This window comes from Carassius auratus, chromosome 34 (assembly GCF_003368295.1).
Source record: "Carassius auratus strain Wakin chromosome 34, ASM336829v1, whole genome shotgun sequence".
Taxonomy (NCBI): Eukaryota; Metazoa; Chordata; class Actinopteri; order Cypriniformes; family Cyprinidae; genus Carassius; species Carassius auratus.
In genome coordinates, this window is record NC_039276.1 from 19,698,982 (window position 1) to 19,843,160 (window position 144,179).

The following is a 144,179-nucleotide window of genomic DNA, read 5'->3' on the forward strand; positions in this document are numbered from 1 at the left end:
TGCTGTCAATCAAATCGTTCATTAATTATTCACAAATATGTTAAAAACCTACTTTTGCGAACTAGTCCTAGGTTTTTTGTCCGATCGGAACCAAACCACTGCAGTAATATTCTGTGGACTCTCTAGATCAATAATTATCAAAAAAATGTTGAATTTTGCACTTTGGTTAGCGTTAAAGGGGTAATTAAGAAAAGGGGTGTGGCCAAACATACCCCAAAGCTTATAAAACCTAAACGAAAACTCAAAACTTTATGAAACTTGGTGAAAACATGTACCAGGTGACTCTTAACAAGCATGCAATGTTTCATGGAGATCGGACCATAGGTGGCGCTATAACAGTAGAAAAAGCCTCAAAAATACACATTTTCAATAGAAAATGATCACAATTTGTAGGACATGTTCATACATTCAAACAAACAATAGATCTTAATATCATATGATAGATCTCCTCATAATGCACAACTTCGCCTCAAGAACCATTGCTGTCAATCAAATCATTCAATTGTTATTCACAAATATGTTAAAAACCTACTTTTGCGAACTAGTCCTAGGTTTTTTGTCCGATCAGAACCAAACCACTGCAGTAATAATCTGTGGACTCTCTAGATCAATAATTATCAAAAAAATGTTGAATTTTGTACTTTGGTTAGCGTTAAAGGGGTAATTAAGAAAAGGGGTGTGGCCAAACATACCCCAAAGCCTATAAAACCTAAACGAAAAGTCAAAACTTTATGAAAATTGGTGAAATCATGTACCAGGTGACTCTCAACAAGCATGCAATGTTTCATGGAGATCGGACCATAGGTGGCGCTATAACAGTTGAAAAAGCCTCAAAAAAACACATTTTCAATAGAAAATGATCACAATTTGTAGGACATGTTCATACATTCAAACAAACACTAGATCTTAACATCATATGATAGATCTCCTCATAATGCACAACTTCGCCTCAAGAGCCATTGCTGTCAATCAAATCGTTCAATTGTTATTCACAAATATGTTAAAAACCTACTTTTGCGAACTAGTTCTAGGTTTTTTGTTCGATCGGAACCAAACCACTGCAGTAATATTCTGTGGACACTCTAGATCAATAATTATCAAAAAAATGTTGAATTTTGTACTTTGGTTACCGTTAAAGGGGTAATTAAGAAAAGGGGTGTGGCCAAACATACCCCAAAGCCTATAAAACCTAAACGAAAACTCAAAACTTTATGAAAATTGGTGAAATCATGTAACAGGTGACTCTTAACAAGCATGCAAAGCTTCATGGAGATCGGACCATAGGTGGCGCTATAACAGTAGAAAAGGTCTCAAAACACAAGATTTATATGGTGAATGGCCTCAAATTGTTTGAAAATGCTCATATATTCACTCAAAAACACTAGATCTTCATATCATATGATAGATCTCCTCATTCTGAACAACTTTGCCTTTGGGACCAATGTTGTCAATAAAGCTGTTAATTAAATATTCAAGATTATTTTAAAAAGTTACTTTGGCAAACTATTGATAGGGTTTAAGCTAAAAATCAATAAAACCACTGAAGTACAAGTCTCTAGACTCTGAAGGTCAATAATTATCAAAATCATGTTGAAAAATTGCATTTGGACAACTATAAACCAGTAATTTTGTGATATGTTATTTGCATAGTGTACACAAAGGCCTATTAATACAAACAGAAAGCCCACAAATTATCAAAACTGTGTAAAATAATGCCTAATTTCATTCTAAAAAAGCATGCAAAATTTAAGAGAGATTGGGCAAAAAAAAAAAAAAAAAAAAAACCACAATAACAGTTATATTTAAAAACACAGTGTTGCTTGAGTAAATGCAATTTATAACCACTAGATGGCAGTGGAAGACCACTAATGGGCTCATTCAGCTAGTTAAACAGTACTGTTTTCATGAATTCATGCCAAAACATTAATAAATTAACTGTTATAACATTTTAAATCTCATTGAATTGATGTTTTCCATTTTGTTCATAGAGATGTATCAGTTTTTACAATTTTGCCACATTATGATTACAGTTTAACCTGAAAATGACATCTAAACTCTAAAAAAGAGAAGACTTGCAATAAGTTTATTGTGACCTATCACTTATTTCAAATACCTATATCTGCAACAAAATGTTTGTGCATGTATATGTGTGTCTTTGGGTGTGTGTGTGTGTGTGTGTGTGTGTGTGCATACGCTTATAGAGTATACATATATTAGTCTAATCATTTACTTTCAGTGTGTGTGTCTGTCTGTTAGCCTGTTCTCCATTTTGGATGTGTTTAACGGTCTTCCAAACATCCAGGATGGCTCTGACCACCTCAGATGCCTTAAATGCTTGAACCCCGGTAAAATGCTGCTTGCAGCTTTAATTATAATTATAATTGTTTATAAAATAATCTTTTTAATTGCGAGTGTAGTTGCATCTGATCAAAGGTGCATTTTTATTCATTATCTTGGGTTAAACTAATTTTACTTTGTTGGATCAGCAGCTATGCTAATGATGTCTGTATTTTGTTTCTATGTTTCCCGTGGTAACTAGGATTTACACAAGCTCCAGTCTGGATCCAGAACACCTGAGAAGAGATGATGCTGACCCTCAGAGGACCTCAGATGATGCTAACCCTGAATCAACAAACAGAACTAACAATTATTGCTAAATGTGTGACTGAATCATATAATAACTTAATCAATAATATTGTTAGTTCATCGTCTAGCTGACTATGTCTTGTATTATTATTATTATTTTTATTTTTTCTAAAATCCTGTCAAATGTGCACAAACTACTAGCTACTACTGAATATTGTAGAAACATAATTTTCTGTAAAGTTGCTTTGTAACGATTTGTTTTGTAAAAAGCGCTATATAAATAAACTTGAACTGAAAAATTGAATTGAAAAAAGCACCGGGCCCAGATTGTGTTACACCAGCCTGTCTGAAATCCTGTGCTGACCAGCGGGCCCACATCTTGACAGATCTTCTACAGATTACTGGATGAAGTTCCTTCATGCTTCAAACGGTCCACCATAATCCCCATCCCAAAGAAATCCAAAATGACAGGACTAAATGACTGTAGCTCTAACGTCTGTGGTCATGAAGTCATTTTGTAAAACTGGTGCTGGCCCACCTAAAGGACATCACCGGACCCTTACTGGATCTTCTTCAGTTTGCCTACAGAGCAAACAGGTCTGTGGACGATGCAGTAAACATTGGACTGCATTATGTTCTGCAACACCTAGACAGACCGGGGACTTATGTGAGGATCCTGTTTGTGGACTTGTGAAGCTCCTGAAGTTTGCAGATGACACCACACTCATCGGCCTCATTCGGGACGATGACCAGTCAGCTTATAGACAGGAGGTTAAAGAGCTGGCTGTCTGGTGCAGTCTTAACAACCTAGAGCTGGACACGCTCAAAACAGTGGAGATGATCGTGGACTTCAGGAGAAACCCCCCTGCTCTCCTCCCACTCACCATCATGAAAAATCATTCAGGTTCCTGGGCACCACTATCTCTCAGGACCTGAAGTGGGACATTCACATAGACTTCACTGTGAAAAAAGGCCCAGCAAAGGTTGTACTTTCTTCGCCAGCTGAGGAAGTTTAACCTGCCACAGGAGATGCTTCAACAGTTCTACACCACCATCATTGATGTTTAGATTCAGAGGAACACACTTTGAAAACCACTCGAGAGCTCAACAGCGCATAATTCAATTTCCAAGGATATGTCAGTTTGATCTGATACTGGAAGTCTAAATATACTCCAGGAGGTATTACTGTCTCTTCTTGTTTATTTGTTGTCTGTGTGCTTCTGTGTGTGGGGTATCGAGCCGTCATCACTGAGAGTGGGATTAAGAAACGCCTCAGCTCAGAAATTGAAAATTGACCTCTGCTTCTTTACCTGAGCTTATTAATATTTCATTACAGTTAGTCTGTTTCATTCCCTATACTGACAAAGGTTCAGGAAATGCCAACGCTATCTCACGACCAATTCGTACGTATTTTACAAGGTGGCTTATTCGTACGAATTTGTATGACCTCACTTGTACGATTTTATACGATTTGTCTAAACCCCAGTGACGGTTAGGTTTAGGGGCGGGGTTAGGTGTAGGTCATTCGCAAAAATTGATACGAATTGTGCAACTCGTAAAATACGTACGATTTGGCAAAAATCGTGTGAATTTTAATGAGTGTGGTCATACGAATTTGTACGAATAAGCCACCTCGTGAAAAATTTACAAATTTCCATGAGATCGGGTTGGAAATGCAGACGTTCTCCTCACTGAGTTTTCATCATTACGTTCAGAATAGTAATAGAAGGTCCTTACTGGCTTTTTATTATTTACATTGCTACTTTGACATTGTACATTTGTAATTGCATTTTAAAAAACAAGCATTTGCCAATTGTTTTTAAAAATTATATGACAACTGCTTTGTTTTTGCCAAAGCTTTTCTTTAACAGTTAGTCAATCATGCAAAAAATGCTATTGGAAAGTTTAAATATGAGTGTAGCCCAGAATTTGACACATGATGGCTGCCAGCAAAGGCACATATTGGAGATTTTAGCTTTGGTAGAGGGGTGCCAATTGATTTTTTATTTAAGAAATATAATTGTTTTCTTCATTCCTTTAACATTGGATTTTACATTGCTTTAAAAGTGCAGTGTCCTGAGTCTTACAGCACCATAATCTTTAATCCTTACTTCAACAGCCTCAAATAATGCCAGTGCTGCTACAAGCAACTATGAAAATGGCTTAGATGGTCTCAAATGCACTACTATGTTGCTAACAGCATCTCAGAGGCTGATGTAAATAGCAAATAGATCACATTATACACGCACAGAGCAGCATTCTCCTCCCCTCTCATTCATTATTCACAGCTTGTTATATTCTGGGTGATTAAGGAGGTTCAGCTCCACATTCATGACAGATGAGTTCAGTTGTTTATCCCAGACATAAATCAAAAACATGTCAGACACAACACTTTGAGGCAGCTTTGACACATTCAGAGATGCAACTAGGAACAGGGTTGGGCAAAAAATGGCTGCCTTTCAATTCACAAGGCTGAATTTGAATCAAATTGGCCACTGGAATGACATTTAGGGATTTTCAGTAGTCCAAAACAACAACAAAGTTCTGGAATGTTCTGTTTTCAATTCTGCATTCAATGCTAAATTACGCCCAAAGCTGTTTGCACTCTTAAAAATATTGGCATCTTTGTTTTAATGAAGAAGCTTTAACATTCCATTTCACAAAAGGTTCTTTATAATGAAATAAGTTTCTTCATACCAAGAATAAAACGGGTATTTTAAGAATTGTTTACTGAAAGGTTAATGAATCCAAAACATTTTTCAATGTCATAGCTTAAAAAAAAAAGAAAAAAAAATATTGGAGTACTTTTTTTAAGATTGTAGTAAATGCATTGATTTCCTCAATTAAATGGTTTGGATTTTAGATAAAAAGTGTTTAATTGATTTTTAAAAAGTCGTAATTTCCATAAGCAGACCATTAACAACAGTGCATCAAGACACAAAGAACATGTTACATAGTTACATGATCTACACAACATGGAAGGCCTGAAACAGCAAACTGTCCAAAGAGCTTCAGCTGTGCAACCGTTGTCTATCAGCTCCAACACTCTGACCATGAATTAAATAATTTTTCAGTGCAGAAATCATCTTCACACACACTCTTGCTATGATGGGCGCAGAGGGCTGCGATCAAACATCTCTGTCCCATTTTCTGTATTTTTAACCGAGAGGCTCGATATTCCTGGATATCTCCCTGTCTTCAGGGAGGATACCACTGACAGATACCTTACGCAATTGGCACAGTCTGAAAAGAGCTTTTTCAAGTAAATACATCTGATGCGGGGCCGCATGTGGAGTCTCACTTCCTCTGGAGAGCGGCAGCCATCGGATCTGAGGCAGTACGGGGTGTAGAGCCTGTTGTTTTTGTCTTTGAGGCTTTGGCTCTTCTCACTGACTCTAGATCAGCTCTCCAGAGGTCACGAAGCCTCAGTGTCAGTACATGTGGTTCTGCAAGTCACACCGACTTAAGAGTCTTAAATCCACAGAACTTCCAGCGTTTTTCCAATGTCGCTCCAACGCCGCTGAACTCCTGCTGGAACATGTTGGGCAGCCGGACCATTAGTCTTTCAAGTTCACCGGCCGAGATCTGAAGAATGAAACATGAGTGAAGCAGTGTGACACTTAGATTGTTATTGCTGCTCTATGTTGAGCATTTTGTGCATAAACTGACACAAAATTGCCCACTGCATCCTTGCCTCTGTTTGCTTAGAAATCAGTCAAAGGCACTAATGTGTTTGTCAGTATGTTTGTCATTTGCTTCCTGCAAACAGTTACTGTGTAGTGCTATTGTTCTGTTTATTTTATTTTATTTTATTTACACAGGAAGTATATCAACTTTTATTCAGTTTATAATACTGCTTGTTTTCTCTACTCTCAGTTTAAGAAAATTACAATTTAGGGTAGAATAAGATAAACTTCTTGCATTTCTTGAGACAAGTTAGAACTATTTATTTAATAGACAATAACATTTACTTCACAGACTGGTAAAATGACTACGAAAGCAATAAAGAGATTAAAAAAATGCATCCGTTTCCTTTGTGCCCAGTTTATGGCTAGAAAAGGACATAAAGAGACTTTGTGCAATTGAAGATGATGAATCAATGATTTTCTACTTGAGATTGGTAATCAGTTGCAGCTGGTATTTATAATTTAGAAAGATGGACATTATTATTAAAGTGGAACACAAGTTATCAGCATTTTTGGTTGATGCTGATTGAACCATAATATTAAAATAAATGCATGAATAAATAAAATACTACTTTGTCTAGTTGCATATATTATTAAATTTAAGACAGATATTGTAGACAGGAAACAATGGGAAGGGTAGTTGGATTAAATAATGTTCGCCTGCACACAAGCGGCACCGTGCAAAATGTCAAAGCACGTTCGGTGCCCTCCAGGCCACATCTGACACATGAAATTAGCATTTTGTTGTAGACTGGACAAGCTCCACCAGGCTACTGGGACACAAATAGTTGTGCTGTGCCAGTGCGGATCACACCAGCATGCAAACAGTCCCTCTGATATTTCATGCAGTATTTAGGGGTCAAAGTGATAACAAACATAAGGCCCATATAACATATTGACTGAAATGAGATTATTTCTAATCTTTTATTAATCCTGCATGCACTCAATGCCATTAAAGAGACAGTTCACCCAAAAATGAAAATGATGCCATTTACTCACCCTTCATTTCCTCTAATGAGGTTTGTTCTAGCGTGCTTCTGTTTACCATATATGAAGCACTCTTTGTATGTGTTTTTATATTAAAGCATAAATCATTTTTAAATATTTTCTTCACATGAAGTCTCTTTACGAGTCTGAATCTGCCCATTCATAAGGATTAGTTTTATAATGACTTCATGATCTTTTTGGATCTTCAAAGGCTTAGTTAGATGGACTTTAAATGGAGAGACACAGGTTTAATTACACATCTTAATTTGTGTCTGAAGTTTAATAACCAAAGTATTATAGGTTTGGACTTGAAGGTAAGTAAATGATGACAGAATTAAAATTTTTGGGTGAACTAACCTTTTAATTACAACAAATAATCACCTTTGTATCAAGTCTCTGGATGTAAGACCACAGATATTCAATGTTGGCTCCAAATGGGTGGACGTGGAGGAAGGTTGATATGATTCCTGATTGGAGAGACAGACAACAGAGCAGGCTTGTAAATGAACGTATGTTGCCTCTGACTAGTAGAGATACAGTGGCACAATCATAAATATTCTGCCTGGAGCAGAAGCACCATCCTTCCCTACTCAAGCTGATTACTTTGGAGAGGTCCTGTAAAGGTAAAGCACTGATGCAGAGACACAGGATATAGTGCCTTGCCTGGAGGGCCCGAGCCAATATTTATTTCCTTGATTTATATGCCGTAACGTCGCCAATTACCAAGGAACCTCATTCAATTCCCTCCGCAAGACCTACTTTCACAGAGCCGCACTTGGGGAGGGAAGGGGAGTCTCAAGATGTCTGTTCTGATCTTAAAATTCAATGCAGAATAGCTGAGCCAACACCATACGTCTCTGTTCTGCTACAGCGCATCGTGCTTACTGAGATAAACATCTGTTTTTGCATACTCGCACGAGAAATCTAACCAAACAAACTCATTTAAAAGCCCTAACGGAGGAAGCTTATACAAAATGATGTTTTCACAGCAAGCTAATCCAATAACTGCATTAGACGTCCTCTTCAGAGCTAAGAGTCTAGTACGGGAGCGCCTGGAGACTTAAACGATTTGTGTTCTTCAGTGCGTCCCTTCACTTTGTTCTGCTCAAATGAGTTTGGCTTTTCTGGCTGAGGGCCTCCGAGCCTGGCTGACGCTCCCTACTCCATCAATGCAGTATATGTGTCCTCTTTGCAGCCATAAGATAGAGCAACGGTTGTGTGGTATTTTCTGGGCAAGAGCCAATGAAGTGCCGAGGAAAAAGAAGAACAGCTCCCCTGAGCTCCTCCTAAGGATCATCATTCAAAAACGTGACAGAAAGGCCGAGGTGTTGCAGCCTGGCTTTCCTCGCCTTTCCAAGTCATTGTTATCACAGTGGTTCAAACACCTGCGTGCCCTTCTGTGCTTTTAAGCTAGGACTCAATCCTCCAAGCCCATTTGGTATTCAAGCCCCTCAGCACACGACTCAAGATGTTTTATAGATCAAACGGCATGAAGTGGAGTTGGAATAATTACCGAGCAAGAGAGCCTCTTTCTCTGATCTCAAAGGACCCCAGATGACCATATCGTTATTCTTCTCTCGATGATGGTAGAATGCTGCGGTGCCATTGACTCCCTGTACACAAGCATACAAAGGAAAAACACATATCAGGATGCAGGGTAACCTTCGCAAAGCAGATAATAGATAGATGGATCATGCAAACTGTTGAGTTAGTAGAGTATGCATGCTAATCTTCACAGAAAATGCACCGCATTCTGCTGTGTTCAGAGAAATCAATGCCTGTTGACATTTAAGAGGCCCTTCTTCCAAGATGCAGTCCGTAAGTCACATAGGGGTTAAATCAGAATCCTAGAAAAATCCTTGCACAGTGCATTTACAGAAACCCTCAGTGAAAAAATATCTAAATGGAGCAACGCTATCTCACGACCAATTCGTACGTATTTTACAAGGTGGCTTATTCGTACGAATTTGTACAACCTCACTCGTACGATTTTATACGATTTGTCTAAACCCCAGTAACGGTTAGGTTTAGGGGCGGGGTTAGGTGTAGGTCATTCGTACAAATTCATACGAATTGTGCAACTCGTAAAATACGTACGATTTGGCAACAATCATATGAAATTGTACGAGTGTGGTCATGCGAATTCGTACGAATAAGCCACCTTGTGAAAAATGTACGAATTGCCGTGAGATCGGGTTGAATGGAGGCAACAGTGCATACAGTATGTGTCTTTAACCAAACATTGAAAATTCCTGTTCAGTAACTCTTGAAGGAAAAGTTTCACATTATGTATATACTGTATGTCATACCCATTCAAACCAAGGGGAAATACGCTTACTTAGATTGTGCCAGATTTTGAATGCAGCTTCCCAAAAAAATTAATATATAAATCATAATTAAGTTCCAAGATTACTGAATGTTGGTGACAAATGTTTAGTGCACCAAATTTGGCATCTTTTAAGCTAAAATATATCCTTTAGCCTAGTTGGAATTTTTTCATATGGGTGGAATCAGTCCAAAATTTTCACTTTGTGAAAATTACTTTTGCCAGTCGATAAAAGAACGGCCCCTGATTCACTGATGTTTTTTAGCTTTATGGTGTCAAGTGCTAATGTTTTGAAGTCATTTGTTTCCATATGCTACATAATATGTGGACGACCGAATTGATGCAGGATTTATAGTCCTAATTTTTGTAATATTCTGGAGTAGTGACAGTAAATGTGTTAACAATGTATATTTTCGCTTCAAATTCGAATTCATAAGGATATAATTGAAGCTGAAGACATTATATTGCAATTTAAATATTACAGTGAAAGCTTAAGTAAAGTTTTATTAAATATTAAATATAGATTTTAAAGGAAACAAAATTAAAATGTAAAACTGCCAAGACAACAGTTCTCATGTTCATTTAGTTTAACTTGATGTAGTGAAATAACTAAAACTGAAATAAATTAATAAAAATACATATTTAAAAAATACAATGAAAACAGTTAATATAAAACTAAAGACTGATTCAAAATATTAATAAAAACTATTTATCAGTGATAACATTACAATCTGAGGCAGACAGTAAAGCGCTTTGGGGTCAAGCCAGTTATATAAAAATGTTTCTTATCCGTGGGTTTATTATGTCATATGTTGCAGCGTTATATAGGTATAACAGCCATCATTGTAAATTTCTTTAACTGAGAATTTATTTCAATTTATTGATTCAAAAAAAAAAAAAAAAAGATGCAATTCTGTGAAATTCAATTCCTGCAAATATTGCACCTTAATAAAATGCTTTCTGACATTCAATAAAGCACTTTTCAATTAGGGAAAAACAGGGAGACCATATTCTTACAGAGCATACAGAACAGTAGTCTAAAATTAACTTCTGCCAGAGAGCTCATGGTGTGAAGAGAAATGAAGGTATGATGATATGTTAGCGGTTCACACTTCTCTTTTGATATGTGCTGGTACTGCAGACTAATCTCACTGGTGAATGTCAGTGACATGATGGATGCTGGGCGTAACAAACAATCAGTCTAACTTACCTTTTCATGGCCTTCAGACTTGTGGTTTGTCAAATCTACTGATTCCATGGCGTTCAACAGCTGTCAAAAAAACCCAAAACAAAGCATAAATACTCACTTATTCAAGACCTATTTTGCAGTGCAGCTGTGTAGGAGCTTTGTAGACAGTCTAGGGAAAAATCAGTCTAGCCCTGAGTTTGCTAAGTTGATACTACATTTTTTAATGGATACTTGTTAGAAATGGGGTAATGAAACACATTAGTGATTTCATAGATTATGCCCAGGGTGTCTGTAGAAGATCACAGCAGTTTCACACTTCTGAAATGTGGAAGCAGACCACATCTGGTTCTAAAAATACTATACACATGTCTTCAATCTGCTAGTGGGTACGTTTACCAGCACAATAACTGTATGCGCTCCACAGGACCTCCACGACTATTGATGTTCCTGTTATCTCAGTCAAAAAACATTCATGCAAATCAATGTCTGCTGTTAGGAAAATGGGGTAAACAAGACTGGTCATTATTCCCTGCATCTGGGCAAACCACTGTACTGGCACAAATGATAAGGTATCATGTTGTGCTGTTCAGCAAAAGTGAGAAAATATCATCTGTCCTCAATGACAACAGCTCTATAGACATTAAAGGGTTAGTTCACCCAGTTTTGGGGGTGAGTAAAACACAGCCTAATTTTCATTTTTTGGGTGAACTAACCCTTTAATCAAGGCAGAGACCACGTTTAAAATGGACATGGATTAAAAAGCTGTAAGTGAGAGACGTTGACAACTCCTGTGTCTCTAATTCATGTAGAAATCTATTTTCAGTTGCTATCATTTAAAACCTAGTGAAGCGCCCACAGAGACAGAATGTTAAGACATCCCTTGTGAGAAATTTAGCATTTAGCATAACTTTTTAGCATACTTCTAAAAATAAGAAAAAGGAGTGTTTTTGCAAATGTATCGTAGTTTAACTGTATATTAAATGCTATTTGTTTCCTTTTAGAATTAAAAGTGTGCTTAAATGTTTAAAATGTTTGTCAATGTGTTAAATGTGCATTTGTAGCGTACTTCAAATCTTAGAAGTATATTTAAAAAAATATATATGTTAATGAAACAAAAATGTCACATTTCATGACTTTTTATTAACACACTTAAGTACACTTTTAAAGGTGCATATAATAAAGGTGCATGCAATAATATTGAATTTAAAGCTGTTTTCTTTGTTTTACTTTAAAGTACATTTTAGAATGTTCATTTAAAGCACATTATTTAAATAATAGTACGTACACTAATGTGTACTTCTTTTCACAAGGAAACCTTCTCTACGGCTGAATTTTGTGTGTGGCTAAATCTTATTTGAGGCCACTGTACATCTAGATGTTGTGTTGCATCTATATCTTTTTCATAGACTGGGCACGTATGACTGTGTGTTGTCTAGTGTATAAATTAAGACCACCCGGCTCTCCAGCGTAGCCTTGTTCCCCTCCTGCAGCCACGGCAAAGTATCTTGTGACAAAAAAACCCTGTCCTGATCTTTTTCATTGCATTTTTGAGTTACTGTGGCTGCTTTCAGGTGTGTGTGTGTGCACCCTCTGCTCCTGCTGCCATGTTGAGTTGTGTTTCTCGCTGCATGCACAGGGGGAGTGAGGACACTCAGTGACCCGGGGCTGCAGAGCTTCCCGCTGTCACACATGAGGAGGCAGACACTGCCAAAATGCAGTATATCTGAAGTGAACAGCGCTCTTAATGGCTTACATAAGGCTTTGTGTCCCTCTACAAAGTAACTCCCCACCAGTGCTGTGAAGATACTAAAGGCTACTTTTTCCAACGAGTAGAGACACAATAATGAACTGCATGTGAAGCTTTAGAGCCAAGGGAACTGAGCATACAAACATGCCAAAAAAGTTTACTATTGCTCTAATAAGTCCAAGTAAGGTGAACTGGTTCATGCAAATGTATCGTAAAACAGTGGTGCTCAAACTTTTTACTACAAAGGACCAAAATTCAAATGGAATTAAGAGCTGTAGGCCTCAAAGTAAATTTTGCACTATATCCAATTACATATATAAATTTCAATGGTAAATGCTAAATAAATAAATTAGTTTAAACAAAAAGATACATTGAAATGAAGACATCCCTCAATGTCAAATGATTTCGGGGCCACCACTCAATTGCTGTATATTAAAATCAGTTCGAAGACCTTAATTTATAGCATTTAAAAAAATATCTAAGGAAATGTTTGTTGGTTAACCCTAATTTAATTAGTTTAAATTGTAACTCAAAATGATTGATGCCATACTGTTGCATTAATGTTTTATTTTTATTTTTTGCTAAAACATTTGTCTTTAGAGTCTATTTGTACCATTATAAAACACACACACACACACACACACACACACAAAAACAAAGTTTTAGTTAAATGCTGTTGTTTATCAATACACTTTCTGCTTAGTTACATAAATTATAGTCACCCCCGTCCCCCTCCAATTTTATAGGAAAAAATGCGGGTTAATATTGTCACCCTAATTGCCAATGCCATCCTCATTGCTTTTTACCATAAAAATGCTCTGACTGCAAAATATTAAGCTTGTAGTAACTTTAAATTGAGTAATGGCAGTAGCTCTCCCAACACTGCTCCTCATAATTATTGTCTGTGCCCTCAAATAACACTATTATTCAGATAGAAATTCAGATTATTCAGAAATATGGCCATGGAATCTGTCCGACCTTTTCCCTGAGGCTGAGGACCTCTGTCTCTAGGTAGCACTGCTCATCTTTGGCCTGCTCCAGCTCCAGCTCCTTGCCCTTCAGCTCTTCCTGGAGCCGAAGCAGTTGCTGTGGAGACAAACAGCATCGTGAGCAACAGAGAGCAATGAGCAGCGTGTGTGTGGGGCTGTGTGGTGCCCTCATAAACAAACATCACTGCACAGAAAGATAATATGTGACCCTGGACCACAAAACCAGTCTTAAGTGTTTTTCAAAATAGAGATTTATTCATCATCTGAATAAGTAAGCTTTCCAGTGATGAATGGTTTATTCACAACTATTTAAAAATCTGCAATCTGAGCGTGCAAAAAAAATGAAATACTGAGAAAATCGCCTTTAAATTTGTCCAAATGAATTCTTAGCAATGCACATTACTAATCAAAAATTACGTTTTGATATATTTACGCTAGGAATCTTCACTTAATGTCAGAGTGATTTAAAATAATAAATAAATAAACTTTATATATACAATAAAATTAAAACCAAAACTTAAAAGTTAGTGTAATGAAAAAGTTCTCCATCCATTAAATTAAATAGAGACGGGCCACTGCACTCTAAATAATTCTAGACCTCATCTTTCTCTTTCCACAAAAAAAAAAAATACTAATTTCTTACATTAGTATTGATCTTGCACATAAAAGCCTTTAAAGCAACTGTACAGTGTAAAATGATGGAGACAGAGAGAGAGCTCACCGGAGCCTGTGCTAATGGCGCACTATGACAGTCTGCATCATCAAGAACACTGTGTCCAATCAGTGCTTAAGCTGAACTGACAGCTACAGTAATTAATGGAGGTGTGAGTGTTTGTGCTCCAGATGGAGAGCTGACGTGAGAGCATACTGCACACTTACACACTGATCTGGTGCGTATGTTTGAATGTGTCAAATGTGTTTCAAGACACTATTTGGGTTGTTCTTTAATCTCAGTCCTCCCTTAAGTATCAAAAACGTGATGATGTGATCTTGAGACTGAGTGGACCGAGTATGAAGTTACTTTGATGATTCTTTAGACATGGGACAAACTTTTAGCAAAAGGTTTTGATTTAATTGGTCACTTGATGAGTCACGAGTCCGCATTAATAACTGGAGAATAATATCAAACAAGCTGCATGTAGTTTGAAAGTCTGCAGTGTCAGCAGGAATTTGATTTATTGAGTATTGAGGTTGTTAACATCCTCCCACTGAGAGACTCTCTCTCTCTCTCTTTTCTCTCTCTCTCTCTCTCTCTCTCTCTCTCTCTCTCTCTATATATATATATATTTACATACATTACCATTCTGTTCAGTAAGAAGCCATTACATTGATCAAAAGTGACAGGAAAGACATTAATAATGTAACAAAATATGGTGTTTTCAGGATTGCTAATAAGAAATGTTTCTTGAGCAGTAATGCAGCGTATCAGAATGATTCCTGAAAGATCATGTGACTCTGAAGACTGGAGTAATGATGCTGAAAATTCAGTTTGCATCATAGGAATAAATGACAATTAAAAATATATTCAAATAGAAAAATGTTTATTTTTTTTTAACAATATTACACAATTATATTAGCGAACACATTTTCTAGTGACTAAGAGCCTTCCCACAATAAACTCAAGATTTGCTGCTTATTGCTAGCGTGCAAGTCAGTTATTGTAGTAGTTAGTGTATGTTTAGGCATTGGGTATGGTTAAGGGATCTAGAATATAGCCATGCTTTAATATGTGCTTTATAAGTATTAATACACAGCCAATAAGCCAGTAATATGCATGCTAATAAGCAACTAGTTAATGGTGAATAGTGTTCCCTAATCTGAAGTGTAGCTTATGACCAAAAACCATCTGAAGAGTCCTCTGACGTCTGCATTACCTGCTGCATGTTCTGCATGGTCTGCTGCAGGAAGTGCAGCTGTTGTTCCTGCGTGTGATCCTCCTCGGTGCGGTACGTCTTTCCCTGCTCCTTCTTCAGCAGCTCCACCTCGTTCCTGTAAGCGTCCAGCTGCCAGCGCAGACTGTCGTTTTCCTCCCGCAGAGCACACGTCTGCGCAGACAGCTCTGCTCTCACACAGGAAGGAAGAGAGAAGGACAAGACGTGAACGTGGATAAAGGTCTTTATCCCTAGCCTTCCCATAATCTGTTGCATAGATGTGATGATGCAACATACAATCTAACATGCATCATATAGGACAAGTACTAACATCAGTCCGTCTGGTTGAATCAGCAAATACGTGGCAGGCTTTATCGTGAAGTTTGCATAACAACTCGGTCACGGTGCTGAGTCTCTGCTGTGTCAACAGAGAATCTCAACTATTAGATGTTCTTTCCTGCCACTGACAATACTTCTTTTATTGAGCCAGAGCTTGTGTGCTCTGACAGGTCGTGAAATATCGCTGAGCTCAGAATCCCCTGACACTTTCTGCCACCGTTCTGTGTCGAGGCAACATCATTCATAATCATATTTGCTGTGGGATACATGCAGGAAGGAGAGTGTAATCACTCATGTTGATATCTCAGCACAAATGCTGTTGTACTCAAGGTTATCTGAAGGATGTGATCGCTCTGCTCAAATAAAGCTAATAAAATACAAGTGGTCACGGAGGAGCTGATTTGATTAGAGACTAACAGGACTTTTTTTTCTTCATTAAGTCAAGGAATGATTGGGAATTACTATTAACCTGATACTTTATACTCACTGTCTGGAGATGCACTTTTCCTGATGGACCAGTCGACTTGATACTTTACAGAAGGTCTATGCATTAGTAAATCTATTAGGTATTATGAACTAGTGATGAATAATTATTTACAGTGTTGTATCTTAATTTATCAATATTGCATGAAACATGTTCCTACAGGACCAGGGATACACTCACTTCACATATCTACTTTACAGACACTGATCATGAACGTGTTTCAATGCTTCGCAAATGAAAACTGCATTGGTTTGTGATGTTTATCTGGCATAAATTATGTATTATTAGAATTATGTGAAACTGTGATAGCCTTGAAAGCATCAGTTAGAATAATTAGAAAATGATAAACATTTCAGTTTTGCATCATATGCAGTCTCTTTCCAGCATTGTGTTACATTATAACTTTCGCACTATAGTTGTAAATTAAATAAATAATGTGATTGAGGGCTGGTGGGAAAATACTGATTTGTCTTTTTCACTAATTTTTATTTTTTTAATTTGCTGTTTTAAATTGCAATAGTATTTCACAGTGTTAATGTATTTTACTTTACTGTTTTGATCAAATAAATGCAGCCTTTATGAGCACAGAAGTTTCCTTTCAAAAACATAAAAAAAGAAAATATTCCTATGTTTATTTTTTGTTAAATCTTAAATCTTAAACTTTTGTCCTAGCAGGGAAAAAAATGAATATTGTTAATGAAATGTAATTATATGGGCATTGAACAAAGGTCTCTGTGGCACTGCATCACACATTCCTCTTATCCTCCAATTAACACTGACCTTTTTTGAAGGTTTATTGTTCATTTTAATTGCGCTGTACAGTCACAAACAGTGAATATAAACTAGATGTTAGGCGATCAAATCTAGGGTTGTTTTTAGGCAGTCAGTCGCTGCCTCCAGTATCCTAATAAAACATGATTATAAAAATCAGCAGCGGATCACAGGCCTACCTGTGTCCTCCATTCTCATATTTTTGCAGGGGTTTTCCTCCGAGTCTTCATCTGACATCTCCATTTCCTCTTCTCTTCGAATTCCCATGATCTCTTCGCTTTGAGCATTTCTGAGCTCCTAATGGAGCACAATACAGAAATCAAACGGACACACACACACACACACACACACACCCCATTACTGGCTTCTGTCCAAGACCTTGAATGATTAAAGATTACATTTTGCACACATTAACATTTCCTCTGCTCTGAGTAATTTTACAAGGACACACTTTTATACTCCCACTTGTTGTGTAAATGTGGCAGTAACATCACACACACCAATTAAATGTTTTTCTGCAATTCTACTCTAATAATACTCTAATTTCACCTGGAAACTTTTGACAGGGTGATAAAACAGGCAATGATTTGGAAAATCCCAGAGGGAAACCAAGGCTCTGCCGTCTCTGTGCCGTGCAATAGTGAAAGTTCATTTGTCTAGGTCTGAAAATGGAGCATAACAATCACATTATACAAACTTCCAAGCCCACTGATCCTCTGATAGCCATTATAGGGATCAGGACAAAGGACGTTTAATGCCACCACTGTGAAATCTTGCAGATCTGACTCTATAAAGGGAGCGCATTTGAGCTTTACTTGATCTGTGATTGAATACATTTTACTCTAGCACTTTCTGGCCTGATCTTTTTGATTTGTTTCTTGAAAGCTGTAGTATCAGAAGAAGTCGAGTTCTCGCTGGGTTCTGATATCACATTTCTCTCCAATTCTCATAACTTCAGTTTTACAGGGTTCACACACCTTTGACCAAAGAACATCCATTACTGGCGTTTCCAGTCATTCTGGAAAAATCAATAAAGTTTATATAATATATTTTATAAAGACTGCATTCACAAAGAGGCATTTCTGGCCAACAAAATAAGGGAGGTATCATACTTTTGGTTAAAAAAAAAAAACCTGTTGAGTAAACGTGTACATAAAACTAGATTTATTTATTATTTTAAAATTACAAATAAAATAAAATAAAAAATACCTAAAATTAATTAATTACATAAAATAACAGTTTCTGTTAGTCAAAGCAATAGTTTATGCTTGTATGTGTGTGTTTGTCTGTATACATATATATATATATATATATATATATATATATATATATATATATATATATATATATATATATGTATGAATATTTTTATATATTTAACAAATCCACAACAGTGCTAGAAAACAACTACGGCAATGAAAATAACCTTTCACAGGGGTGGCATTTCGACTGGCTTTCACTTCTCACAGCACCAGAGACTCTGCCACAACGCTAACGTCTTACCTCTTGACGACTGTGAACTGAAAAGGAATCCTTTCATAGACTTGACTTAAAGCTATTAATCAATACAGTCAGTGTATTCATAAGATTTGATTTCGGGCCTCACATCACTGCTCATGATATACAGTCATGGAAAAAGTCCGATGGCTGGAGGAAAGACTGCAGCTGGAGTCTGTCACCACTGAGGAGTTTCAGGGTTCATTGAGTATTCTGTTCGCACTAACATCAATTTTGCAGACTGGTGACATTCCATATTATGAATATGGAAATTCCATATTGTGCATTCCAGGGAACTCAGGGCTTTCTATGCAAAGAAGCATACAGGGTCAAGTATGTCTTGTGTTAACACACACCTCACTTTTCCTTCCTCATAGAGACCTAATTCAAATTGGATGAGTTATTAACAATTAATTCAGGCTAATCACTGATGAGCATCATTATAATCCTGCCAGTATATGTTGCCATGGCAGCAATGGAGGATCTTTCTAGGTGGCAGTTTCAAAGCCAGCTCTGCTGCACGAAAGAGCAGAGGCAAGAAAACTGTGATGTTTTTTTGCTGTGTGAGGGCCCACAAGTCTGTACAATGAAAAGCACAACATACACTGCCATATAAACAGCTGCCGTGTCAGTGTACCATCTAGAGAAGGGGTCTCAAACTATTTTACCTGGGGGCCACCAGCCAGGTGGTGTTCTCCTTCAGTGAACAAGCGTTTTTAGAACCACAAATTTGAAATATGTATAGTGTATATCAGTGCAATACTTTGGCTTTTAAGTATATTAAGGCCAGAGTGAAAATTGATTTGTAATGACAAATCTTGGCCCATAGTTTGAGACCCCTGATGTAGAGTCAGCATGACAAAAGGGGAGAAGGAATACCAACCTCGCACTGCTTTCGCCAAATGTCTATGTTCTTGCGCTGCGCTTTTGAGAAATGGTCCCATGCCTTTTGCCTGGTGGCAGCGGTGAACACAGCCGTAATCTGCTCAACTTTGGTGGATAGGGAAGTCAGACAAGACAAGCCATTTATGTAGAGCTCAGCATCTGTGCCAGCAGTCAGACACATCAGGACCCTCGCGTCACTTCTCTGAGAGGCCCCTGATTGTGTCTGTTGTACTTACATCTCATTAGCTGCTGTTTCAGTTCCTTAGGACTGAGGAAGGCAACAGTCTACAATGATGGATTTGCTGGAGAAATGGGGATTTAGCTCAAAATGGGTACCTGTGCAGTGTCTATTTTTGCATTAGATGTTGGATTTGCATTAGGATCAATTGTAAACTGTTGCCTGCTATTTTTTTTAATTTGACCAAGTAAAAAAAAAAAAAATCAATCATCATCTTCACTACAACTGGTGTAATTTTAAAATACACGTTCTCTTAGTACTTCATCATGCACATATGGTGTCAACGTGTCTTTGTCCTGTCCGGGCTGCAAAACAAGATGAGTGAATCTGATGTTGGCCTACCTTTAAGTTAAGTTGAACATCTCCACATCTGCTATATGGTCTGAGTGCCTCCACTGAGACTGTACTTACCCAGGGCTCTTCTATGGGCTATGGCTACAGTCACACTGACATAGTGTACATGTGTATATTGTATATCTGCAGTGGAGTCTTGTGGACTGTGTAAAGGAAACGCTGTGCCTCTGTTCCACGACTAGTGAGCTGCCTTGCTTTCTAACAGCATCCGAACTGACTACTAGGGACTATTAGTGCGATACATGGAGCTCATGGGAGATTCAACATAGGTACAGTTGAGCCTTTTGCTAAGCCAACAGCAACGTTAACATAAAAAAAAAATAGTTGCTACACTGTTTTCTAGAATAAATGGTCACTTGCAGCATTCAGTGGTTGAATATTTCCCAACATTTGTCTATGGAAATGCTACATATCAGACAGAAATCACCGCTACATGTGTCATGTGTCTCATATAATTCGGCTAATAGCAAATGTTCTCACAACTTGAACTAACATTTTTTCATTTATTTAAGTTATATAAATGTTAGGACAAAACATTCCTAAAATAACATTTATAGAAAGTTATTAATGTTTTATATACTTCTTAACCTGTAATAATGTTATAATCACAACTAGAAAACGTAAAAAAAAATGAATATTAAAAACAAACATTAAAATTATGTTATTTATAACTAAACTATACAAACTATAGTTTTTCTTAGTTTTTAAATTTTTTTTATTATTAGTTTATTTTAATTTTTTTATAACCACTAATCTTACTGTATTGTGCATAATAAAGGTGCAGGTCTGAATTATACGGAGAATGAATGTTTTTCAGATCCGGGCTTAAAAGTTAATGGTTTTTAAACGCACGGTTCTGTTTCAACCTTGCTAGGCCCGTACAGACCTCTAAAAAGGACACAGAATTAAAATGATTACATAGCTCTAGTCTCTGTGAATACAATCAGAGACAATAAATAAATAACATTAGCCATGCAATTTCTGTTTCTATTGAAATGACTGGATTTAGAACATGAAATGTCACCGAGCAAAGGTAAATGTGATGCAGCTTGAGATGGATTTTATCACAATGTGTCGGCTTTTATAATCCCTAGCTTTTATAAACTCTTCAAAGAAAGCTCACTTACGATGCGACCTATGTAGGCAGCTCAACTAGATTTTGGAACAGATTTTGGCAGTGTAACGTATATGGTGGTTCTGGACACACAAATACACTCCTACTGGCAATGCAGTCATATCAAGATGGGTGAGAATAGTCCAACAATCAGATCAGAGACTAAGCCCACTTAAGTACGGCTATATCATTTTGGTCGGTACAAATGATGAGCGGTTGTCATGGCAACACTAGATGAAAATCTCATAATAACTAGTTGAGGTACAAACAGTGAAGGCAGGAGGTATCTTACATTGTGTGAGAATGGCAAGCAGGGAATTCTTGAAGTGCTCTTTGGCGAGCTCCATCTCCTCCTCGTGCTGAGCTTTCTCGTTCATTAGGCGCCGCACGTGGCTGTTTGCCGACTGGATCATGGAGTAGAAATGATTCGCCGTGCGCCGGTTCACCTCGCCTCTGTCGATCCACGTGAACAGCACTGCCGATGCCTCGCTGAACTTGTTGTCATCTGGAGAAATTAATGAAGAAACCTGTCATTTTCACTTCATCTAATCACGACAGAGACTGCTGTGACACTTACTTTGTGGGCTTAACAAAGACAGCATAGCTCAAACTCCCTTAATTGAGAGCTCTTTTTATTTAACTGTAAAGCTGTCAAGGTACAGTTCATTTAAACTCTTACAAATAAATGGCCTCGATTGGTTCATCTGGTTACATTAAGAATCTTTAACATCTGTGGTGCTCTTCCATTAGACAAAAGTTCTTTACAGTAGAAATATGTTATTTAGATTATTAAAATGATCTTCACACTGGGAGGATAGTAAAATAGATAATAGTAATTTTTTTATATTTTTTTTACAGAACTGTTTACAGAGAGGTTGGTTGGGGACCTGAAATAGTTCTTCTGTTGCATCGCTAGGATGTGTCTGTCAAACTTGTTACAGACATAGAGTCTCATATCAAATATGTATCTCATATCAATATATAAAATCTGGAAGCATGGTGCATGTTGGCTGACAATAAATCGGCATGAAATGGAATTCACCCTATCTATTTTCTATTACTGTATGTCTTAAATGATCTTATTATGAACAATTGATCCATATGCTTCATTTTGACAGTCTCATCTCTAATGACTTAGCTGGGTTGTTCCAATAATTTAGGCCTTTCTTACAATCAAGCAAGTTCACATTCAGATCCCCGTCCAATCAACAACCGATGCATTGAACTATGTTTCTGATAATCTGCTTCACTGTGTCACAACACTGTATGTGCAACTTTAAATTCCACTGATTTTATATGCACATTTTCCTCAGTTTTTCATTAAAAGAATGTCTTAAGAAGACTGAAATATAGCGTGCAAGTTATATGCACTACATTTACAGTGCTTTTATGAGTTTAAAACAACATAAGGCTGCTTCAACATACCTTTCAGGCTGTTCTTTCTTAGTCTTACAGTTTTCCTCTGAACGGTTAAAAAGTAATGCATTGTTGGAATGTTCAAAGAATGTTCCAAATCCATCCATATACATAGTCACCACACCAGCAGGTTCCTATAGCAACCACTTGAACACCCTAGCAACATCGTTTTGAAATTCTAATCTCTCCTCAAACTACATAAGGCCTAGCTCCCCTTCACACTTCAAAATCTCTCTTCCCCAGATTCCACATACAGTATACAAACCTCATAACCTTCAAACTCTGAATCTCTTTCCAAACTGCTCAAGCAATCACTACGCAAGACTTGTAACCTTCACAAAACACGTTACTACAGTTTCAGACAAGAGTTGTCTGGACAAACGTTCTTTTTAAAGATATGAAATGTAATTTTAAGAGATTTCATTTTGCCACCTCTAATGACGGGTGCAGTATTGAGAGGGAAAAAATGATAGGGAGATCGGGATTGGACCCTATATGGCTCTAACTTTAGGGCCTAGTTTAAAGACACTTTCCCTGCGTTGTCTTTTTCTATTGGACAAGAACATCATCTTATCAGTGTGTTGAGTCACGGCTCAGGAATCAGTAACTAACCCTGCGTTTTTCCTGTCTAAACATGACGTGTAATTTCAGCCTGAGTAGCTGAGACAGGAGGCATTGAGTGTGGCCTCTCCCAGGCTTCAGTAATCTAATCCCTGTGGACCTGTGTGAAATACATTACTGAAATTGGAAGAATAATTGAATTTTGCCACAAAGTCAGTGCAGTAGGGCTGGCAGTAAATTTGATCCCTCCCTTAATGAGATCGTGTTCGCAGACACAGCATCATTCCCTGCGTCTGTGCACTTTTCACCAGACTGCTATTGCTTCATCTCACCACAGTGTAACCGATTTCAAGCCAACCTGGAGAATGACATCACGAGAGATGTATCAATTATACTGAACCTCCATATTCCAGGTCCTTAAAAAGATATGCTCGACTCATTTAATCAGATTTTTATATTTAACTTTTTCCAATTAAATAAATGTTAGGGACTCTGATCGTTTGAGATCATGAGCAGGTATGTTATTAATATTGAGGTGGCTCTCAGACTTCCCAGCTAATTAAAGGAAACTGAATTCTCACCACCCTCAGGCAAAAATGCAGTCTGGCGAGAACAAAAATCATTTCCACGGTCAAATGAGCTTGCTCTGCCAATCTCACGTCTAATGAGAGCCTCCACAAGCAATGCAAATGTGAAATCTCCACACACTCCCTCGAGATCACCAGCATTCAGTCATCTCACCTCTCCATAACTCAGACGTTATGTAAGCCACCACGCTACTGCCAATTCGGTTGGGAAATTAGCTTTGTTTTAAACATTGTTCATGTTCATTTTCCATGAAAGCGTAATGTGGCAATAAGCATTTACTTGCCAGAAAGCATTAACCAGGGGCTCTTTGAAAAAATAGCATTAAAGTGTTTCAAAATGCAGCAATGGACAGAATTAAGAGTCAATATGTTAAAAAAGAGATGGCCAGATTTGAGGACGAAGTTAACAATGCATTAATATTAAAAAGGGCTTTTTAATGTACATCTACACTCTTACACTATAGTATTTTTTAACTGTTGAAATTATTTTGGTCTTCTGGCAAATAAAATAAAAATACACTTTATATCACTTATGTCCACCATAGATGTCTAATATGGTGTATACTGTGCATGGATCACAAGTTAACTCTTCCATTTTTGTTCTTTATTTTCCATAATGTCATTTTCTGTTACATTTATGAACATTATATAGGTATTCTTTGCCAGAAATTGTAAAGGTTTGTGAAATAAACCACTAAATACCCAAAATTATTTCATATTTCCAAACTTTTTACATAATTTGATTGGAAAATTAAAAAAAAAAAAAAATATATATATATATATATATATATATATATATATATATATATATATATATATATACACATTTTCTGTTCAGAGTTGATATTTACCTTTCATTTTTCTTTGTATGTTTCAAATTTCACTAACTGAATTTCCTTTTTTATTTATTTATAGTGTTTATTAATGAAATGTAGAATTGTGGTTTGTCGTTGAATGGTACAATTCAGGGACATTCGTCAATTGTGCAAAACAGCTCTGAAAAGAATTAGACCAATTGTTGTGATTGAAAATCAGTGTTATTCCTCCAAATATTGATTTCTTAAATCCTCTGAAGTTAAAACCTTGGTATTGTGTTGTCTAGAATATATATCTATTAATATTGACATATTCTATAAATCTGAAAAAAGCATCTTTTTTTGTCATTTTGTCCAATTGTCAAACAATTCTCTAAAGGACAACATTTTTATTTAAAATGTGGAACTAATCTCATAAGTAGTTTATAGAATAAAATAAAAATTATGTTTTACTCAAACACATCACTATAAATAATAAAGTGAAACTGAAAAGTTCCAGAGCTGTGTATAGTTTTATAGATTTTTACTAGATACAGTTTTTTGTCAAATGTAATAACATCTATTTTTTATCATGGATTTTCATATTTTAAGTTTGAAAATACAGGTCTGAGGAAAAATCATAAAACCAGGTAATAGGGTAACATGGTAAAGCAATAAAAAACTATACAGAAAAATTTGAATAATAATAATAATAATTAGTTGCACAGATGCGCCTAAAAACATCTTGAACACAAATTCCAATGTTCATTTGCATTCTGCTGATGCTTAAACAGGTACCGCTTGTTGTGATCAATAAATATTTGGAGCATAATTGCTTGAGTTTAAACAGGTTTTGCTGATGAGGCAACTGGATGTCAGTCATGAGCAGAACTGTGCCAGACACCAGAATACTGAGGCACATCTGAGATGTTTTGTCTGTTGCCTCCTGGGCTCAATAAACATGAGAGCATACAGACAGAGCTTGGGATGCGACACGCAGGGAGAACGGGAAGTGCTTGACATGGGAAGTGCTGTGATTGCTGATGAGGTGGAGGCTGCAGTCAAGTCCCCATCATCAAAATGAAAGCAGTCTCTCCAGAGAGACAAGAGCTCAGAGAGGCATGGGAGCCACTGCAGCCAGCACAACTCAACCATCACTACCTTCCTGGAGCCGCTGGCTGTAATCAAATCACATCATGGGAAAACAGCTGTCAGCCAGGGACCGGCTCCGAAATTAAAACATGAAAGGTGACGTTACAAATATGTGTGAATGTCAAAGGGGTGTGATGGATTGGCGTAACTCTGAGGTGGAAACAAAGCCTTGAAAATGATCCCGCATATTGAAATTTTGACATATTGCATGAGCATTCAAAATTTCTAGATTCAGAAATAAACAGAGTTAAACATTTTAAACTTCACAGTAACTATTCTTGTCTGTGAAAACAGTCGGAGATCTGCAGAATAATTACAGCAAATACCGGAGCAATGTTGATGATGCAAGACTTACAAACACCAAAAAATAATAATAATAATAAATCCCCTACTATAACAAAACAAAAAAACTAAGCAAAAAAATTGTCCCTCAACCAGACCCGGAGCTTGAGTTTAGCGTGTATTATAGTCTTACTCTGTATAGTATAGTCATAGTCTTACTCTTATAGTCTTAAGCTTCTGCTTGCTTTACATGGAAAAGCTGCCCATAACCTATATTTTATTAATTAACCTATATAACTTAGCATAATGAAATAGATTTGGCAAACAATCCAGTGTATCTTCTTTTTTGGAAAGCGTCAAATGATTTTACAATGCATTTTCGCAGAGGTGAGCAATGTAGCCAATCACAGACAAGTTTGTTGATTTCTAAAACGCAATGTGTTTAGGCTGGAATCCACGCAATCACCCTTCAGTCACTGTTTTTTGTCCACTCCTACATATATATTTGTTGGTGCATCCCAACACATAACACTTTTTTAATGGTTCTTTGGCGCTGACATTGTACCTCCAACAGCTACAGCAAGAGAACAGTAATGGTGGACCGCTGCTTCTTACTCAGGGCTGTGTATATGCAGATGTGAGAGCATCACAAATGGGCGTGGTCATCATAGTCTGGAACTGCTTGTGTAGAGAGACCGTTTATGATTTTTTTGAATTATAAAACAGACAGGCTGGTCAATCTCTTACAAAAAAACATAAAGTAAAACAAACAAAAAAATCTGTCTCCTAACAAAATAAAATAAAAAAATCTGCCCCCAAGCAAGTAAAATAAATAAATACATGAATTATATTAAATATGAGAAAATGGGATATTTACTGTACTGTAAGTCTCACACATGTCTTCAATACAGAAAAAAATATGAAACGATCTCAGCTGTTATACACAGCTTTATACTATTATATCATGTCAACAATTTTTGGACAAACATTTGATACCAAGTTGAACCTCAGATGTAACCACGATGGAAGTGCAGGACGTCTCCACAGCTATGACAAAGCAATTTATGAACACACTTTTGCACACTATCTGATTTCTAGACTAAAATCAAATCAAAACCCATTTTAAGCAAATTTCAGCAGCCTTAAAGCTAATGAAAACTACCGTATTTAGCCAATCTTGGAAACCCTTTGGCTTAGCAGAAGCCTGGTAGTGAGTATTCACTTGATTGGCAATCATTGGTCTCACTGAAGCTGATGAATGGAACTAGCTGATCATATAAACACACCAGTCTCACAGAATAAACAACAGCTGGGGCCGTTCGCCTGGCAGCTGCAGACGGGAAAGACGACTGAAGCATAAAAAAGCCTCAAAACTATGTAGCCACTCATTAATGTCTATCACATCATCAGAGATCGGTTGAGGACAGCTGCAAAATGTCTGAAGGAAGGCAGACCTGGCGGAGTAGGGTTTACACATTCTGCATTTATTAGAAGCCTTGAAGCTTTTTCTAAGAACCCTAATTTGTCCGGGCATTACATTAATGATGACAAATCCGTGCTTTAAAGGCTAGATGAGATCATGGCATCACAGTCTGTGGCAAAGCTTACCTTTCAGTTTCTCAGCCAAAAGAGCTGCTTCATGCTCAGAGAAGTGCATTATGGGAGGAGGTGATGGAGGTCTCAGCCAGTCCTCCTGGATTTTCCGTCGGTGCCGCTCCTCTCGTGCCAGCAATCTTTGTTTGCACTCCCACTCATACAAGTCATCTCTCGCCTGAGCAAAATCTACATGTATGCGGCCCGAATCCTTTTTATCAGTGCTGGAGCCAATGCGCATCCGATAGCCTAGGACAACACACATTATTCAGCAAACAGAGCTCTCAAACAGGCTGCTTGCATTTATCAAATATCAGTGCACTACAATCAACATATTGAATATGAAAAAGGATTTGCTTCCTGCAACATAAAGCAACTGCTGAACAAAACAGTAAAGCCATGCACATCAGCTTATGCACTTCTGTATGTTGCAGCAAATGCATCAGTTGTTGCATGTGCGCTGGTACCTAGCTGATTGGAAGATGATTTAAGCTGGTCTTTTCAGCGAAGAAAAATGCAAAATGCTTGTATGTTCCTACTATGGTAACATTGATTATTATAAAACAAGAGAAACACACAAAAATTATGTGTATAAAATTAAAAATAAAAACATCAGAGAGGTTACAAAACAATGAGTTCCAATAAAAAATAATAATAATAAAAAAAAACATCTAAATAAAAAACAAAGACACACCAGAGAGGTAGAAAAAGTAATCAGTCTCCTAACAAATCAAACATTTACTTGTATAAATAAAAACACATCAGAAAGATAAACAAATCAAACATTTACTTGTATAAATAAAAACACATCAGTAAGATAAAGAAACAAAACAAACATTTACTTGTATAAATAAAAACACATCAGAAAGATAGAGAAACAAACAATAAGTTCCCTAACAAAATGGAATAAAAACAACCAAAAAAAAAAAAAAGGCAAACCAATAACAACGAAAACAAAGACACACCAGAGAGGTAAAGGGCCTTGTCCACCATGAACTCCTCACTAAAACGAATGTGGCAGAAGTTTTTCTTGCTCTTGCGGATTGCGACAATCTCGCCACACTGGTCAAACACTTCTTTAATGATCTCCTCTGTTGCATTCTCTGGAAGGCCACCAACGAAAACTGTCTTGCACCCTGGAGGTCTCTCTCTGGTGGATGGAGGAGGAAGGTCTGCACAGTAAGAATAAATAGAAAGAAAAAACACTTACAAACAATATTGCCTATTATATACAGCTTATTTTAGTACACTTCACTACACAACTTTAAAACAGGTATGAATTATACATGTCTTACACAATCATAAATTATAGTGACATTCACTCTGAACAACATAAAAAAAAAAAAAAAATGTTTACTTAAATCAAAATGAAATTACCGGTATGTGGGAAATGCAATATACACAGAAACTTGGACTCGGGTACCTCTGTAACTCAGTGCATATATAAATGTGTGTGCTTTTCGTGGATCTTTTGTTGGCTTGGTGCTAATTGCATTATATAAGTCGCTTAGGAATACAAATCGCATCAGGTTTCAGATGACTAAAAAAACAAGAATTAATATTTTCTGGAATCTTTAGTAAAATACAGTACATATAAAACAGTTTGAGGCCACACTGAAAATCTGGGACTTAAAATATTGAAACATATGAAATATTATTATTTCAAATTATTACACGTTACCTTATATTGTCATTGCATTGTTGAATAAACATTAATTTACTTCCATTAACAAGAATATGCATTTGATTTAATTAGATTAATATGCAGTATATGCAGACCATGTGGTAAAGTTGACTATGTTGTATAAGGGTTCATTTAGATTTATAGTATTTAGAACAAAAGCTCTTCAGATTCAATAATTCATCTTTTTCTGATTTTCCACATTGGAGGATTTAATAAAAACTGTCCTGTGGTTGTTGCGATTTCAGCAATCATAAAACATTTGGCATAAAGTTACAGGTTATTCAGTGGAACATTTTACCACACAATTACAGGACATTAAAAGCGGCACAGACTGTACTTCATATATTTTCCTGAACTCAGGGCAAATTAATAAGTGCAGGCTACATTCATTTGTGCGCCTGCTTTTATGGCGTAACCTCTAATGATTTGCTGCAGTAAAATGCTTACTGGGATTCTGCGGGAACAGTGTGCAGCTCTTGCAGTGGATGATTTCCTTTATAACAGGAAGTTCTGCTGCCACAGGATGGGGCTGAACCAGACTGATGCCAGCCATCATGGGATTGATTGGGGTGATGATGCCAAGGTTGGGGTCAAAACCCTGTATACAGATGGAGTCTGGTGAGAGAAACAGAAAAAGTCCTAAATGCAGTCATTGATTTGGACCTCAGCACTGGAACCATCCGAGCAAAACCACAAAGGAGCTGGTGAAAGACCAGCGGAGATGAGAAGAGACCAGGTCACTGCTCTCACCACAGACGACAAAACCCAGAAAATCTACTAAAGATTAGTTTTGTCTTCAATGAGCCTTTATCACACTAAACTGCACAGGATCTGAGACTGGAACGCATTGAATTTGTGCAGTAAACCATGTGCACTGTAAACCATGACAGAAGTCATAAACCTCCATGCACACTTTTTACTGTATATACATGTTTGATGACAGCGCTATTTGATAGAGAAAACAACTACATCTGTTCAGTGTCAAAATTTTAATTTGTTGACACGCAGTGCCTTAATTTAATGTTCATTTTAAAAAGAAGAAGAAATGTTGACACATCTATAAAAATGAGAAATGTATGTTTTGTCTTACTAATAAGGCCTCTTAATTAATAAGGCCATGTTCAGTTCATTATAATTACTGTGCTGAGTCAACCACGTATAAGCACTCAGTAATTTGTTCTCATTAAAACAGCTTGACACACAGAGAGATTAATAATACTGAGTTTTATGTAAAATGTATAAAAATGTCCTCTCACATCAACATCCACCAGCATATTTGTTTTGGACTGTTTTCCCTTGTAAACAGTGCTTGATCTGTGTAAATGTAACCACCTACGCGTAGATTTTCAGCAAGTGATAATTTTTGGGTGATTTATTCCTTTGATGATGGTTGACTTTGAAGAGAGCACTTTAAAATGGTATCGATAAGACTGATAAAACTAAAGTTTGGCAGTCTAGGTCAACAGCTTTTTCTCTCTTAGGCAGATTTAATATAGTTTGATGTAGAAACAATAACCTACTTTGTGTTAGTAGCTTATAGTGTAACTTGAGCTTCTTTAAATAAACATTTAAACTAGCTTGTAGCTTGTCAAAATACAATTTAAACATATTTTCACCAACACTTAAACATTATTCAGTTACTGAGAGTTCAGTATTTTCACAATGTTTTCACACATATTTAACCTTTATCTGGACAATTCCCACTTACTTTGTCTTGTAGTGACATAATACAACGGAGAACACTAAATCTAACATGAGATGCTTGAACTGGAAGAAAATCTTGAATCCCTTGCTGGGAAAAGAGCTGATGAAAATTATGATCCATAAATCTCCCAGCGGCTGCAATCGTGAAAAACGCATTGGCAGATCCATGCAAAAACCCACATCAAAATGTAAACAGGTAAATTACACACACACACCTTCACATTTATCGTTTCTTAATGTTGTTTTTCTTCAGTCGGAGTGATTCAAGGACTACTCAAGGCTTTGCCTCACAGCTCCTGTTTTTTTTCCCAAAAACCTGCTTCAGGTTTTATTTGTTGTTATATCTGCTTTCCATTAAAACTGGATTCACTACGAAGTCAGCAGCTTGCAAAAGATTTAGTTCAGAGCTGCTCGTCGTTTCAGAGGTGAGACTGCATTAATCAGAGCCCATCACAAACACCATTACTAAATGCAAAGTGCCAGCCCTTGCAGTCCAAATATATTATCTGCAAGGAAATTTGCCTCAGCTGTTTTTTACAGTCTCACTTTTTTGGGGGGCTTGAAAGATTTCCAGCCATTGCTCACCATATGCATAATTCTCCACAGCACCTGAAATGACAGTGAATAACTCGAGCAGCACTAATTCACACAACAAACCTACCTGCTAATATGTAAGTGTGCTTTTTCTATTAAATACTGTGATTACATTTAAAGAAGAAAAGAAAAACGTCAAATTTGCTGTGCCTTTTTGTAGGGCTGCACAATTTTGCTAGTTATAATCACATAACAACAACAACAAAAAAAAGAATGATCATAAAGATACTGTAAAATAACTAGTATATAAATAGTTTAACACAAACATGCAGTGCATGTGTACTTCTCTAAAATAACAGCATGCAACTGTTTCTGGTGGAGCTCCCTTTCTTTCTTTTCTCTTCTCTTCTTCTTCTAAGCCTCTTAAAGCTGCCTTGGTTGAATCTTGTGTAAATCTGTGCATTCATACATTCAGGGCTTACACCATTTCTGAACCCAAATCTCCCAGCATGCTCGGTGTAAAACTCTCACAATGGAGCCGCAACAAAACCAACTCCTATTTACTAGAAAAAAAAAAATCATTTATATTTAGAGTACTGTTCATTGGTGTGCTTCATCACTCCAGCGGGATAAAGCCATCTGAAAAAAATAAATAAATAAAAGTTCTCACAAAGCATGTCTTCTTATGAGCTGGTGCAAATAAACATTTATAATCAATAGAAAATGTGCTGAAATACTGAGAATGAAACTGCCTGCGAGGACAAATTGTGTGAGTGGGCATCTGCTCTGCGAGCAGCAAATTTATGAGCAGATATGGGACAAAACAGAAGCTGTGTGTTTGTGTCATAAGCAATATGTGTGATGTTGAAGTGTGCCTGGAAACATGCTGAGGGAAATTAAAACAAAGCTCAGAAGTTATTTCAGCATAATCTGTTATATTCGACAGAAACCAGGCAAATCTTTTACAATCATCCTTTGAAGCTGGAATTTCTGACAGCGTCACTATAGTCTTTGCGGAGCCAGAGACGAACTAGCTTGTTTTTTCTCAAAGGGCCAGCATTTGTGCTAGTGTGACGAAATCCTCTTTCAGGTATCTAGAGGCATATCGCTGCATGTACTACACGTGTGAAAGAAACACAGAAAGGATGAAAGAGGATACAGTATATAAAGTCCTTGCTGGAAGTGTTTCTTTCAGCTTTGGCGTATTACCAGAGGCTTTAGCTCAGAAGCTGAGGATAATAGTTTTAATATTCATTCTTAGATGATTTCTGAAATCAACCAAGAACAAAAAAAGAAAACCGTTATTCAAGTCAAATGACTTGTGCCTTCCCAAATTCTCATAAATAATCATGATCTGAAATATCAGCTCATGCATTTTAATCTGAGCCTAATTTGCCTCAGTCCATAGCTTCCCTAGTGTGATAGTAATTAGGATCCAAACCAAGGAGAGTGCTGGGAAATAGTTCACAAAAAACTTTCACTTTTTTAACTTTTTAGTTTTATATGATTCAAAATGTAGTTTTTCAAGCTACTTGTATATATGCTACTCATCATATGTTTGAAAGAAATTGATATTATGAAATTATTAAATTGATTTTATTTATTATAGATTCATTGATGCAGAGAGACGCATACAATATATGCATAGCATGCATATTTCTTGAACAGCAAATCCACATATTAGAAAGATCACGTGACACTGAAAACTGGAGTGCAGTTATAGGAATACATTACATTTTTAAATACTTTAAAATCAGTTATTTTTACTTGTAATAATATTTGCACAATATTACAATTTTACAGTTTTTTTAGATCAAGTAAAATAGCCTTGAAGAGCATAAGAGACCACTTTCAAAGACATCGAATAATCTTACTGAACCCTTTTGAATGGTAGTGCACATGTATTAATTTTGCAGACTGAATTACTTTTTTTGACTCTTTCCAGTGCAATTAAGGTGAGAAATAATCTTGAAATAATCAATAATATTGAGCAAAATATTTCCTGCTGTTTATTACTTTTAGTATATGTAGCATTGTGTATTAGTACTGTAGTTTTAATGTAATTATACGCTGTGAAGTATACACTGACTGCTCACCCTTGCTTAAATTAGAAGTCATATCATTGGATATGAAGACATTGCTCACTTCAAAAGAGTAGCTTGACTATAATCTAACTACTTCCACTCCCATTCATGAGTCCTAGAGAGGTGAATTGTCAGTGTATGGAGAAAACAAACTGCCAAGCACTCCAGTAGTTCACTTGATGCATCCACAGCTTATTTGAGATAAAATCATATATGTCAGAGATTATTTCCGTGCAACTAGCATTTACAAAACAGCAGAGCAGTTATGATTGCAGATGGCCGCTGATGATCACTGGCCAATCAGAGACAGCATTGAGGAAAACCGTCCATCTCTACAAAGCTTCAGTCAGCTGGGAGGATTGAGACCAGTGCCCAGAGTTTAAGACAAGAAAGCGCTGGGTGCCACCATCACACCAGGACGTGAGCTTTTCAGAGCTGCCAGTATCTCAGCTGAAGAATAAAGCTTAACAAACTGTAACATGCGTCAACGTAATATCCAATGTGTAGTGTTGCTTCTAAAGGTCACATATTTGGCTGGAGAGGCTGGTGCCTGTGCTGCTTACCAAAGGGAATATGGGAACCCCGGTTTAATATCTGCTTTTTATTCCCCATGCCGTGAAAGGGAAGAGCAGCAGGATTAGCACACTGGAGGAGGGTGCAGGGCTTTACCTGAGACCAGCTGCTGCCCGGCTAAGCCCATCGGCACAATGCCCAGGTTATTCATGGCAGTGGCCCAGGCGCCAGGATCAGCCACGGGAACAGTGATGTGGCTGTGCTCGCTTCCCAAACTGCCGATGCCGTCTGCTGCAAAAAAACAAAACATAAAAACAACACAGTCCATTAGGCCCTTATGCACAATGACAAGTACCTTTAAAACACACACTGGCTGAACAGCTGCACTGTCACTCAGCATTACATGGCTGCTATGCTTTACATCAGAGGCTGGTTGCATCAGTTGTGTACAGACTATATGCTTCTCTAGTTCAAGAGTGTTCAGTTAAAGCTTCAAGAGGTCTAAATAGAGGTCTAAGGTACAGACAATTATACTGTTTCAGGAACCAATATGGCATGTGTGGTTATGAAATGAAACCAGCGATGTGTGTTTCAGAAACACTCACTATAAATGTGCAAGTTGGCAGAATAGTAAGAAATGATAAATCCTCTGTCTCTGCAAAACTGCTGCTTTGTCAAGTATTGTTTTTTTTAAATTGCATTAGTTACTGTAAGAGCTTGTATCTGATTAGCATTTCACATAGTAATTCTAAAAAATGCTATTAAAATTTCCTCTGCTTGGACTAATTTAAAATAAAAAACAACATCATATAACACAGAATGTTAGCATTGACACAGTTGTATATAAGCATATAGACAGAGAAACAAACAATCATATACAGTCATTTATTAGGCCACAATCCAGAATGTACACGCTGGTTTTACAACTGTAAGTCATTTAATTGTGTAACAAATACAAATACAGTATTCATAAATAACTGTTTGTCATAACTTAACATTTAACAGAGAAAATGGACATTGCCCACCTCAGCCGACATGAGCACATGAGAGATTTCAGTTGAGACTGGTCTTAGCGTGTTGCTAAGCTCTAATGATATGAAGGATGTTAGCATGTTGCCTTTTTTCCCACAAAGGACACTTGCGAAGCTGCCCTAGAGTCTCAGAAGACAGCATAACCATCCAGCCTACGTTTGGAATGGTTTTCACATCTTTAGCGTGCCCATCATGCCTTAAAATGCTGCCCATATAGGCAGCTCACTAGATTTTGGAAGCATGTTCAGAGGAGGTACTGGACATAATTAGAGAAGGTTAGTTACCGCTAGCCATGGCCCGTTGTCAGTGTTTGTTTCTGTGGGTGCCACTGCTGTCACAGAGCCCTTGCTCTTCCAAGACAGCCGGCCGGGGAGAACGAAGCTCTCAGGAACTCATCACAGCATTCAGAGAAACCTGCAGCACACACAAAAGAGAGCCGAGATGGCATTCAGAGCACAGCCACACTTTTATTAGGACTATTTAATTTGGCTAAGGATGGCCGCTCTGTTCCCAGCGCTCCAGCCAAATGCACAGCTACAAATGCCTCCTCAGATAGAACGAGGCTATAAATAGTAATGAAAATATCACAGTAACTCTCATTATCGGTTCCTAATGTGTGAACTCTTACCATCACACCGGGTCCAATAGTTTCTACAGCTGTGGTAACAAGACTGCAGGAAATGCCTTAAAGGACGTGTAGCTCCTTAAAGCCACTTTGAGACATTCTGTCAGTGCATCCGCTCTAAATGACTTACAGCTGACCCATCAGTCTTCCATCAAAATGACACATGTCATCCGCTGATGGGTCACAGTGTGTGCGAGTGAGATCTGACCCCCTCCCGTCTGTGTTTCCCCCTGACAGATCACATCCCCTCCTCCTGCACTCTCTAGCCTCGTCAATTATATCATCCTGGAAATCAAAGTCTGGGAGATGGGGCCATTAAGCTGTTTAATACGGGTTGGAATAATGGATCCCACACACGGAAAAAAAAGCGAAAGCGCAGTGCTCTGTCCCCAGTGGGGTGGTGAGATTGAAGTATCATCAGTATGCCAAACTCTTAACCACAGCACATTATTTCAATCTGTCACGCGGATATCAACTTAGGAGCAATGCAATTCCCTTTAATTGAGAAACAATCATATCACAACTTTGATTAGGCATGGCGGTAATGTATTTGCATTTTATTTTCAGGAAATGGATATCTGGTGAAAAAGCGTGTGGATTTTAACTCCTTCGGAATAATGGCTGGCATCTCCGGTGGAAAAATAAAGAGAATGAAAAACGTGCCAGGAGCTTGATGACGTGCAGTAGCGCTCAAAACATTTAACCCTATAAAGCCTACTGTAGAATTTCTAAGGCCACTAAATTATCAAAATGATCCAAACTTTGCTAAAAAGCATGATGCACATAATCTAGCTTCTGTCACCTGATTGATAGTTTAACATTTTCAGCAATCAACCATCAATCAACCATTTTGATGTAAAGAGTTAAAGCCCGCATGACATGGAAATTTACCTTATTTAGTTTCTTGATGCATGCTCCTGTTCTGTTAAAAATTGTTCTGTCTGTGAAATGACTTTCCTATTCTTGTAACGCCAATTTACATGATCCAATCATAAGAAAATGGGGATTCAATCAACTCCTGATGCAAAATATCAAGTCCTGTCCTACATTTTGTCTTGTTGAATATCTTGTTTCACTTATAAATGTGCCACATTAGAATAACATTTTTACCTTAATGCATACATAAATACATAAGTTGGGACAAATATTGCTTGATGCACTCAGACGTGTGTATTGCTAAGAAGTCAATTTTTCTAAGCTCATAAGGGAAACAGAATGCAATTTTGTGTTGTTTTTCACTGGTTTTATATCTTGTGTCTTTTGAAGCATGACACTGCTTTTTAAAAATGGGGCACTGAACATTTAAAAACGTCAACTTTTTCTTAGATGTTTGTGCTAAATTTCTTCAGGAAGAATAGAGACAAAACTGAGCCATTTGTTGAGATACAATACGAGTATGGAAAGCTATCTGAAAGGTATGGTTGGTACATCTCCTTCATCTCGATCTCACTGTGGGTAATGTGCCCTAAATGTGAAGGCAATGTAGCATCACAAACACAGCTCAATATAGCATCATCTCATCCCTCATAAGGTCCAGAAGACAGCGTGGAGTAAAGCATGGCCAGCAGAACTGCCTAATCATCTCTCCTCCTGTCGGTCTGTGCTTCTCTCCCACTGGTCATTACCAACAAACCTCATGGACTCACTTCCCAAACTCATCCGACTCACTTACACATACAATGAAATATTTACACCACAACCCATGTTTCTTTAATAATTCATGGACTCACTTGACATTTCTGAATCATTTAGGTGGCATCCACTTCCAAACAAGTGGGCCTTTTCAAATTTGTTGACTATTATGATCAGAATGTGAAAAAAACAGAAAGGAACGGGCTCTTATGTGTTATGCATTTGCAAGAGGCTTGATATTATAGTTTACAAATGCTTCTCGGGAAGTAAAATTGATGTATCAATTTGATGTGAATTGATTTTTATTACCTTTAACTTTCAGTTCCATAAGATTCCACTTCAAGATCCAAATAGTTGTTGTGTTTCTCTCAGCAGTATGTCAAGACTGATACGGTTAGCTGGATTTGGTTTTGTGATGTGTTCTTTGGTAAATGAAAAGGTCAGTTTTCGATGTCAGGGTCGTATTATGGATGGAGCCCGTGTTTCCAGGGCCTCTGACAGCCAGGGCCCTCAAACTGAGAAGCCTTCTGAAACTCAGTGTGTGTGTTAGCTCAACACAAGGTGCGTTTATTTTCATAACTGCAACTTTATGTATCTTTTCCTATAATTTAGACATTATACACACAGCTGTGTGAAAATGCTAACTTAAAGAAAAAAAGTCTGCACATTATGACTGCAAACAATATTCCCCTGTAAGACATTCTCACAATGGTAATGTTTCAAGCCTGTCAGCTCTTCATTAGACAAATTATAAATGGATATAGAGCAGGCTGGTTAAAAACATTACAATTGTGAAAATGTCTTAATAAATCCAGGGCAATATTGTTTGCAGTCATAGGGGGTGTCTACACACACAATTTTCAACTAAAAAGGAAACCATTTTATGCATTTTGGCCATTAATTTACACAACAGCGTTGTGGGGACCAGAAAATGTAAACTTTTGAAAACAGTTCTCAAGGTGCACGTTTTTGAAAACGATACACTTATTGTCTCCAGGTAAACTATGAAAATGGCAATTTGTGAAAACAGTGATGTCATGGACGTGTTTTATGTGTTCAGTCTACATGGGTGTGCAGAGATTAAATATGAATTATAACATATCAAATTAATTATCGGGGGGAGGGTGTAAGTTGCGTGTGAGAATTACCTGTGTCTGTGCATCTTTCAATCAATGAAGCTGTAAGTTTAGTTACTTCAAAAACAGTGATTTTACCCAATCGTTGCTGAGGAATATTATTGAGCGGTCCATCGTCTTAGTTATTTTATGAATCTACAAAGCAGCATTGACAAGTTTATGTGCTCCTGAATGTTTCTGTTTGTGCATACTTTGATTTCCAGTCTCTCTAATATATATATATATGTAATATTATTATTATCATCTAAAATTAAGGTTTTTATGGTTACGTGCATGGGTTTTTGTACTTTCATATTTATAATCAACAGTTTTATATTTTCCATTGTTTTAAATTTAATTACTCTATTTATGGCTTAAAAGTGAGCTGCCTCTTGTTGCACTCTACAAAAGCATTTTTATCAGTCTAGTTCCATTGTTCTTCTGTCTACATCCGTCTGACAGATCCAAAATGCCAAACATTCCACTTCTGAGAACATCATGAGTATGTGCTTTCAGATATCCAGCATAAGGGTGATCTATTTATTCGCTTGAGGCCATGGAACAGATGATACACGTCCCACATGCTTCTCGTCGTAAGACCAAATGCATTCTATGCACATACCAGTTTAAAAAGCTCAGCACAGCATGCTGTACATCAGCAAACAGTCTCACCTACGCAGAACTTGCAAAAGATTGTGTTTTTATCAATGCTCCATAATAACCCACCCATGGTGTAGCTAATGTTTTGGTACAAACACATCATATGCTCAAGCTGCAGCCTGCACACAACATCAGATTTATGGCAGAATCTAATGTGCATGCTAAATGACACTTGCACACTTTCCAGGCATAAATCCCAATGAAGGAGTTCACTACTAAGCAACATTATATCGACCACAGACATTTGTAACTTTTATCTCATAATTCTCACTTCCATAGTAATGTGCCTTATACATATTCAAAATTAATGTCAGTTTATACGTGGAGGTGCAAATGTTTATTTTACATTAATTTAATCTACAATAATTCTCTTTCAAAATAAGGTATGATTAGATCAGAGCTTAAAAATAATGACTGTTTCAAACAGGTTTCTCAAACTGTTTGCTATTGGTCAGTCAGAGCTAATAGTCCCGCCCCTACACTCACACCATTGGTTAAGCCAGTGCTGTGATGTGTTAGACCAGTGGTTCCCATTCCCAACCTTTTTCTACTCTCGGCCCACACAACCAAACACATATGTTTGCGCGGCCTACCGCAAAAAAATTAAAACAAAATAAAAAAATTTGACCCCGCTATTGTTGGGTTAATAACTTATCACTCAGAAGCTAGACTGTATTTATTGAATGAACTAGGGCTGTGCGATATGAAGAAAAAAAAAATCTATCGCGATTTCTTTGATCAAATTTGCGATTTTGATTTAAGTCAAAATAATCACTATAGTAAAGGTATAACAAAATTTCTAGACTCATGGCAAAAAATATAAATAAATAAATCCAGTTTTCTTTTTGCCATTTTTCTTTTTTGCCATGCATTGTTCCTCGGTGTTGAAATAGATTTGTTATACATTACACAGGTTCACATGTACTCCTAGTGGTGCAGAAGCAGCAGCGAGAGCGCATTATTGTAACGCGAAAGCAGATTAAAATAATTCATTCTGATTGGATCAGATAGCATACTGTGCTATAAATTTAGAAATCGCACAGCCCTAGAATGAACTGGCAAATAACTGAACAAACTCGGGCTGGCACTGCTCAGCAAAACGGGAAAACCAGATCCAGGCAGAGCTCGGCAGCGGGTAGACAGTCAGCGGAGCAAGCGTCAGGAGGGAACATGTTGACAGCCATTTATGCATGTTTGAATTTGTTGTTCTGTAGCATATGCAGCAAAAAATATTAATTGGTGGTTTATTCGTAAACCAATCAAAGAGCTCGAATTGTGGAAGCATAGTTAAAGTTTAATATAACATTTTTTGTTATTTAATTATATATATGAAATTATTTATGTTATGACTTATTATATGACTTATAACAATTTACTACCAGGAATTAACATCCATAATGCAACAGAGTTTGGCCTTAAACTGAAGCAGATTCAGAGCTCGTATCTGCAGCTCGGCGTGAATACAGCTACTTCGTTTGAATGAAATGGCTAACGCAACACTGCATCCGAACAAAAGAAGGCAATTCTCCATCTGCTCATCCTGAACAGAGTCAGAGGAGCGTAAATGGGTCTACAGTAGAGGAGCTCTAAAGATCACTCACTGTAGGACTAGACCTCCGCCAACTGACTGAGGAGAACGCAAAGAGCTCGCACCTTTAAACACATGTAAGCAAAGACACTGACACCACATCCAAGATGAAGCATGTGCAATAAAACTAAGCAATGACAGTAGCTTGTGACTAAAGACACAGATGTTTACACTGTGAGTGACAGTGTTTCTTTTGACTGTGGTTTCTAAAGCCTCTCTCTCCCTCCCCCACTGTTCCTTGGAAGCATGCACACCTTTGCATTATCCTAATCCCATTACTGAGATGAAAAAGCTGGAGAATCCCTCGGTATGTATTACAGAAATGTAATTCCGGCTGGAGCATTGGTTAAGATCTGGTGCACAGCTCTGATGGCTGTCCAAAATCTTTTTAGTGCTGTTGGGCATGAGTGGTCATTGAGATGGGACTGAAGGGAGGTGGAAAACCAGTCCATGTTACAGATAGGACATATCTGAGATAATTACATAATTACACATTTCAGGAAGTACCATTAGTGATATCTAATGGTACTTCCTGAAATGTGTAATTATGTCAGAGCCACGTTTTGTTTTCAATAGGTTTTTAATAAATCTTAAAGGGTTAGTTCAGTCAAAATGAAAATTAAGTTATAATTTGCTCTTAAAAGTCATCCTGAAGTCATCCAATGTGTATATGACTTTCTTCTTTCAGATTAATTCAGTTGGCATTATTTAAAAAATTTCCTTTAATCTTTCAAGCTGTTTAATGCAACTCAGTGGGTGATTCTGTCTAACGGTCCATGAGAAGTTTAATAAAAAGCGCATCTATTAATAAAAAGTGTCTCACATGGCCCCGGGGGATGACCATAGGCCTCCGGTAAATATCCATATTTAAAATGTAATAATCACTTAAATCTAGCTTGCGCTAGAATGGCATACGATGTCAGCTTTGTGCATGCGCCGCTCAGAAGTTACGCACACGGCAACGCAGCGGAGAGATCAAAACAAAGTTCTATTCTATTCAAAGTACAACAGTGCCATTTTTGATTATTTCCAAGCCAGCAAGGAAAACAGAAAGCATCAGTTAATCTTTAACCCTTTCATACATGAATTATGATAACCTCAGTCAAGATTTTTTCCTGTGTTTTTATTGCTCTTAGGGCATGAAAAATGAGAATTTATTTTATTTTTTTGTACAAATTTTTCAAAGAGATCTTTAGATGTCCACTTGAGTGGACAGCATGCGGTTATGGTTTAAACTGGAGATATACTTTATTAAATATAAGACAATAATCAAACAGATAAAGTATGTGAATTTAACAAACTAATCAATACAATTGCATCAAATCATGTGAAAACAAATATATACAATCTAATATATATATATGCTAAATATTGCAAAGGCTTCATACAACTTCATACAAGTTGCACTTTGCGTATCTTTGATATTAGAACATGAGGACATGATTCCATCAGAATTTTCTACAGCCTGTCAAGGTACAACTGTGGAAACCACTCAGATGCTCCCTCCAGTGCACCAGAGTATGGATATTTACCCTTATTAGCTGATAATTCTGATTATGTTCAAGATGGACATTCACATTTCTATCATAGCCCTCCTCTGAGAAAACCTAGCGATACGTTTTTTCAATATCATCTGAAATGATCAGTGTTGGGGGTAATGCATAACACATTCAGATTACTTTTTCTGATGTTACAAGTAAAGTAATGTGTTACAAGTAACATGCATTACCTGATCAGATTACTTTTTGATCTAATAAGTAATTAACTACAAGTAACATGCATTACCTGGTCAGATTACTTTTTGATCTAATAAGTAATTAACTACAAGTAACATGCATTACCTGATCAGATTACTTTTTGATCTAATAAGTAATTAACTACAAGTAACATGCATTACCTGATCAGATTACTTTTTGATCTAATAAGTAATTAACTACAAGTAACATGCATTACCAGATCAGATTACCTTTTGATCGAATAAGTAATTAACTAAAAGTAATGCGCATTACCTAATCAGATTACTTTTTGATTTAACGAGTAAAGAAACACATAACAAGTAACATGCATTACCTAATCAGATTACTTTTTGATGTAACGAGTAAAGAAACACATTACAAGTAACATGCATTACGTAATCAGATTACTTTTGATGTTATGAGTAAAAAAACGCATTACAATAACGTGCATTACGAAATCAAATTACTTTTTGATCTAACAAGTAATGCATTACAAGTGTCATACATTATGTAATCACATGATTTTTTTCGATGTAAATGAAAAAATTACATTCTAATAATACAAATACATTTATTTGCACAAAAAAGTCACTGCAGATTAAGTTTTTAAGTTTTAAGTTTCAAAAACAGTATTCACATTATAATTAAGAATTCTAGCTGAAATATAGCAATTGATGCATGACGTCCACTACAGTGGACATGTGATTAATCAGTGTTTTCTCTCAATCTAAATTCAAAACTCATTAGATATTGCTTGATGCTGCAATATTTTTTTTTACCTACAAGAGTCTCCTAGGATAGAAGGAATGCGTGGATATTCCGGAGCAACTTGGCATGTCTGACTGACCCTTGGCCATCTTGGTTTGGAGGGGGAAAAAATCGAAACACAACAGCCTGCCACTCGGTTGCAATTTATAGGATGACGCACCAGGGTCCAATGAAGAGGCAGATGTGCAAATTTGCCATAAAAACCCATGTAGATTCAAGAAAATGCTTTTTTTATAGCTGTCCACTGTAGTGACCACTATGCATGAAAGGGTTCATTTGTTGTGTGTTTTTTGGCTCTTCTTTGTACCAGTGTCACTAGATTGTATACTGACACCTACTGGCCTGGATTAATTGACTCTATATTTGAGCTATTTGCAATCTTGTCATAAACGTAGATTTTCTCTTTTTAAATGTTCCATTAAAAACCTAATAACTGTAAGTTACTTTACCATATATGATGGTTTAACATTGTGCTCTATATAATTTTACTGTAAAATACTGTGAACAGTGGCGGCTCCAGACAATTTTGATTGGGGGGGCAATGGCGGGGTCCTGGTCTTTTCAAGGGGGGTCTCATGAAAACCAACAAAAAATACAGTGGACACGGCTAATAACTGCATATTTCTGCTACTAAACTACAAAAACACCTTTGCAATGTAAACAAATGACAGGCTACATTTGTTATTCATATCCTTCACACTGCACTTTCATGTCAGGTATATTATGCATTTTTATTGACATTGATATTTTTACATTTATTTCCAGATAGATATTATTGAGTTTACAGGCTAAAGTGGTCTTGCTGTTGTAAACACTGTTGCTATTGTAGAAAAAATATTTGCATCACATTTAAAATCTGAATTGTTTTTATTTTTATAATGATAATTCAGAGAATGAGAAAATCTGAATAAGCCTTACCAGTGTTGTGATAATTATTTTTACGAGTTAAAAATAAATAAGTACTGTAATATAATAAAAGTTTATTCAAATAACATAAAAAAGACCAGACCCCTCGATGCCTGTGAAACTTTTCTCCCTCAAACAGCACGCTAGTGTTACTTCTACACTACAGGCTACACACAGCAATATAAACAACGTATCTGCATGTTCTCACATCGTTCTTGTAAAATAATAATAAGTAAATAAACATCAAAATCACTTCGCTGAGAATGAAACACCACTTACCAGCTGCCACGATGTTGAAAATATCCTCTAGCAATTAAAAAATGCGCGTGCAGCGTGAGGAATCTTCCCGGTTGGATGAGGTCGTAGTCAGGTGAACGGTCATCATGTTAGTCATTTTATTTACGGCTAAATTATTATTAATAAATTGTACTAATATTATGATTGGGCGTGGGCAGGCATTCACAAAAGTGTATGTTATTACAAAAAAAATTGAGGAAATTTTGCTTTGACAAAAGGGCACTTAAGGGGCAAAGGAGCAGGTGCTCAAGTGAACCGGTTCTTTCGGACAATTCGATCAAATAAACCAGCTGAAAAAAAAAATGGTTCACCGGTTCTTTTGCGCTCGATGTAATGCCGTCATTGGCGATGATTGCCCTTCATTCAAGCCTTTGGTTTACCCGCACTTATAACATTAGCACAGAATCAGTTCAGAATCAATCACCAAAAGAATCAGTTCGGTTCAGATGCGCTCACGCTCTGTGTCAGTCTGCTTCACGCTGAATCACGCATGCGCAGTTATCATCAGCTCATCTGTTCTCGAATCGGACGCGTCCGACAGAAACGGTTCTCGGTTCAGTGTATGAATAAATGTCGAAATAATTATTATTTATTATTGTTCTGCGTCGTTTGAAGAGAAACATTTTTGGATCTTTATCCCGAATATATATATTTTTTAATCAGGAAGAGGCTGGGGGGTCAAATGGGGGGTCAAGGCATTTTTTGGCAGGGTCTTGAGACCCCCCAAGACCCCCCCTGGCGCCGCCGGTGACTGTGAAATGTATGGTTTTTGCATGAAAATCTTTGAATTACCATATAACTGATTAAGTAAAAGAACATTCCCAGAAGTCTGTGTGTGATGCACATATGATTTTATTTAAATATTATTTCTTCTGTGGTTCTTCAAATTATTATTATTTTTTTATCTTTAATGTACATTAGGGTGTTTTGTGTTACATTATTTTATAATTGATAATTGTATTGTATTCATGTCATGTGTTTCCCTAATAGTGTTTTGCATGTATGAACCTGTGCACCATCTATATACGAGTACTGACAATGTTTTATGTACAGGCCACTTACAATGAACTCTGATTCAGTAGATAGTACATTAACATTATATAATTTAATGAAATATACAGGTGTACGTTGTAAAACATACAGGCACCATTATGCCATCTGTAATATTGTCGCCATATTATGGTTTTATGGTGAATTTTTGACAACCACAACCGTTTTTTACAATGAATAATAAAACAATTTAAACTCAGATCAATATATAAGCAAGTCATTACTGCATAATGGTCTACTTTGTGATAATGACCAACAGAAAGTGTATTATATCTTACATAAATATGGAGGCAAAAAAAAAAAAGTAAATAATAATGAAGCCACCAAACTCAAAATATAAATGAAATCATCGAAACTACACACTAAAACTGAAGCTCAGACGCAAAAGATGAAAACCAATTGTCTTGCTAGATGTTTCTCTCACTTTGTTCAGCACATTTGTAGCTAAGCAGGCAAGAAAAATGAGCAGTTGTCACCAGTGAGGACAAATGGGGTTGTGCTGAATTTCGCTGTAGAGATATCTTCGCTTTTATTTTCCTGTGTGTAAAAATGAAAAAAGCCTACCTGACTGGCAGTTGATACCAGAACAGAAGCCGAGAGCCATGTCTGATCCTCCCTGACTGGCCATTTCATCTCTCTACCCTACAACGTCCACCTAATTGCCATTCACTATGAAGCATATCCATGTCTTTCAGCTGCCCTCTATCCACTCTGTCGCACCAAGGTATGATCTGTAGCTGTGTGTCAAAGCAGAACAGACATTCATCTGTGGATTATTTCTCTTTGTTCTCTTTCTGGAAAGTGCCAGGCACATCACTGACAGCTCTGATCTCAGTATTATGACAAACAGGAAACCAGGCCTGTGCATTTCTGTAATAAGACTCCTATTTGAGGAAAAAGTAATTAGTCGGCCATTACATTGCAAAGCTAATTAGTGTGTCTGTAGTGCCTGCGAAAGTGTCCGGGATGATTCAGAGTGCCTGTGGATAGCCGTCCTGCCACTGTCAGCCCAGCACGCTTCTGAACTCTTAATGAAGACAAATGTGAGCGATTGTGTTTGCAGACACCCAACACAAAGGAGCATGCAACGGAAGTCAACTCCTCACATCTGCTCCCTCCCTTCCTCCAGCCTTTCAGCCATGATCCCTCACTTCCTTCTGCCATTCGGTCTGCCACACACTATTTTTCTTTTTCTGACCACACACTCTTTGTCTTTTTCGACAAGAAAAGTGCACTTTCTTTTCTATGAATATGCAAATTAGCCCCGCCTCCACTCAGTCAGCTCGGACCATGGGCGTGGTAGTGGGGGGAAAAGTGGACCTGACTACCCAGGGCCCCGTCTAGGGAAAGGGCCCTTTGAAATCCCATGGATTTTTTTTTTTTTGCAATTTTTTTTGTAGCCTAATTCGAATTAATTGGGCCCTCCAATTGAGGTCATTATTCATTTCAAAATATATTGATAACACCAACTGAGAGAATGAACTCAGTGCCAGTAACTCTGGATAATATATAATATAATGTGTGATATATTCTCAAACTCCTTAATAAATTATCTGCCTATATTTCTGCACATGTAGATGTGCCTACCAATATCACTGTGTTCTCAAGTGCACACAGGTAATATTGATTTGAGCAATAAAGCGAATGATCATTTTTGTTTGGTGAAAAGCCCTAGCATTGCAGCACAGTGCTGTGCTTAAAAGCTATAGTCAATGCTCAATAAATTCATGATGTTATCAAAGCCAATGAATAGGGTTGCAAAATTCTGGGAATTTTCAAAGTTGGAAAAACTAAAAAGACAAACAAAAAGACACGTCAGTGGGCATTTACTGGGATGTAGATTACATCTCATTTGACTTTTCTTTTTTGTTTTGTTTTTTTTAGTTGAATTTTTTTTTTTTTCATTATGGCAGGCTTAGCTTATTTGATTGGTTTCTGAGGGTACAGTTGTCTCGTGTTCTCCTGTTCAAAAATAAATGTTTTTAATTTAAAACTTGCATCAGTATCATGGATCAAAATTTTAGTACACAAACCCGATAGCCTAAGGTTTAAAGGTATTTGAGCACAAGTAGGCCAAATAGATTTAAACACTGTTTATACTTGTTTATATTCAAATAACTGAAAAAAAAATCATTCAAAATGGAATTTTCATTTTGCTAACCCGCATCGTACAATGGCATGTGTAGGGGGCCCACTGACATTGAGAGTATACAGGGCCCAGAATTTGGTGCTACGCCCCTGCTCGGACTGCTTGCTCCACTTTCACATCGTTAACTGAAGTGGTAAATGCTAGACAATGGCAAGTGGCAATATTGGATTAATTAAGCCATATACATATGCTTTAACCAGAAACTGATTCCAAAGAAGAAGAGGAAGAGCGAATAATACAGGGTTGTCTACAAGACTGTGTATTATAATGGTAATGAATTTTATGTATCACACTCTACAATGCCACATAACTGATATCATTGGCCTTTGTGTTGCTAATAATATATTGCTAGAGTTACACAAATAGCATTCTGGTTCACCATTTCAGAAAAATACCTTCAAAAAATCTTAGGTAGAAACGCTCATCTAATGATATGGAAAACCCAACCCCACAGGTTGATGGGATTGTTTGCATGAGGGGCTTTCGCACCAGAGGATAGTTTTTATAATTCTTATGATTATTGGCAGAAATACCCAATTTTTGGGCATGTTTGTACCGTAGAGACTGGGAACAACTGTTTTTATATCAATGCCAATTGGGGGTACTAAATTAGCTCCTACTTCAGAGTAGGATGTATCCCAACACAATATGAACTACCAGTTATGTCTATAATACATTTTAAACTTTTATAACATCTGACTGGCAAATGAGTCCATGAGCAGTGGCCAATGAAACTGAGAGAAAGTCTGCAAGAGGACAGTGGGAAGTAGGCGTAAATAAAACACATCACTGCCGCCCACATCTCTCCAGCTCTCTCAACCATATTTTCTCTCCTTTTCACATTCTGTTAAAAAACGAGCATAAACCCTGTTGACATTGTGTCAAGAATTAACTTGACACAATGAGTTTGTGAGCGATTTGAGAAGGTTTGAGACCGACGTTGCAATGTGTGATAGGGAGTTGTATAGAAATGTCACAGGTAGTCGACAGGAGCAGGGTCGCCAATCGCTTTCTTAAATTTTGCCCAACCCATGAGGGAAAAGAACAGAGGAAAAATAGATATTGTAGCCATGAATTAAGGATTTATTCCCACAATTTTTTCATTTGTGGACACATTGTACTAATTCCTTCCCTCATTTTAATTGAGTTAAATCACGGCAGTGATTAGTACAATGTGTCCACAAATGAAAACAAATGTGGGAATAAATCCTTAATTCATGGCCATTATAATTATTTTTTATTTATTTTATTTTCTCTCAGCTTGTCATGTGTGTGCCTAAGTAGAAAAGTAGAAATAAGCGTAATTTCAATAAAATGTCAATAGGTTTGAAATCCGCTTTGAAATCTCCAAAATTAAGTTGTTTCATGCCATTACTGCAATGGTTCCTCAGTGTTTCGTCTCTGTGGATTCTAGTGTGACACTAACGTAAAGAGTAAAGTCACACTGCACTGCAGGTCACCAACTCAGCTCCTCAAAATGATAACGTCTTTTTTTTACCCAGCTCTCCTCTCATCTGTCCGTTCGCTCCATCTGTTGCCCCTGTCTGTTGACACCCACTGCTGAGGGTCGGCTCTTGGCTGAAGGTGTAGTAGTATAGTATCACATGTCAGATTTTTGCAGGACCAGCACCTGTGCACTCGCGCACTCGTGAAGAGAGCAAACCTTTGTTATTTGGCGCTGCATAGACAAGCTTTAATACTTGAGTCTGAGAGCATGTTAATCCATGTGCACATAAATGTAATGTGTGATAAATCCATATTTATGGGTCAACAGGTCCAGCGTGGATTAACACACTGAAGATTACATGTTTTCTATTTTAAAAGATATTTTAAAAGATTATCACCACTCATTTCCCCCTTCCCTTTTTATTTTCATTTTCCTTTATGAGATGCCACAATGCAATATGTTGTTTTGAGTGTAGCATCTGCCAAGAGAATAAATATGCATTTTTTATGCATATTGCCAACCTTTTCGCCCTTTTTATTGATGACGGCATGAAAAAAAATAGATTTTTTTGATTTTCTGAGGAATATCTGAGCTGTGATTGCATTACCCACAATGCCAGGGTGCTCTGAGTGTTTTTTAAAGTGTCAATATGTGGATGCTAACTGTCTCAATGGTATTCTGGTCCCTACCCTATATAGTTTTTTTCACCTGATGGGCAATAAAATGGGCATGTTCCATGAGTCATGTTACATTAAAAATTTATTCAAGTTACAATGAAATGAGTGAAAAAATGTAATTCATTCAGATTATCAAATTTTTATGAGCAATGATATTCTGGTCCTTAGACACTCTATATGCTAGATATTTTTAAATGGTGGGTAATAAAGTTAGCAACAAAAAAAAAATCTGATTGAATTAGAAAATCTAATCATTTTGCAAAAGAAAAAAAAAATACATTCAGATTACACTGGAAGTAGGTTAGAAAATCTAATAGTTTCACATCAGCCACATTTCTGCAAAATTTAGTGGCCATAAAAAGTACACTGTCTATTGTAAACGGTATAGCGATGTATGCTGTCAGATTCAAACCAAGAAGCTTTCTGTTCATCAACATGGCAAATCTACATGTCCAACCTGGAGCTGTAGCATGGGAAATCCTTTCTTCCTCACATAAAAAAAAGAAATAAAATTTGCAACTGAATTTCATCTGTAAAAAAACAGCAAACAACAGCAAATGTGAACATACCTTTACACTAAAGGAGGGACTCAAACCCTTTTTCACCCACACAAATGGTCAGGGAGGAATAATACACCAATGGTTAATATTTAGTATTAGTACTAAGTATGAGTAAAAGTGTTAAACAAATCTGACAAACACTCAAATGAGTGGCATAAACATATTAGAGTATGTGTGCTCTAGTACAAGCTATACAAATTTATTCTGTCCCCCTTTCTTTTTCCTCTCTCTCTCTTTATTAATTTGTTAGATTTAGACTCACATCTCAATCTAACTAATCTCCAAACAAACTATCCTCCATCCTCCATCCTCCATCACAGCATTCTGAGCTCCAGTCACCAATTTTATCCACCGCTGGCCACAGAAGCCATTTGTGGTGTTGTAATCACATCTCAGCGTCTAGAAGTGTGACTGAGTGTATTATGTAAAGTCTAAAGAGGAAACTGAAGTTGGTATATGTTTGAAACAGTGTCTGTCTTGGCCTGTAGCTACAGAAGGTCTTATGCACTTTTCCAAAAACTAGCAAGAATCTAAACACTTTCTCTTGGCATCATTGCATGAATCCTTGAAGGAGAAAGCAATCAGAATGCATTGCAACAAGGAGTTCATCCAAGATGGCAGACAAGATACATTTCTGTTACAAAATGTATTACAATATAGATTAATTATCAATAAACATTAAAAAAAATTAAATAGATAAACTGACCCAATATTTTTACCCATTTGTGCATTTTTGTGATTAGAGTACTACATTGTTAGGTTAGCATCATGCTAATGCTAAAGTCTATTGAAATTAACTGTACTGTAAGTTGTGCTATCTCATAAGGAGCACTCTTTCTGTGATGCCTATGAAGAACATTACTTGAGGTGAGAATGCTGCCTATGTAGGCAGAAAATAGCAAGGCTGTAAACATCACATAAACATCATCTGAAAACATCACATTTAAATATATTCCCTTCAAGCATATCATATCTGTAATATGTATGCTGAAGTTTACTTCTTTTTCACAAGGGCATGTGTGTGTGTGCGTGTGCGTGTGATGTGGCAGCTAGCAGCGTGTGTTGGGGTAATGCTTCTAAGTCACAGTGAAAGTGACCAGATGGCGAAAGCGAACTGAAGCATTCCTCTAGCTATGACTGCTCTGCATTTTAAACAGCCTGCCTCATCATGATCTCACATCACACACGCACACACACACACAACGTAGGCAGAGCCAATTAGCATCGTGCTGCATTTCACACATTGCCTGTAAACCTGAGCCAAGAATATTTAGAGACAGTGGTCCACATAGAAAGGGTGAAATAGCACAGGATGTTATTACAGCCTGAAAAGAGCCGCCATGGCCATTGTGCTCATCTAACCACCTGCAAAGCACGAGTGTATGTGCTCAGAAGTAAAGTGTTGCTAAAGGTGAAGTGTGTCCTTTTTTTCCATTGTTTAAACACATTATCCTATCACAGTTTAATGTGCAGAGTCAACTACTGTATAATTAGGTAGACTGATTTCCCTGAAAAGTGTAACACTGTGGTTCTATCATCACATTTCCAACAAGCTAAACACAGTAGCTAATGATGTGAGCTAGTTTCCCTGCTGACCAAAGAGATGAGAAACATACTATATTCTGAAGTACACTTCCAACTGACATTCCACGAGGCCTCGGCAGAGATCAGTGACACGGCTGACATTATAAATAACGTGACAATGCCAATGAGATAGATGCATTGAATTAAGTACATACTCTGACATTTGGCTGCATGATTTGAGTAAAAATTAAAAACAATTCTGATGATTTTCCTGGTCTGTATGGCTTTACAATTTGGCAACCCCCCCAAAAAAGTGTGTTGTAAAAGTGTAATATCATACTACTAGTAAAAAATATACTATTATTTTGAGATAATTCTGTTTAAATGTATCCATTCAAGCTCAGGGGGATGCAAATGAGGAATCAATTCTGTGTTTGTGTGCTGTCTGAAATGTTAAAATAACTTAGAAACTCATGCTAATGATTAACTACGATCCGTTTCGCCCCTACAAGCGAGTGAACAACTCAAATGAATTAATTTATACCACTATTTAAGACAGTGGTGCATTTTGGTAGCCAGACTGGAAGACACAATGTCCCCGGGACGTCTGTCTAGTGATTTCGCGAGACCTGGTATGGAAGCCGACATATTTAAAGGAAAGTCGACTCCTAGACTGTCATGATTTTGGCTAATGCAGGACACTACTGAATGATTTAAGGCACAGTTGTCTTATGATACATCACATAAACTGTTATGGCTTTCTGTACACTGTGTTAATACAGATTAAATGTCATCAGTGGGCCAAACCATGAGAAAAAATCCAGAGATCGCAATCTAATCCCATGAAATACACAAGGGAGGTCAAAGACTCGCAAATGACCACGATATAATCCCCGTGAAGAGGAGCGCTGAAGACTTGAATGCATACCATGTTTAAGTGGAATCTTCCCCAGACCTGCTAATGAACCTCACAGCCGTGCTGATTTAACACTCACACCAGCCAACGTGATGAGAAAGTGTGTCTCTCCTCACCACGCAGAGAGAGAATATAAAGACACATCAGAAACCCTACTGTGACCTACATGCACACTACCCAATCCCCGCCAGAAGCTGTTTGTTAAAAAGAGCTGAACCCAATTCCCGCTGGTATTGGGTACAACTGTGGCCCCACTGTCCCATGCACAGATGCTCCACCGTGGGACGTTCCTAAGAGCCAGGAAAATACTACACAAACACAAATGCTTTGCCAACATGTTGAGTGTGCGGCCCTGTTGTAGTTATATATGATACATTTTACATAAGATACAAATCAACATTCTCAAAAAGTTCATTATTTTATTTCTCAAGTCAAAACCTTCCACATCAACAATAAAAATAAAAAAATTAGACAAGTTTACGTGAACCATATGAAAAACAGACTCTGAAAAAAATATTTTTGTTACTGCATCAGATGTTCCTTTTTAAATTAATTATAATATTATTGACTTATTTTATTTCACATTTTTGCCAATGAGTCATCTTAAATAATAATAATAATAATAAATAAAATAATTTTTAAAAAATCATTAAATAACTAAATATAATAAGTTTTTGAAGTTTTGAATGTCTCTTATTCTCACTGAGACTGCATTTATGAATAAATTTTTAAATATTAGAGTTTAAAATAACTGTGATGATTTTTTCAGGATTCTTTGATGAACAGAAATTTAAAAAGAACAGCGTTTTATTTTATTTATTTATTTTTAATGGAAGGATATGTAACAATGTAAAACTCTTTAATTTCTCTACTGTTCACCAGTTTTAATGCATACTTGCTGAATAATTTCTTTAAAAAAGAAAGAAATCTTACTAACCCCAGTTTTTTGAATGTTACTCTTTGTATTGTGCCAATAATCAACAAAATTTACAATAATTTGTTGAAGAAGTATCCTTATGCTTATATGGAGTTCTTGGACTACACAAAATCTTTCTCATGAATGTAAAGTCAACAAACATGTTTGACAATATTTTGAGAATGATAAGCGAGTTCATGCATTAGTGTGGCAGTAACAAACTTTGGTACTCAAGAGAGCTATAGAGTTCCCTAAAAGCATATGTACCATTAAATTGGATGTGTTAATATTCAGCCAGCTATCTATAAACATTTTCTATGTAACCGGCCTTGTTCAGCTCTGTCAGTTGGCTCACATACTTGCATAGAGTATCCGGTCTAAGATTGTTCTTCGTGTGCCAGGCTTCTCCATCCACACCCATCTCGTGTAAATCCACTCAGCCATCAGGCTTTATTACAGACCATTATGTTAGGATGTGAGGAAGGCCAAGGCTGAATGAAATTGATTCCAGCTCCTGTCAGTCAGTCAGTCGACCCCTAAACATTATAAATGGACGATGAAGGTTCACTTTCACAAGGCAGTGGAACAGAGCGAGAACAAGCTTTTATCTCACTCTGAAGTTCAAGACCTCAAACAGAAACCCCTCTGTATTGGTTGAAAGACTCTGAATCCTTGACCTTGGATCCATACGGCTGTTTACTGTTGATGGAGTGTGAAGCTCTCAGCCCTAAAGGAGCGCTGTTGTTCCTGGAACAGGGCCAATGGCCATACACCCTTCAGAAAGATACGCAGAAACCCAACGAAACACAGGAACGGGTGAGAAACACTGTCCGGTCCAGAAGTAAACATCTCCAAATAAATCAGCTCTGTAATGAACCTTGAATTGCATTGGTACGTGACAAACCTGGCCGGGGACTCCTCTCTGCCAGGCCTTGCCCTTGTTATGGAAAATCTTCATGCCAAGTGTCACCAGGAGCAGTGAAATATTACTGACGCATTTGTTGCTGTATTTCAGGTACTCTGCAAGGACATTATACCCAACACCATGAGAAAGATAAATTAGCTGACAGAAATCATGGCTACCACCACAGAGGACAATACACCGTAGGGCTGCATGTTACTGGAAAAATACTGACATTGCAATATTTTGTTTTCTCTTGATTTATTCTATGATATGAAAGAATGCATATATTTTTACCAGGGGGACTTGCATAGTTATAATCAGAAAGAACTCATTATTCTAGAATGAGAGGGGGGATTATTGCAGGAGTGCAAAAATATATATATATAAAAAAATGTATTATTATTTTTTATTTTTTTTAAAGATGAAAATATTTTTTCTGAGCACAAATAATCTTTTTATTTTTTTTAATGATTTGGGTGAAACTTGGGTTTATTCTTTATGAGAAAACTCAAAACTAACCAAAAAGTGAGTTTAAAAAATATATTTCCAATTTGAGTTTTCATAGATAAGATTTGATCAAAAACACAGTCAAATCAGGAATATTGCTAAATATTATTATGATTTAAAATACAAAACAAAATAAAAATCTGCAAAATTACTCTTTGATCTTTCAGAAATCATTCTGATATGCTGATTTGCTGCTCAAGAAACATTTATTGTAATTATCAATGTTGAAATCAGTTGTGCTGCTTAATATTTCCATATTCTTAAATAATTAGACATTTCAAAAGAACAGCATTTATTTGAAATGCTTTTATTTAATGTAAATTCTGATGATTTATTTTAAATGTATGCGTAGAAAAAAAATTATAATAATAAAAAAAGATGAAAAATTTAACCTTTTTTCAACCTTTTAGGGCTGAATGATTTAAAAGAACAAAACAAAAAAGACAAACTTGGATGTTCACACTTACAGTAGTTCACTCTTGATAAGAGCTAATGAAGTGAGAAAGGCTTTTTTTTTTATCTAGCCTATTTACACTTGGGTTTTCATAGACCATATTCCTACTGTTTTTAACCAATTAAATATGACTATAAAAAGAAAAAGAGACACTTTATCATAAGCTGCACTTGTGTAAATGAACAGTGCTGCGAGCGGTTCACTATGAAACCAGTTGTACATAAATTTATTCAGTTGGATGATTTGTCAATCGCACTAAGCCATATTGTGATATCAATTTCATTTCAATATATCATCATATACACCATAACGAGACCACAGTTGCACTCTTGTAAAAAAAAAAAAAAAAACTAAAGCTTTTTCCAAACAGGAATTCAGCCTGTTCTACACATTCATGTCTGGTTGTCACAGGTATCCGCACTAAACAGCATGATTGACGGAGTCACTGAGCTATAGCAACAACGTATGTTCACTTCCCCTCCAATTAATTTCAGACTTAAGCATTAATTGGTGAGGTGTGCACACTAGAATAAACAACACATGTTTCCCATCAAATCTATGCATAATCTCCTGAGACAGGCCCACACTTGGCTAACGAGTCCAAGGTCAGAAGCAGTCGGGATCCTGTGTGATCCAGGCCTGTCTCTCTGCTGTCTGCAGGGTTTCAGTTTCACTGGGATGATGAGGGACACAGATGTTTTGGCTCTTACTTCAGGGCATCCCGGGCTGAGCTGCCTGCAGGTCTAGTTTCCTCAACAAGTCTGAAGAGTGAAAGCAGCAAATTAAACACATGCTGACCGTAATTTTTTCCCCAGTGAAACTTAAGAGCTCTTAGCATGAGGTGTGAGCAAAGCAGCTAAACATTTTCCAAAGTATGCTTACCGCAAAGCAGCATCGCTATTAGAAATGGATGTGACTGATTCTTTATCTTGCAGTGAAGACACCACTTAACCTCACAATATTTCGGAAAAAATAAAAAACATTAATAAATGTGTTTTTTTTATGTGATATCAGTTCACAAAGTATGGGTCGAGATCTAGTTCAGTTCATCATCAAAGAAAGCTATACTGTCATTCTCGGTTAGATTTGTATTATCATTGATATATTCCTGTGATGCAAAGCTGATTTTCAAGCAGCAATATTCAAGTCTTCAGTATCACGTGATCCTTCAGAAATCATTCTGATATGCGGATTTGCTGCTCTAGAAGCATTTATTATTTTTATCAGTTTTGAAAACAAATGTGCTGCGTAATATTTTTTCGTGAAAACCATGATACATTATTTTTCACAATTCCTTGATTAGAGGATAGATTCACATAGCCTGGTAATACCAGACTCTGCTACTTCACTTTACTTCGTAGACAGAGTCTGGAATGGCATAATAGAGAAGTGTTTTCTCTCTCGCTAGGGGGCGCTTGTCTGAAGTTTAAAATCATTGGTTACCCGTAAGCAAATCAGATACGTTTAGTTATGACGTATGTTATGTGCCTGTACAGCCGCATCGAAGCACAGACATCATGCATCGAACTCAAATCTATGATTGAACTTTCACTGTAAACCTGTTGTAAACACATGATGATGCGAGCGAAATACCGAAGTGAACATGGCTGTAAACGACTATTGCATTTTGAAAAAGAGTTGAATGTTCTCCATAACAGAGCGAATTGCATCCCGTGTCTCGTTTCCAATTTCCGCGGTCGTTTTGGTTTTCGATTTCTCTAACCTACAATGTAAAACTCGGCGTTTAGCATCTACGTCACGGCTCTCAGCCCGCCCTCTGTTCTTTGATTGGCCCGGCTGTTTTCAGACCGGTGGCAAACAGAAAGCTCGGACGCTGTATCAGACTGAGTACAGAACATAGACAGTAAAGGAAATGGACACAGCGACCCCATTGGAACTCAATTGAGACAAGTGAAGCCCATTTTTAGCGTTTTTTAGCACTTCCGTTTCTGACGCGCAGACTCAAACGAAGCTTGACGACGTCAGCAACCTGTCTGACAGATGTAAATCTTCTAGTAGCTGTGCGATGGCAGATTAACTGCCATCGTTAATCTTGCAGAGACGGCGAGCTTGAGCGGGGAGTTCTTTGTCGTGAGTGAGCAGGAGTAAGTATTCTGATTAATTATTTTGTATAGTATTTTAAAATGTAACGCCAGTACGCCATATTAAGTAAATTGCCTGCGAGCTTCTCCTCCTGTCTGTACGGTAATTTCTCTACTGTGCGACAGAGAGTCGTGCGTTATGACGCAGTCGTTAGCCTATTTTTTACAAAAACTGTTTCTACGGGGCCATAATGTAACATAGAAGGTAATGGAGCCCTTTATACATTGTCGTGTATCTTTAGAAATAAATAATGGACAAACGGAGTCTTTAAACGCCTCAGATGTAACGTTATTCGCTGTCAAAGTGACGCCAAAATGAATGGGAGTCAATGGGAATGCTAACGCAAGTGAAGTTCTGCTAAAAGATGGCAGCCCCCACCCGACTTCAACTTCCGGTCGAGTTCCTTGCCGCCTGGTACAGAAGCGAAATGAAATTGAGCGGAAGTAGGAAGTCTGACGTAGTCAGGCTAAGATTCACATAGAAGCAACTCAGCTCTTTTCTCTCTCTCTCTCAGTCTCTCTCAGAAGATTTGAGCTGAAAACCTTCAGTGACTCAGGTTCGTGTATTCTTCTGCATCTAATAAATACTATCAAATAAATCAGCTCACAGTCAGATTGTGTCTCCGTCTCGCTAAAAGGCAGGACTCCTTTTCATAAACACTGAGCACATTCAATAATCTGTGAGGCAATTCAAAAATGCAATAATATTATGAGGCAATTCACGAAGTTTACTCAGTTCCTATGAATAAATGCTTGATAGACCGTCAAGAAAACATACTTCTCCACAGCTGAACTACAGCAGCACTTATCTCCCTTTAGAGAGATTCATTCAGTGCAGACTTTAATAGAACTGCTGTTGCATGGAGATTGTGCATAGAATCAGGAGAAGAAACATCTAATATGAGGCCAATTAAAAATAGAGAAAACCAGCAAGGGCGAGAAAATACTTTTCTTTTTTTTTCAGAGATTCAGACACTGTAGTCGAAGTCGTATTCACTCCACGGTTGAAGAGGCAGATGCATGCTAGATAATAACAGCGCGGATGCTATCCAGCTTTTTTTGTCAAGAATTCACTTGACATTATTCATCAGTAATCCTCCATAAAAACTGGAGCAATATGTTCAGTTATGGATGTGATAAAACTCATGCATTTCCCAACATAATCAGTTACATGCTACAAGGCTAGTCCACTTTTATTTGTTTGCCTTTATTTGACCATGCAATCCCCTCTGACACATGTTGTCAGGGATGAAACATATAAGCACATTATCAACAACAACAAAAAAAGCAAGCAAATTATAGCAGGAGACAATACATTTGCTATTGTGCTCTCTCGCATGGAGTCCACTGGATCCTTCGGGCTGTTAACAAACAGGATCAAAATAGCAACGTAAGCTCTAAGCCATAGATATTTTAGCCCATAATGTGATTTTTGAGCCTTGAGTTATGCTCTGCAGCTGCGACTGTGAAAATAACAACATGCAACTGAAATTCTCAAATGGTGAATTTTGAAATCTTTGACTCTTTTTTTAAGCTTTAAAGATGGCCGATGAGAAAGACAAAGAGAGAAAAATAATAAATGGTACAAACGCGTAGCTGAAGGGTACAGAATAATGTGCTGAATATTAAAAAGCCTGTTTTCAGAGAGGGAAAATATGACTTAAATGTAGGAGGCCCGGCACATTTAGCACAGTGAAAAAAAGAAACGCTTGAATATGACATGCCCTTCTCTTCTTTGCTGCTGTAAGGAGGTATTAGCATAGCCCTGGCCACAAGATCTGACAGTGGTTTAAAATGTACGGTGCAAAAATTGAACATCGAAATGCCTTCTGCTCATCTCGTATGCCACCGGCGGAAGGTCACGGGAAAGCACTGAGGATAATCCACCTGCGCTAAACAACCTGTGATGAACATTGCTCTGTTTCTCTCTGGGTTTGTCTTCTGTTTCTGTCAAACCACCTCTGGTTTACCCATCAAACACTCATGAGCTAATCCTGCCCTGAACTGAATCTCTTTACCGACTGACCTTTCTGACATGCTCTTTTTAATGTGAGGGAGAAGAAAAGTTTAACTCAAGCTATGCACTGCATTACTTTTCCTACCCACATTGTTGTATCTGAACTAACATTATTCTAAATAAAAATGGTGAAGTGGTGGTATTAAGACATAAGGAAGACATTTAACTGAGGATTATAGTGATGTTTTAATCAGCTGTTTGGACTATCATTCTGACGGCACCCATTCACTGCAGAGGTGAGCAAGTGATGTAAAGCTACGTTTCTCCAAAAATCTGTTCAGATGAAGATACAAACTCATCTAACTGTGCATCTTGTATGGTCTGAGATATTTTCAGCAAATTTTCACTTTTAGGTCAACTGTTGCTTTAATAATGATTTATATTTTTAGAGTGGATTTGGCGGAGAACGTTATTTTTACTTGATGGTTACACCACAAATCAAACTTTTCTGGAAGACACTTTTTTATTTTTCAAGCCCATATGAAACCAACATGATTACAAAGGGGTCATATTCCGTATATGTTTTTTTAAACATTGACAGGGATCTCCTTCAGTTCTTCATGTTCTTAGTTTCCCAATAGTTCTTTATCATTTGTCACGTTTCTTCTGTCAAGTAAGAAAAGAAGGAGAGTGAAGGGGATGCTGTTATTTTGTCAATTGAATGGATTTATATGTTTTTTTTCCTCATAAAGAAGGGAGGGAAACTGCAGGCTGCACTCCAGTGGAGTCTGTCATAATCATATACTGTATGTGACAAAGCTGGTGAGATGGATGTTGTGTCATTTGAGCACAGAGAGTTTTAATTAAAAGGGAAAGATGATTCATTGCCACCACAAATCTCAACTCAGGCATGCACTTCGTTTTGAGAGAACAATACATTTAAGGTGAATTATGTATGTTTTGTGCCACTAAACACAAATGCAATCTTTTTTTTTTTTCAATTAGCCTGAACATTGACTTAACCAGCTGCATGAGTTTGGCTGAACTGAACAATGGCAATGAGAAAAGTGAAACTTTGTGATTCAGCAGCTATTGGTGCAGAAATTACTCACTTCGCTATTAAACAGTGACAATACAGATCACGGGATGCCAAGATATATGCAATAGATTTCATGCACAGTCTTCCTTGTCATAGGTAATTAATGGTCAACATCACCGAAAAGGGAGGAAGACTTTGATATTGAACACTCTAAGAGTCTGATGACATCATGCGGGTCTCTAGGGTTCAGATGTACACCATTATTGATGAAGTCAGATGTTTCGTCCATTGAGGGCCCATCTGCAAAACTAATCAGAAAGTGACTTGTAAGCGACCTCTGACTTCAGATATTATTCAGCTCATAGTTCATAGTTATATTTTGACAGGGGGAAATATGGGTCTGTCTGCATTGAGATTGGAATCAGACTGTGGTCAAAAGACTAGAAATTGAGAGGTAAACATGCAACGTTTCAGCATCTCCATCATGTCCTCATCTTAATGAAATTGCTGGCGAATATGACTAGTGACTAAAGCTTTTTTTTTATGATTACAAATAAAAAAAAACATGAAATGAAGAAAGATAAAGATTAAAAAAGGAAAAATATGAAACATTGCACATTCCAAATACTGCAAGATATTAAAAACAAGTTTTAAAAGAAGTTTCAAAGTTATATTTGTTTGATATGTAAAGCCTCTAAAGCATTACGAATTTAACACAATATTTTAATACACGGTTATTTTCACAATTATAACCATTTAATTTCAATGAATATGACCTAATGAAACATGCCTAAATGTAAACACCATTTTTGTAAAAAATAAAAATACCACTGAACATTTGATGGAAACAAGCATGTTACCACTTATTCAGAACCAAAGGTAGATTTTTAATAATGTACTACTGAAAATCCATAGACTAATAATCAACTAATAATATTGGTGTCCCTCAAAGTCTATGGTGATGATGGCCCTGAATGAAAGAAAAATAGCAGTAAATGTCTGGATCCTAGTCCACAAGCATATTCTAAAGACATCAGTTAACATGGCCATCGGGTAAACGGCTTGAAATGAGCAGCACTTAACTGAAGAGAGGAGTGTCATATTTCCCCCTGAATCAAAGTTAAGTTTGAAGCCATTGAAGAGAGTTGAGCTGAGAAAGTATGACAGCTGACAGCTGGACTAGATGTGGGATCCAGCTCAACACAGAAAAACCAAAATGATTCCCTGAAGGCAGAGATTTGACATCCTCCAGGATTTGGAAATTATACCCACTTACTGAAATAAATGATTAGGAAGGGAGTATCCAGACATATGGAACTCAAATAATGATATGCTGGAACCATGGAACAGTGAAAGCTCATTTTTCGATGTTAAAATACGTTCTCCTTTCCTGGCTTAATGCAACAACCATAATTATGAAAGCTTCAAGCTTGTTTCAGCCATGGGATAAAAACAAACAAACAAAAAATACTTTTTTGGCAGTTTATATATTGTAATTCTGACTTTTTCTTTTCTTTTTTTCTCAGAATTGTCAGAATTGCAAAATATAATAAATGTTGGCATTTTTAGATATAAACACAATTGCGAGAAAAAGTCAGAATTGTGAAATAAAAAGTCTCAATTAGTTTTTTATTTTGTGATGGGAAAATGTGAAGAATAGCAAAAAAACTCAAGAATTCTGAGATGTGAATTAATATAAAAAATACAAACTTTTTATCTCACAATTCTGACACACAACTGTGAGAAAAATGTCAGAATTGTGACATATAAAGTCACAATTACCTAAAGTATATCTACTTAGAATTTGGTCTTTTTCTTGCAGTTATGACATTTTTCTTAGTTTACATCTCACAACTGCAAATTTTTTTCCTGCATCTCTGAGAAAAATTGTAAAAATTGTGAGATAAAATGTCACACTTTTTTTATATTGTGGTGAAAACACGCTTCCACACATACTGTAAGTAAGCTATTCGTAGGTAACATTACTCAAACAGTGCAAAGTTGGACAGTACTATCTGTCCACCCAACTAAAGGTAGAAGGGTGAAAATTTCCAGGAAACCAGTTTAAAAACATTATTTTTTTCTTTTGGTGCTCAGAAATTTTACACCGCCTCTTTAAGAAAGTTAAAACATTTCTGGTGACAGTCTTGGAGAGAATGCAACTTCTTGAGTTTGTGTGACAAACTGCAATCCACAACAAAAGCCCTCTCTTTGTGCCACACATTTACACAAACACATCAAGACAGGGAACAGAGCGTGCATCCAAACATCCTATCTCACTTACACAGACACACAGAACAGCCCTGGGCTTTGTCTTGTTACAGTGAAATCCTCTCAAAACATCTCACACTTTTTTCCCTGCTTCAGCCTCTCTCCCGCTTTCTTATCCTGGTTTGGATGTGGTCACTGTTGTGTAAGGTTTTTCAGAGCTTTACAGAGCTCTAAGATCCTGTCGGGACAGTTGAATCATGGAAATTATATTCATGCCCAAGTTTTTATGCCAGCTGAATGAGATGCAGCATCCTGGCAAAGATGCATGAGCCACATCACCCGTCGCTCCAGATTCTCACCTCATCCTGAGAGATTCAATCCAAATGCTGCACACCTCAACAACAGCAGCCCTTCGCTTGGGCACAAAGTATCCTTACCTCTGTGTTTGCAGTCCTTCCTCATTGTCTGCCACCACATGCTTTCACCGGTCTGGGTTTTTCTACTTTTGGTTCCCTATCTCTTGTTCTCCTTCTATATATCAACAAAATGAAGTGGCCTTATAGTGACCATCTCAGCCTTTAATAGCCTCTGTAAATCACCGCAGGTTTAGCGCAGCACAATAGCAGCAGTGACCCATTCATCACCTCCACACTACAAGAGTCCTCTGACATCAAGATGTTAATTACTACACCATTACTACACCATTTTAATTTAAAAAGCTCACTGAAAGGAATTGAAAGGAAAGCTGTTTTAATTTAATTTTGTGTTACATGAGCATAAAATGTTTTCAGTAGTTGTGTTGCTACATTTTCTTAGAGAGTTTAAAACCTAATAGATATGCATAATTTTGATTTAGTTTTTCCTAGCAATACTAGGGTTGCCACCTTCAATACAGAAAAATAACGATGACCACAGGTCCGATGACGTGCCAGTGGTGGTAAATGACAACTTAAAACATGTTTTCATAAAAAATACCACACGGTTAAACACAACCTGAGCTATAACGTATAACCATGTGGTACACCTGCATTAACTCAGCTGCTGTAACCTAGAAAGGAGTAGGATGAGAAATTGCTAATGAACTTTAGTAATTGTATAAGGTGGTGGGAACACAGATTTTGTATAAAATATTTGTCATTGTTGGCAGACAGTAACACCATTCAAACAGTGAAACCACATAATAAATAACCGATCTACAAACATTTCTAAATTCATGTAAAACACACATTTTTTTTAATTATTATTGGTAAGATAATCTATTTTATATAGACTATTGTTAATTCTACAGTAGCCTGTTGAAGAATGCAATAATTTAAATTAGTTAAGGTATTTATTTGCTTCACATAGGCACTATATTTGTATTATTAACTAAAATAATTATTAAAATAATGCTTATGTGTCTGACTGTACACATTAACCGTAATAAACAAATCGGTAATACTTTAAAATAAGGTTCATTAATTAACTACATTAATAAACATTAACTAATAATGATCTGCACTTATACAGCAATTGTTCATGTTTGTTCATGTTAATTTCCACATTTAATAATATTTTTCTTTTTAAATCTTGTTAATATTAGTAAATGAACCGTGAACTAACAGGAACAAACAATGAACAGCTTTATTTCTATAAACTAACATTAACAAACATTAATAAATACTTGAACAAATGTATTACTTGTTGTTAGTTCATGTTAGTTAATACATTAACTAATGTTTAATAAATGAACCTTATTGTAAAGTGTTATCAACAAATCATACCATAACACGATTCATTAACATTTTTAACTTTATTTCTTAACAAATAGGCCACCTATGAAATCGAATGCAATCAATCAGAAAATAATTGAGGTGATAATAAAAAAACTATCTGACACTATCTGCCTCAGAGATGATGATAATGTCGCACATCTGACACGCGCTGACAAATTGACCCGCCCTCCTCTGACTCTGATTGGCCGTGAACCTGAAACAAACCAATCAATCCAATGATGGCAGCAAGTATTACCCAATCAGGGGCAGAATAGGACGAGTCTTCACAGAATGCCGGTGGGATGATTTGTATGGGATGCTGCATTGAAGACAACTCCGAAAATACGGAACAAACCCCAGGACGCGCTATTTTATTCTCAAATACGAGACGATTCCGTATATTAAGGGACGGGTTGCAACCTATAAGCAATACACTTTTACTAAATGTCAAAATAGACTCATTTTTTAATTTGAGAAATAAATAAAAATTAGCACTTACAAATTTTGCAATAGCTAATTAATTTATAGACTGCAGTGCATTAAATTAAATGTTTAAATTAAATTAAACATGTGCATTGTTTAATTTAATTCAATTTAATTTTGTCTTAATTGTCAATAATAAGGTAAAATAAGGTAACACTTTTGTGTAGGGTCCAATTCACCTCAATAAAGTAAGTAAAAAAAATAAAAAATAAGAATTAAAATTACTAAAACTAAACTAAATAGAAAAATAAAGCTAAATAGAAATATTATAAAACAAATAAGAAAGAAATGAAAAAAATCACATAACAAAGTTAGGACTAACTAAAATTAAATTAAGTCTATAATCTAAATAAAACTATAACTAAAAGTATTTTTAAAAAATCACAATAATATAATAATAATACATAAATAAATACTATATTATTATTATTATTATTATTATTATTAATAATAATAATACATATGATAATAATATATAAATAATACTAAATTGTAAAAGAAAGTATATTACAGACAAAATGTGGAACACAACTCAACATTATGTTTTTGGCTGTTAAATTATTTTAATACAATTGTTTTACTACAATTAATTGAACATCAATTCAACAGATTATATCAAAATTGTTAAATAATTTTACATTATTGAATACAGTCAAGAAGGTTTAAACCTCTGAGTTGATATTTGTTTGTTTTTTGTTTTTTGATATGCCAAGCTATTTTTAATCTTAATTCTTTGTTTGATAATAATTTAATGCCATTAAACCGCCAAGTCTACTGTGTTCGCGCAAAACTGCACCCTTGTGTGTTTTCCCTACAGGAATGTATTTAAGTGTGTGGAGAGGGGGTGAAAACGTGGAGTGAAGTGACAATCAGCTAATCCAGCGCTAATCCACTTTTATTGCTTCTCCTCTCCGGTGGCCTTCAGAGGCTGCGGGTGTCACACACCTGATGCTCTCTCTCTCACAGCTGCTTCATCAATATCTCAGTGATCAGCTGCCTCAGCTAGACTTTCATATCAGCTACAGACAGCAGACTGTAGAAGACAGATTGCAAATAAATATCACAAGCACCATTGGAAATATAGCAGCTCTAAATCTTATTGGCTGGATTCTATATGCAATTCCTGCAGTTAGGGTGCACTGCCTATATAGCCTTTTTCTATAAAGTATCAATTGATATAATGACAGCTCTTGAGGAATTCAATCAGAGGTGTATTTCCTAAATGCATTGTCAGCCAAAAGAACAACCAATAAAGATCTGACAAGAACAGACCAAGAACCGAACAAAACACAGGGTTTAAATACAGACCAAACTAATCAAAGAAATCAACATCAGGGGTAAGCTTACTAATCAGAAGAGCAGGAACAGAGAAACAAAAAACAGAGCAAAACCATCTCTTTGTAAAACCAACACAATGAGATAAACAGATCAAATATAACAGACCCCTGACATACAGGAGTAACGTCAACGCCAATTACATTCTGCATAAAGTGATGAACGTCTTTCTTTGGTTTGTGTGACTGCGGTTTTGGGGAACAATCATGACAAGCTAGTTACTTTCTCAGATGATGCACTGTACTATGATGGTTATATTGTTGTGTGGGAAACACATGCCTGAATTTGTCTTTCTAAAGCTGGTTAAACAGAGAAGTCTTGCTGGTCAAGCTACAGTGATGCTAGAGATGCCAGCAAACCGTGCTGAGGATCAGCGTGCAGAAGGAAAATATGAAAATATAAATGACAAAAAAATGATATTCCAGAACAATGATGGACTGTATAAAATACATAAGGGAACATTACATTAACTGAGCATAAGGGAAAAGCTTTCAAATAGAAATGATCAGTATTTCTCCAGCTGCCTTGAGTAACATTGATCTTCATAAAGGAGGAGATCCTGCCACTCAGCAGGCTGTAATGCTGCAGGGACAGGTGGCTGTGGTTTGGTCATGTTTGGCCTGTGTTCTCACAGATGTGGTCTGCTATCTGGGTCAGCTGTAAGCAGTGCACACCCATCCTGACAAACACCAGGCCTGCAAAAGCCACAGAAGGTTTTGGGCGCAGTCAAGTAATCTAGTGTGGCAGGGTGGGATCCAGACCTCAGTGTATGACATCAGAGTCACATCAGCAGAGCGGAGAACCTCTGTGGAAACACAGCGATGTCAGACTTATCATTTGAGACAGACCTGCACAAACTTAAACAATGTGCCAAGCCTTCGGTGATTCAGTGTTGAATTATATTCCAATACAACAATAATTATGATTTAACATGAGTTGCAGAGCATATTATATTTTTTACGGCTAGTAATTATTAATAGACTTAAGTGTTACATTATTTACTTTGATTTGACTTGTATTTTAATTGTTATTTGGCGTTTCTTGGTAAAGACCACATTTTAAGCAGTGCGTGTTTTATTTGAAGTAGTGTTGTGTATTTATATCGATAGTATCATGTATCGACGATAGTCAGAGATGTCGCCTGTTGCAGATGCCTTTGACGATATTAAGATGACTATTATTATTATCAATGTAGGGGAAAGTTACTTTTAAAAGTAATGCATTACAATATTGAATCACTTCCTAAAAAACTAATCATGTTACTTAGTTACTTTTAATGGAAAGTAATGCACTACGTTACTTTTTTTTAAAAAGTAACTCTTGTAAAATAAAAAGTAATGCATTACATTACTAGTTACTTGTAAAAAAGTAATCTGATTTACTCGAGTTACTTGTAATGCTTTACCCCCGACACTGATTGTTATTCTCAGGCTAGTATTATAATCTAATTAAATTAATATTACGGCTTATTTGTTCTATATTTATTTTTATACTTTTTATATATAATTATTCGCATATGAGTTTAGGAATGCAATGGCCAATCAGAGGCATTCAAACTGAGTTTTGTTGTCGAGTGCGCACACTCACTCACTGAATTTTGCTCTTTTCACAAATTCTCTCATCAACAAAGTGCAGATGTACGTACCTGGAAAGTATAAAAGATTTATTGTATTTATTGTATCTGCTGTATTTCTGGCATACCAAATGAGAAATAGTCCTTCAGCTGTCCAAATTAGAGGCTTAGAGTTTATCAACAATATGTATATATATATATATATTAGAAGGTTATTGCAAAAATAAAAGGATTACGACCACTGTCCGAATGTGTTTCCAAAATAAATAGCCTTTTCCTTTTTGCGTGCAGTATTTTAATTTATTTATTTATTTGTGAATGGTTGGTTTTGTCAATTTTTTGTGTGCAATCTAATTTATGCAGCAATCTTTTCTGCCTATTTCTGTTTTCTTTATGTAGATAAATTTTGTTAGTATTTTTGCAATATTTTTTAAGCAGCCCAGCTGCAACTGCTTTGGCAATACAAATGTACCATTTTTCTCATGCCAATAAAGCAATAAAGTGATTCGGAGATCGTCATGTACAAACACGTCATTAAAATGAAGTGTAACTCCGTGAATACTCAACGAAGAGGCATGAGAGAGATATCTATAGAAAGACTTTAAGACTAAACAAGTGCTGCCAAAAACCAATATTCTGTAATAAAGTAATCCATATGAAAACAACACGATGTCTGTTTGTCATGTCTCCCTTCGTGACCACGCCCCCTCGCTGAACGCGCTATTCAGATTCAAACTGAAGCGCGCGGCTTGAATACACACACACAGAAGAAAAAGCAGCGAGACTGTTCAAGTTTTTTATTTTACTGTTTGTTTCGCGGTGAGAGGAATAAGACATAATTCACCCCAAACAGATGCCAACGCATAGTTTACCGTGGAGGTGTGTGCGGAACAACCAATCAAAACTGGTTATGTTAGTTGACCAATCAGAACACAGTATGCTACCGAAAGGTGGGGTTTAAGGAAACTGAATCTTTTGAACAGCTTCGCGTGATCCGTTTGGGGATCTCTGAGAATTGAGGTAATTTTAAAATGATATTTTGAAAAAATGACAATGTTTTTTAACCTTGGATGGATTTAAACCTAATGTACAGGAATTATAAACAGTGATAGGAAGCTTAGAATTTTCATCTTACTGGCTCTTTAATATCAGCAGATTTGTGGATGTGGGCCAAAAGCGCCTCACCTGCTTCCAGCACTACTGCAAAGATGTGGAAAGTAACACGTCTTGGCTGAATTTTGTGCAGTATAGGGAAGATTGAATGTGATGAGTGTCAAAATGCAGGACAGACGACTTCTGCATGTCACAGAAAGAAAATCAGAAAATACTGCTGTTAAAGCAGAAACAAGTGTTGACTGAATACGGGGACATGGTTGCCAAAAGTGCACATATGGTAGAGCAGTCGTGGTCATATAACCCATGGCTAGATGAGCGAAAACTGTGTAGCGTGGCTGTACATATGGTGGAGAGCAGTGGGTGCTCTGTGACTCTTGACGGGAACGGCTCATTAGCTGGAGGACTTTTTGGGTGAGAGGTGCATTCTTCAGTCATGACTGCATGGAAATTCATTAACACAAATGAATGAGACTGAAAGGAATAGAAATAAACAATGCTTAATAGCAAAAATCACTCAATTTATGTTTTATGGATAAATCCAACAACATTCAGTGAGGCTTATGATTAAAATGAGAACGAAAGAAAAAACTGAAACCAGGTCTTATTGTTCTACATAATACTGCCTAAAGCTAAACATATTGGTTCTAAGGATGTTTTTATTTACAAAAATCTAGATTATGAGTCACTAAAACACTTTTTGCAGTGTGATAGTGAATGATCTGGACATTTTCAGTCGAGACGAGATGATTCACCGAGTTCAGTATGAGAAGTGAATAGACATGTGGAATAGCAAGCCTTGTGATGGCAGGCTCAGGGCAGAGGAAGTGTTCACAGATAAACAGCCGTCAGCCTGAGGTGCTGTGTCCTCCATTCATCATGATGTCCATGAACAGAGACGCCTCCTCTAATAAGCACCTCTTGAGGCAGGGCTGACTTCCTCTCGCAGGCTAAAGGATGGAGTGCATCTAAGCTTTTGTCATGATCTATCACCTTCAGCTAACAGGAAGTTATGGCTCACTACCTTTATTCTGGTTAACACCATTTGCCAACAAGGCAATACACTTTTTCACACTCATATTAGCTGTACTGAAAACCTTTGTGTTGCATTACCCACAAAACATGTTTTAAAAACACTGAAAATAGCATTAGCATGATCCAATAAAAAAAAAAGAGAAAATGCCAGATGGGCATGTTTTTGTTCCAAGGCACACAGCAAAATGTTGGCTTGATCTCCTCAGATATCGGCCAAATGGAAGGAGCATCAGTCAATTGCAGATGATATTTAGCATGGATATTGGCTGCTTCCAGTCTACAGCTAATCAATCTGTCTACCCAACCAACCCCCTATCTAGTTAACGAGTGTGTACCTATGCCAAGGTAGACAGCTTATACGTTTTCTGATTATGTTTACAGACATGTCTTCCTATAATAATTTCAGCTCATGCAATCACACTTGGATTCCTTTCAGTTCTTTCAGAGAGATTGAAGTTCAGTCAATTGCAAGCCAGATTCAAACGGCTGTCAGAAGCTTCAGTTTCAGAGTTTGCTGATCAATATAAAGAAGTCACGTGAATTCAGGTAACCTGGTCTGATCACTGGAGGTTTCTTTGTCACAGTATGTTTTGAGTAAATTGCCAACACTTTCACCTGTCCCTACTTGAGACATTTCAGACATCTGGAAGTATAGTATCTAAAGGTAAGGTTTACTGCATTATCCGAGTGCTCCAGCTTTTCAATGTAACATTAACTTCAACACAAAAACAAATGGAGTGGTTTTGCATGCCTGTCAAAGTCAATGCAGCATATCTTGAGAGAATACAAATGATGTATTGTTTACCGTAAACACCAGACTAAAACATTCTATGTATGTCTCCAATCCAGGAAATCTGGCCTAATTACTTTCATAGACTCTGGAGGTACTATTGATTTTTGTATCTCCAGAGTGCTCAACCCAGTATAAGTAGAGCAGAATGCATGCATCAAAGTGCATTTACATCTCACAAAGACAGCTTTGAAGATGCGCTTTGTTGCTTCTTTGTTATCTCCTCATGCTTCAAAGTTCCTTTTTGAAGCACCATTCTTATTCGTGTCTCACAGATGGACCTCATTACAGATTTCCGAAACGTTTCTGACCTGTGTACATTTAAATATCAGGTCACTAATGCATATAAAAAAAATACTACAGGGTCAAGTGGAAATACATCTTTTTGATCTTTAAGACTTTCTGTTTAACCCACATTGCTAATGTGAAATCAAATACATCCATTCACAGTGATTTCATGACTAATTCCCATATCATTCTTCAGAATAACTCTTGAAACTGGTTGCAATAAACCTATAGATGAGATAAAAACAGTATGGATACACCGAACAAAGAAATTCCTGAGACAACCCCAATCACCATCCCGAGCACGCAGCAGCATTTCGGAGGTGGATGTCCCGTGAGAATACAGCTAGACGCCGTCCAATAAAGAGGATTATGGGTTCTAGCCTGTGCACCCAAGTGTTTCCAATGAAATAACCACCTCCAGCAAAAGTCATTAAAATTTAAACCGTCCTTTCTTAGGGATATCACCATACAGCATACATTACCCGCCGAATGAGTGGAAAACAATCTCTACCTTGACGTTGTGCATTCGGCTCACACTGGAGTGAAAAGTGTGGCTAATGCCTAGGATTGTGAGTGAATGTGTGTTTGCAGTGGAGAGAGACAGAGAGAGACAGAGGGATTTCTGGGTACACATTTCAAATGGTGACTTTAAGCTGCCTTGAGAGGGAGTGGGATAATGTTACACATATTTTTGTAGGCTCTATTTTTGGCTGATATTCAATGGTTGATGAAACATTCATGGGGAAACACCATTGGCCAATAAGAGAAAATCTTTATCTGAGTACTTTGGGTCTTCATATCATGTGATATCTCACACCAATAAATGAAGAATTGCTGTTATTTGCATGGAATTTATTTTATTCGCTATTTCCTTGAAAATCACAGTAGTGGTGCTGTAAATCAGGAACTATTTATGATATGTGGTTCTTGATTTTTATTTTTTTATTATTTATTTGCAGATGTGCACTTAATTAGTTAATTTTTTCAGCACAAATACATTAAAATGATCAAAAGTGACAGTTAAGTAATTTGTGATTGAACAATTATAATGTTTGATGTTTCTGTTTTACATAAATTCTGTTCTTTTGAACCTTCTATTCATCAGAAAATCATGAAAAAAAAAAGTATCATGGTTTTCCCAACATTTTAAGCAGTACAACTGTAAGCATTAATAATAATGAAACATATTTCTTGTGCAGCAAACCAGTATATCAGAATGAGTTTTGAAGGATCATGTGACACTGAAGACTGGAGTAATGATGCTGGAAATTCAGCGTTGCATCATAGGAATAAACTACTGTACATTTTTTAATATATTCAAATTGGCAAAAGTTACTTAAAACTGTAATAATATTTTTCAATATTACTACTGTTTTGACTAAATTTTTGATCAAATAAATGCAGCCTTGGAGACCACAAGATACTTTACAAGATACTTTTTTTAAAATCTTCAGACCTCAAACTTTTGAATGGTGAAATGTAACACAGTACAGCAGCAGTTTATACAAAAATACTATACTTAACATATATACTAAACAAAAACAACATTACTGTTTGGTAACATTAAGTCTTTGTGAGTCTGTTAAAAAAATGCCTCATTAGAGCAATATATTAAAAAAAAAGGAGCACTGGTCTCTCTCTGGGTTTGTTGTTGTGTGCAGGCAGCAGGGACAGTGCAATAGAAAGATGGGTTTTCTGTTTATTGTCTTTTATTATTTCAGTGCACTCATTCTTTCTGTCTTATCACATTCAATCCAGGCACAAGCTCACAACTGGGCTGACACAGTTTCCTTTGCTATAGCTTCGGTGAGCACTGTCAGAGAGTTTTATACTTGCAGAGACGAATAAAGATGTTCAAGAACGGTTATTGAAACCCAATGTCATGAAAAACATTTGGTTCCAGCATTTCTTTTATTCCCAATCTGAGTGCGTTTGAATAAATCCTGGATATAGTTCCTATCTGTACGATCATAATGTGGAAAAAGCGAGTGACACTGCAACAACGAGTTTTCATTTAGCACGAGGCTTGACGCTTCAGGAGTGAAATTACAAAGGCAGTGAGGTCTGATCCTCAAGCTTTCACCCCCTGAACACCTGAGATCTTCATCGCATTGGAAAACACACTCTTTAGTCCTCAGCCGCCGCTGCTGCTCTTTCATGCTTGAGAAAAAACTGAGCGAGTGTGTCCACATAAATAGTTTGAGCTAGATTGGACAGCGAGGGAGGTTTGCTCATGTTTCATTTACGAAGCTCCAACATGTTTTTCCTCTGTTGGTGTTCTTACCTGTGACCTTGTCATCACAAATAAGAAATGTAAATAAAATAACTAAATAAATAAGGACTGACCTGTCGGATCATTTATGATTAAAGCCTTCCAAGGAAGCTTGTGCTTGTTGGATAGCAACCTGTTAAATTTAGTGTTGAGAAGGTGTCAGATCCATGGCAGGTACATGCTTACATCAACATCTCTTCCTTTCATTGATGCTTTCCTCACACGGATCTGCCAAAATCAGACGATTTCATTTCCCCAGCATTAAAATGCAACACTTACTACTAAGTAATCCACAGAAGTGCGAGGTGACGGGAAAGTCAATGTGAATTGGTATTCTCAATCCATTTTCCTGCAAAAATGTAAAATATACATCTGAGACTGGATCTTCAAAAAGACTAAATATAGAATGGGAATTAACTGGATGGTGAAAAGTACAAACTAAACAAGACTGTATGTGAGTTTGCTAAAATAATAACCAAATTAGATATTATACACTATGCACCAGTATATGCACTGTGTACTCTAAGTGTATTAATTTTATTAAAAAGAAATGTCATCCAGCACTGGGGTCTGAGGAAAGCTGAAACAGTTGAGTGTGTGAAGTGTCCAACTCACACAAACTGACAGAATGCTGCACAAGTATGTGAAATGGGACAGCCTTAATGACTTCATTCATATATAATAGCTTTTTTTTAGCACAGCTCAAGAGATGCAACAAAAGCTGTTTCAGATAAAAGTTATTACATTTTGATTGAAGATTAAGATGACAAGCATTTTTCTTTTTCCTGTGAAATAATGTGATGAATCATCTACAATATGACCTAGAAAAAGCATTAGGAAAGTAAATAAGGTCCGTTTGAATTCCAGATGACTCGAATGTGTCTTTAATTTGATTATTTTTCATAACAGGCAGAAGTGATTCATAGGGACTTATTTATTTTAAAGAAACTTTAACGTCTCACAGAGCTTGCTTTTACAAATAATTATTTTACATAATTCTATTCGGATTCACGTGACTTAAATGAATTATGAATATTTGCTCTACCTATTATCAGAAAAAGTAAAGTAAAATAATTCCAGATTAAAAGGCTATAGGAATAGGTCATTTTATAAAACCTCATTTGCTGTTAAATATGAATCGTTCTGCCATGAAACTCTGCTTGCATTACGACTGGTTCATTCAATTGAATGTTCTCAGCCAATCGGATTCACATACTCAGAACCGTTCACCTTTATATCAAGAATGCTGTGTCTGTGTGCTATGCCTCTCCAGCACCACCTGTCTAAATCTGCTACGGAGATCTCTATCGCTACAGCAGCTGCAGCATGTTTTCTCTTTCCCAAGAGTTGTCATGACTGAACTATACATTTTATCAAGTTAGTTTTTACTGTTTTAACTCATTAATAATGAGTTAATAATAATATTTGATTGCATCTTTTGAGTTGCATCCATAAAAGAAAAAAAGAAAAAGAATCAGATGAGCTGAAAAACGTTTATTTTAGATTTAAATTAACTTAGATTAGAACTTTCAATAAAAATACCAGTATTTCTTGCCTGCTCACAGCAGCATGTCTATATATATCTTTTTAATTTTTTTTTTATTTACACCAAATATAACTATATTTTTAACCACTATCCTGCTTTAAAATGACATTGCGGTCACCACTTAAAAGTTCACTTGACATGAAGGACTCATTGGTCATCCTTGACTAATGTGCATGTCATCAAGGCTCAGGACAGGGGTTAGCTGAAGTGGTGCAGTGTTACCAATGCCAAATGCAAAGCTTTGTTCCTAATATATAATGCGATGTGTGTGTCAAACCCCTGTGCCTGTCTCCAGCCCCTGAACAATTGTTCCTCTCAGTGATAAAGAGAGAAACTCTGGAGCTTCAATCTACAGATGACTTGCTTTTCGAGTTAGATCTATTTCTGAAGTGATCTAGGTAAGAGAAATGGAACAGAGATGAGATTTTGGGTTGTGAGGTGTACCCTGCTCCAACAATATCTGTGCTGAAGTTGTTTCATTAGAGCGTTCAATGCAAAATGCTGTCTGTGTTTACCCAGGCTGTAGCCAGAGACTCTGCTCTGTTCAGTCAGCAGTTCAGCTGGGAGAGAAAACACACAGACTTTCTGCTTATTGGCCATTTATGTCTAGAGGAATCGCATCATCCAGCATGAAGCTCAGAGCTGTGGAGCTGTGGGCTCTTCATCATCTCCCTTCACCTGCAGCAGGGCGGAGATTGATGCAGGGGTTAAATTGGTTTTGATTTTGGAGGTGGAAGAGCACTAAAATCTAGTTATGTGGCTGAGATATGACATAACCAGTCGCCTCAGTGTCAGAACACTGACTCAAATTAAGCATAATGTTTATGATTTTTTATTATAATATATATTATTTATAATTGTTTGTGTGTTTCAAATAATTATCGTATGCTCACCAAGTCTATTTGATTAAAAATAAAGAACAAACAGTAATATTCTAAAATATTATTAAAATTAATTATAACTAATTTCTATTTGGATATATTGAAAAAATCTATTTATTCCTGTGATTCAAAGCTTAATTTTCAGTATCATTACTGCAGGCTTCAGTGTCACATGATCCTTCAGAAATCACCCTAATATGCTGATTTGCTGCTCATGAAACATTTCTTAATACTATCAATGTAGAAAACAGTGTTGCTTCAGATTTATGTGGAAGCCACAATACTCTTTTCAGGATTCTTTGACAAATAGAAAGAGCATTTGTTTGAAATAAAAATATTTTGTAACATAAATGTATTTTTGATCAATTTAATGCATCCATGCTGAATAAAAGTATTACTGACCCCAAAAGTTTTAACATTGATTTCTACATCTACTACGAGCCAATGGTGCGCTCATGTCAGTGGTCTAGCTCGTCTTATATCTCCATTGTCTCCCCACCCCCACCTCTCCAAGCCTTTGTCCTTGAACAAGACAGAGACAGAAGAGATGAAAGCCATCTTTGAAAGGAGGGTCCGTATCTTAGGATATCAGTGCAATCACACTGTGTCTGTCCATTATCCTAATCTCTCCAAATGGTATTGGTATTTTCAAATAAAAAGCAGATACAAATCATGTTGTGTAATTATGTCATTATTTTCGCCATTATTGCAAATACACCGTGAATACACATCAACCAGCACTATGTCCTGTGCACTTAGCATGACCTTACTTTTTCACTTTGTGTTGTGTCTTCCAGATCAGGTCAAACCAGATTATTTGAATTGTATTGCAAGCTCTAAAACTTGGATTAAAACCAAAACCTAATGTAAAACAAGGCAATGGCACAATCCGATACTCTCCGCCTGGAGAGCTGCTATCTTATTCAATCTCTGCATGTCCAGTGATGCAGTGCAAGGTCAGGACAGTGGCTGCCACAACAGCGAGGAGAACTTCATATTGCATATGAAGCTGGAGAAAAGAAACACATAACAACAAACTAAATATACACATTAAAAACAAACTACCAGTCCATAATCCATAATAACGCTTCCTCCAGTGAAAAAGTTCATTTGGACTGTTTATGCTTGTAAATGAGGCTTGATCTGTGCATATTTCTCTCCTGATTCAGACAAGACAGTACTTTTGTGAAGAATTCAATATTATTAATAGAGGACTCATATTTTTGTTTCATTTTGATGGATTTGTTTCTTACAAAAATGCAGTTTTTCGCTTCATAAGAGATTAATTGATGGGCTGGAGTCTCATTCTGACGGCACCCATTCACTTGCAAAGGATCCATTGGTGAGCAAGTGATGTAATACTAAATTTCTCCAAATCTGTTCTGATGAAGATACAAACCCATCTACATCTTCTATGTCCTTAGCTTAACTTTCTAATCCATAACACATATAGTAACCAACTATGTTTCCAAGAAAATTTAATTCAGTAAAGTCCTTAGTCAAATAGAAACCTAATTTAAAACCGAACACAGTAATATAATGTCAGAGCAGAAAAGGCCTAGCCAGCACTGATTTCACAGAACAATTTGAGCAAAAATACTTTTTACAGTGATAATAACATCTAAAAAGTCTGAAAATCCTTTTCTCAGCTGTGCAGAAGCAGACCCAGACTGAGTGTTTTGTTCCCTCTCACAGCCCTCTTGCAGTAAAGCATGCAGAATGAAAGGATTGAATGACCAAATGAGACAGAAAAGACCATTAACTCCCATTCCTGAAGGCTTCTGCATCACTGCAGAGGCTTGTGTGTGTGGATAGTAATCTGTCTCTGGCCACAGGCTGGTAATGGGGAGACAGACCATCTGTTCCTTTTCCATAGCACCCCTGTCAGTTAGAAGCTAAGCAACTGCACCTCTCAAAGGCAAAGAAACAATGCTGAAGTCATGCAGCACTCTGTCCTGAAAAAAAATTATAAATCCAGTGCGGTCGCCAAAAATCTTCCATTTTTAACTGACATGAAAACCCAAGGGAGATGAGGAAAGAATCATCCCTTTTATAAACCAGACCCTGTTGTTCAGCAATCAGCCAGAATGAAATAACTGTAAAAGACATGGACAATTAACTTTAGCACTTAAAACGTGTAATTACAACAAAAGCTAGTTCAACCTAAGGCAAATATAGTCATTCACAGCTAATTATTGCAAACAGCTCTCTTTAAAAAGAAAAACATTTCCCTATTTCTGCTCATTGGAGTTTCATTAGTATAGCTGTCTATATACCTCGGCTATTTAATAGAATTGTTTCAGAATCCAGATTTTACAATGTGGCAACCCAACATGAAATTGTTTTATTGGTCAGAACTAAATAAAAACGTTTCATGATCTTGGAAATCAGTAATTCACTGCACATCATTGCAATAAGTCTTTCTACTTCAAAATTTCTCGTTTAATTCAATGTGTTACTCTTGTTTCTTTGTAATTAAGAGTAAAATGCACTAGCAAATTCTAAATAAAAAATGTTAAAAATTCTACACCAAATTGCTAAGCAACAGATCTGGGAGCCATTTTTGGGTTGTGACCCACCAGACTGACTCTCACTGAAGGGGCTCCTCGGGTCCTGTACTAACCCAGCAAAGTTTATTCAGAGATCTGAGAGGCAGCAAATTGCATTTCCTGCTCGCTTTATTCCATGGATCTCCATATAAATTAAATTATAACTTGATTTATTGCCAAGCCTTACTTCGGGCTCACAACCCCCTCCAAAGAATAACGCCGCTTATTGTGGCAGAAAAGCCATCCCAGAAAAACATCCTAACATCAAAGGAGGATTTTACAACTGCTGCTCTGAGATGCAGAGAGATACAATGGCTGCAGACGGCAAGTGTGACCAAAGCCATTCGGACACGGCACATTGGGCCAATTACAGTCTCGTCAACAGCGCTCATGATCATATGCTTAAGTACAGGGGGTCTAAATGAGATCGGTTCAATAACAGCTAGTATTGCTAAACTGAGGAGACAGCTGTACAGGGGCCAGCCCAGGAAAAGCATTCCTTGCAGAATAGCATCAACGTCACAGTGTCCTAAATCTATTAGGAAAAGTGTGAATAGAACAGATTTGGAGAAATCTAGCATTGCATCAGTTGCTCACCAATGGATCCCCTGAAGTGAATGGGTGCCGTCAGAATGAGAGTCCAAACAGCTGATAAAAACATCACAATAATCCACACCACTCCAGTGAAAAGCTGTGTGTTTGTAAGAAACAAATCCACCATTAAGACATTTATATTCAATTCATTGCTTCCAGTTAAAATATAAAAACAAAATCCATAATATTGTTTTCTCCAGTAAAAAGTTGTCTTGTCTGAATCAGGGGAGAAATATGCAGATATCAAGCACCGTTTACAAGCATTATTATGGACTATGAATTTTTGCCGGAAAGCGATGATTTAAACTTAAAATGCCTTAATGATTTATTACAAACACAATGCTTTTCTCTTCACAAGACATTAACTAATGGACTGGAGTGATGTGGATTACTTGTGATGTTTTTATCAGCTCTTTGGACTCTCATTCTGACGGCACCCACTCACTTGAGAAGGATCCATTGGTGAGCAAGTGATGTAATGCTACAATTCTCCAAATCTGTTCTGATTAAGAAATAAACTCATCTACACATTGGATGACCTGAGTGAATACATTTTCAGCAAATTAAAAGTTTTGTGTGAACTATTGCTTTAAAGAGATTGCGTGTCTGCATCCAGAGTGTATTTGTATCAACAGCAGACCAATTAAGAATATACATTTAGCATATACAGATGATTCAAAGATTTGAAAAACAGACTATGGAAAGTTTTGGACTAAACTACAATGCCAATCCAGTTACTGAGGATAATTTAATTTGAGAGGGAAGAGATTGTTATGACATTCTTTTGTAGTATGACTGCATTTGTAAACAAGATGAGTGCATGAAGAAATGTTTCCATGACTCTCTAAAGCTTTTACATTTTAATTGTAGTACTGGCATAATGCTATTAAAACATCACAATGTAATGCAATGTTGCATTTCCATGAATCTGCCATGAAGTCAATATAGATGGGAATACTTATTTCTAATTACCATAAATTAAGTGCAGAGAAACATGTGCGACATTTTTCAAATAAGAGACACTACATACAGAGGTGCAATAAATAAATAAATAAATGTAACATATATTTATATTTACCTGATATTTCTATCAGAGTCTAATTCCATAACTAGTGCATTTAAATCAGTGCATCTCTTTTTCTCTAAACAAAACCTTTGAAAGAAAAGCAGCAGCAATAAAAATGCTGCAACTATAATCAGAGGCTTTTATTTAAGAGGTTTACTTAAAACAGCCAGCATCTTGTTTATAGTACACTTGTTACATATCCATCTCCCTCTAGAGATCCATCTGAGACGGTCAGTTTTGGGTTTGTTTTGCATTAATGGTTTGTTTCCATCAATCTGAATGCATGTTTATATAACCTTTCATACATATATACATGATTTTCAGGCTCTGCTAAAAACAACACATTTTTCAAAATGATGCACTTATAAACAAACAAATATTTCAGTCTTCACATTATATTCACTGTAATTCACACAACCAGATGGGACCCAGAGTGAAATCTCTTGTGCCTGTTGCATCCCAAACTAGAAATATATTATTTATGTATCATAATTACTAAAAAAGCCAAGCATTCGAAATTGATTTTGTCATCACAGCTCTTTACTGTAGGTCCTAGTTCGGATTAAAGTGTTGATCTGGTTATTTTGTACTGATTATGTGCTTCAGAAACATTACTTGTTGAGGTACTTCACTGACCCTGAATGGAATATAATGTTGTATCAAAACAATGTACAAAGTTCAGTGCCTCATAACAACAACAGCTTAAGATTTCAAGAGCACTTTCCCATACTGTAACTAAAAGGTCAACAGAAATGTGCAGGTTTTGCAATTGACTTTTGTTTATGCTCTAATCAGAATGAAATCAACCATTTCTAATTCTCCATTTCAACAAAAGACAGGCTTCTTTTTGATCTATTACATTCTGTAGTCCTACAGCTGCATCGCTTGCTCAGAGCAATCAATATCTTTTTAAAGCAGGGTAGTTCTTTAGAATATGTAATGAACAGTTCGTAATGTTCTCGATGGATGGGACGGATTGTTCTAATGATATTCAGACTAACAGCATGTCTGCAAGTAGGCCTATAATATTGCTTTTAAATTATTAGCCACAGATTTAGAATGCCATGTGACTTTAAAAGTTGTATTTGTATTAGATTGGTGTCAAAGCAAACACAGCCTTCTTATAAAAAAGACAGTGTCACAACAAACATAACACAAAAGTTGATCATCAACGAGATGGATCAGATGAGGACTCTCTCCATGGTGCTGAAGCGGGTGCCCAGGTGACACGATATCAAGGGCATCGTGCTTCTACAGAGCGGAAAACCCCGGCGATTAATACAACAAACCACAGAAATGAGCCGACATTCAACTCTTAACTCATCCAAACAGAACTTAACCAACGTATGTTCTCTTCAGCCCCTTTTCAAAGCATCGCAGAACCGAGAAACTTACTGTTTGTGGTCGTCTATCGCTTTTATCGTGTTATATGAACGAAATAATGTCCTTCATGGATTCTGTGCAGCTTTATGTCCAGTGAACTCTGTAACCAAAACAAAACAATCGCGGCTTGAACTTTCGAAACTGATATAATATTCAACAAACAACAGCCTATAATGATCATTCTGTCTTAACAAGTATACTATGAATTCAGTCTCAATTGTAACCACGCAATTTAGAAAATTACGTATATACAGTATGCAAATAAAACGTAACTACACCGCTCGTAGATATTGTTAATGCTTCTATACAAGGAAACATTGTGATGGAGCTCAACTCAGTCTGATGAAATGGGAAGAATGGGAACTAGCAGACGCTCTCAGGACTGGGACGCGCGCAGGGAGTGAACACACACAGCAGCAGAACTGAAGAATGAAGAACGACTCTTACCGGTCTGAATCGAGCCTGCTCCGAGACTCTGTGTGATTAGACGTAATAATCCCGCGAAATAAACGAGAACGAAGCTGGAATGCGAAACGCTGCCCGTCGTCGCTCTTCGGTGCTGCTGCATCTGACGGAACAGCTGCTGTTTCCACGCGCTGAGAGCGAGAGAGAGCGAGGCGCGCGCGACGCGGATCAGCGTGCACGAGTCCACGGCGAACTGCCTCCAATGAGCGAGGACAGTTCATGTGCAGTTTAATAAAAACCCATGCGTGTTATTACGTCTATTAACTGACAAATAATCTTAAATCACGAGTCAGTTGCCTGATGTGAAGTGTGAGTTGGACTAACATGTTAACAACAATATTTACTGCATGACTTATTGAAATTATTTACATAATAGTGAGCGTAGTCACAGCATGTTATGTAGGATTTAGTAGTAATGCAAATCATATTACATTTTACATAAATCAATTTGGATATTTATATATATATATATATATATATATATATATATATATATATATATATATATATATATATATATATATATATGTATTTTTTATTTATTTTTTAAATATATATATTATTATTATTTATTATTATTATTATTATTATTATTATTTATTTATTTTTTTTGATTGATGAAGGAAGTTTAACAACCAACATTTATTATTTTTATTTATTTATGCAGTGTTCTGTGGAAAGATGCATTCTTCTAAAGATTTAGTCTTGTGACCTAAAATGTTTGTGAATCTCAGGCAGAATTGGATGCTGTGGTCTGCTTATTTGTGTGTTAGCGTTAAATGAAATTTACAACGCTCAACATTTTAAATAGATACCATATGCATTGTAAGTGTTTTTTAACAGAGAGGTTATTGCATATATTTCCGATCCGAATCAAAGCACCGTGGCTGATCAGAGTAAAGGCAACATCATCTGGTAATTGTGCTCCCTCTGTTGGCCACTGTACACACTTCAGTGTTTGCCAAGTGTTTTTAGTGTTAGCCTATCAGATGATCAACTCGTCACTATGACACGTCATACCAGGGTCGTGTACAGACATTTTAAGGGGCAGTGGCCAAAACCTAAAAAAGGGGCTCTAGAGGGTGGGTGCTTGTTAATACAAGTGATCCAGTTGTTACAAATATACAATTAAAAGAGAAGACAGCACACTCTGTAATAATTTCAACTTCAATGGAAGAAGGGGAGAGTGGAGTAAGTTGAGCCAGTGGGTAAGTTGACTTGGCAACTGTACACTTTACTGTCAGATGACCATTTATTTTGGAACCACCCATCATTTCTGCCGGACTGTGATAAGGAAAAACACATGGGAGGAGCAGAAGGCACCTATTCACTTTAAAAACTTGTTTAGGCTTGCCAAAGTTATAACAGATGTAGTGGTTGCTTCATCAAACATTTATCCAGGTCTAAAAATATTTATGATACATATAGGTAATTAGCAATACAATCATACCAATCATTTAGCTAAATATTAGCCTGAACTGGGAAGCTACAGTAGCTATTTTTATTTTTTAAATGGCAGCTATGGGGCAAAGTGAGCCAAATGTTGTGGGGTAAATTGAGTCAGCATTTTAACCTACCACAAGGCACTGTAGTTAAAGGGTTAGTTCACACAAAAAAGAAAATAAGGTGGCGTTTTACTCAACCCCCGAGGCATCCTAGGTCTTTGATCTTTCATTATCATTATCATTGCATTCAGCGGGAGTTGCATTCCTTCAGTCCAAAAGAAGTTAAATAAAAAGCACCCTTCCATAAAAAATAGTGTCTCACACGGCTCCGGGGGGTGAACAAAGGCCTCCTTAAGTGACCCGCTGTGTTTTTGTGATCACATCGATAATCACTTGAATCTATCTTGCACTCACAGTTGTAAACGAAGCAGTTGACAACAATGTCATAATAAAAGTCAAAAGACATTTCTTATACTGACCTACTGTAAGGTCAGACATGAGGTTACATATTGGGCTATACTGTATGTAAATCTTAAAAAAAAAATCTAGTTAATTTAGATGTTACCATTTTAAGGTTCCAGTTTTATTGAAAACCTGCAAAATACATTTTTTGGCCATGTGAAATTGCCTTTTATATAGTAATAAAAAGCCTTTTTACACAATACTCTGTACTAAAAAAAGTATTATAGGCTATAATTGATTTTCAGCCAATTTAAAATAGTAAAACAATTATGAACAGTGGAATTCAATTCAGTGTTTTTTTTTTCTTAAATTATAGGCTACCTGAAATTGGCTTTAATGTATTTCAATGTTGTTGTTTTTTTATTATTATTAGTTATTAATTATGTATTTATTTATTTTTATTTTTTTATTTTTTTATTCACTTGAATTCAAAAGCTACAAAAATACAATGATATTGTAATTTTAGTTTGGATGACAGAATTCACAAATATATATATACATTCTATTCAAATGGTGAAATGATGAGAATTTCTAAGAAATACAGCAATAATAAGACAATCATTTCATGTTTTTGGAATCAGTACAGTATAAGAACATAATCATCATGTGATTAAATACTCATGGGACATTCATCTTTCTATCTGAGCTCTGACTAGGGTTTTGCAGATTTGTATTATATTACAGTGATTTCTTTAATATAAGCAAACAATTAAATGCTGACGATAGCACAAAACATCACATAATTTATCTATTGATTCATTTGTGCTGATGTTTTTCCACCAAAAATGTGGTGATGTCACTTCCTGAAAGATGATGTTAGGACCTGCAACCAGTTTAAACAAACCTCTTAAATGTATTTTTTTTTTCAACATGAATCATTTTGAATGAAGAAAGGAACCGGGGAAGAACCACCTGGAATATTTCCCTGTTTTCCATGTCAGAAGTTAGTTCGGCATTCAAGGACATGAACATAAGTCAGTTCAAACCAGTGAAGTGATTTACACATAGTAATATTCTGATTTTAATTCAATTTTATTTAATATGTTATGCAATATTGGATGCATATCGTCACCTTGGAATTATCCGTTTTTGTCAAAATTGAGTTTTACTTATTTACATTATGTGATTTTTTTTTTGTACATTTTGGGGCTGATGTGTGAAAGAAACTTGTTCCCCATTTCCCATATCACTATATGGAATGCAAACCCTTTGAAGCTCAATATCTCGAAACTGCTCAGAATGCAGAACCTTCCTAGATGACCATATGATGAGGACATGAAAATGTAAAAGCATAGCAGGAATGGCCCTCATCATGACCACAACACGCAAGGGTCACAGTCAGTGTCAGTCCAGTCTCAGAACAAGACTCTTTATTGGGGAAGTTCATAAAGAAATCTGACAGTCTGTTACAAGTCTGCAAAACAGCTCAATTCAAGTTTATCTGTAAAGCGCTTTTTACGATACAAATCATTGCAAACAACTTTACAGAAAATTAAGTTTCTACAATGTTTAGTAGTAGCTTAGTGGTCACTGTTTATGCGAATATGACAGGAATTATTATATGCAATCACACTTGTAGCAATATTTGTTAGTTCTGTAGGTTGTTGCAAAGGATAACATGACAAAAAAACATACTGTAGCAACCCACAGGAATTTCCGTGTCTGAGAAATGTCTCGTGCATTTGTGTCGCACAGTTGCACCTGAAGGAAGAGCACGCGAGGCTCGTCCGGTGAGGAGTTTCCACTGAGGGCGGAGCTACGCGCTTTTCAGGAAGTGCCTAGAACAGAGGAAATTCTATTTTCGTGGTAAATAAAAAAAGTTCCTCGTTTGTGACATTCATAATCAGGTGTGGAATTTTTGCAGGTCCACACATAACCTCAATCCCAGAGAGAGAGAGAGAAACGATCGCGTCTGCGTGTGATGACCCGTTAGCCATCCAGCGGAGATGACTGCAGCAACTCTCGTGGATCTCACTCACGTCCGCTCGTCACATTATGACACTTGTGTGAAAGAGCGCATCGGCGAGTTCTGTGCATCCTCCGGGAATGGCTCACGAGAGCCGGTCTTCTTCATCTCGGATCCAGACAGATCTCCTAGCAGCTCACTTCAGGAGATGTTTATCGGGTTCAGAGACTCTCCTCAGATCCTGTGCAAGAGCTCGCTCTCAGCCGCCTTATACTCATTCAAACAGGCTATAGACAAAGAGGACATCAGTAAGGTGAAGATAGTGACTTCGAGCCGCGGGAGAGGGTTGTTTCAGGTCTACCAGGAGCTCCTCTTCACCTCTGCCTATGAGTTCGAGTACAGTGTGATGTTTGACAGTCTGTCCTGTGAGTGTGAGAGTGAGTGCTGTCCCTCGGGTCAGAGGAGCACAGCTGACGCTGCACGAGAGCTCAGCACGTTTCTACAGCAGCTACCAGCGCTCGGAGGAGACGTCACAGTCCTCAGATCTCCGTTCATCTCAGGTTAGTAACACTTGCTGTGGTAGCTATGTACTTGTTTATAATAGTATGTGCATTTGCATATTTGTATTAAATTAGTAATACTGAAACTTTGAATCTGAGGGCTGATATAAATTCACTTGTAGTAATAAACAGACATATATATATATATATATATATATATATATATATATATATATATATATATATATATATATATATATATATATATATATTAAATACATTTAAAGTTTTGATATATTATTATTATTAGCCTATTATTGAGCAGTTTATTAAACACTTAGAAAAATTGAGAGAATGTGGAGCTCACACTCAATAAGGAAAAGCACTATTCAGAGGCCCAAAAACTGAGCGAAAAAAAAAGTGGATTTCGGTGCATGTTTTTTGTTTTTGTTTTTGTTTAGTTTTTTATAAAGGTGCAATTCTAAAAACTTGTAAATAAATTAGATTTTGAGCACATTATAATAGATTGCTTGCATAAAATTAATATAAATATCAGTTCTCACTCTATCTCTTAATAAGGTGATATTTAAATGTATAGTTTTATGATCAAAGCTCTGTAGTTTTAATTTTGGGGCCAAAGCAGATAAGGCAATACAACGGTGATTGACAGATGAACAAATAAACTCTTCTTAAAAGCCTGATGCTCACATTAAAAAAATAAAAATAAAATAATAATAATAATAATTCCCCCTTAAAAATGATGTATGGATAATTAAGTAAACCCAAGTTGCTTCAGTCTGGTATATGTTCATCTCAAAATATTTATAACAATATAAATGGTATTCTTTTGTTTACAAAAATCAGTAAATTTTGACACGTGTACAACAACCTGAAAACTGACATTTTTAGAAATAAACTAAAAGGCCTTTTACTTCCTGCAAAGTCTGAACTATCAGTCAAACAACGGAAGGCATGAAGTAGATTGTGTACAACAGGTTTTTCAGCAAAGTTTTTGATCATTTGAGGAATTAAGATGCCTTAGACATTCAAGTATCAAATGTGATCCAGAAGGCTTATATATTTGGAAAAGATTGTGAATGAAATACAGCCAGTGAGAATTTGGCTTACATGGGAACTCCTTCAATACTGCTTAAAAGCATCTCAGGATGCACCTGATGTGTGCAGTGTGAATGTACAGAGTGAGCAGACTCTCTATTTCGATCTGTGTCTCTATTTCTTTTGGTTCGAAGACTGCTTCGGTCATGGCTTTAGCACTCGTACTGGAGGTATTTCCTACATCAGCACTCTGAGCTCACTGAACCTCTTCTGTAACCCGCGGCGTAAAGACCCCCGAGCCGTGGTGGCTGAGAACATCCGGAGGCTCGGCCTGCAGGCGGGATTTCTCCCCAAACAGTTCAACCTCATAAAGGTACCTCATCACAAAGAAAATATGAGGAAGTCTCTCTATCAGCAAGCAGCATATCATAATTCCAGATACTGCCTCACTGACTAAACTTTCACAATAAACAGTCTCTGTGCATGTTTAGACACTGATTATTATCATGATCGTATGGATTTTTTGTTTTAAATTCTCATGCACGAATTCTTGAAATTAGTTTAGTACAAAAATATAAATAGCATGTACATATATAATGAATAAAAGTTAGATTTTTTTTTTTTTTTTGCAACATTTAAACAAAAAATCTAATGCATGTGCTTAATATTTGTATCATTTTTTGATGCATCATGCATTGATCTGATCAACATATTGACTGCATGTCTTTGTCGCTGACGTCAGTGTAATCATGCCAGTGATGTTTGGGTGATGGGCAAACCCGCCCCCGACAGTTACGACGCAATGGTGACCAATCAGGTGGGTGTTGTCATAGCAGCCCCAGGAGCCGACTGCATGCCGCTGCTCTTCACTGACCCTGTAGCAAAGGTGATCGGAGTGGCACATGCAGGTGAGTCACATCACAATGCCAAAAACCTTAATGCTCCTACAAATAGACTTCTGATTTCTTTAAACAAAACTTGACAGGTTTTCATTCACCCAAATAATAATGTAATTGATAGATTAGGGTTAGATCTGCATTGCTTCATACTGATTCACTTCTAGCTTCGAGTGAGTTCTGTGGGAAGAGTGTATTCATATGAACTGAAGCAGGAAAGGCAATTCAACACATCAATACATCACTAATTTCTGAACATCAGTACATCACTTAATAGGAAGTGGAGAAGGAAATTGACTCGCTAGTCATTGCACATCACTCTCAGGTAGTAAAGGAGTAATATAAACACAGTGATAAGATAAGTTTAGGTGCCAGAGTTTTATTGAGTCTAGTTAGTCCCAGGTGTGTTATGTGTGCAGCTGTTAACGGATAAAAAGTGCAAATATATGATGATCATGGTAAAAAAGAATGAAATGTATTATAAATAAAAGTTAGTATTAATTTAATCACTGCATAATATATAGTGGCAAGTTTTGTCTGTGTGATAATATTACACAGTGTTCTAAATATTAAACAATGCATCAGCCTTTACTACTCTGTTTAGTGCTTTCAAATATGACCATTTAAATTTATTAAATTAATAAAACTTTATATGTATACAGAATATAGATGCATAGAAAATAAATAAATATATTACTATTATATTATGTCTTTATATTTCTACATCATGTCAAGTTTTGCCTGTGTGTGATGACTAGGGTGTTCCAACTGAACGCATTTTGTGAAGTCAGTTTCAACAGATATCCAGTGCTCAGGGGGTAGTGAACACTGCATAGGGTCCCTGTCAGTCCAAGCGCAGCTAAAGAGAAAATACACACTTATGATGCACATGGAAGCAATGTGTTTTATCTCAAAGGCAGCTGGAATTGGAGTATTCCCAGAATGGTTAATGTAATTGAGTTGGTCCCAGTGCTGCTGTCATTGCTTACATAACCCTTATTTATGCTCGTTTCAGAGCTGCAGTATGATCGTTCACTGTGTTTTTATGTAATATCTTACAATAACATTCCAGAAGCTGTAGCATAAATGTAATAGTTGTTTATCTGGTTTCTCTCGTGTGTGTGGGTGTCACAGGCTGGAAGGGGACCCTCATGGGAGTCGCCATTGCAACAGTGAACGCCATGGTGTCAGAGTTTGGCAGCAGGCCTGAAGACATTGTGTGTGTGATCGGTCCTTCTGTTGGGCCGTGCTGCTTTACTCTGGATCAAGATTCGGCCCGAGAGTTTCACGCCATACACCCAGACTGTGTTAGACACATCGACTCGTCAAGACCTTACGTTGACATCAGACTCGCAACCAGGTAAACATCATCAGCTGTTCACCGGAGAGCTGTTTCATTGACCCTCTGCCCTCAGCGCCTCTCACACAGGTCATGTGACTCCCTGAAGTGACCCACAGTAATGAACACCTCTGAAATGAAGGTGATTTATCCAGTTCTGGTTTTGCCCAGGGGAAATGGGTGCACATGTACAGTATGCATTGCAGACTAACTCTAATGGAAGACCTCTGATTGATTTGCTCTTTTAAGTATATATAAGTAGTTATATTACTACTACCAATGGTGCTTTGTCTTTCAGAGTTCTGCTGGAGAGGGGTGGGATTAAAGCCGAACACATGGAGGACATCAGGGTCCCACACGAGGCTGACTCCACTCTCTGCACCTCCTGCCGTCCTGAACTATTCTTCTCCCATGTGAGAGATGGACTCAACTTTGGGACACAAATTGGCTTTGTGTGGATCAAATAATCCTGCATTCACCAAGCTTTGATTGAATGTGAAGAAACATTTAGGAGATGAATCTAAAGGACAGTACATAAATACATTAATATAATAAATTATTTAGTATGGAAATGCACTTCAAATGAAGACAATCATTTGGTTTCTTCACAAACATCACATCACAGGACTGCAGAAGAAGCTTTACATGCATACAAACAAACAGTGCAGTTGTAATCAATAGTAGGAGATATAACTTCTTTAAATTTCCTTGAAAGCTGACTCCTGGTTGATGTCTTGATCAGCATTTCCAAGAATTGATTAGAGTTTGTCACTCTGAATTATGTAATTTAATATCATTTTACATTTAAATAATATTTATATTGTCATTTGTAATTTTGAATGATCGCAGGACTATTTCCACATTTTACTTGGATGTTTAAACTATAAAATATAATAGATAATTTTATGTTTTGGACAAAATCTGTAATGTGTGTGAACCAGCTGATTTATAAAAATGTAAGATTACAAAAAAGTGTAGTTGTTTTTTTTTCTATGAGGGCAATAAAATGACAGGTCATGTCTTCAACATATTATTGGAAGAATGAAGGAAACCTCACTAAAATACATAATTCAGGAACTCTCTTTTAATATCTGTGATATATATATATATATCGTCGCTGCCCGATGAAACTCACGTATGTCCAAAACGGTTACTTTTCAGGAAGTGAAAAAAACACTGTATTTCAAAAGCAGTTGAATGTAGCGTTGTCATACTTGGTACGGCATCTTTACATGTAACCATATTCTTGCCAGTGTAATGATATAATCCACATTTGACCAAAATTGAGTTTAAATGGACATACGTGCATATTTTACAGTAATGGTGGTCGATACGCGTTCTTCCGATCATTAATTAGAATGGCCAAGTCACGTTTCATATTGACAGATGAATACGCTCAGTTTATTAAATAGCCTACGTCTTAGTTTATTAAATACGCTTAGTTTATTTAATATTAATTATAAATTTATTAAATGTCTCTTGCAAACTATGAAGTGACAATGAATCAATACACTGACTAGGGGTGTGCCGGTTTCAGAATTGGTGATGACAGTTATGACGTGAGTCAAATGTGACGGTTCATAACATAACCGTCGGCGGCGGGGGGGGGGGGGGGGGCATAGCGTGTTTCATTTTGTTTCATATTGTCTCGCCACCATGCTAGTGGATCTGCCGTAGAGTCAATTGGTTGATCTTGGAGATAGCGGGTTAACTCCGTTTCAGCGCGCGCTCTGATCGGTAAAGGGGCAGAGATTTCAGACCTCCGTTTATTAAGGAGATCTGTCACAAAACTCATCATCCGAGCCAAAGTTTTTTTTAGCAAATTTCAAAGCCGCACCCGCCCGCCATCCGCTGATTGTTTTGCGGTCTATGCTTTGCTGATGCGAGCCGCAAAAAAAAAAAAAAAGCAATTGTCTGTTCTGGAAAGGATGCAGCAAAAACATTTAATGCTACAGTATGAGGCATAGGCCTACGCTGAATTTCATTTACAATGAGATGCGCTCTAGTTCACAGTGCTTCCATGTCACGGTTATCATTGTCTGCTATATTTGCTTTTTATTTATTAAAATACATGCAATTGGTTGATGAAACATCTATTAAAATTAAGATAAAATTTGTTCAAAACGAAATTCGTTTTTAAGAAAGGTTTTCTACAAAGCAAAATTTAATGAAGTGGTAAATATCATGTCTGACGATTTACAAAACTTCATTAAGTGGTAAAAACCATGTCTCCCGATATATTGCGCATCTGATGATCCTATCTAAAAAATGAAAATAATTTTTGATAAAAAATGTTTGTAAAAAATATTTTAGTGACACGGTTTTGGCGGTTATAAAGTTCTAATGACGGTGTTCAACTCACGGTTATATACTAACCGTCACACCCCTAACACTGACATGGTAATGCTAGACAGATACTTTGTTTGCACAGTCCTACCGTAATTTTGTCACTCCTAGACGTACGTCTGGCGTCAGGGGGGAAACGTTTACCTCGATGAAGGAAAGTCATTGTCTCACCAGGCTATGTTTATTTACTTTACCTCACGGTGTTATTCGGCTATCCAGTGCTGAGCTTCGATGAAACTTTACGAGACCGGCGAGATGCTTCCACAGGGCGGGAGATACGCGGCGTGATTGACAGCTTTGACACCAAATGGATATACGTGAAAATCAGATGACATGATTTCACAACTTTTCATTGGCCATTTAGATATGTGAAGCATACTGTATACGGAAATGAACCTGGACATTCAATCCATCAAAAAATCTCAAAATCGGCAAAATGGACATACGTGGTTTTCATCGGACAGCGACGATATATATATATATATATATATATATATATATATATATATATATATATATATATATATATATTTTTTTTTTTTTTTTTCTATGTTTTTAATTACACAATCTATTTTAATGACATTTTTGAGGGGTTGAAATAGACTGTGAGTGTACACTAGAGGGAGCAAATCTTATAATTTTAGCGTGACCGTTCACATATTATAATCGCTTGTTCTAATTGTTTAGTGCATTTTTGCACTAACCAAATCATATCACAGAGAAAACAGCTATTCTTTTATGTCATGTCAAGCCTAATATGTGACCCTGGACCACAAAACCATAAAGGTCATAAAGGTCCATTTTTTTCTCGAAATGGCCGAGATACAACTATTAGAAAATCTATCATCTGAGGATGAAAAAAACTAAAAATTCTAAAATATTGAGAAAATCACCTTTAACGTTGTCCAAATGAAGTTCTCAGCAATGCATATTACTAATCACAAATTAAGTTTTGATATATTTATGGTCGGGAATTTACAAAATATCTTAATGGAACATGATCCTTACTCAATATCCTAATGATTTTTGGCATATAAGAAAAATCTATAATTTTGACCCATACAATCATGTATTTTTGGCTATTGCTACTAATATTCCCAAGTGACTTCAGACTGGTTTTGTGCTCCAGGGTCACATATGTCAAGTTTAAAACTATCCTAGTGGGACCATATATTGTATTGTAGCCTATAGAAAACTGTTCGTACAATATACATAAGTTTCCTTGTTTAACGTTATATCATATTAGTAAATATGTATTTAATATATCTCTATATTCTTCGTCTGTTTGAAGAGCTCGACACTAGAGGGCGCTCGCGTCGCTGCGGTCACTTGTTTATTTAGTAAAAGACGGATTGTTGGCTGGCGCTCAAGTGCACTTCAGCAGTATCACAGCCAGGCTTTTGTCTTCAACAGCACTTTTGCAATGTCACAAAAACATCTCCGCTATTCCTTATCACATGCTGTTGAAATGACAGCACCATAAAGTCATTAACGGAAGGTAATAAAGATGCCCAAGAGTGACGTGATGTTTTGACCAGCAATGAAGAAAGACACTTATCTGTCAAGCAGCAGCGTGCACATGTGCTTTCATGGCAAGTGAGTGTTTTTCAGTGTTGAGAAAAAATGACTGTTAAACCCTAACACAATCAATACCTCAATAACTCTGCTGACCTACTAAAGCGGGGGTCACCAAACTGGGTCCTGGAGGGCCGTGTCCTGCTGAGTTCATCTCCACCCCTCATCAAACACACCTGAACCAGCTAATCAAGGGCTTACTAGGTATACGTACAGCTTCCAGGCAGGTGTGTTGAGGCAAGTTGGAGCTAAACCCTGCAGGAGCCAGTTTGGTGACCCCTGAACTATAAGGATCTGTCATAGTCGTACCTACTAACATAATAATATCTATTCTATCAGTTTTGTTCCAGTATCCTACTAAAACTGTACCAATAATAATAATAATAAAAACTGCATATTAAATGTATAAATGTATGTATTAATGAAATCTATTCTTCTAGCCCATGACTTTACTTAGCCCAAATACCATTTTAATAAACATATAATATTGATTTATATTTCAGAGCTGTCGGGATGGATTTAGCAGGAAATGAACTAGCATGCACCCGAGCGTTTTGTCTTCTCTCTACAAAGAGAAAGGTAGAGGTAGCATGAAACTGAACTTTGGTTGTCACAACTAACAAGAAAGAAAAATGACCATAGATCTTTCAAAATGGCAAATCTCTGTGAATCACCGGTGTTAAAAACAAAGAAATACTTATTTATCAGCCCATCATTTCTGGTATGATGTGCATGTGTACACCAGAACCACATTCATCCGCACTTAATCATTTTATGATGTTTCAGAGTGCACATTGTCTATGGTGTATTAAAGCCAGAGCCACATTATCAGTACACATGCATTCACAGGAACACTTCTGGCACTAATATTGTGGTTTATTGCACTTTAGACCATGATCGTCTGTGGCACAGCACGATTGGCACAGTCTTCCTGATTTATGACTTCGGATCACATCTCAGTTTCCTTCTAACTTCCTGAAGTCATCGACACACATATCCTTTGTGCTCAAGAAAAAACACTTCCAAAGAAACTGTGTGTGCAGACATTTAAACAAATAAGAGCAAGTTAAATCACATTTAGGGTATACGGGATATAGACAAGGTTAATGGAGTTAAAGAACTAATTTGGGAACCAGGTGCACGAGTCTTGGCCTGGGCTGTGAATGCATTAACTCCTGCGCCACAGTTTGTTTTATTAACCTGCATTCCAGCTTAATCTACATCTCCAATAAGGAAACACATCTTACTGGAAATCACATGATCTGACCATAAAATCCATCAACCTGCATGTCAACTTCATAATATAGTCTGAATACAGAATATAGCCCATATATATGTGTGTGTGTGTGTGTGTGTGTGTTTATCGGTCATTAGTGTTAATGATAATATAGCTAGCATTATAGTTACCCGTTTTGGTGTGAACTGGCCTTTAGTCACTATTTTACATCACCAGTTAAATTAAGCAGAGATATAATGGGTAAGCCATTAATTGCAGTGGAATTATTCAAAACCATTAAATATGATGATTTCTTGGGATTCAGCAGAGGCAGACAGCAGCATCTTGAGCTAATCCAAAGCTTTAAATGCAGAAGGAGGTGAACACAGTGTGTACGTGGCCCGTTTGATTTGCCTCGATGAGGGAACATGGCTTAAAGAGCTTCCAAAATATAGACATCGTAACCTTTTGTTATGGAAAAAATAGCAAGTCCTCACAAACCAGCATCTGTGTCTGCACAGATTTTACAACAGTGATTTACTGGAAACAAGCTTCCTTCTTTCCTAGAAGACATCAGACATTCACTGCTAATATCTATATCATTCATGTATTAAATATATAAAAGACATTATTTGTCTTCTTTAAATTAATAGATATATAAAGTAAACTTAGAAATACAGAGGAGTTCAAAATATCTGAGACCACCAGTGAAAATGCTATTTTGCATTATTTTTCATATCACACAAACTAAAAAAAAAAAAAAAAAATGTATTACGATGACAACATTTAAAAACAAAATAAAATCCAGAAACGTATAAAATAGAAAAAGTAAAATCAGATTTTGATGTGGTTGCACCCCACAGTACTGTATATTGGATCAATGCTGCGATGAAATCTTAGTTTTGGAGACGTGTCTGCTTATGTAACTGTGCCGATGACACTTTCCACCCCCATCATCCACTTCTTTACATCAGTGTTTATATCAGCTCTCCGCTGAAGCAGGAACCACTACATGAGCACATATCCTGTCTGTGTACACAGATGAGAAAAGGAACATGTTTAGCTTTAAAAGCACCATAAACATCACAAGTGCCAACAATGTCCCTGAATCCACAAAGATTCTGAAATATTGTCTTATTAAAGAAGTGCTAATATCTTAATATTATCTGGCGCTTGAGGCCCAAGTTCTTTAATGGTTCATGAGCCATGCGCCCCCACCCTCTCCACCCACCCCCTTCCCATCTTTGATGGTTTGCTTTGTCATGATTACTCTGTGGATATGAAAACAGGGGCCTAGTTGAAATACATGTAGTTTGGGGCGTGGACGGTCTGTGACTCTCCTTTTCTGATTGTTTTACTGAATCATGTCTGCAAACATTACCTTGAGTAATGTCCTAAGGATAACTAGCCAAAAATAAATAAATAAATCAAAATCTGTCAGAGGACAAAATCCGGTTTCATCCAGATTTTTATCCATTTATGTGGTTTGGTGTCTCCCTCCTACATCTTAGGGCATGATAATGCGGTTTACTGGTGCAATACGTTCTGACTCAGACATAAGTCATCTAAAAGGAGAACTGCCTTCATATTGTCACCAAAATCTGAAGAAAACTTGTTTTTTCCCATGCAAAACTTTTCTTTTGAGCGGTTATGTGGGTGTCACTATTCAGTTTTTTATAGCGTTCTGAGTGGTCGTAAGCACATTAATATGCACTTATTCAAGTCTTCTGGGTGCATGTCTTAAAAATGCAGCACGCATGTGGTAGACTCTGCAAAAGACAATGGAAAAGTACCGCACTGGAATGAATGGAAAAATGTGTTTTGCGTGAACGGCCACTTAACAGTTTTACAAGCATACATGATTACCTTTTTAGCACCGTAATGTTGGCTAAATATTATTAGCTAAATATTAGCAAATGCCCCTTAGTGGACACTGTGGCATTATTCCTATTCCTCTTCGTCTGTCTGCCATAGCTGAGTCAGACTAGGATCCGAGCCCACGGGTGATCGTGGAGCAGAGGTTCAGAGCCAGTGCAGGGCTGCAGTGCAGAACAGTGTTGGCTGACGGTGACACCGCTGATGCTGCAGCTTTCTCTCACCTGCAGACGCAGACCTGCTGATGAAGAGTTTACAGAGACACAGACACATTCCTGGAGCATCCCCCCACCGCTGTCAGCACAGAGCATCACAGTCGACTTCAGTGCCACCGCCTCGATCGCCCAGAAATATACTACCAACATACTGTTCAAACGGTTGGGGTCTGAAAGAAAAAAAAAAAAACTTTCAATGATGCATTAAACTGATCAGAAGTGACAGTACAGACATAGATAATGTTACAAAAATATATTTATATGTATCAAATAAATGCTGTTCTTTTGTCTAAGTTAATTCACTTTAAAATATGTTCAAACAGAAAACAGTTAGCCTATTTTAAGTTTTGTAATAATATTTCACCAAATTACAGATTTTTTACTGTATTCAGAATACATAAATTATAATTTAATTTTTCATAAAGAACGTTGTCACATCCTGGTTTTTGTACTTACTGCAAAATAATTTGAATTCACGATTTTTGTATTATTTTCCAGTAATATAAACAAGGTGCATTTACTTTCGAAAAATTGCATGAGATACTGCATGGGCCTTATTTATTTTTCTTACTCCACTGGCAAATATTTACAGAAAAATCTAAAATAATCAAAAATTATTTACTGAGATTTATGTTTAAATCAGAAAAAGAAATCTATTTAGGGGTTAAAATATCAAAATCAGAATCATGGATTTGGCTCACATGTTTTTGGCATTATTGCATGAAGTATGTTTTTGGCCTAAAGCAGCTCACTCTACTGAGAAGCACGATTGCTTTCATCATGTTAAGTGGGATTATAGACCCTGCATTGACCTTCACCCTCTCTCTGTTTTTGAAACATGATCGCCTCTCGTCTCTAATCTCTCCGTTCGGTCGGAGGCTCTGCCCCAAGTACCAAGAGCTCTGGACAGTTTAAAGCATCTCGTCACTTGTTATCATGCTACGATTTACCCTAGCACAACCTTTTGATCTTTTGATTTAAGCAGCCTGTGTATTCTTGTTACAGTTCCCTTCGGTGGCTGCTAAACTTCATCTTGCGGTGAATAAAAGCTTCCTTCAGCTCCTTTCTCCTTCTGGCTGTGATCCCGGAGTAATGCTGAGTGTCCCCTTTGTCTTGGGCGGCAGAGACAGCTCAGCGAGTTTCATCTGGCCACCCTCAAACACATGGGAGCTAGAGACAATTAATAAGAGCTGCACATTTCTGTTTCTCAGCCGCAGTGCCCTGCTGCCAGCCGACCCACTGTCCCACATCCTTCACTTTTTTGAGCGATAAACACATCCTAAAGCCTTAATGTGATTGAGTTCCCTTCCAGAGGGGAAAGAGTCCTTCAATGACTATGAAACACCTTTAATGAGCCCCAATCATTTTAATGGCATTGCTAATAGACTGCAGGCTTCGTTAAATTCAAGCAGTGCCATAATGCGAAATGAAATCCAGTGTAACATGAGTTAATAAGAGCACATTTCTGATGTCTATCCAGATATTAGGTGAAAAGCGTGAGAAACACTGCTGTAAGATTTGTTATATTGAATAGCATTAGCATAAAATAACCCTGTGATTTTTGTGTGTTCAGATGTATCCTGATTGATTCAGTCATACTATACTATTGTGATTGGTTAAAATATGTTAGATGTTCCCACATGAAGTACATTTGAGGTTATTTACAGTATACCACTGATACTCCATGTGTAAAGCAGCTCTATTTAAATCTGTGGTGTAACAAACCTCTTCTGTTCAGTGATTTCAATTCTTCATTCCAAAAATACAACTCTGGGAGATCATTTGTAAATGTATTGTTAGTGTACATTTGAGAAGTGGGTGCACAATTAAGGAAGTATCGGCGCTGATAGTGATGCTGTGTCGGGTTGGGGGCAGCTTGCACAGTGTCCTGAGCTTTTTGGAGATGCTTAAATTGTTGTTTTTGAGCAATATAAGGTGGGAGAGAGAAAAAGTATTTCAACAATTTCAAGAACAACAACAATAAAAAACACTCACAGTGCCTACAGTACAAAAATATATCTACAACAATAACAGTGTACAAATACAAGCGATTCCATACAATCAGTAAATATTAAAGGTTGTTATTTGTAATAAGTATTTTATATAATGTATTATTATTTTTATTATATGTATTTATATATTTATAATAATAATTGCACAATAAAAACAATTATTGCATAATAATATCAATAATAATTATTATTATTAGTAGTAGTAGTATTAGTAGTCTTGCGTGTTTCTGCATCACATGACTTTGTATTTGAATTTCAAATGTTTTAAATATTTTATAAAAATACCTACATTGCTTTTTTTTCTAAAAAACAATCATTTAAAAATGGACAAACACTAAAAGAAGAATATTTTCAAGAATTTAAACCCCTATTAATATATTAAACAATAATTGTTTTTCAAAAAGAGCTGTATTCAAGTATATATATTTTTCTCAATAAATTAACAGGTTAAGAAAAAAAAACATAATATCTAAAAAACTATATACCACCTGAAGTGAAGAGAAAACTCCCATCAAGGTAAATAAATCAGACACTGTTGGTGTGTAGCCTTTATAATCTCTAATGAAAACATCTTTGGAAGACTTCTCTGGAATCTGTCAGAGAAACCGGTCTGATCCAGTTCGCCGCGTCCTGACAGGAAGTGAGCAGGGCCGTGTGTTTTTGTTTTTTTTTCCTGGCGAGGTTGAAGGAAGTGTCAGTTGTACTCAGGTGATCTCAGTAGCTGTGCTGAATAGGCTGTCTGTTATTCATGTGCGCTGGCTCAGTCCTGCCTCTGAATCTATGATGAGTGCAAACAAGCCAGGGGATGTTTTTATTCCCTCGCATTCAGCAGATTTGCTCGCCCTGCTGGGGAAGACTAGGGAGGATCTCTAAACGGGGCACAGCTGACCCATATACCTGCAGCGTCTCCCTCGAGACCGTCTGTGTTCCTCAACACACCCTCCTCACAGACCTCACTTCACAGCTGCCAAACATTCAGACAAATATTCTCCTCACATGTGGAGTGTATGCATGTGTACATGTGGACTGTGGGAAAAAGTGTAGCCCGCAGAGGGACAGAGAGAGGTGTGTTTGAGAGACAGACACGGTGTGTTGTCTGCTGTTTGGTTTGGCTGCGCTGGAATCTGTTTGATTGATTCCCTTCAGATCTGCTGAGGATAAACTGTGCAATGCCTGAGCTTCTTCATTTCAATTCCTATTAGCTTAGACAGCTGATTCTTTTCAAGAAATATTTGTTGCTTAGATCTTTAATAGTCTCTGCACTGGAGGGTCTGAGACAGCAGGCTCAGGTGTTTTACATTTGAAATATGCTTGGTTTTTGAGATCAACAAGGCCCCAAATCATCAGAATCAGAACCAGAAGGAGCTTTATTACCAAGTATGTTTACACACACATCACAGCGAGGGAGTGTATATATGCTCAGTCTGGAGAGCAGCACAGCTTCACAAGTGTGCACCAGTGTCACCTCACAGGGAGTTTTATTTACCCATCAGTCGTTGTGCCACATCTGAAGACATGAAAAGAGAAAAAGAGAAAATTATGCACATCGCAAAATAATAGTAAAAAAATAATAATAATTCAATTTAATTCAATTTGTTTAAATAAAATAAAGTTGAATTCAACTCAGAAATAGATTCTAGACAGTTCAAAGTGCACCAAATGTGTCACTGTTACAACAGGAAGACAAATACATGTTGTAAATTAACCACATCACATTTATTTTCATATTAAACAGTCATTTATCAACATAATTTAGGGCATATGATGCCATTTATATTCATTTTAAATACATAACATGCATGCACACAACCATGAATGACTTGACAAAATTTGATCTAAAGTTTTGTTTAAAAGTTTGAAATAAATTTTTGGGAAATAATAATGTACTTATAAATACATTTCATTACAAACTAAAATACTTTTTATTTTATTAGAATAATAATTATTGTTATTTAAGTATTAACAATGATCCTCAATTTGTTTTACATTTATTTTAGAGAAATAAAAATATACTTATGTATAATATCTTTACAAAAATGAAAGTTTGTTATTGACTTTATGTTATGATTATGATTATTAATAACAATAAATAATAACATTATTATGATTGTTATAAATTATTTTTCAACAATATTTTATTAATAATTATTTACATATTTTATCAACAAATCATTTTACTACATTTATTTATTAGATAGTAAAGTAAAAGGCCATTAAAAGTGTGCAGCATGCTTGCTAACATCTTCATTACTGCTTAACTCACATGATGCCCCTCATGCAACTGGAATCTAGACAAACACGTTCAAATATTAGAGATATTTTGATTTGTTATGATTCTAATACTTGAATCTGTGCAGTTTTACGGCTTGATGACTTTACTGTTCCACTGATGCATTCATTACCCAAAACGTTACTATTCCAAACTGTAAAAAATAGTACTGTTTTTTGTTTTGTTTTGGTATGTCCAAACTTGTTTACACACTAATATATGATGTTGTCATACTGGAAATCCACAATCGGTGACTCAAGTGTTATCTGTGGTGTCCCAAATGAAGAGAAATGCAAACGCAGCTTGTGTCGGTCCAGGCCAGGCTCAGTTAGTCCTGGACTTGTTATGTCTGGAAAGGTCACACAGATCTCAGAGTAATCCCTCCACTATTGTGAGTAATTACCAGGGACACCTTGAAACCTGTTGAGCGTGTAACCCGCAGTACCAGGAAGATTCACTCTATCCTCACTTCTAACCAACCAGCCGGTGATATAACCTTACGCTGACAGTCTCACCCTCTCAGAGTCAGCTCTCCCCGTCTCGTCTCTTGTCTTTACACTCCTGCATGTGGCATGCTTTGAGTCTCCAGTTGTGCTGCTTTTCAAAACAAGCGGATCATTGTCGACAAGAATGTGGCCTGGAAGATGAAATTGTGCGGATTTCGACTTCCCACGCAAGCCTCTCGTTGCTCTCTCAGATCGGTGACAGCATCAGATGACAGATCAGAGGCGGAGGCGCGGGGTTTACTGGAGGCAAAACAAACACAATCCCACGAAGACCTCAGCCTGTGTGTGTTTGCTCTGAGCTGTGGCCGTGTCACCTATACGACTGAATAACTCTGGCCTGACATAACACGGCTTCGTAAGCTCGCGTGACAAGGTGTCTATTGTGTGCAACACTGAAACTCTCAGGTTTAGCAGAGGAACTCGGGATGAGAACGTCTACTGTAAAAGCTTTCTTTTTGTAAACTGCTTTTAAAGAGAGGGACAAATGTTTTTTTTTCATGCACTGAGCCAGAAATCTCCAAATCAGTTGCATTTTACCAAACTTTACAGCTTCACGAGCGCTTCACTAGTCTCAAACATTACATCATTACTGACAGCCAGCGGCCCAGATAGGGATGGAGGAGGTTCGAGAAGCGCTCGGATCTGTGTGTTCGGGATTTGGCACAATGGGACGTAATGTTAAACTCCTCCACAGACACATAAACTAAAATCACTAAAATGCACGCAAACATTCCCAAAAAATTCCTGCTTCTCCACAGAAATAGAGTACACTTTGGTGTCATATTACTTTGCACTTTAAATTTTTTTTGTAGTTATATATTATACATTATCCTAGCATGAAAACTACTTTTGAATATATCAAATATCTGCTATTCAAAAAAGGTGGGACTTGCCCTGGCCCACCTCAGAGAATTAGATCTTAGCAACTCATTTAACAAATAAAATCAGTCAACAATACCACATGTTTGATAATGTATCCAGCCGATATTACAGGAATTATAGCAGAAATATTTGAAGAAGTTAAATTACACTTATTCATGTATTGATGGGCCTGTTATTAGACATAAAAAAAATGTTTGACACAATTCAATTTAATTTGTAACCATTTATAGCATGACATCTTCTATTATGAAACATAATTTGGGCCCTTCCTATGACACCCATAAAAATAAATGGTAGTAACAAATATAAATAATTTCTTACACAATGTTGCTAATCCATCAAGCTCATCCATTAGTAGCATGATCGTAATATTTTGGGGGAAATTAAAATGATCAGAAATATAATATGATCAATAACTATGCGGCAACATCCGGTCCAAACTGTTTACTGAGTAACAGATTAATTAGGATATTTTGCAGGCCTCTTATATGCAAACATTGACCATATATTTAGGTATTTTGTTATGTATTTTGTTCTTTTTTTTTCTTTTTTTTTTTACATTATTAATGTTTTCAGTCATTCATTTCAATCGTTCATCCAAATTTTGACACAAACAAAAACTTGTAAAATCAGGAAAAGAAAACTAAAACAATGGGGTTTATTGTAAAATTCTGAAGGTTAAGCACCATCCTTCCAGTTTGATAAATTGCTGAAAAAGAAAAACAAACTTTACTAGTCGTTTCAAACTCAAGCTGTTCGTATCGTATTGATGTGTATTGAAAGTGAAGGCAGATGGTGTTTTTGTCACTCCTCCTCTCTGTGTTTCAGAAGTGCACAATTATTCTCCAGACTGCAGTTTACTTTAGGTTCACTGTGCGATCAGGGAACTCCAGCACCACACCCACAAATCCCAATAAAGTCTGAGATTCACCTGGCCGTGCTGACACCATCGGTAGATAAGGTCACCATGGCACATGTTTTCAAAACACCACGGCTGGAGTTTCGGCTGAAACTGCGTCGCTGGGAGCAGCCAGGCATGGAAACCTGTAAACCCTGACTGTTTGCTTTCATGGGCATGACTGCAGAGAAGCTCAGAGTCACAGAAAGCATCACCGAGCCTCCTCAGCTCCCTCTCCTTCAGAAAGCTGTTTGGCTGTTCAGGTCACACTTCTGAACTTTAGCGTGGCTCCGTTTGGCTTTTAAAGAGCAGGAAGAGCGAGTGGAAGGAAACCTGACTTGCAGATTGTTGTTGACTTTGGCTAGTCGAGACTAGCTGGGCTACTTTGAAAATAATCTAATGGCTGTTGAGCAGCTGAAAGGCAGCGGTTTCACGTGTTTATCTAAATAAAACGTCCTTTGATTGTGGTAAGGGTGTGAGGGAAACCCAAATGAGTAAATATTGGTATTCACGATCTGGAATATGTCATCTGAGCTAGACAGGCTAAGCTGTGTGTGAGTGTGTGTGTGTGTTGTAGGCATGCGAGGCTCATTGAGCAGGACACACACATGCACACGGCTCTGATGTGAGACAGTGCTGCAGGGACGAGCTGAGAGAGGATGAACATGTGTGCCGTTTGATATCCAGGAGGACTGTAAATCAGCTGCTTTTCACAGGCATTAGACGAGCAGAACAGAGAGAAACAACACACTCATTCACTGCAGAACTGTATGACATCTGTTCAATTTATAACATGGTCTGAGTTGTGCCCTTTCTACAACACGCAGAAACGATAGATAGATAGATAGATAGATAGATAGATAGATAGATAGATAGATAGATAGATAGATAGATAGATAGATAGATAGATAGATAGATAGATAGATAGATAGATAGATAGATAGATAAAAAATTAGCAGCACAAACATTTTCAAAGTTGATCATAAGAATAAATATTGAAAACATTCAAATAGAAAAGTTTATTTATTGTAAAAAAGATTCACAATATTACAGTTTTTACTGTATTTTTTACTGTAGGTTTTTCAGAAACCTTTAAAAATCTTAGAGACCCCACATTTTTTTTACATTTTATAAAATATTGTTCACCCATTCAGAACATGTGGTTATATTTTACAGTGTTTTCAAGATATATGTGGCACTTCTGCTGATGCAAATAATTCTGCAGAAGCTTTGCATGCAAATAAACATAAGTTGTCCAGTTACATGTCATAACTTCCTCTCTCAAGGACTTTTTATTCTGTCTCGCATTAAATATCCTGCATGCAAAAAAATCAGTTTCAATCACTTTTTACAATAATGTGTTGCATTAGTGCAAATTTTCACCATATGTCAAATGTCATTATTAAACCTTGCACACATACACAACATGGGCCACATCCCCCTCGTATGACATGACTTTGTTTTTATTTCCATGTACCAGCAGAATCCATATATCCTCTATCTTTCTGAATTCATATCCCTCACGGACGACCTGTTGCCAGCCGCTGGGCCGCTCTCGGAGGCTTTCAGGGGTCAGGCTTTTGTGGTTGAGAGCTTTGTGTCTCTAAAGGGTTGATGGCTTAAACCGCGCGGGTGTGCTCAAATAGTTTTTGTGTGGGCAGCAGCATAAACAATACGGCCAGTGGCAAGCTTACAGAAGCACTAGAAGTGTTTGACAAAGAAGAAAATGGCAGCGCTAATCACACACAGTGCTGAAACAATACAAGCTGAGTAACACAGCTGAGCCCCCGCCAACATTACCCTGCTTCATATTCTCTCCACTTCATCTACTTCAGTGATGATGAGCCAAATACATCTCTCTCAAACACTGACCCTCCTCCTGCTCATCACACACACACACACACACACACACACACAAACACATACCTCCATCCAAAATAGCTGCACCCATTTGCTCAGCAGGCTTGTGTGTACAATAAAAACTCAGTAATCAGAAGATTTGTTCAATTCTTAAATCTACATGGCACTCCCTCAACTATATCCACTAAGAAACTCCCAAGTATGATGGTTGCTATGCTATAAAGTCCACTGCAAAAATATCTTTAAGTTTATTAAAAACATTTGGCTTGCTGTTAGTGTAAAACAAAATTTTATTTTTAAGAAATATTGACCTATGACATTTTATTGCACGCAATCATTTTTGATTTTTTTTTTAAAGATTATTTGACTTATGATCAACAGGTTTTTACTTTTGAATAAAATGTTATTTTGATATTTTGGGAGGGCATCATTTGGTTTTATCGTTCATTATTGTTTCTTGTTATTTATGATCATGTTATGCTAACAACTAACACACAGCAGGAAAAAAAGATAAAACAACAACAAAAAATGATGAAAGAATAATTATTTAAAATATTTAAATACAACAATAATATCATTATGTATGTATTTATATACAGTATAATACAAAATATGTTTTACCTTGAAACAAATATATAAAACATTATCTAAAAGGTTAATATTAATAATATCAAAATGAAAAAATCTGTTATTTAAATATAATAATACAAATATTTGTATGTAGTATTTATTTTATTAAGATTTATATATGATAGAATATTTATACCTTAAAATATATAACAAAATATTACAATTATAAAATATAATTGATACTATATCATATATTAATCATATATATATATATATATATATATATATATATATATATATATATATATATATATATATATATATATATATATATAAACAATTAAGATTAAGGTAAAAATAAAATCTTGATATCTTGTTACAATTTCCTTTTCATAACTGAAGATAATTTACCTCAAAACAAGATAAAAATACTCTTTAAGTGGTAATGATGTTGGCTCATACCTCACTACACTGTCAAATATAATCTGTTCCACATCTGCTCTGTATTTTCTTTTGTCCCAAAATATGGAAATTTGTATCTGACTGAAACACCTTCTGACTGGATCGGCTTTGTGCTGTCCCTTATATTACAGAACACATCCTTTCAGCAGATGCTATTGTGAAGGGCATTTTTAATGTTTTGGTCTGAGACGGGTCAGATTGTGTTTCAGGTTCCTGAAAGGGTGTGACTGTGAGTGTTAGCGTGAGAACTCAGCCGCATGCGTTTCTACAGATTCAATCAATTATGAATGACCTTTGAGCAGAGCGTGGTCCTGTTTTGCTCGCTCCGAGAACTGCCTGTCTGTGTGTGTGTGTGTGTGTGTGCAGATCAACAGAAATTAACAGAGAGATGTTAATAGTAATCAATCTCAACGAGACCAGAAATGAACTCTATGTGTTCTGCTGTATCTGACGCTGTTGATTCACTATGGCAGACAGTAAACAGTTTGAGTGCATTGCTTTAGCTCAGAAAATGCAGCCTGTTTCTTTCTTCAGATGCAGAGAAAACAAGTATACTAAAACCCTTCTTAATATATAAGTCTGTCATATCTATAGCATTCAGATGGTCACAGTAAAATAGTAGTCTCTTCTCTTTGAAGAGACAATATGCTAGCTGTAAGAATGGAAATTTGATGTTAAAATATACATAGCAAGAGCTGGACCAGCTTAAAAATACAGTTTTTGGCAAATAAGTTTCATTTATGATTGACATTTGTGGCGCATTTTTAAAATAATTTCAGTCTTTCCCCATTCAAGCAGACATGTTGTGCTTAAAAAACACCATGCATGAACTGACCTAGCAACATTGGTCATGTTCATATTAGCGTACTATTATATTTTATTTCTGCAGCATTGTATTGAATGTGCACTTATACTGTGTTTCAAATCTCAAAAGTACTTTTTTATTGTACTTGCAGATAATATAACATTACTCAAATAAAAAGGCCACTTAAGTGTACTAAAAGAAAGGAAACTTTCACGACAATGTTTCTTAAAGGGATAGTACACCCAGAAATTCTAATTCAGCATTTATTCTCCCCCAATTTGTTCAATTTGTTGAGTTTCGTTCTTCTTTCTCGCTCACAACAGAGCAAAAGCTAGAGATTACAGTTTATCATATCATAAATGTGGATATTTTCCTTACACAAATGCATCAATTCACTTCAGAAGGCCTTTATTAATCCCCTGGAGCCACGTGGAGCACTTTCTATGACGGAGGGATGCACTTTATTTTGCTTCAAAACCTCCATTCACTGCCATTGTAAAGTTTGGAAGAGCCAAGAAATATGTCTTTTTTTAATACATATATAACACTGATTGTATTTGTCCAAAAGAAGAAAGGCAAATACACCTTGACTCGAGGGTGAGTAAATCATGGGGAAATGTTCAAGAAATGTTAGAGTCGTAGAATGTAGAGTATTGTATCCTACAGTGATTATCTCTCTGTTTCACCTTCTATTTCCATTGTAATGAACTTTGATTCCATGTCAGTTATTTAATTTATACTTTATCATTTGATCTGACTGCAAAATGATACATCCGTTTTGCTGCTTCAAAAGGTCTGTCTGCTAGTAAACACAAACTCAAACCCAACTCTCATAACTGAAAGCACTTGGGTGAGATGCATGTCAGTCTTAACTAACTTCTCCAGCTTAATATCAGGTCAACGAAGCCTGCTTTATTTCTGAAGTTTGCTCAGTTCATCCCCTTCAGTCGTAGCACCTGAAATACCTGTAGGTTCACCTGGTCTACAAGTGGCCTCTGCTTCCCGTCTGAGTGGATATCAGCTCTCTCTCTCTCTCTGGCTTGTTTGTTTCCTGCAGCGGGACGCCCAGACTAAACATCTGGAGGCACCGAGGCATTTACTTGACAACCACAGATAAATTCCACTAGTTTGTGACAGCTGCAAAACAAATGCTTTAAGGACAAATAAAGGCAGGGCTTGGGGAAACTGGAACAAAGTGTAACACACACACACACACACACACACACATGTGCTTCTGTTTTTCTGGGGAAGATAAAATACAGACACAGAAAAACAACAAGTTTGACTCAAAATACATATAGTGCATTACTGTTCAAAAGTTGTATTTTTATATTTATTTTAAAATAAACTTTTCAAGGACACACTATAATAATGACATGTTAAATTGATCAAGACATTTGTAATTTTACAAAATATTTCTATTTTAAATAAATGCTGTGCATTTGAACTTTTTATTTAGCAAAGAATCCTGAAAAAAAAATATGTCACTGTTTCCGCAAAAAAAAAATAAAACATTAAGCAACACAACGGATTTGAATGTTGATAATAATCAGAAATGTTTCTTGAGCAGCAAATCAGTATATCAGAATGATTTCTGAAGGATCATGTGACACTGAAGACTGGAAGAATGATGCTGAAAATTCAGCTTTGCATCACATTTTTATGTAAGTAGTCTGCTTTACTGTTATAAAGATCTCACTGATTTACATTACAAGCTATCAGAATTTCAACTTATTTTCTGGCCATATAAATATCAGCAACTGCACCAAATTGCATGTTTTAGTTTGAGCTTCATATTCTCACTATATTACATGAGCCATAAATGCCTGATGTATCAAACATGATACTGAAGCTTTTTTTGTCTAAAGGTTCAATAAACCGTTCCATTAAAAAAAAAAAAAAAGAAACAAACAAAATAAATATGTCAGGCTTGGTGTTAAGGGAGCTGAAATGAGGACATTACTCTTGGTTCTTCAACAGGTCACCTGTAATTTGACTGTCCCAGAGAGGCGGTCATGGCTCCAAAAACCAGAGACAGCATAGCTTTCCACAAAAAGCCGTACAAAGTTGTAAAGGGTCTCTGATAGGCCCCTCTTGTTCAGTCTGCTCCTGAGGGACAGATATACAGTGTCACCTCCACAAAACACCGGCACAGAGCTGGCCAGACAAAAACCTGGGATGTGACTTTTGAGGAGGTGTGTCGGGGGTGAACGGAAGTACGTTTCATCATGACCTACATATCTAGGGCAGCCCCATCTGAGACAAGGGCTGCTGGAGGGGGAGGGTGCTTTTCAAATGCTTTTGCTCCGATAGACATGCTTTACAGACACATACTGAACCGAGATACTGACAGTTTTGTTTCTAAATGTCGCACTGATATTAAAACAGACCAGATCATTGCACGCAAACAGACTGCATCAAATATGGCGACCACATATACCTCATATGCCATGAGGTTTGGTGACATTCATGTATCAGTTAGGTTTGGCATTAGTTATTATTGGTATTTTGAGATGCCATGTTTGATGTTGTTTTTTTTCTTTAAGGTAAATAAATGCTACCCACAGTAGATGCCGCCCACATGTGAGCAGTGTTTAGATGAGTATTTCATTGGAAAAATGTGCCTGCAGCGTTGTTTCAGCAAAATTGGGAAATAGCCAATGATTCTGTTTTATCCAGGGGATGTGGCAAAATTTTGTAATGCTGGTTGTTATACATGATGTGGAAGTTAGGAAATGAAATGTCCAATGAGTGGCACTAAAAGGTTAATCATGCTTTAAAAAAAAGAAAGAAAACACCTACACTAAACAAAAGCAAATGTGACAAAAACACATTTGACGAAGCAAGCATGCCATTTTAGCGTCTATGAGTCTCTGAATGCTTTTATTGAGAGTCATGTTTCACAACATTCGTACCTGAGCGCTCCACGTTGCAAGTTTGTTGCTGTACCGGGTGAGCTACTGAGCAAGTTTACTGCTTCAGAAAAGACAAACATACAGAGCTGGTTATGTGACGCAAACTAACCGTTTCAAACCAAATTTAACTCCAAAACACCCTTGTTTCGACTATTTTGTTTGAAATGACCTCTCAGCCATTCATTCTTCAATTATGTGCCGTTAAGTGAAAAGTTTGCACTGTCGAACTGTTTCAAACCACTTAACTGAATTTCAAGCACCTTTGTTTTGGCTGTATTTTGTTACAAATGACATCACACCCAATCATTGTTTGTTTATCAGGGCCTTTCATTTTCATTCTGTTGACAATACAAAGTGATTGTGCATCTTTTGCTCCTCAGAAGTCTTTGAATATAATGGTTGAGTTATATGGATTCATTCCACACTACCTTTATGTCCTTTTTGTAGCTTAAAACTTTCAGACCAAATGACTTTCATAATATGGACCATAACAGGTGAAAACTGCAGAATAACTTATTTTACATTCCAAAGAAGAAAGTGTTGTTTGAATCCACCTGCAATTTTAATACCACATCTGTCTGATTAATATAAATGATGAGACGTATGTATGATTCAAGCAATTCAAGACAATTACACTGTCTCTCCTTCTGTAGTCCACACCTGAATATTATTTGGTGAAGACACTGTCTTTACCATGGAGATTTAGACCATAATTGGACAAGTAATTTAGGGGAAACCAGATCTAAATCTAGGTCAGACATTTCCTCTCGCTCTTCTGGCTCAGGGATTGAAAACATAGCTGCACTGGCACTGCGTCGCAGGACAATGGAGTGTGCTTAAAAATAAATAAATGGGGGCTTTTTGTTTCTCATGATGGTTAATATTTGAAAGCAAAAGCATACCTTTTTTTTCTTGCATGTGATAAAGAGAGACATTGTGCACGAAGAGGAGAAGGGAAAAGAGGGTGCCCAGTTCTGAATTAGGTGAATACACAGAGCGAATACTACAATTTGAATGTGTAAATGTGCGTGAGGGAAAGCTAAAGAGAGGGGGTGGGGAAAAAAACCCTTGTGGTAGACAGAAAGAAATAGGATTTGAAGCTCAAACTGAGGAAGTTAGAGCAGCTGTTGAGTTGAATCCTGGGTGAAGGGTTTTACTTCCTCGATATGCTCACCGCTATACAACCTCTTTGCTTAGCCATCACAAATCAGAATCCACAATGCATTTTCTGTCCTTAAAATGAAATGAAACGACTTCTTATAAATGCTGCCTGCACTCTATGATCAAATGTCTGGTGTTTTGGTGTGCTTTAAAAGCAGGATTTATGTTTTATGGATCAGTTTGGCTATTAGTATGCATCTCAGTTCTCCTGTGTTGTAGTATTTGTTGTGGTCATATTAAAAGGTAAAGCCTGGCTGGAGAGCAATGCAGAGCTGCTGTGAGACATGAAAGTACACATGATCATTTGTGATATTACGAGCTTCATCCTCTAAAAAAAATAATCATCCCGGAGGATGGAAAAATTTACAGATAATGGAGAGGAATATTGCTTGTATTAAAATGATGTTGTGTTGATGCTCGGAGGGTCTTTATTTAGCATATTAACAATAAAACAAATGTATGTCTGTCAGAAGATCTCAAAAGAACGTCAGCCATAATATAGCATAGCTAAACGCACAGTGTGGCATTTTTCATGGCCAGATGAGTCTTGAATACAGCAGAAATGGAAAAGTATGTGTACCGTGGACCTGCATAACAACATGCGTTGTAATGTGAAATGTGATCCAGAGCGCCGGAGCTATCTGCTGAGGCACTGAAGGTGTGCGCTGCTGTGCACAAACCCACTAGATGCAGTTGCTAAGCAACCCCTTTATCGTCTTGTAGGACCTGTGCCGAATGCAGAAACAACCTTGTATCTGATTTACTGGCACCAACACAAAAATACAGCAAAAATAGGGCATTATTTATCTTGACAGTTGGTGGAAACTCAGTGGGAAATTACTGCACTCCATAAAGAATAAAAAATAAATGGGAAGTCCCTTGAAACTTAAAGTTACATGGGAATAATAGATCTAGCTGAAATATATCATGATAGTAGAAAATTGTTAGCCTGAATGCAATGTAAGTCGCTTTGGATAAAAGTGTCTGCTAAATGCATTAATTTAATTTAATTTTTATTTCAATATATAACATTGCATACTAGACAAAGCATCAGACTGGAAGCATTGGAGGAATTCCCTTGGTCAATCTAGTAACTGTTTGGACAAACTTGGTCCAGCTAGTGACCATCTTGCATTACTGCACCAGTTTATGACCATTTTAGACTAGTTAATGACTAGTTAATGGTTTGGATCAGCTAATAAACAGCTAGATGGAACATCCATGCTCCAAAACAATTCCAGATACAGCCGGATTTCCCAACAGGGAATAACATGTTTATTTAGTTTCATATTATGTTTTATATTATACAATTATTATAATTTTTTTTTTATGCCATATTAACCTTGGGCCTGATAATAACCAGTTTGGACCAGCTAATGACCATTCTGGAAAAGTCATGGTAAGCTTGGTCCAGCTAGTGACCATCTAGGGCAAGCTAGTGACCGCCCTGGAACAGCTTGGTCAATCTAATAACTGTTTGGACTAGCTTGGTCCACCTAGTGACCATCTCCAGCCAATTAGTGACCAACTTAGACCAGCTAGTGAAAATCTTGGACCAGCTAACAACCAGTTTAGACTAACTAATAACCATTCTGGAAAAGCCATTGTCAGCTTGGTCTAGCTAGTGACCATTTAGGGCAAGCTAATGACCACCATCGAACAGCTATGACCAGCTTGTTCAATCTAGTAACTGTTTGGACAAACTTGGTCCAGCTAGTGACCATCTTGGACCAGCTAATGACCATCTTGCATTACTGCACCAGTTTATGAGCATTTTAGACTATGACTAGTTAATGGTTTGGATCAGCTTATAAACAGCTAGATGGAACATCCATGCTCCAAAACAATTCCAGATACAGCCGGATTTCCCATAAGTGAATAACATGTTTATGTAGTTTCATATTTTAATTATATTAGATTTTTTTTTCATGTCTTATTAACCTTGGGGTTTAAAAAAAAATCAAGATTTTAATTCATTTGTTAAAACAAAACTATGATCCAAATATAAAATAACAGAAGATGGGTAGTTTAATGGAGCTGGGAGACGGAGCTGAGCTAAATAGGGAGCGCGTCCCACTAGACGTTATCAGGCTGCATGGAGGCGCACTTCCGTCCCGCATAATTCGGTTTAGGGGAGCAGGTGCAGGGAAGGGGACTGAAGCGTCACCTCAGAGAACGCAATATATTTGATTTACCGAGCGTTTAATTGATACCTGGACGCTGGCTCGGAAGATGGTAGCAAAACAGAGAATCCGCATGGCAAACGAGAAGCACAGCAAAAACATCACTCAGAGGGGGAACGTGGCGAAGACCCTGGTAAGACTGGCATGTGTCGTCTCTGTGCGTGGAAATGAACGACGAGCTTGGCTTCTCTGGCAGGATTTCGTGCGTGATTTGGGGTTATCCCGGCTCATTTCGAGGCCATCGTCCGATTTTAGCGATGCTGTTTCATTTAAACCTCAAACGAGGCGATTATACAAGTCTAATTCTTTTCGGCATCGGGGATCGTCTTAAATTAGGCTTAAATGAAGTTAAACGCGCTAGCTATTGTTTTACATAATTACGATCTGCTCAGTAAGCTTTATGAGCATGATGTAAACCAGATTTAGTTAAGGTTGACGCCTATGTTGTTGCCATGGCGACAGTCACGAGCTGATGACAGATGCACTTAACTAATCTGACCATTGCTGACCCTCCTCCATAAAGCTGCAGTGTAACCGGGTCACAACATCTGCCACAGATGTTCAAGCTGCTCAATAATATATATATATATATTTTTTTTGCATCAAGTTATAGCAAATGGCTCCATATATATACATATATATGGAGCCATTTGCTATAACTTGATGCAAAAAAAATTGTGCATAGATAACAGAAAATAGTCTTTTTTTATTAATTATTTTTTTAATACTATTTAGACATTTGTCATGGGTAAATAAATGTATCTGCAGAAATGGTTTATGAAATATATTTTGTTTATGATCCAGCGACCGCAGGAGGAGAAATACCCGGTGGGGCCATGGCTTTTGGCACTCTTTGTATTTGTTGTTTGTGGATCAGGTAAAATTTAATTTTTATATTTTTTGTGCTTATTGCTATTAAAGGGTTACTCCACCCCAAAATGAAAAATTTGTCATTAATCACTTACCCCCATCTCGTTCCAAACCCGTAAAAGCTTTGTTCGTATTCAGAACTGTCCCACAAGTGAATAACAGTGTCAAGGTCCAGAAAAGTAATGAAAAGTCGTTGTCAGAATACTCCATCAGCCATCAGACGTGCAATCTGGGTTATATTGAGCGAAGGGAACACTTTTTGTATGCAAAGAAAAAAAAAGTGTATTTAATAATTCCTTTGTCAACGGTCTCCTCTGTGTCACTCAATATCATCCTTGTGTCAGTGATTAATGACGTTTTCATTTTAGGGTGCTATATCCCTTTAAGCTTCCCATGTGTTTGTAATATTTCTTTTTTTCTTTTCAGCCATCTTTCAGATAATTCAAAGTATCCGAATGGGGATGTGAGTCCCAGCGTTCCTCACATGCTCTGCTCTACACCTGAATGAGATTTTTGTGTGACTGGATACAATCTGAAGGAAGAGTGATCGGTGAAATCCTGATTGTATGCTCAGCTGGATCTAGTGTACAATTCTACATGACATTGTCACATGTTTACAGTGTCCCTGGACGAAGGGAGCACATGCTTTTCTACAAAACCACTGTTGCTGTTGACACACATCTTTTCATTTTTGTCATATTTATTTGTGATTGATGATTGCCATGATCTTTTTCTCCATTTAACCGTTTGCGTGAGCCTTTTTCAAATAAACGTCAAACACGTTTGGATAATGCCTCATGTCAGTTTTGCTCTTTCAAAATCATTATCAGATTTGTGAACCATCATGGATGTTTCAGTAAATTACCAAAAACATCACATTCCTCGTGTAAAATTAACAGACTGTACACTAACTGTACAGACAATCCCACTGGATCAGATAATAATCAGAGATCTTTCTGAAATGTTTGGATGTTAAACTGCAGCCTTTATCCTTGTTCATTGAACAGAAGCGTGTTCTAGCTTTGCAGTCCATTAGAAAACATGGATTGAGTGAAAAAAAAAAAGCAATTCAATCAATGTTTAGATTTTTCAAGAATCATAAAGAGACTGGTTTAGATTACTTTCAACATATAGCCATTATGCATTATAGACTTTGAGATTAAATAATGAATAGTACAATCCTAGAGGGATATTGATGTTGAAAAGACGGGTCGAATATAAAAATCCATCTGACATCAAAAACATGACATGATGTTGATTTGTTGTAAATTGAACGTCAAACATATTGGTCTACATATACATTAAACCAATTTGTGTGGGAATAACTTCTTTCTTTCACCACTGGAAGAAACTGCCATCCAAACTGATCTTAAAATGGGTCGTTCAAGTCTTGACTAATATTTGACATCAAATTGATACCAAGGTGCCAACAAAACAATCCAATTTGATATAATGCCCTGCCAAAACTGGCAATTTATTATCTTATTGTGATCGATTCATATATACAATAGATGCATTTATATATATATATATATATATATATATATATATATATATATATATATAGCCATCCATGCATCGCTTTAATTCATATACAGTATACTTATATTGACCTTTTAATTTTAAATCAGAATATAACTTGATCTTTCAGTGAAAAAAAAAGAAGAGAAATGGCTTTGTGATAATCCTTTAAACTTGGATATATGCCACAATATGAAAGATCTGTCACTCCGTCTGTTTTAATCATGTCTTTAAGTGAAAAGATTTTTCAGGCTGCTACAGAAACATCTCAACTAGAAAAGCACAGCCATCACAGCATGAGAATATGATATAAATACTCACCACCAGTCTGTAGCATCGTACGATGAACCTTACGCAGACTATCATTTCTACAGTTCTTCCATTGAAACACAAGCGAAAGCATCAAGGGTTTTTCCCAACGGTGTTCACAAACATGACTTTATTGAGGGTTGTGAAGTGCAACTGGCAAGTGCAATTACAGCGTTTTTACAACTTATCTCCTGGTTTTGAGAACATGCACAGAACATAAGCAATACAAGTTGTACACAATGCAATGTCAGCTATATGATAGTCGAGAGTAACTTTAAATTCAAAGATTGAGCCAGAATACTTCACTGTCCAAACTGGAAACAGAAATCACATGGGTGTAATACTTCAAAATCATCTCAAGGGAACAAAGTAGTGTACAGTAGGCATTAGATGAGTAGTTTCCATCTGTCAGATAAATATTGAAAGAACAATCCTGCTTAACAGCATTAAAAAAACAACAAAAAGAGGAGGAGGATGTCTCCTGGGTAAGTCAACTATCTTAAATCTGTACAACCTATATAGTGTCTCTTTAACCGCTTCGCATTATATTGCAATTTTACAAAATACTTACACTAATCGTACAATAATATACAGCCGGTCCGCCTCACAATTCAACTCATCCGCCATTCCCACCGCACGGAGAACGAGTGAGGATCTGAAGCATCAACCCTCCTCGTTTACTTGCTTCCAAAAAACTAAAAGTATCATGATTACACCAACGCAGCTGTGGAAGTCAATGCGTCTGCCGTCCCCATGCCAGCTGGGGCACAGATCGGCAGCTCTTCAAAGTCCCATCACATTCGTCACCGTAAAAGTGCTTGCTTTATTAGAAGCTCGCGATCTTAAAAGACCGCCGTCAGCATGTACACTACAAAGGGAAGGGAGACACTAGGCCGAAAACCAGCGGGAGTTTAGACACAGGCACATTGATTCTTTATATGGCGTCCTCCAGGATCGTTTTCCTGACCATCACATTCGGTGGATTTTGGCAACGTCCCGCCTCAGCCAACTGGATTGTCACTGGCGTGTAAAATCACCTCGACATTGTCAAGTTTTGAAAGGTGTGCACATTTCGTCAGTCTAGCATGTGAGGGAGGCATGTTTGTTCAGAAGCTTTCGGCCCGTAGGAGGACCTGTCACCGGGTGCTATGCGGACGGGCCGGAGGTCTGTGCTGTGAGTTGGGCCGGCGGGGCAGGAGTCTGCGTGGAGGACGGCGGCGGAGGAGAGCCGTTCTGGACCTGCGCCTGGAACTGTGCGAGCTGCTCCGGACTGGCCAGGTTCTTCAGCAGGTTGTTCTCCTGCTCCAGCTGAGAGTTCCTCTCAATCAGCTCCTTAATCTGTTCCTTCAACACCTCCACCTCTTCACGGACCGCGTACATCAGGTGACTCTTCACCAGATCCTGAAAGCAGACAACAGAGTGTTATTTTCAAACCTTTCTCCCGCTTATTCAAACCGTTAGATTCATTTTATTACGTGAAAACGCAAATCTACTGCGAGATGCTGCCCAGCGTCACCAAACCAACAAAATGTCGTCCCTCAGCCACTCGGGCCAATCAGAAGCCGAGATTATTTATAACTAGGTGTAAAATCTTTGGGGTTTGCCTAGCAACAGTAACAAGGATCGCGTGAGCACGCAAACAAACACCTCGCTCGGTTTATAATCAGTTTGTTTTATTTTATTTCAATTAAACCGAATGAGCTTGGACGATGAAGCGATTTACAAAGCCGCAAAATATTGACGTTGTGGCTAAAATCATTTGCTAACGATTACATAAGTGCTGACACTGACGCAACTCGACAGTCTGCTTGCGGCATGTAAACAAAACATCTGTTCGGATCTCTCAGGTTTGTGATGAGAAAAGCGGGATGACTTACCATCGCTTGTTCGATTTTGTTGTCTATGGCCACAACACTGGCACCCGACGAGCTGTGGAGGAAAAAAGAGAGAGAGAGAAACGTTAAACGGTACGTTACACCAATGCTTTAACACACCGACAATACACAAGAAACCATGCAGACGCCAAAAAAAATCGTTGTTTTAAGACAAAGTGCATAGTATCATGCTTTCTATGGAAATCTCTAGAAGTCGTCAACCGCTGCTGTATTCTCTCAGAGAGACACATCTGATTTATTCATCTTTCAGAGCCTGTGAGTGAACCGAGAGAGCAGGCGAGCTGCTTACAGTTTAGGGTTATTACCCGACCGACCCAAGCAAAAACCAGCATTAACCGGATCCTCCAACAACAGCACCGCGTCTTATACTTTAATGTGTTACTTGTGTTCAGCACTGAACACTGGCTCGTGCACGAGCTTTATTCCCAACACAACTGTGACACATTAACGTTACCTATTGTCAAGCTTGACAGACGAAGTATCGGTCCCCAACAACGACGAGAGGAAAGATATTGAGAAGTTTCTAAGCTGACAAACACCGAGATCCATCGCCACGGAATAGCATGGAGAATTCATGCTATAGCGTCCATCAGAGATCGCGCAGGGAGCGAACGCGTGTCCTTCCTACAGCCTCTGGAGCATTACATCCTTTGTGTGCGTTTGCGGGAATATTATGCCGTGACTCCCGCAGAAAAGCTCGCTTTATCAGGAGACTGTACATCCAGTGCCGCAGCACAAAGAAACTCCAAGGTCAGCTCATCTCTGCGCTGGGGAATATCTCTGCAGCCCGGGCTATTTGCATAATCTTTCACGCCAGCGCTGTTCGGTGCGCTATTGGCGGAGAGCGAGCGCTATTTGACTAAACTATGCAGCCACGCCCCCATTTGACGCTCTTCTGACTCGCTCTGGATAATTTATTCAAACTCCACTTGCCTTATAAGAGCATCCGGTTGGAGCGAGTCGATGTTGTTTCCATCAAAAGTCTCGAGGCAAAAGCTCTCAACAGCCCATTTCTATTACTCAGCATCTACATTTGACCACAGAATCCAGGCTGAAATAATCACCTACATAATGTTGTTAATGCATCACCTTTTTTTATAGTAATTTCCCCCAAAATGTTTTCCAGTCTGTTTTGTTTTTATTATAAACAGTCAAAACATCATCTTGCGGGGAATGCCTTTGAGCACAGTGTTTATATGTCGCCACTTATCGGTAAACAGCGGAAGTGCAGCGGAGTGAATCCCAAAAAACAGGAGGTTCAACCAAGATGCAAGGAGTCCCAACTGTACCATCAAAATAATTCAGTATAATCCAGATGAAATAATTATCTTTAAATCCTAACTATTTTTAATTACCAATTTAGCAAAATTAATGCACCATATTTATCAATACTATTATAAATATACAAATTATTTGTACACTTGTTTCATGTTTTTTTTTCAGGGTTACGTGGGACCAGTCGCTCAAAGCTCCGATCCTAAAGCAGAAAGCATCTCCAGCATGTTTAGATGACACTCAGTTCCCTATTATTTAGGTACAGCTAACTAATCTCATGTGAGCTTTAATTAACAGGTTTAACTACACATCAGCGTGCTTCTTATTATTTGAGCATGCATGTGCTTGGTTTGCAAGGCACAGAGAAATGATCAAGCTAAACCCAAGCACACTTGTTCAACAGCACAGTTTTATATCTTAATCGATGAAGATGAAACTATAGTATATATCAAAATAACATCTTTATCTTTTTAAATTCGGACATGCAAACTGCTGCATATGCAGCTTTTAAAGCATAAAAAAAAAATCTCCCGATCTTTTTTTCAAAAAGCATGCTGTTTTTGACCTCATAATTCTTCATGAAAATGATCTAGTGAAACATCTGACTTCTCTCTGGTGACTTATGCTGGACAATCATTTTGTTTACATAAACCCACCCCTTTCTTGCAGTCAATCGCAAGCTCGCATTCAGATCTCTGTCAAAAGTTATATTTCTTCCATAATCCATTTCATTTGGGTTTACATCACAATATGGAAGATCTGTCGCTAATTTTGTTGTATTGTGACTGAATTGTATGTACAAGCACTATGAAGCAGACTAGGTGGATGAAATCAAAAAAGGAGAATCTCCAAAAATAAATATAAACTTAAACAGGGTTTCTGCAGGATTTTATAGCTCAAATTTAAGACTTAGGCCTTTTTTATGACCTGCACAAAACAAATGAATTCCATATAAGCAGGGAAGGGCAGTATCTAAGGTAACAAACTGTAAAATGATTGTAAAAAGCATGGTATGTTTTAGTAAAACTGGTTATACAAATGGTAGTCAATATTCTAAAAAAATACATGGTTACTACACTTATACTATAGTAAACCCATGGTTATAGTTTGTAAGGAAAATCTATCAATTATTAATGTAAACAACTTAAATATATTTTACAGTCTAGATTGTTTACGTTTTTATAATGCATTATCTTCTTGTTGACCCACCAGTTCAAGGTACGTTTAATGAAATCATAGCCTTTTGAAATTTAATCTCACATTCATCTCACATTTACTCCGCATTTTTTGTCTTTGTACCCAAATTTAAGGCCTCTTGAAATCATAATTAAGACTTTCTCGTTCCATTTAAAACTTTTAATGCCTTCAATTTAATACAACTAAATTTAAGACACCCGCGGAAACCCTTTTAGATCTACAGAGATGAGGATTTTATATTCAGTTTTTCAATAAGCTGGATATGATCACAAAATAAACCGGGTGATCAGGTCATGTATCACCTTCAAACGGTTTCTTTTAATCATCTGATTGTTTATTATTCTGCTTACTATGCAGTCACAAATAAATGACATACCGGTACTGATGTTTGATATTTCATATCAAACAGATGTGTAATATTCTATAACGTGCATATAAAATGTGATCATTTCAGAGCACATTACAACAGCTTTGCGGTTTCAACATACTGTCGCCTTGAGTCATGATTGTGGTTAGGTAGGTTTCCCCATAATTTGGGTCCTGTTGTAAAGGTGTGCACCCACACAGATGCCAAACCATTCCTAAGGTGGTGCGACACCCACCCGGTAAGCACAGAGGAATGCTCCGTTACACTCACTGGAGCGCAGCATTTCCAACGGATATCCTCAGTTCTCCTGAAACATTGCTCAAGTCCTGTCCATGATTGGCACAGACCTTTGAAAACACGAGTGGGGTTCAGCAAATGAAGTGTACACTTGCGTAGAATAAAAATAGATCACTTATACTAATTAAGTGCACCAGCGGCACACCAAATGAAGCCTAAACCTAAGCAGCTCAGGGTGCTGTTAGCTGTTCCAGGCTCTTTGACTGGAAATGGATTTAAGCAATTACGGAGTCCAAATATACCTCTGCTGTCCATGACCTGACACACACTACCACTATTCAGAGCGCTCAAATCAACACTACCTACTTATTCACTGAGGTCTTTGTGCGCCGGTCTTAGTTCGCTGAGACTAGATTGAAACGGTCACAATTAAAAGGCCTACCTGAAGCTGACTAGGACACAAATATCAAGACCTGATCGGACCAATAACAGGTTTTCTGGACAGTGTGTACTCGCATAATGAACATGAAGAACATGTTCTAACTGATAAAGAAGCTTCTGTCCAGAAGCCTGGTGCAAAGGTCGACAGAACGAATCATCCATCTACCATTATCAGCAGTTTCCCTGTAGCTCAAGCAGAGGAGCATGGGACTAGAAACATGGGTTCGATTCCCTGGGAATGAATGAACTAATGAAACTATATACCTTGAGTGAAATGTAAGTTGCTTTTGGATAAAATCATCTGCCAAACATAAAATGTAAACAACTTCCAACAGAGATCAAATGACATCTGAAAGGAAATAATAAAATACTGGAGATGCATAGCATAGCAATGTCAAAGCCCCAATCAAATATTATTTGGAACTAAAAACAATGAACATGATTTCCTTATTAAAATGAGCAGATTAATCAGACACGCATATGATGCTCAGAGGAACAAAAACCTCCTACAACTCTCTAACATATAGAGCCATACCTTTCATTTATCAGGGTGTCCGCGGGGTTTTAAAAAGTATTAAAAAGTGATAAATCAAAATGGTCAAATTTAAGGCCATTAAAAGTGTTAAATGTGGTCTCAGAGGTATTATTTTTTTCCAAATTAGGTATTATTTTTTCCAGACTATCAGGTGTCTTATTCTGATTGAAATTCTATCTGCGTTCGTGTTAGTTCGTTTATATGGGCTTTAGCATATCTGGGCACATAATCAAAGATCTTCCGTCTCCGTCTCATGCTGACGTCATATTCAGTGGTCGTTCGGCATCATCTCAGAACACTGCGCGCTCAACAGAAGTGGCTGGCTTACGTTTTATTTTAGACTTGCTTCAAGGCATATCTTCAATGACTGGACAACCATCGTCGTCTTCTTGGACAAATGCAAGTTTTCTAATAGCTGGGTTAACGACCGGTAGTACCGAGGTCCCGTTCAAACCCGGTTCTTGACGCATACAACGCTATGATTTCCGCGAAGCAGAAAACGAGTACGGAATCTCAAAATCCAGTCATGTAAATTAAACTTACATTTTAATATGGACAGTCATGGAATTTGTGAAAGCATAAATTAATCAAATCAAATCTCCATATGGACCAGTATCTGTAGTATTAAGCCGCAAAAGTTGTTTGAAATATGAATCTGTGTTCTGCGCGTCTCTGTGTGAATTAATGAATGACAGAGACGTGCAGGTTTATTTACTACATAGACTGAAGCGCATGACGCTTGCATTAATTTCAGCATCTGTTGTCTTCTCCTGTCAAAATAATCGAGTTAATTTAGAATTATTCATATTCACTTTCGAAAAAGCAGAAGACATACCGGTTTCTCCGGTAGTGGGCGGAGCTAATGGGCAAATAGAAATTTCAAAATGACAAATATGCATTCATTAGGCCTAAAAGAAAATTTTTACATAAGGGCATTGTGTTAGAAATATTACTATTATTTAGTAAAACGTATGTGATACTGCTACCACTGTTGCAAAAAAAATAAAAAACTTTATTTAAAAAAAAAATAAATCTCAATATTTCTCCCATGTTTTAATTTTAATAGCAAATCCCCTTTATTTACCAAACATAAAATGTGTTTAAATTTGATAAATTAAAAGACAAATTAAATTTGGGTGAAACTTGTTTACTGTTTTTCATAATTATATAACTTGTAGAAAAACTTTAAACACAATTCTAAATAAGTATAAAGAATGGCATTGGTTTTATTTTTAGTGCTAAAAAGTTATTTTTTTTTTATTACCAAATTTTTGTGTTTTGCTTTGTTACCGAAATTGGTACCGAGAATCGTGGATTTTCACTGGTATCGGTGCCGAATACTGAAATATTGGTACCGTGACAACACTAACAGGCAGGCTTATTGTTCGGTCTATCCATTTTCTCCATTGCACATTTTATGGTATTTGTTTTATTTTTATTTACTAAGTGAAATAAATGTGCAATATGCTGTCAACATCAGTCTCTAAATCTATTATTTTTTGTATGTTATATATGTCAAAATCTGTGTAAATAATAGAAAGGTCGCTGATTAACACTTGCAATTCAGTGTCGTGATGGTTTTAAAAAATATTCTGAAGGTAGTGAAAAAGGTATTAAAAAGTAGTAAATTTAACTTAAGGATTGCTGTATATACCCTGTTTATGATGTCAAACGCATTTGCATGCATTTTTAATTTTCCTACATTTAAAATGTCTTTCAAATAAGAATCTGAAAGCATACAAACAGAAAATGATGCACAAGGATTTAAGACAAGGCTGTGTGAAACACACTTTACCTTTTCAAATGCTGCTCTAACTCCCAGAACAAAAGCTTCATGGCCATTTCCTCTCGGCCGTGTACTCGGAGGACTGTTTCTCTCATTGATGTGTCCGTCTGCAGTCCTTCAAACACAGAACTTGCTCCTCTATTCCTCACAAGGCTCAAACACACAACCGAGCACATGCACAGAGCTATGGTCTCCCGTTATCCTCTCCAGCAGTAGTAAAATGCCTGGTAAAAGCTCAGTGGTCCTGTCCTTGTTGGTCTCCACTGTACTGCCTTTGTGCATCTTACATCGAGATTCGTGAACGGTTGTGTGAAAACAAGAGTAGGGAAAGCTGTGAAGTCACGTCACTGATGGGTCACGTGACTGTTACATAAACCAGCAACGGAGATTAAAATATTCCCAATGATCACTTCTCGCACACAGCCCTGCTGCCCTCACAACAACCCTCGATGGCTATCCTGTGCCGATGTTGTTTTTTTCTACTTTTCTTTTCCCGGCACAGAAGCGTGCATTTCTCCCCTGTGGAGAGAAGAGACTGGCCCCTAAACTTGAGCCGGGACTTATCTTGTCACTTCTCATCAGTATCGTAGCCTGATTCAGGCTTACAGCGTGTGCGGCTGGTGAAACACACACACACACACACACACGTCTCCCTAGCTTAGGCTACTTGCAGTAAAAACAAAGAACAAAACAATACGGATCACCAACAATGGCGGGGATTGTACCTGTTCAAATCACATGTCTTTCTGTGGGCTACAGACAGCTGATCAGAATGAACATAATATTTCAGAATCTAAAAACTATCATATTGGAAAGATGACTTTTTTGTTTCAAATCACGGCATTACACTCTCTACAGTAGTAGGCCTGTGGCTATCATAACACAATCAGCTGTTCACACTAAAATAGAGAAAACATTCACTAAATAAGGGTTTTCCCCTCATAAATTCCTAATTTGCTGCTTATTAACAGTTAATAAGGTAGTAAGGTTTAGGTATGGGGTAGGATTAAGGGATCTAAAATATGGTCATGTAGAATAAGGCATTAATATGTGCTTTAGAAGTACTAATAAACAGCTCTTATGCTAATAATTAGGGCTGCACGATGTGTCGTTTAAGCATCGATATCGCGATGTACGAATCCACGATAGTCACATCGCAGGATGTGCGATGTAGGCTGTCGTAGTTGATCCGTTATTCATTAACTGTACGGGCCAGCTGCTCCCCGGCCCTTGACGAATGTGATTCGCGGAGAGAGCACACATACGCACTGCACACGGTAGGCTTGCCCCATTATAAAACAAAAATGCGCTGCATGGATGAAACATTATATATTTTTGAAAGATGTCAAAACAATGCCCCACTCCACCACTCAAATTAAAGGGGGGGTGAAATGCTCGTTTTCACTCAATATCCTGTTAATCTTGAGTACCTATAGAGTAGTACTGCATCCTTCATAACCCCAAAAAGTCTTTAGTTTTATTATATTCATAAGGGAAAAACACGACCGACTGGAGGCGTGACGTGTGGGCGGAGCTAAAGAATCACGAGCGCCAGTAGGCTTTTGCGTTGAGAGCGTTTGGAAGCTGTGACCGTGAGGGAAACTACATCATCCAAAACAAACCATGGCTAACAGTCAGATTCAGCGTATATTTATGATCCAGAATCATATCCCGAGGCTGAAACTGAACGAGAGCAGCATCAGCAACGACTCGCTCCGAGCGGGGCTCGAACCCGGGTCTCCGGCATGGGAGGCGGACGCACTAACAAGGAGGCAGAGATATTTGAAGCAGTTTTACTCACCGCCTGCAGTTCCAACACACGATCGTGACACTTTTTCGTTGGGATTGCATCATCCTTAAGAAATAAACGATACGCAAATCCGGCGTCAAACTGGGCCTTGTTTGTAAAACAAGCATCTTCGAAATTCAAGGGAACAATCACAAACACTTGCACAACTCCGTTGATGCTCTGTAAAAATAAACTTCATCCACTGGTCTCTTAATGCTGTTTTTTCTTTGGTAATCTGTGCAGGGTTGTCTTGACCTGGCAACCAAAAACACACTCCTTTTGTGACATTTCGGGACGCTCTCGCTCTGATCAGTGAAGTCTGTTGTGCTCTCAGTGCTCTGCTATACTGGAGCGCGCACTCTTCCGGCAGAAGTGCCTCAGGACCCATATAAGGAAATTCCGCTCCTTCTAACATCACACAGAGCCATACTCGAAAAAAACTTTCCGAAACTTGTGACAAACCGGAAGGAGTATTTTTGGAACAGAAATACTCCTTCAAACGAACAACTTAATTTTTGAAACTTTGTCCATGTTTAGCATGGGAATCCAACTCTTTAAAGGTGTAAAAAACTCTGTATGCATGAAATAGCATTTCACCCCCCCTTAATAATTAAGAAAAATTGCCTTCAAAGTTGTCCAAATGAAGTCCTTAGCAATGCATATTACCAACCAAAAATTTAGTTTGATAGAGTTATGGTAGGAAATTTACAAAATATCTTTAATTATTGTTATAGAACAAACATTAAAAATGATTTTGATGAATTAATATTCAGATCAGTGTACCCTGGTTAACATTGGTTTACCTAGCCTTAAAGGACGTCATACATCTTATGCATTTAACTTCAGTGTAAATAAACTCATGTGTATGTGTGAAAGCTGTATGTGTACTAAGTTTGCGCTGACTACACGAGGGACCATTAATCGCCAGCAAGTTTCATAATCATGACAGCCCTAGTCTGAGAACTGGGCAGCCTCAATATTTACATGTAAGATGATTTGAATAAGTGCCTGGAGAGTTTCGTAGAGAGTCTGGCTGTTTAAACAGCTGTGCTGGACAGAAGCCCTGCCGTCAGCAGCTCCCGAGACTCACAACTTAAGTCACAAAATATATAGAAAAGTTACGCGTTTCAAATCCACCTCAGTGTCTGTAACTTATCCAAGAGTCAGAGTACAGATGCCATTCTCCTCGGTCTTCAACATGAAACCCTCTCAAGAACCTGTGGTACAGCTAGAAGATCCATTGAGATCACACAGTGGGATTTCGACATGAACAAATGAAGGCCACGTCGCCACGCTGCGTGAGAGAAAGTGGCATTTTGCCAATTGGGCTGACAGCAGCAGGTTGCACAACACAGCTTCATCCTGTATTCTCCAGCTCCAACTCTGACAGTGAAGCACACACAGAATAGACTGGACAACCTCAGCAAGTTTCACTCCATGAGCAAGGAAAGAAGCATGTGTGCATCTACTGCTCAGTATGACTTAATACAGCAGCGCTTTTCTAAAAAGAGACGGCTGTGCATTTAAAAATCCCATCATTCACTCATAATGAAATGCTTTTTTTTTGCCGTGATTATAGGCATGTAAAATGTGCCATTAAAATGGAAAACGCAATAGTTGATTGAACACGCTGAGTGGCGTGTTCCTTCAGCGTTTAGGGAAGTGTGAATGGTCGATGGCCTCCGCACGTTAACAGTTATGTAACTGTGCTAGTAGTCTGCACACAGAACAAACAGGTATAAGTAATGTGGAGTGAAATCTGAAATTATCAGGATTAGCCCAAAGGCAAAACGGGCAAAGAAAAGACCAAGGATGATTCATTGAAGTCGTTTCCACTACAGAACGCATGAAGGCCTGCGGCTAGAATAGTAGAAGCCTTCTTCCCTTGCCGCAGTTATGCACCAAACCTGCACCGGTCCACCCTCTCCTTTTGTCTGGAAGCACTGTAGCCTTTATATAAAGTGACAGATGAGGCACTGTCGAGACGGTAGACTCTGGGAATTCACGCTCCCATTTTATTGAGCATTGTGTGGTACTTATAGCACCTTTGCACGCAATATATTGTAGAATTGATGGATTCTCACCGCTTTATAAGAGCACTTTTCTCAAGTGAACTCTTCAGTAGCACACTAAGGACTGGCGGAGACAAACAGCCATTGATGGTGTGGTTAAGCTCTAGTTTGTTGGGGCTGATCGAGTGAGACAATAGTTGGGATGTAGGCGAATTGAGGGGGAATTGAAAGGGGGGTTGTTTACACTGTACACAGTGTTCTTGATCCAGACGGCCAGTCAAGCACGAGCATTACTTACACTTGAGCTCATGCGATTTGTGGACTTCTCAATATGTTTGCAGACACTCAAGATGTGGAAATATTATGTCAGACTGATACCATATATGCAGTCAAAGTTGCTTTTAAGGTTGCCAAAAGGATTCATTTTAAATGTCAAACAAAAATAGTAAAAAATTAATAAAAATCACCCAGCAGCCCTCCATCTTTTAATGGCGCATTAAGGCTTCTGTGAGTGTTTGTCTTTGCTTCAGACCACTTTTACAAATGAGACGTCTCATGGCATGCGGAGAAAGCATTGAGGCTGATGCCTGATCTAAATTAAACTGCAGTATGATCACTGGGATAATCAGAGAAGGTTCTCGCATCACCCACTGGGATGTAGCAGCCTAAAAAGGAAGAGGTATCTCCTCGACTGCACTTAAGAACACAATGTTCCTACTGCAACCCTACAGAATATGCAGTGTGTGAACAACACGGGACCAAAATCACACGGTTCTCAGGTGAAGCAGGGTTCATGTTCACAGACTGAGCAGCAAATACCCTGATGTAACAAAAGAGATAACAGGCCTGCCCTCAGCGCATTCGTATTTTGGTTCAAAACATGAATCAATTTAGATTCATGTGCAACCAAACCAAGGGAAAGTTAAAGTGACAGAGGGCCAACGAAATACTATCAATATATAAAAGGTACTAATTTGTACCATTTTGGTACTAATATGGACAATTTTGAGGTGCAAAAAAAAGAACAATGGTTTACCCTAGTGACACCCTGCTCTCTAAATATTGGTATGTGCATCCACCATTAAAAATCTCAAAGTTTTCACCACTAATCCCAAATATTTCCATGTTAGACACCTATGGAAATGCCTTATGTAAATGGACAACTCTGGAGCCAATATTTTCCCCCAATACTTCATATCTCTTTTGGATCTTCTTTCTAAACTACACTGGCTGACTCCTCCGCCTGGCTCCCTCCCTCCATCTGTCATGTCCGCCTTTGACGAGTGCTTCTCTCGCTCTGCTCTGCCCTAATTCTGAGAAGAACATATACGCCTGGGGCCAACCGGCAGAATCCAGTTTGCTTATGGAAAAGAGCCTGTGATGAGAGCCACGGAGTCGTCGTGGCAATGTGGTGGGACGCATTCCAAGGCGCTTAAACTTCGGAATCATCCCTGCAGTCGTGCGCTGGCCTGTGCGAGCAATCACACCTGCTTTAGCACTGGAGCCGCTCTACAGGCTTGGCAAAAACAGAAGCGTGACTCACTGAGTAAAGGAGCAAACTGACTACACTCACAGAGACACATGAAGCAACTGCCTTGAAGCATGAAGCACTAGTTTATCACAATTACATTTCTAAATGATAGGTGGCAATCATAGTAATACATCGGAAAATGTAAATGGTTTGGCTTAACTTTGATTTCGGTAGGATTAAAAGTTACATCCTTGCAATACAATGAGCTGTGACGCTCAGGACGTTGCTTTCGCAATGTGCACGACAAACAACAGACCTAAAGACATGCGATTATACGCAAATGTATAATTTTTTGATCCAATCTGAGTTTTTGAATGCTGAATTTTGAACATTTGCGGCTAGTCCGGCTTTAAATTCATCAACACTATGAATACTAAGTGAGAATTACCAAATATCATTTCTGTCCTCAGTGGAGGACATTGCATTTCAGTGAATTTCTCGGAGAACTTCCATGTCACAAACGTCCTGTACCGAGCACATCCAGCGCTTTTCAGAGATCCCGAATGTTTGGAGGTTTCACCATGACCTCTCCCTCTCCTTGGGTTATTTATAAGACTTGAACACTTGAACAAAAAATATTTTGGATAATCATATTACATATTAAACGGTACCTGGTTAAATTCCAAATAGAAAATATAAAAAAATCAAATAAGCCCCACCTCCAAAGTATTGCACAGCTGTTACACAGCATCACACCACCCAGACCTAGAGCTTGTGAGGGTGATGCAAGTTTAGGAGCAGCTCGTGTCATTCCAGGCTCTAGCTCCATTTTCTTTATTCTGATCACATCAATTAAAATGTTGCCAAATGCAAAACAACAAAACAAAAAGGTCTGCACCTTGAGAAAGCGAATGCTAAAATGATTTTCGTTATCAAAAATCTGCAGTAGAATGCAGTGTGTGTGTGTGTGTGTAGGAGCAGAGGCCCGCTGTTTTTCTTTCTCTGTGGAGACTACAGGAATCTCAGCATGCATCCCTCTCCTGTAACTCTTTCTCCATTCACGCAGAAGAGAACCTGAGGGAGCCTCAAGCCTCGCCTGTTCTCATTGTGTTACGTAACTTTCGTTTCATTTGGAGAGGGGACCCCGTTCAGAGTAATCACAGAACAGGATTGCAGCTCTGTTCCCTCTGCCAGTCCTTTTATTTGTGCCCATTTTGTGTAGACAGGAAGGGTAACAGACCCAGTGCCTGCTTCCACAGGGCTGGCGTGCACAACAGATGTGTGCTGTGTGCTGGAGAGCAGTGAAACACAATCAAAGACAGAAGTGACCACTGACCTAGATATCAGTGAGTATGTCTTATCTCAATTATGTGCAAAATGTTTTTAAATTTCATTGGTATTTTAATTGTATAAATGCCATACAGTGCGTGGCAGCACTCCACAAAAACCAGCATCAGTATCTTTTGTTTACTCTGCTGTGCACACGTCTGACCCATCCAGACCTGATCTTTAACATGTCTTTCATTGGGTTAGTTTACCCCAAAAATTCTGTCATCGATTACTCGCTCTCGTGTCATTCCAAACCCAATATGACTTTCATTCATCTTTGAAACACAAATAAAGACACTTTTAATGAAAGCATGCATGTTTGAGCTTCTGTGTACCATATTTCAATAGTGGGGTGGGGGTGTTGATGGCGCAGTGGATAAGACACATGGCTTTGGTGTGAGAGACCTGGGTTCGAATCCACTGTGAGACACCAATGTGTCCCTGAGCAAGACACTTAACCCCTAGTTTCTCCAGAAGCATGCGACCTCTGACATATATAGCAATTGTAAGTTGCTTTAGATAAAAGCGTCAGCTAAATGAATAAAGTAGTCTAAATCACCAGAGTAGATAGTCCACACCTGGTGAGACGCAGACTTCTAGCAGCCATCTCATGCAAAGTATATGCAACAGAGTACTAACATTGACAACATTGATTCATCAGAAGAAACCAATGCATTTCGTTCCTCTGAGCCAAAAATGAACTATTCTTGATGCTTAGTCCCTGCTCCGGAGCCCTGATTGGTTCAAACTGTCCCATATTCAACCAATAAACAGGTTTTGGTCTTTTGAACTACTATAACATATTTCTTTGGGAATAATGAATGAACGCAAAGTGAAAGTAAAGTCTGTCGTGCGTGCATGAATACAAACACAAAAGAACACATTTGCATGAGAAAACTCTCTGAAAAAACTCAGAACAACACACGACAGAGTACTGTGACATAACACAAATCAAAAACAAAGATGAAACCATGGTACATATCTGACAAAGCACTGGGATGTATGTCTCTGGGTCGCTAGGCAATGTCCTGGTAAAATCGATTCTGACACCGATTACAGCCAGCGCATCGATCATTTATATTATGTATATTGAGTAAATAATTCTTATATATAGTTCATAAAGATAGTTTGCACTCTTTCCTTTCTTATTCGTGTGTAGTTTGTGAATAATTTGCACTGTTTGTATCATTGCAGAAGACAATTTGTGCAATTGTTTTACTACATGCTGCACAGTTTGTGTTTATTGTTCATACTACGATTAGAAATCTATTTCTCTGAAGAAAAATTTAATTTTTATAAATAAAATAGTTATTTAGTTTAGTTACACTGAAATGACACCGAGACATCCAAAGTTTTGAGTCTAGAGTCCGAGACTAACACATTAAAGACTGTAAATGACAGTTTCTCAGGAGTTTGCAGAACTGGCAGATTGCCCGTCATTCTTGATATTCATGATGGAGAGATCATGTCTGGTCTTTGAAAGACTCATCATCACTCTGCGTTCCAACCATGACAAGTGAAGCTCGGGTAACGCTTAGCATTACGACTGGACACTCTCTCACTCTAACAGTGCCAAGCAAACGCTGTTTCTACGACCTGAACACATTGAACAACAATGCGTTTTCAGAGATATGTTTTAAAGCAATTGTACGCGATGCTGACTTCTTAACCTTCCACTGCTGTGTGGTTCACTGCTCATGCTGGGCTATATTTAACCCATTCACTCTTCTCTTCCTGCCACGCTCCATGATCATCTCGTTAAATGTTCACTCACAGAAACCAATATCCCAGATTACCACTAGTCTACGTCAGATGCAAATCCATGACGCCCACGTCTTGACTGTAATAAGACTTGATCTCCGGGCGATGTCCCGGGTCTCAATCACCGTTGACCGTGTGGTGGGGGGTGTATAAAAAAAGCTGGTGCATTGTGTTGGCCAACTAAATAGAGACTGTCAACATCCTAATATCATAATAATCAAATTATGCTGCAAAAGGTATGAAAAGTCCCTTGTAGCAATAATTGGTTTAACAGCAGAATTTGGGGCTGAAAGAATCAGAATAAAGAATAAAGGTTCTTTGTTAGCATCAAAGGTTCCATAAAGAACATTAACATCCATGGAACCTTTCCACTGATTAAAAAAAAGGTTATTTTAAGAACTTTTCACTGACAATGGTGATTCTGACCCTGAAACCCTCTTTTGAAACCTGTATTTTTGAGAGTGTGGTTGGAGAGCGAAAGAGGCGGGGCAGAGGAAGAGCCCAGCCGGTTCTAACCGGTCCTCTTGACTCCGAGGAGCTCACGGTCCCTATAGTACAGTCACAAAAAGACAGCTGGGTGTTTCTGTTCAAATACATTCCTCGGTTTTCTATATGTCTTTGTCATTTGCACCCAGCTCTAGTCGAGCGGCTTCATTGCAGGACTACAAGGTTTCAAAGGCCCAACAAAGGTCATTCAAATAGCATTGCTTGAATGATGACAGCAACACTGAAGCTAATCGCAACAAACAAAGGAACAAAGACAACACAAGGCCAGGCGTGATTTTCTAACACGGCAGAACAGCAGAAATGCATCATCCGGTTGAGATTTAACTACATAGGTTACAGATGGATATATTTCTGCTTCTATTAGCAGATATATTAGATATATTTCTGCAACTATTAGTGGGCAGGATTTCTTTACATAATTTAGCTACACGTGAAGGCAATGGAAAAACGTGGAGAAAAAAAATACAGAATGTGATATGCCTGAAAAAAAAAGGAAGTCATTACATTTCCAGCAACAATATTTACACAATGACATATACCGTCGCGGTTATATAGAACCACTCTACTATGATAACATTTTAGTCATGCCAACCTCTGTACGAATGCTATATCCAAAAGCTGCTAGTTTATAAATTGAGGCACAAATCAAATGAAATATATCACAAAAAACTTTTATCATCATCAATGTCTCAGTCTCAGACTGCTTAACTAAGGGTGCCTACAAGGAAAACTGAATTACTTCAACAAACATTACACTAATACAAACAAAATGTCATAAATCGATAATGAAACAATTACACGAGCAGGCGAAGCAAAAAACTACACAAAAAAACAAGCGTGAGGTCTAAACGGCAGTTTTATGAACTCCAGTCTAGTGAGGTGTTTCTGCAGAGATGCTTTCCTCGAAGACAAAACCGGAATTGCTTTGACTTCGAGGAACAGACCCAGGCAAGTCTGTACTAGTAAAACAGATCTAGATAAGGAGGCTGTAAAAGAAGGGCAGTCTGAAGTAGCTGACGTTATTTTGGTCGTCACCAAAAGCTACCTTTCATTTGGTAACACAACTCTCAAAAACATACAGTATCCCTCTGCCTCAGGACCCGGAGCAGCGCTGTTAAAATGATCTTACAGCAGTGAGTGAGTGTGTGATAATGTCAGGGATACTTCATTTCAATTCAATTTCATTTCCTTTCAAATGGCCTGATGAAACAAGGTTTTGGTGATTTTCAACATCATACAAAACAATACGAAAAATAACAAGGTTCAAAACAATTGAAGGTTTACTTGTTGGTGTTATTTCTACTACACCTTATTCAATTTCTCCCCATCAGAAAAGTAATGAACCATAAACAGCACTCCTACATCTCACTGGCTCAGCACAACATGAAGTTCTGCCACGGTGCAAGTCAAGACAACTGAAGCGCACTGGAAAACAGCCTAGCTTTTCCATACACAACATCAATCTGACATCAGCGGAGCTTTTTCCAAACGATTCGTCAGTCTGACAGCAAGTCTACCTAAACGGAGAAGAGAGACGATCTGTTAAGCCTCATTCTCACCTAATATATATCTATATCTCAATCCACTAAGACCCATGACTGCTGTAAACTTGCCTTTTCAAATTGCTCTAAACAAAGCTGTATGACTGTTGTTGTGTGAATTACCCATTACATATGCAGCTATTTGCTGAACATTTCTCCATCTTATTCATTTATAAACTCATACAGATATATATATGTATCCTACAAATGCTCTGAACCATCTGACTAATTTAACCATCACAGCAAACCATTTTAAACATGAGCTCACGGTCCTGTGGACAGTCTCTACACCAGTTTGGACGGTCACACTTGCCCTCTAGTGTTCAGTTGTGGCAACAGACACATAATAACATAATTCGTCACAACACCATATAATGTTATAACACCATATCAAATTCTGAACTATATACACCCACACACAGATAAATACACAGATATTATGTGTAATGTAGCTGTATGTGAACGTGAATGATCTGCAAAGGTTTAAAGCTGAAAGTGCACAATAAATAAAGTTTCTGTCTCCAAAAGTAAGAATCCACTCTGAACAGGATAAACCAGTTCCCAGTAATTTGAATCCCACTTCTGTGACCACTAAACGTCTACGCTGACCAGCTGCAAACAACTCGACCCGTCCTTAAACAATGCAGCTTGTTCCTGGGTTAACACAAACACTTGCTCTTAAAAGACGGTTTAAGATTAAGACTGAATCTTAAAACTGCTTCAAAAGAATCATTGGAAAATGAAATTGTTTTAAAAATGTATAATATGAAGAAAAAAGGGCTGCAACGAACTATTATTTTGATAATCAACTTAATCTAACGATTATTAGAAGGAATAATCAACGATTATTTCACTGATTAAGCAGTAGTCATTTATTGATTATTCAGCTTTTGCAATTAGTAAATTATTTTAGTTATACATATCCTAAAAAAAAAGGTAGGCACTCCTTTATGTAATTACAATTATATGATTAATTTATACAAATAAAAATATCTGGCACACAAAATGAGATGACAGATAGCTATATGAAAAATTTACTGAATGACATCATTCTGCCTGACATCTTTTGTAAGTTATGTGAATAAGAAACAAAAAAAGCTAAGTGATAATGTTTGTTTTTATAAACTATTTTATTTCGCTTTATAACAGAAAATCAAGTTGCAATTCTAACTGAAAGCGACACTGACTCTGGTTTTTCATGTTTAATGTTGTAAAGCTGCTTGTTCTAAGGCTGTCTGTTGCATAAAGTTTTAAATTATATAACCAAACGTGACATGACTTAACTGGAGCACCAAACTGCAGAGTTTAACCTGTAACATCCACATCGCTTTAATCAGATGCTTTCTTAACTGCTGCTTTCACACTGCGGTCAGTTTTTAGTGCGTTTATTTTGTTATTTGAAGGAAAGCGTGCACCATAGATTTACATATTCATCCAAATGCCACTCAGCAGCTTCAGGTTTGGGTGCATTTGCTCTGAACTGAAGCATTGTGTCTTCTCTTGAATTGCAGCCAGGAGAGCTGAATTACTGTCTGATACAGCGCCACACTGACTGAACAGCATTATAGCAGGTTCTTACATCAGGACATGTGAAATCAAAGACTACTCTACAATCTTTGTTGTAGACATTGTCGATAATGTCAACTAATCATTTCGGCCGCATGTAGGAGACTCCCAAAACAATATCAGAAACCTTCAAAATGGCATAACAGGGGCACTTTAATAAAACTTTTGAAGTGTTTTTACCTGGTAGATGATAAACTTAAAACGTAAAAAATATATAAATTATATATCTAAAATTATATATATATATATATATATATATATATATATATATATATAAATTATGTATTTAAAACAGCAACACTAAAAACAAATAATATCTGCTATTTAACAAAACAAAGTTAAGGGTTTTGTGTAGGGCTGGGTGATAAAATGATAATTATCCCAATATATCCTTCCCTCAACAGAACAATAACATGTTCAATTAATTATTGATATGATGTTTATGCACCAAAAGTGGAACGAGAGCAGCGGTGTTTTACCTTGTTGCTACGGGATGTTCTTTAATTAAAGTTCAAGTTCATTTATTCATATAGCACATTTACAACAGCCATTAGGGTAAACAAAGTGTTTATCAGATGAGCAAGATTAGAGGAGAATATAACAACAAATATATATGATATAACATACATAAAAACAAGCCAGACAGTGGAACTAAGAACAACATAGTTAAGCATGACCATATAGCAGAAGGACCAAAACAAAATGTAAAAGAATATTTAAGTCAGAAGAGCTGTTCTAATCTCTAAAGGCAGGGTGTTCCCAAGTCGTGGCCCTGCGACTGCAAATGCACGCTCCTCTATCCGCTCGAGTCTACAGTGAGGGACTACCAGCAGAGCCGGGTCACATGATCTAAGGTTTCTGGACGGAGCGTATGGATGAAGAAATTCAGAGAGGTAGACAGGAGCTAGATTATGTAGAGATTTATAAACAAAAAGGAGAATTTTAAAATCTATTCTCTAGTGAACCGGCAACTAGTGCAGATATCTGAGGACTGGAGTGATATAATCAAGTTCACCACACTTGAAAGGATTTTGGACTAGCTAAAGGACAGCCATTTGATTCTTAGATATACCACAATATAAAGCATTACAAGACCTGGCAAGAAGTAGGGCTGTTAAAATGGCTGAAAAAAATAAATTCTAATTTTGTGCTTAAATATCTACATTTGAATTATATTCGAATATAAAATGCATAATTTCAGTTAGGGTAAAGACAAGCTTTTGGCTTTTCTCCTGAGGCCACAAGAGGGCGCATCAAGGATAACATGACCATCTGTGAAAAAAAAAAGTGCATAATGTTTATAAACCAATTATAATTAAGTTGCTTAAACAACTAAGAAACAAAAGCTGAAAGTCAATCACACAGAGAACGTTTTTCATTTAAATAAATTGTGGTGGGATGGGGAAAAAACCCGCCATTAAGAGTTGAACTTGCATTAAGAGTTTTCTAAACATGCGGTTCTCTAGTGGGAGATGCAAGTGAAACTGTGGATGTCTCTAGAAAATGCACGAAATATGCATTCTGTGTGAATGGCTTGGTTTCAGTTTTGATATAAAATAAATCTACCCTGTATTTACCCAACTATAGTAAAAAAAAAAAAAAAAAAAATGTAATTATGGAATTTGTTTTTCAACTACAATTTTTACAGATGTTGGAGATGTTACAGGTGTTTTTTTTAACAAATGTACTTCTGCATTGTGCCATCAAAGTCAGGGAACACAAACCTGTTTCATGATTTGAAACAATATCCAGAAACTAAGAAATTTATTTCTCTATTAAGAGATTTTCCTCAAGTTTACTCATGCATATTTGGATGTAGAATTTTTTTTTGTAAATGTTATTAATATTGTACCTCGGATTTGTGACGTATACCAGTTTGGGAAGAAAAGTTTACTGAATTCTTTTAAGTTTAATTCTAACAGAATCGGACTGTAACGAATCTAAGTCCTAAAACGAGTATCTGGGTCATCATGACTTCAGATATTTAGATGAGCTGGGGCCTTTCAAACCATTTGCAAACTATGAAGATAATCTTATCACTAACAATTAGACAGCCACACCCACAATAATATTACTTTCACTTTTGCAAAACTTGACAGAGTTCTGAAATAAACATTTTTATTCTGACAAAGCTCTTTATGAAGCATTAAGCATTATTTCATGTTTAACAAGAGCTTTTTCTTTATATGTTTTCTAGGTTCTTAATAATAATTTGTCATCATTTTATGGTTATAGTTCAGAAATCATCACTAGATGGTGCAATAACACCCAACATGGGATTGAGATCCTAAAATGCCCATCCGAGCACTTTTGGACAAAACAGCAAGAATTGCAGCCATTATCCATATCCAGCTCTGAATACAAGGAGCAAACAATCACACACGCTTCAAGTCCCTGTAAAGGTTACAGTACGAAGGGTGAAGGCCTGATCCCAGAAATGCAGATGGTTACGTTCTGTACTCACTACAGCTGCAAGCACATTTAACACTTGCAGCACCATGCCAGATTGAAAGCTGCTCATTTTAATATGAATTTGGACAGCACTTCACAGAATATGCATAAATCAATTAAACTGTCATCACGCTGTATGCAAGGGGTTTGAGTTTGGGTGGTTAGCACAGTCCAGTCCAGTCTGTGAGCATCAGGTGGTCTGTAGAGACACTGCAATTATAGTTTGAACTCAAACTAATTTGAGCTTTTTCCATGTAATACAGGCCGGCTTAGTTGCACCAATGTCAAAAAAAAAAAAAAAAAAAAAATCACCATTAGAGGGCAACATAAGCCAGCAATGTGAAGACAGAGCGACGAACACACTCATTCAACCATCCACAGATTGTGTGTGTGTGTGTGTGTGTGTGTGACAACACCGACCCCTCCTGCCAAAACTCTCATCTATCAAAATCCAGAATCATTGTGTCCACCATTCCCAATAAAGCCTCTCAACTCAACAAAAACGGAAGGAGTGGCAGCTCTGAGAGAGTTCATGTCAGGTAATGTGAAACAACAGGCCTCAAAACAAACAGAGCTCCTTCATGTGTGTTTGGGTTCAGAACCGATCCCACAAGCAGAAGAAATCTAGCCAGACACATGCTTTCAATTTGTAATGATGGGTGAAGTTCATGTGAACGTGACTTTGATGCCGTCATAGTGAGAGACAGTAACACATTGATAAAACTTGTTTCATGACCTCAGCCATGAAAGATATGAGTCAGTCACTCTCATAAGAAAACTATGCTCTCTGCCAAGAAGCCAATGAGAATACGGCACAGTTCAACCACATTTAAAGAGAAAGCTCACCCAAAATTAACCCTGTCGTTTATCCACCCTCATGAGTAAAGCTTTTGGAGCTTGAAACATTTGGATCCCATTGACTAGATCTGTATGGACAAAAACAGCTAAAAGTCACTTTTGTGTTCAACAGTCTTTACAGCTTTGGACGGGTGAACTTTCACTTTAAACGTCAGCTGGTGTGTATTTTTATTTATCATGCTACAGTTTTCACAAGAATTCGGTCTTTATCAGGTTTTTAAAAGCTGACTTAATTCCTAAGAAATCATTTATCTCTTCTAATGAACTAAATATCCCCATGACCTAATAAACCTATAACAACATTCATTTATAATATTAATTATAAATATACAAGCATTCAAGTATAATCTTAATAATATTATATGTATAAATTGAAAAAAATATAATTTAAAACTGTGTGTGTGTGTGTTTCAAATGTATAATTTTTAAATGATAACTTAAATTATGAAATGTATAATGTATAGCGCTATTAAAATACACAGGGTATTTAAAATAGGATTAACAGTAGGCTACATATTTATTTATAAACAAACAAACAGAAGCAGAACAGAAATGTAATTGTTCAAACTCAAACCCAGGCACATATCCATAATGTGAAAGCATACAAACATCTATTCACAGTCCGAGTAGCTTGGCCTCAGCCCGGCTATGGCCTGAAAGACCCCGACTGTCACATCTAGTCCTCATTAGCACTCTTATGCACTACTGTCTGTGCCTGTGTGTGTGTGTGTGTGTGTGTGTGTGTGTGTGAAACTGTCTCAACCACAGGCTCTCTCTGTCCAGGACTCATTTAACCCAAACAAACTTTCTATTTAAAGCCTTGTTCACACCAGACATGAATTTTGGGCACGAAAAAAAAAATGAACTCAACACAGAGTTCAACATATCATTTTTTTCAATTGTTCAGCATGTCCAAACTTGACAACACTGGATTCAGTATAAACAGCTGTATGATTCGCAATATGATTTAGGTCATTCCCTGACAACATTACTGTCTTTAGATTACCAAATTCACTTCTACTCACTTTATAATCATGTGTACAAGACCTTCAACACAACCTCGTGATGTGCAGACAAACTGGCCAATTAAAAACCTCTGGCCAAAAGGTATTGATAACCAAGAATGAAAAGTCATTTTCTCCCATAAATAAGAGCGAGAAAGGGCAATTGTTCGGGGGATTTTGATGGAAACAAGCAGCTTGCCGTTTAAGTCAGTGTCAGAAATAAGTTTTAGCTTTAATGCTAGAAGATGGTTTTAATAAAACCAACTTTAATCTGAAAGGCATCCAGTGTTTGTAGAAGCAAAATCAAAAATGCAATTTTAATGCAAATTTTAAAAAACATACACAAATACAAACCGCAGCAGAATCAAAATATTAAAAAAAGCTTATGAGAAGTATATACTAAAGGATTTATACATCACTGGATATTCAAGAGCTCTATAACACCATGAATACATGTATACATTTCAACATCTTCTAAAAAACAGTGCCAAAATAGAAATGTAGAGTAAAACTAAAACCTTTGGAACGGTCAATTGCAGTAAAGCACTAAATAAGTGACTCCTCCCAGATCCTGACAGCTGAGGACATGGTGATTCATCACAACAGCCATCCACACAGTCATTAAAACATCCAGCAGCACCTACACGCTGACTCAGCTTAAACACGAGCCTGCTGGATCTGAAGGACTGATGAGGAAGGAACTGATGGGTTTATGTAAAAGCACATTGAATGAGGGAAGTACAGGCCAGTTCTGTGCATTGTGATTGTGTGTATGTCACAAGTAGCACACAGAGTGAGGAAACAGAAGTGAGGGAAATGTGAGAGCAATCTCATCACGTGTGTGTGTGTATGCGTCCAGCTCACTCTCTCTTATTCACACACACTCTCACATTACTTGGCCCCAGGGCTGGGTGAATGAAAGGCAAAGGCAAGTTCTCCATCAATACTGCATGGCTGTCACTGGATCCTACACTTGTGAGTGTGAGCAGCCTGGAAACAAATCAACTCCAAACCCAATGTGTGTTGGACAGCACATACGAAAGTAGTCAGACATTCATAACCAGCTGTTAGACTAGATCTAGGCTTGGTTTCACCTCAAAAGCAGTGTGGGATCACACTGTTAAGACGAGACCAGAACGACTAGATCCATTCTTCTCGGATTGAACCTCTTTCTTAGTGAGATGCAGCCAATCTTCAACCAGATCTACAAACAAAGGGTGAAAAAAAAACAGTTTGACACCTCAGAGCGCTTCTTGAAAGGATGCAATTCATGGTCAACACACTCCCATTCACACACGGCCTACCTGATACGCCTGCACTCATCCACTCACAGCAGCTAGAAGAAGACTATTTCAACACTGAGAGCTTAAAATACTCTCATCAGTTTAACCAGTGAGTCAAAACATCAGCTTCACCGCAGCCGGGGGGATAACCACAGTCATTAGGAGCTTCGGAAGCGAACTCCAAAAAGCCCATGATGACAGATTCCAATATAAAGAGAAGTAATCTCTGGATCAGCTCCAGCTGTGGTGCCACACACTACAAAATCCCTGTCAACAATAAAGCAACTACATCAGATGATAAAGCATTGCAGAATTCAAAATTAACCCATGCAAAATCTAATTGTAGACCAACAGATTTTCATAAATCAATCAATAATTAAAATTATAAAAATGTGATTGTGCCTGCTACGGACATTAACAGATGGATACCAAAATGGACAATTATTATCCCCCTTTTATACCTGGCCGAAAATGCAATACTCTTTTAAATAAATAAAATACATTGTTAAATCATTATTTAATTTATTAAACACACACACACACATATACATATATATATATATATATATATACATACATACATACATACATACAAGTAAATAGTTAATATATCTAAATAATGTGTAAAAATTCAATAATAAATTATGTATATAAAAATTTAGATTTTATTTATATTTGTATAAAATAAAACAAATGTTTATAAATCCATCAATTAAAAAAGGAAACATAATAAAATAAAAAAACAAGGGGAAAGTATTTAATAGACTAAACAGAAAAACACAAATAAAATCAAAAATATTAAGAAACAAATAAAAACAAATACAAACAAGACATTTTATGAAAAGATATATTAACTGCAAAGGAAAAAATCTATAGAAAAATAAATTAAAAATATAACAAAACCCAATTATGTAAATGTAAAATGTATTTAAAAATAATAAAAATAAATTGATTTAAAAAACAAAAGGCCTACATATGCCATATCTAAATAAATAAATAAAATGTATTCACTAAATTACCACCCAGAACACCCTAGCAACCACCAAAACACACACACACACAAATATAGCCACATATATATAAACTAGTGTTTGATTTAATGTTGTTCAAGTCTAGCTGACTGGTCTGTTGTTAGTTAGTTCTCTAATGTGTCGGACAGCTTCCAGTGTGAGAAAATGCATAAACCTTGTGCGCTGTATACAAACGTTCTGCTTTAGCTTTTATAAAGCAAAATAAAAAAAATGACTAACAGGCTGAGTAGCTTTTTCAGCTTGAACACAAGCATGTAGTCCACCATTGTTGTTATATGACGTAGTGTTGTCTGACTATGGTCGAGACCATAGATTGTGTAAAAACATGGACATAGTGTCCTTGGAGTCACCTATTGGTTTCCGAAGAGCATTTTTGATGCAAAAAGTGGGCGGAGCCAGCCATAGCCATGTTGGCAGCGTGTCACGAGCATCATTCCTGGTTGCTGAAACCACGGCCACTTAGTGTGACAGTATGACAGCAGTGTCAATCCGCCTGTCACTCAAGTGGCTGAGCCTTTAATTATGGAGATTTTTAAGGCTTAATATAATTTAAATGGATGAGTTAGAAAAAAATAAATAAATAAATAAAAATCACCCCCCTCACAGTTTCAAGCTCCCAAAATGCCAGATCAGTCTGTACGATAACAATTTTGTATCCTATTTGTGTATGTATACAGCTAAACACGCCTTTGTGTGGACGGGCGAAGACTTAAGACGAAACGCCCCGATATACTTCAAATGAAATCAGAGAATGAACTGATATTATGTCATTTCAAACAAAATCAGGCCAAAACTACATTTGTTTTGAGTTCGGGTTGGAGTTCGAAACAGCTGACCAAAGCGAACTTTCGCTGGGAGTTCGTTTTGGCTCCTAAACACCTTTGAGTTTTCATTGGTCCATGGAGGTTATGCAATCGGTGGGTGTTTTCTGAAACTCCACCTTCTTTGATGATTTTTTAAAAACGTTTTTCTCTTCTTTTCTTGATGTATATCGGGGCCTTTAATCCTTTACAAGCCTCTTTCAGAAGTTTGTAATGTTTGTGTCTGGTCTTATAAAGGCTCTGCGTACAGTGTTTCAGGTTTGCAGTAAGTGAAAAGGCAGGATTCTTGATGCATGTGGGTGGGTTGGCTCTAATTTACAAGAACCAAACCCAGCGCAGTCAGGGAGCTTCTGGCATTACACATTCAAAACAAGACACGGCAGGAACCCCAGTCATCTGCGGCCACCAGAGAGACATCAGATTTGACCTGACATTTCACTGATAGCTAGATAAAAACATTCAAATGTAAAAGCAAAATGACATGTATATCATTTATTATATATCAGTGATACTGGAGAGATAATCCCCCCCTACCACCACCCTACAGTTCTGGATTCACTCTTCAAAGTCACCTCCCTTAATCTAGATTTCAGCTTCGCTGTAGTATATGGCACTTCGTTACATTTATTCTTTTATTTCCTGACCAAAATCCAACAGGAAAGTCAGGCCTGCTGAGGATGCTACAAGGAGGCTAACCATGACTCTGCCACAACCACATTATGTTAGCATATGCATCACACGGAGGACAGCGGGTACAAACTTCCAGTCGTCTGGAATAAGGCCTACTCTGTTCTGTTTTTGTACCATTGCTGTTGATCTTGCACCTAGAATAGGATTATAAAGCTAAAGCAGTCAAAAAAGCCCAGACTACATGACATAAAATGACAGCTTCCCGCTAGCAAGAAAACAAGGACAGGGCCTGATTTGTTAAAGGGGCCGTTACTGGAAAGTCCCTGTTTGAGTTGAGTACTGCAAATACAGACAGCCACAGGACCCGTGGGACAGTGTAGCAGGAGGTTATCTGAGGACACAAGCCCATGGTTACTGCACTGCCCACGGTTTCATCCCACACAGCTGGTACGGTCCGAGACAACATGCACAG

General features: G+C 37.2%; 4 protein-coding genes across 17 annotated transcripts in view; 2 read left to right on the plus strand and 2 right to left on the minus strand.

Annotated features, from left to right (window-relative positions):
* Nucleotides 1-5,437: 5,437 nt before the first annotated feature.
* Nucleotides 5,438-82,078, minus strand: LOC113053469 (ecto-NOX disulfide-thiol exchanger 1-like). Of its 5 annotated transcripts, XM_026218529.1 has the most exons (16): nt 81,849-81,974; nt 81,414-81,501; nt 35,284-35,413; nt 34,124-34,258; nt 29,580-29,747; nt 28,414-28,620; nt 27,464-27,697; nt 21,356-21,568; nt 19,356-19,462; nt 17,155-17,272; nt 15,385-15,569; nt 13,500-13,607; nt 10,796-10,855; nt 8,773-8,872; nt 7,641-7,726; nt 5,438-6,171 (listed from the first exon to the last, which is right to left on the minus strand). In XM_026218529.1, the coding sequence occupies exons 3-16, from the start codon at nt 35,291-35,293 to the stop codon at nt 6,040-6,042; spliced, it is 1,863 nt and encodes a 620-aa protein (XP_026074314.1). In that variant the 5' UTR covers nt 35,294-35,413; nt 81,414-81,501; nt 81,849-81,974; the 3' UTR covers nt 5,438-6,039. The 5 variants fall into 5 exon arrangements, with proteins under 5 accessions (XP_026074314.1, XP_026074316.1, XP_026074313.1 ...); XM_026218531.1 differs by lacking the exon at nt 81,414-81,501 and having other exon boundaries at nt 34,124-34,255; nt 81,849-81,979; XM_026218528.1 differs by lacking the exon at nt 81,414-81,501 and having other exon boundaries at nt 81,849-81,979.
* An 823-nt stretch (nt 82,079-82,901) lies between these two features.
* lacc1 (laccase (multicopper oxidoreductase) domain containing 1) lies at nt 82,902-90,433 on the plus strand. Of its 4 annotated transcripts, none has more exons than XM_026218533.1 (7): nt 82,902-83,074; nt 85,469-85,562; nt 85,638-86,239; nt 87,430-87,608; nt 87,978-88,143; nt 89,266-89,491; nt 89,769-90,433. In XM_026218533.1, exons 3-7 carry the CDS (start codon nt 85,720-85,722, stop codon nt 89,935-89,937), a joined length of 1,260 nt encoding a protein of 419 aa, XP_026074318.1. In that variant the 5' UTR covers nt 82,902-83,074; nt 85,469-85,562; nt 85,638-85,719; the 3' UTR covers nt 89,938-90,433. The 4 variants fall into 4 exon arrangements, with proteins under 4 accessions (XP_026074318.1, XP_026074319.1, XP_026074317.1 ...); XM_026218534.1 differs by having other exon boundaries at nt 85,469-85,547; XM_026218532.1 differs by having other exon boundaries at nt 85,469-86,239.
* Nucleotides 90,434-100,128: 9,695 nt separating this feature from the next.
* LOC113053472 (TSC22 domain family protein 1-like) overlaps nt 100,129-144,179 on the minus strand; it is a 54,171-nt gene continuing 10,120 nt past the window's right edge. The window contains exons 1-4 of one of the 7 annotated variants that reach the window (XM_026218541.1): nt 141,247-141,363; nt 141,037-141,146; nt 117,798-117,849; nt 116,019-117,321 (exon numbers count right to left, since the gene is read on the minus strand). In XM_026218541.1, the coding sequence (XP_026074326.1) occupies nt 117,067-117,321; nt 117,798-117,800 (258 nt within the window). In that variant the 5' untranslated portion in view covers nt 117,801-117,849; nt 141,037-141,146; nt 141,247-141,363 and the 3' untranslated portion in view covers nt 116,019-117,066. Of the gene's footprint in view, nt 100,217-116,018; nt 117,322-117,796; nt 117,850-118,269; nt 118,898-123,662; nt 124,606-141,036; nt 141,147-141,246; nt 141,493-144,179 lie in introns of those variants that run through there. The other 6 variants (XM_026218539.1, XM_026218540.1, XR_003277227.1 and 3 more) reach the window with 6 other exon arrangements.
* On the plus strand, nt 113,065-114,883 carry LOC113053473 (stress-associated endoplasmic reticulum protein family member 2). Its single transcript, XM_026218542.1, has 3 exons — nt 113,065-113,353; nt 114,025-114,097; nt 114,517-114,883. The coding sequence occupies exons 1-3, from the start codon at nt 113,270-113,272 to the stop codon at nt 114,555-114,557; spliced, it is 198 nt and encodes a 65-aa protein (XP_026074327.1). The 5' UTR covers nt 113,065-113,269; the 3' UTR covers nt 114,558-114,883.

Coding starts and splice junctions, on each gene's coding strand:
- lacc1 (XM_026218532.1), top strand. CDS start 85,720: ATGACTGCAGCAACTCTCGTGGATCTCACTCACGTCCGCTCGTCACAT. Junction 88,144..89,265: donor GATCGGAGTGGCACATGCAG/GTGAGTCACATC, acceptor TGGGTGTCACAG/GCTGGAAGGGGACCCTCATG. Junction 89,492..89,768: donor GACATCAGACTCGCAACCAG/GTAAACATCATC, acceptor TTTGTCTTTCAG/AGTTCTGCTGGAGAGGGGTG.
- LOC113053473 (XM_026218542.1), top strand. CDS start 113,270: ATGGTAGCAAAACAGAGAATCCGCATGGCAAACGAGAAGCACAGCAAA. Junction 113,354..114,024: donor GGAACGTGGCGAAGACCCTG/GTAAGACTGGCA, acceptor TTTATGATCCAG/CGACCGCAGGAGGAGAAATA. Junction 114,098..114,516: donor ATTTGTTGTTTGTGGATCAG/GTAAAATTTAAT, acceptor TTTTCTTTTCAG/CCATCTTTCAGATAATTCAA.
- LOC113053469 (XM_026218527.1), bottom strand. CDS start 81,969: ATGCAGCAGCACCGAAGAGCGACGACGGGCAGCGTTTCGCATTCCAGC. Junction 15,570..17,154: donor TATGAGAATGGAGGACACAG/GTAGGCCTGTGA, acceptor GTGTGAGAGCAG/AGCTGTCTGCGCAGACGTGT. Junction 13,608..15,384: donor CCATGCAGAACATGCAGCAG/GTAATGCAGACG, acceptor TTGTCTCCACAG/CAACTGCTTCGGCTCCAGGA.